Raw genomic sequence first — 144,179 nt, 5'->3', positions numbered from 1 at the left:
CCTTCATTTCTTCCTTAATTTTGTCACCAATCTCAATAATTTCTGTGAGTAATCTGATTACTGGCGTGTTGAACTTGGCATCTGATAAGTTGTCTATCTTCTCATCACTTAGTTTATTTTTAATGGAGTTTTGATCTGTTCTTTTAGTTGGGTCATATTTCTTTGTCTCGGTGCATTTATTACATTGTAAGGGGCAGAGCCTTGGTGTTAATCAAGGGCAACCCATTTTGTGATGCGGTGCTCTCTGTTGGGGAGGGGTCAGAGAGGGAACAATGATGCTTGGTAGCTTGCTCAGCTATGCCCTTCTTTTGGTCACTTACCTTGCTTCCCATGAGCAGATTGTGCTCTTTCAGGTGCTAATTCCTGGGTGGGTGGGCTAGTGTATGTTTTAGGATCCCGTGGGCCTCTCCAATAAACTTTCCTGTGAGACTGGGAATTTATCCTGCTGTCACAAACCTGAAAGGTTTTCATGGCCAGAGTTTTCGAGCCTTTATTTCCTTCCACTAGAACCCTGGGTTGCACAGTTTGTCTCGCTCTCTAGTTGTTCCTCCTGTTTTATCTGCATATAAATGTGGGAAATCCCTTCCAACAGCCAACACCTTGCCATGTGTCTGTCCTCTGTGCTCCTCCTACAAGTCTGGATAAATGTTTATTTCTTAACTTCTTGGTTGTCAGACTTCCATGCAGTTTGGTTTTCTGGCAGTTATGGTTGTTTTCAGTTTTAAGTTGGTTGTTATCCTTCCTTTGGTTGTGCAAAGAGGCAAAGTGTTTCTACCTACACCTCCATCTTGACTGAACCAACTTATTTGGCTTTCATGTCAGCTCAGATTCAGGTAGAAAAGAATTAGGCTGTACCTTCTAATGGGAAGAATAGCAAAGAATTTGGAGACATCTTTAATTTACTGCTCTAATGGCTCATTATTTTTAAAACACGTTACTGATTTATTTGCTAGTATTTCTTTCAAATATTTGCATGAACACTACTAAGTAATGTGCATATGTTAGATTTTTTTTACTACATTTACCAGGTTTTTGGTGCCAGGGTTATGCTAGTTAGTTTTTGTAGAAGGCCATTTTGCATGGCATGGGCCCAGCCTCCAGTGGCAAACACTTACTGCAAAGTAACTTCCTAAAAACCATGCTAAACCTTCCAAGGACCAGTGTAACCTGTTCATCCACTCTTGCTTTTTCATTTGCAAACATCCCTCTTTTGTGATGTTATTACCAGCATTCTCTCCTTAGTTTTCTGTATGAGGTAACTACCTAAGGTGAACCTGTGCATAGTTAATGAGGACCTTCATGTAATGTACCCAGTAAGACAATAAAAGCTCATTGGAGCAAGGGTTGAGGCTTTTGCCCCCCTTGAGAAAAAAGCCATGCCTGCCCTTTTCCTCCACAGGACTTGGTAGTCCGTGTGAATGTCTCATTTCATCCATAATGACTCAGACACTGTGAGCTGGTGTCTGCATCAAGTTTTTAAAGTTGAATTGGAAAATTTTGATTTCTTTTTATCCTCTTTCAGAGTAAATAACATTAGTATTATTTATTTCTTGACAGTTTATAAAATTTTCTAGGCCAAATGTCTTTTATAATTTTGACAGTTCTTCAATAGTATTTTTAGTATCTTTGATAGTATTAACTTATTCATCTTTCTTACCTCTTCTTGAGTCAATTTTGTGTGTGCATATATATTTATTAGGGCTGACATAAATATGTTTTTTCTTTGGCTGTTTCAGTAGGAATATAGGAAGGAAGACAATTTAATGCATGGATTCAAATTGGCATCTTACAATGAATGTTTTTATAGTTATTTTTTGAGGTATAAATATCTTAGGATATGTCCATAGTGTTATTATAAGCAAAGAGTTAGGCAGAGTGATCCATAAATCTGTGTTTTGTGGCATTTAAATATTGTGTTTTGAATTAAAACTATTTTGGGACTAAATATGATTTTGTACTGAGTATACTCATAGAGCTGTCAAGACTGTCCCTACTGATAAAGACTCTTATCAAGATGTGTCAGCTCACAAAGAGGAGAAGGAAGATGAATCCTGAATAACTGAACTCACATGTCTGACTATTGATCATCTAGTCCAAGAAGAAGACAGTGAGGACTGCGTGGATTGGGGGATAATTACTGGTGAATTTTCATTAACAGGCTGCCAGTATGACTCTGTTTGGGGAGGGTGTGTGTGTGTGCGCCTGATATAAGGTTTAGAAAGTCTTTTGCGGAAGGATGAAGAGATTATGGAGAAGGCAAGCAATGTACGATGCTAGAAGAAATGGAAGTCACCTGCTATTGGTACAGTCTCAATCTTAGTAAAACTTTCCTTGTTCTGGAAACAGTTTCTCATAGGGAATGTGTTCTATATCACTAATGACAAGAGGAGATCCTAGCACTCTGGATAAGTCAGAATGGAAGCAAATGGATGGGTGGATCACTTATCTGAAAGACTTTGTGTTTGTGCTGCAAGGAAAGGTTACAGAAAACATGTATCCTAGTAAAGCATTTCACTGTTGAGAAAATAAGTTTTACTTACAAAAAAGCTATGGGTAGACCATGCAAAATGAAACCCAGAAATAATTGAAAAGGCGGCAGAGGGAAGATGAGAGTGGTTGAATAAGTTCTGAAAGCCCAAAGGCTAAGAATACCAGGATAATTTAAAAATACAGGAAAGATTTGAAAACACATGTAGCTTCAGGGAGGGTTGGCCAAAGAACAGAAACAGAGAAAACCATAGGAAATGGAAAGGGGGAAATGGAAATGGATGAAGATGTTACCCTTATAGGAATGCAGACGCATTTGGAAAGAGGCCAACAAAGCCAGGCCAATAAGTGCTCTGGATGGAATTTAGTGTATGTAACCGAGGAATGAAAGCAAAACCCACCACTATGCTAGTAATAGAGGGTGGGAAGACTACCAAAAAACCAGAGGAGGAACAATGTGGGTTTCAACAGAAGGCAATATATTGTATTCAGAGGCACTCGAGCATACGACATGGCAATTAGACACATGATCTAGGGAATGCAAGTGCAAAGGGCAAAATAAGGAAAAGAATGTCTGGCTACTCTATATATAAACCTGTAAGTCTGAACTAAATTTCTCTTTGTCTACTCTGGTTACTGTTTGTGCCTTTGTTGACAAGTAAAACATTTCCACAAAGTGGTTTGGGGGTATTTTAGTGAAATGAGGCTTAGTGAAATGAGATAGAAAACAGAGGACTGAGAAGATTTTGTGATATTTGATATTTGTTTTATGTTACAAAAACAGATTTGTTTTCCGTTTTTGGCTGTTCCTGTGTGCTTTGTAGAATTAATCTCATGGTTTAATGACTTATACCTTGGGCACTCTGAATTTTGTGCTTAATTGCAAATAATTTAAGCAAGAGCTTTATTATCTCTCCCTGGAGCAGCCTGGGATCACCTTTAAGGAACTGTGTCTTCCAAGAATTCAGTTGATCACATACTCCTAACCTTAGTGGTTTAGGGAAGAGATTTGGTATGTAGCTGTGTATTTGTATTTTTGTTTCAGCAGAGTTAGAATTCACCTTGTAAGGAGTAAATATTTTCTTTGGAAGATGGGATAGTACCTTCATGTGACCAGAAAAGGGGTAAAAGAATCTCTTATCTTCTTTTCAGTGGAATGGTTTTAAAAATAAAATGCAATAAAATCCACCACTCAACATGGTAAGTGAGACCCAAACTAACCCAAAGAAAGAGAAATATCTCTAAGGGAACTCAGAAACTAAGGTATTGATTTTTGTGGCAACCTTTTGTTATATGGGAAAAGGCAGGTCTCCAGGAAGAAAAAAAGTGTGACGTGGTGGAAAGGAAAAAAATATTGAAGAATATCATTTTAGTCATTTCAGAACTATTTCATATACACTATACTGTTTTCTAAATACTTGAACTTTGCAATGATATTTAGATCTTCTCAATTAGGGTGAAAGTTTTCTGAGAAACCTTTCTTTTCATGTTTCTTAACAATAACCTAACAGTCAAATAGCTGAACTCCAAAAGAATCTTATTCTCGCCCAGCTGGTGTGGCTCATTTGGTTGGAGCATCATCCCACGCACTGAATGTTCATGGGTTTGATTCCCAGTCAGGGCACATACCTAGGTTGCAAGTTCTGTCCCTGATTGGGGTGCATGAGGGAGGCAGCCAATTGATGTTTCTCTCACATCAATGTTTCTCTCTCACACAAGCCCTTTCTCTGAAATCAATAAATATATTTAAAAAAGAATCTTATTCTCTTTGACTACTCTACAGCATGTGACTATGTTGAAGAATTTTCTTTTTAGATACTCACTATTTTGTGTCCTTCTCTACTGCCACTGCTCTAGTTGGGCTCTCATCTTCTCTCACCTGCAGGTTATCCTTGCTCACCCCCACCCCATTTCATCCTCCACATTGCCATCAAAGTGGTTGGTTATTGGTAAATTTGCATCCGTGCTTAAAAACCTGTGATAGCTCCCCATTATATACAGGAAAAGTTACACAAGTCCTTGGCCTGGTATCCTACCACAAACCCAGTGGATGGAGAATGACAGTGCTCTCCCAGTTGGACTCAGTCATGTTTCTCCTCCCCAGAACCTACTCTACAGCCACACAAGACAACGTGTGGCTCTCCAAGTGCCTTCTGTTATTTATTTGGGTCTTAGAAAGAGACCATAGCTGTGGAGACTGGAACCTCAATTGTAGTGGAGGACAGAGGAAAGATGGAAAACCAAATGGCCTGTTTGACTGATCGTGATCTCAGCTGTCTGGCCAAAGTGGTTTACCACTCTGAAAATAACACTGTTGCTTGCATATGATGACTAAAGTGGAGAATTCATGGCTTGAGAGCAGAGTGGAGTGTATTGGTCTGTGTTCAGCATGTTTGCTATGTTGTTTTAGGGTGTGAGAGGGGTGGTTGTTAGATAAGGGGCAAAAGGATGAAAGTGCAAGGGAAGTGACAAATGCCTCCATTTGTCTGAACTTACTCTTAACCACTGTCATACAGGAATCAAGTTTCCTGGAGAACAGGTTCATCAGTTAAAGACAGGCTTTTGAGAGGCTATTTTGGGCTATTATTGTGGATGCTGTTACTGTTAGAGTGCCTCTGTATGCATTATAACCATAGCGACCATGTGTTTTCCAGGTTAGCATGGGTCAAGGTGGTAAATTTGAATATTTGCTTGGGAAAATATGGTCACTGTAGCTATGGACTGCAAAGAAGAATGATCCTTAGATGAGTAGTGCATGGGATGCAGTACTAGGCAAACAACTAGGAAAACTTTAATATGTTGAATAAAAGCAGAGCCAAACATGGAGACTGATTTTTACCACCCCACACTGTCTTCTTTTGAGCAGTTTGGTAAAATTTATCCTTTTAAAATAACCTTTAAGTGGGCCAATTCTAGAGTTCAACCAATTAAGCATAGATCTTCGGGTTGGTTTTGAAGTACAAGGCACGAAATGTTTAATTTTAATGAATAAATTGAAATAGAGAGTGAGCCGTCAAGTTTTCATATGACCTTGAATTGAGAAAAGAAACACCTGTGACACTTTCCATACTCACCATTAGCATTTGGTCAGAACATCTGTTTTTGAGCCCCTACATAGCACTTACGCCAGGTTCCCTTGCAGTACAGGTGGGAGCCAAACATGGAATGTTTTCCAGCATCTCTGAGATGAGGTAGGAAAGATGTTATAATCATTATTGCCTCCCCCACTACAGTCAACGGTAGCAAAAGAGAATCTTGCTGTTTCTACCATATGCTTCTGTATACCCAGTTTCAAATATCTGCTCTTCTCCCAGCAACACCAGAATGGGGACAATCAATCCTGCAGATTTTCGTTAGACATTGGACTTCCAACAATCAAGTATCATTTTCTCAGACTCCTAAAGCCTGCCTGTTTTTAATGCTGCATATTCTCAGTGCAAATGACACCAAACTTCAGAATAATGGCACATAGTTTTATACTTTTCTATCTACAGAGGTAACCAGGAGCACATGCCATGTGCACTGGGCATTTGGGGTTGTCATGATTTTCTTTTGAGCTGGAAAAGCATAAAATGTGAGCAGCAGTGTGATCCAAGACTGGCCACAACCTATGTATCAGGTGAGGATGCTTGTGGTCTGTGTTCTTACTATCCCACCTATGTCCTTGTGTAGGTCAAGCTTCCACTTCTTCATGGCTGAACACATTGTGAGCACTCAGTGTTCCCTCTCAAATCCTGGACACTGTTGCCTTCTTGGAATTTGTTGACATTTGGGACAGCACTGGCCATGGTAGAACAAATGTGTCCGATCTCAGTGGCTCCAGTGCATAAGAGAGGGTGCTTGACGTCTATATCTGCCTTCCCAAATCCTTCTGTCCCTCTTCACCCCACTCTGTGCCCCAGGAGGCTGATGTGTGGACGGCCTCAAGGAATTACTCTGCCCTCAGCTTCTGGTTGATTGGGTTGGTAATGGGAACTCAGGAGCAGATGGATGGGAGAGAGGAGAATGGGGCCCTCTCTCCCTGTGTGCTTGTGGTATGTTGGTAGTCTTTCTCAACTGAAGGTCTCAGCTCCTGTCAGGCCCACAGTTTTGCCTCTGGATTCTGCTGTGTGGGCCCAGGGTGGTAGCATTGCCTTGCTATGATGAGCTCAAAGGGAAATATACCATCTCTTGTGTTTTGTCCTACACCTCTTCCCCCACCCCATCTGTACTTTTGTAAAGAGTCTCTTAATTAAAGTCTCCACAAATTTTTCAATTTGACTGTGGCACCTCTTTCCTACTGGAACCCTACCTGGTACAGAAAGTTATAAAATAAATGATGTTGGCCAAAGAGTCCTGGAGGACATAGGGGTGAGCCCCAGAAGGTGGCAGTGAGCAGTGTAACTAAGGTGCATGCGTGTCAGTTGCACCAGACCCTGCGGGTGGGACGGAAGTGCGCCCTGCGTGCTGATTCTGAGATGCTGCCTGGGCCTCCAGGGGCAGTTGTACCACAGCTCTGGCTTTTATTTGGAGTCTGGGAGAGAGGAGGGAGGGAGTCTTCTCCATTAGTGCTGCTGGCATAGAAGGAGGTTCTGAGTCAGCAAGTGAGGATAGATGATTTTGCAGCGTTGCCCTGTCACCAGTGCAGCTGTCTCTCCTCTGGCGCTGGTGGCCCAGGTTCATCCTGGTGACAGGCGTCAGTGAGGAGAGCTGCCCTGGAGCCTGGGGCCTGGTGCCTCCCTCCTGCCGTCTCCCTGCAAAGCAGAGCCCATTAGCAAGTGAAATGTCATAGTTTCAAACAAACAAACAGGCCCTGCATTCTGCCAAGTCGTCTGGGAGAAATCACAAAGAAATCTCAGTGTCCTGTGCCTCCTCAGGGCCTCCTCTCAGGAGATTCAGTAATCCTTTCAAGGCGGGAGCAGGACTCACTTTCTTCCTGCTTGCTGCTGGGTGACGATCTCCAATGCCATGGCACCTTTCTACCAGTGACTGCCTGAGCAAGTCTGGTAAGTCCCAGGGAGCTGGTTTACCCTTTGTCTACTCCAATTTAGGCCGATTGGTCCCTGGGTCTTAATAGATTCCCTTTCTGGCATCTTTTCCCACTCACAAGTTCCTGGTGGGAAGCATTTTTCTCCACTTGCCTTTTCTTGGCCAGCTCTTGAGAAAAAACCTTGGGACATCTCTAGACTGAAAGAAAAGTAGTCAGGGACACTGTGTCTGCTCAAACCAGCAAAGCCACCTATCAAATTCAGGAGCAAGAAAGATGCAACTACAGTTGAGTTTCCTGGCAAAGAAATAGTAAACAGCAAAACAGTCATTTCAAAGGGCAAACTGTTTGCCTCACTAATAAAGTATGCTCATGATGGAAAATAACTCAGTAGAAAGTAGGGAGCAAATGGATTTAGTTGCTATGGGAACGCAGTTGGGAAAAAAAAACATGAAATATGTAAATACTGTAATTTGGTATTTTAATGTACTTCTTTTCCATGAAGCAAATTCCCTGACAACTAAACCTAACAAATCATTTCTCTGCTATACACCGCACTGATTGACAGAGGCTAGGCAAGTGGATTTCTGAATTCAGTTTTGCCTCCAGGAGCAAATACATCTTTATTCTCAGGCATAAAAATCAAACATCTGGAGCAGCGGCTCTCCACTCTGTCTACACATGGGGATCACTTGGGGAACTAAAAAAATTGACCATGTTCTAGTCTGATTAACCAGATCCTCTGGGGTTGGGGGTGGGGTGATAGGACCTGAGCACTGGCATTTTTACAAAGATCCTCAGTCTCTTCTAATGGGCAGCCAGTGTTGTGAACCACTGGCCTAGAATCCTGATTTCATAGACTCAATAAATACAGATCACCTATTTTGCCATATGCCTTTATTAGGTTTTATTTCACCAAATTTTTGTTGATTTGGACATTTAAATACCAGTGGGAAGTGATTACCAATCATTATTCTTCCAGTTTTAGTGCTATTATCTTCATCATAATAGATTAATACTTCTCTTATTATTTGGAGCTAAAATATAGTACTATAAGTCATGATCATTTAACCATAGTAATAATGATGATTGATTGTTATTTAAAAATTATAAATTGATAATAATACTTTTGGAAGTTTGGATGCTCTAAATGTTGATGTCAATTTATATTTTAATGATAACCATCATCAATTACATTAGCTATATAAGAAATCAATAGAAAACATATACAGTACTTCCGGCCAAGATGGAGGTGTAGGTGGAAATACTGTGCAACCAAAATTAAGGATAACAAAGATTTAGAAACAAAAACACAACCAGAACAGACAGAAAATTGAACTGTATGGGACTCCAACAACCATTCAACCAGACTGGTAAGAGGCACAGAGTTGGCAGCCAGACCCAGGAGTGCAGGTGCCGCATGGCTAACTGCGGTCACACTTTAGTGTGCAGATAAACTAGGTAAAATGGGCAGCGAGACAGACCACGCAACCCAGGGCCCCAGCAATGGGAAATAAAGCTTAGAAGCACCGATTGAAAAGATGCCAGTTTGTGGGAAGTGGCAGAGGGGACTGAAATCCCAGAGAGAGAGGAACAAGTGCCATTGTTCCCTCTCCGACCCTGCCCCCACATACAGTGTCACAACCCAGGACTGGGTTGCCCAGCCCTGGTGAACACCTAAGGCTACACCATTCATACAGAACAGGTACAACCAGACCAAAAAATTATGGCTCAAACAGAAGAACAACTCAAAGCCCCAGAGCCAATACTTCTAAGCAACAAAGAGATAGCCAACCTATCAGAGATGCACAGTTCAAAACACTGGTGATCAGGATGCTCACAGAACTGGTTAATTTTAGTCGCAAATTAGATGAAAAAATGAAGGCTGCCCTAAGTAAAATGAAGGGAAATGCACAGGAAATCAATAATGATGGAAAGGAAACTGGGACTCAGATCAAGGGAGTGGACCAGAAGGAAGAAAAAAATGACCAAACAGAAAAGGATGAAGAAATAAAAATTCAAAAAAACGAGGAGAAGCTTGGGAACCTCCAGGACATCTTTAAATGTTCCAATATCCAAATTATAGGGGTAGCAGAAGGGGAAGAGGAACAGCCACAAGTGGAAAACATGTTTGAACAAATAATAAAGGAGAACTTCCCCAGTCTGAAAAAGGAAATAGACTTACAGGAAATCCAGGAAGCTCAGACAGTCCCAAAGAATTTAGACCCAAGAAGAAACACACCAAGGCACATCATAATTACATTAGCCAAGATGAAAATGAAGGAGAGAATCCTAGAAGCAGCAAGAGATAAAGGGACAGTCACCTACATAGGAGTTCCCATCAGACTGTCAGCTGATTTCTCAAAAGAGACCTTACAGGCAACAAGGGGCTGGAAAGAAGTATTCCAAGTCATGAAATCCAAAGACCTACATCCAAGACTGCTCTATCCAGCAAAGCTTTCATTTAGAATGGAAGGACAGATAAAGTGCTTCTCAGATAAGATCAAATTCAAGGAGTTCATCATCACCAAGCTCTTATTATATGAAATATTAAAGAGACTTATCTAAGAAAAAGAAGGTAAAAAAGATGAGCAGTGAAAGGACAGCAAACTCACAGTTAGTAACAACCACACCTAAAACAAAAGCAAACTAAGAGGACAGCTAGATCAGGAGCATAACCATAGAAATGAAGATCACATGGAGGGTTAGCAACAGGGGAGTGAGAGGAGAAGAAGGGGGGGAAGGTACAGAGAATAAATAGCATAGATGGTAGGTAGAAAATAGATAGGGGGGAGGGCAAGAATAGTAGGGGAAATATAAAATCTAAAGAACTTGTGACACATGGACATAAATGAAAAGGAGGGAATGGTGGGTGAGGGGTGTTCAGGGTGGAGGGGAATGAAGGGAACAGGACAACTGTAATGGCATAATCAATAAAATATATTAAAAAAACATTTTTGAATGGGCAAGGGACTTCAACAGACCCTTCTCCAAGGAGGACATACAGAGGGTTTAGAGACATATGAAAGAATGCTCAGTATCCCTAGCCATTAGAAAGATGCAAATTAAAACCACAATGAGATACCACTTCACACAAGTCAGAATGGCCATCATAAACAAAGCAACAAACAATAAATGTTGGAGAGGGTGTGGAAGAAAGGAAAGTCTAGGGTACTGTTGATAGGATTGCAGACTTGTACAATCACTATGGAAAACAGTATGGAATTTCCTCAGAAAACTAAAAATGGAAATGCCTTTTGACCTGGCAATTCCACTGCTGGGACTATACCCTAAGAACCCTGGAACACTAATCCAAAAGAACTTATGGACCCCAGTGTTCATAGCAGCACAAGTTATAATAGTCAAATGCTGGAAGCAACCTGAGCACCCGTCAGTAAATGAATGGATCAAAAAACTATGGTACATCTACACAATGGAATTCTACACAGCAGAAAGAAAAGGAAGAAAAGGAAGGAAGGAAGGAAGGAAGGAAGGAAGGAAGGAAGGAAGGAAGGAAGGAAGGAAGGAAGGAAAGAAAGAAAGAAAGAAAGAAAGAAAGAAAGAAAGAAAGAAAGAAAGAAAAAAGAAAGAGCTCCTACCCTGTATGACAGCATGGATGGAACTGGAGAGCATTATGCTAAGTGAGATAAGCCAGGCAATGAAAGACAAATACCATATGATCTCACCATTAACAGGAACATAATCAACAAAACAAATAAGCAAGCAGAGTAGAGCCAAAGACATTAAAATTGAGAACAAGCTTACAGTGATCAGAAGGGAAAGGGGAGGGGATAAAGGGGGAAAAGGGTGAAAGGTTTACAGGAACAACTATAAAGGACATACGGACAACAACAAGGGGGGTGGAAATGGGGGAGGGAGGTGGAAAGGCTTGGGATGGTGGGGAGGTGTGGAGGGAAAAGGCAGAAAACTGAACTTGAAAAGCAATAAAAAACACTTTTGATATGGAAAATTTCAAATGTACCTAAAAGTACAGATTTTATAAAGAATTCCTATGTTTCTATCATCCAGCTTTAATAATTACCACATATCTTGCCAATCTTCCTTAAAAATTGTTTCTAATTAAAAGAGATACTTTTTAGACTTTCAGCTTTAGATGTGAAACTTCTTTAGACTAAAGTCATCTCTCCCATTTTTTGCAAGATAAAAACTGAACCAAAAATCAATGGCTATTCTCAGACCCATTAGAGAAATGAAATTGCAGAGTAAATTACCACCCTGAAATCTGGAGAAACAGGTGAATCCAAAGAGCCATAGCTGAGATCTATTTATCTGTAGTAAAAGCCACTGGTTGTTTTTGTAATTAAGTGTTCATTTTGATGAATTGCTAGAGGCTGAATGTGGGTTAGCCTGTGAGAAATTCCAGGTACTGCAGTCTTACACAGTCTTAGGAGTACCCTCTTAGATTGGTGGGTTGTACTTCCAGGAACCCCACCAAGTTCTCATGGTGAAGATCCAAGAGAGATCCCCTGTGACTTGGCAGGAAGAGAGGAAGAGTAATCACTGTGATATGCCAAGAACATGTTCCCTAACAAAGGCTTACATACTCTCCAGGGAAAAATACTTTCACAGAGCCTTATCTCACTAGATAAAGGACATTTCTTCCACTCCAGGCCCCTTTCTCACTTAAGTGTGTGTGTGTGTGTGTGTGTTTGGGGGGTGGTGGTGAAGCTTGAAGAATTATTTGTGAAGGTCACAGTCCAGAGAGACAGGCCCACTAAAAGACTGAGATTTAGTCATATGATTATATAATGCTTAATTTTCCCCATACCTAGCCGCAAGGCTTGCCAAAGGCAAGAATAAAATCAGGGCCAGACACAGATATGACACAGAAGTTGGAATTATGAGATAATAGAATTTAAAATAACTAATTTGTAAGTTAAGAGCTCTAATGGAAAAGTAGACAGCAATATGACCATATAGATAATGTAAGCACAGATGGAAATTCTAGGCAAGAAGCAAAGGAAATGCTAGAAATAACAAGTACTGTAGCAGAGATGAAGCAGGTCTGTGATTAGCTCATCAGTAGACTGGAAACCACCACAGACAAAATCACTAGGCTTGAAGACAAGCCAGTAGAAATTTCCCAAACTGAGAAAACTTTCACAAAAGACAGAACTGATCACCCAAGAACCGTAATTTCAAAAGGTATGTATAATTGGAAAACTAGAAGTAGAATAGAAAAGAAGAAATGTTTGAAGTAATAAAGGTCAAGAACTTTTCAAAATTAATGACAGACACTGAAGCACACATCCGGGAAGCTCAAAAACCACCTAGCAAGATAATTACCTGCTTGACATACCAAATTCAAACTGTAGAGTACCAAACACAAAGAAAAAATCTTAAAAGAAACCAGAAGAAAGAGCACCTTACTTATACAGGAACAAGGATGAGAAGTACAGTGAATTTCTTGTCAGTAACCACATAAACAAGAAGAAAATGGAATGAAATATCTAAAGTGTTGAAAGAAAACCCCACCAAGCTTGAATTCTACATACACTAAAATTATCCTTCAAAAATGAAGAAGAAATAAACATTTTCTGATGAACAAAAACTGAAGAAATATATGAATACCAAATCTTTGCAAGAAATGTTAAAGAAGTTCTTGAGGCAGAAGAAAATTAGAGTTTCAGGTCAGAAAATTTGATCTATATAATGGAAGAAGGACTGTTACAAAAGGAATAAAGATAATATCTTTTATCTTATTCTTAACTGATCAAAAAGGTACCTATTTATTTAAAGTATTAATAGTAACAATGTATTCAGTGATTATAGCATAAATGAAATGAATGACCCCACTGTCAGAAGAGAGGGGAGGGAGGAAGTAGGAATGCTCTGTTATCAGAGCATTCCTACATACATAGGAAACATTTGGATTTGAAATTATAAATACCATTTACAGCAGCAAAAATACTTAGGCATAAATTCAACAAAATATATATAGGAACTATATTCAGAAAACAACAAAACTCTGTTTAAAAATAAAGAAAATATAAATAAAATGAAGCGATATTCTGTGTTCATGGATTAGAAGATTCTATATTGTTAAAACATCAGTTTTACCCAACTAGATTAAAAGCAATTTCAATCAAAATCTTAGAAAGTTATTTTATAAATATTAACAAACTGATTAAAAGTTTACATAGAATAGCCAACACAATACTGAAGAATAGACACAGAGATTAATGGAACAGAAAAGAACCCAGAAAAAGACCAATACAAGTATAATACATTTATCTTTAATGAAGGAATAAAGGCAATTTAATAGGAGAAGAACAATATTTTTAACAAATAGTGTTAGAAAAATTGGGTGTCCATATGCAAAAACATGAACCTAGATGCAATCTTACATCTTTCAGAAAAATTAACTCAACACAAATTTTAGACCTAAGTGTAAAGTGCAAAGCTATACAAAACTTCTAGAAGAAAAATGGGAGAAAATCTTGGTGACCTTGTGTTTGGTTATGAGATTTTAGACACAATTCAAAAGCACAATACATAAAAGAAAAACATAAATTAAACTTTATTAAAATCAATAATTCTGCTCTGTGAAAGATGCTACTAAGAGAATGAAAAGACAAGCCATAGGTTGGCCAGAAAATATTTGCAAGAACACATATCTTATAAAGAACTTGCTTCCAAAGTATGCAAAAAACTCTTAAAACTCAACAGTAAAAAGCAACCCATTTAAAAAATGGAAGTAAGATCTGAACAGATACTGCACAAAAAGAATGTACAGATGTGAATACACCTATGAAAAGATGCTAAACATCATTTGTCACTAGGGAATTGAAAATTAAAACAACAATGTGATACTACTCCATACCTATTCCAGTGGTCAAAATGCAAAAAAAAATCTAACAATATCAACTACTTATAAGGATGCAGAGGAATAGGAACTCTCATTCATTGCAAAATGATACAGCTACTTTGGAAGCTAGAATGACAGTTTCTCACATATTTAATTATAGTCTTGCCACAAGATCAACAAACATGCTTGTAGGTATTTAAACAAATGATTAAAAAAACTTATGCTCTCACAAAAACCTGCACATGAATGTTTGCAACAGTTTTATTCATAACCAGCAAGAACCAGAAATAACCAATATGTCCCACAGTGGGTGAATAGATGAACAGGCTATGTTACAGCTGTATAATGGAATATTATCCTGTGATAAAAAGGAATGAGCTATCAAGCTATGAAAAGACATGACTGAATTTTGAGAGTATATTGCTAAGTGAAAGAAGTCAATCTGGAAAGGCTATACATACTGTATGATCCCAATTATACAACATTCTAGAAAAGACAAAACTAAAGAGAGGCCAAGAAGATCAATGGTTCCCAGGGATTGGGAGGCAGGGAGGGTTGAAGTATATGGGATATTTTTGGGGTGGTCAAAGTGTTCTGTAGGACACCATAATGGTGAATGTATGTCAATTTGAATTTGTCCAAACCCATAGAACTTTAAAATATGAAGAGTGAACCTTAATGTCTTAAATAAGAAGATCATTTAGGAAGTCAAGGGATCCCAGGATGTAATAGAGAATGTGGCAAAAACAATGTAGCCGCCTTACAAGTGTGTGAAACAACTGAATGGGTTGGAGGAAAAAGGTGCTGACCTAGTACCTTTGAAAATGAGCAGAATCTATAGGATTAAAGGCAAATAAAAGTGTTGTTTTCCATTGGAATGTGGATTGACAGTTCAGATATGGCTATGATGACTATTGGAACTAAATGATTAAGTAAATGGATGGTGGATGGTGGAAGCCAGGTTTCTTACTCTTGGAGTGAAGATTACAGATAAGCAGGAAAAGAAGTTAGAATGATCCATGTCATCAGAGAGTTGGGGATGTCAGTATGAACTCATGTTTAGCATAATATAGATGTGGATGGTTAATGTGGACATGTTCATAAAATATGATCATATACATGGGTTGACATACACACAGATATTTCCTTGCTGTCAGTTGAGGGACCTGGAAGCAACACCATCCCTTCAGCAAGCAATACTCCTAGCACCCAGAATTTGTTTCTAAAACCATTCTTCAATAAAAGAAATGAAGAAATAGCCGATTCTAGGACTAGGCAGGATACATTCAAGATGATCCTGGAGCACCTTGTAAATACCAGAAAGTAAGGAAATTTGCAAAAAACCCTAACCCCTTCTATAATAACAAGGTATGTCAAAGGGATGTAAGAGCTGATAGAAAATGCTCCCAGTGGCAAAAGCCAAAACAATTTGAGAAACAAAGTAAATAAAATAGTATTGGATCACAACCCCAATACAAAATAAATTTACACAAGTACATATTGATATAAGTAAATAAGTGAATAAATAAGTAATGAGAGAGAGTAGAAATCTTACATGTAGAAGAATTCCAAATAATTTACATAGATAACTCTGCCCTTGAACAGGGGAAGCTTAACTCCCAGAGGCTTCAGTGTAAACTGTGCATTCCAAAATGTATATATGGAAATAGGAAATAAGTAGTAAATTCATAGTGGAGAAAGCTGACAATTGCTACCTGAGCCAGCTGATCAAGATTAACATCAACAATGATTAAGTCATGATGATAGCAAGTACCTTTGATCTGCTGTGATGAAAATGCTATTTTACTTCTGGAGTCTCTCACCAAAGAACATGTAACTCCAGTCTAATTATGAGGCAACTCTCATTTGAGGGACTTTCTACAAAATACCTGCTAAGACTGCAAAGTTGGTAAAGTCATCAAAACAAGGAAAGTCTGAGAAACTATCACAGCTAAGAAGAGCCTAAAGAGATATGAGTATAAAATATAACATATCCTGGACTTCTGGCCAAGATGGATGTTTAGGTAGATATACTTTACTTCCTCACACAACCAAAAGAAGGACAACAACCAATTTAAAAACAAAAAACCAACCAGAACTTCTGGAAAATCAAACTGTATGGAAGTCTGACAACCAAGGAGTTAAAGCAGAAAAATTTATCCAGATTGTTAGAAGGAGCAGAGCTGAGGGACAAGGAGGTGGACCAGGTGGTCCCACATTTCCATACAGATAAGCTGGGAGGAACAACTGGGGAGCAAGATAGACCACACAACCCAGGGTCCCAGAGCAGGAAAATAAAGCCTCAAATCACTAATTGAAAACACCTGTGGGAGGTTGCGTTGCTGGGAGAAACTCCCAGCCTCACAGGAGAGTTCGTTGGAGAGACCTATGGGGACCTATAACATACACAAACCCATGCACCCACCTGGGAATCAGCGCCTGAAAGGGCCCAATTTCCTTGTGAGTAGCGGGGGAAGTAACTGAAAGCCAGCTGAGAGCCAAGCAATGGTATTGCTCCCTCTCTGACCCCTCCCCCACATTCAGTGCTACAACTCAGGGATGTGGGTTGTCCCATCCTGGTGAATACCTAAAACTTCGCCTTTTACAATATAACAAGTGTGCCAAGACAAAGAAATATGGCCCAAATGAAAGAACAGATCAAACTCCTGCAAAAGAACTAAGCAATGAGGAGATAGACAACCTATAACATGCAGGGTTCAAAACACAGGTAATCAGGTTGCTCAGAAAAATGATTGAATATGGATGCAAAATAGAGAAAAAAAGTGAAGCTTATCCAAAGTGAAATAAATCAAAATGTATAGGGAATCAATAGTGAAGGGAAGAGAACCAGGACTCAAATCAGTGATTTGTAACAGAAGGAAGAAATAAACATTCAAACAGAACAGAATGAAGAAACAAGAATTCAGAAAAAATGAGGAGAGGCTTAGGAACCTCTCAGACAACTTTAAATGTTGCAATATCTGAATCATAGGGGTGCCAGAAGGGTAAGAGGAAGAATAAGACATTGAAAACTTACTTGAACAAATAATGAAGGAGAACTTCCCCAATCTGGTGAAGGAAATAGACTCCCGGGAAGTCCAAGAAGCTCAGAGAGTCCCAAAGAAATTGAAACCAAGGAGGAACACACCAAGACACATCATAATTAAATAACTCAAGATTAAAGATAAGGAGAGAATCTTAAAAGCAGCAAGAGAAAAGGAGATAGTAACCTACAAAGGAGTTCCCATTAGACTATCAGCTGATTTCTCAAAAGAAAATTTGCAGGCAAGAAGGGGCTGGAAAGAAGTATTCTAAGTCATGAAAGACAAGGAACTACAGCCAAGATTGCTCTATCCAGCAAAGCTTTCATTTAGAATGGAAGGGCAGATAAAGTGCTTCTCAGATAAGGTCAAATTGAAAGAGTTCATCATCCCCCAGCCCTTATTATATAAAATGTTAAAGGAACTTACCTAAGAAAAAAAGGAAGATCAAAACTATGAACAGTAAAATGACAATAAACTCACAGCTATCAACAACTGAACCTAAAAAATAAAAACAAAAACTAAGCAAACAATTAGAACAGGAAGAGAATCACAGAAATGGAGATCACATGGAGAGTTATCAGTGGGGAGGGAGAAAGGAGAGGATGGAGGAAAGAAGAGATGGGAGGAAATAAGAAGCATAATTGGTAGGTACAAAATAGATAGGGAGAGGTTAAGAATAGTATAGGAAATGTAGAAGCCAAAGAATTTATATGTATGACCCATGGACATGAAGTAAGGGGAGGGAATACTTGTAGGAGGAGCAATGTAGGGCAGAGGGAGATAAAGGGGAGAAAAAACGGGACAACTGTAATGGTGTAATCGATAATATATACTTTAAAAAGCTGTAAAAAATAAAACAAAAAAACTTGGATATATATATATACACACATATATATCATATCTTGGATAGGATCCTAGAACAAAGAAAAAAGGACATTAGGTAAAAAGTAAGGAAATTTGTATAAAGTATGAACTTTAGTTAATAGTAATGTATCTATCAGTTTGGTTCATTAATTATAATAAATGTGCCATATTCATGTAAGTTGTTAATAATCAGGGAAACTGGGTGTGAGGTGTATGGGTGTATGGGAACTCTCTACTGTCTTTACAATTTTTTTCTTTCAATCTAAAACTGTTCTGAAATAGTTTATTACTTTAAAAAAAGATAATTTTGGGAATGTCATCTGGAGCAGAGACTTGGTAAATCCAGGCCTGCAGTCACTGTCACACTTATTCCTGAGCCTGAGGGGAGGCACTTCTGCAGGAAAACAGTATGTACTGAGAGGCCTCAGAGCCTATGGCATGTTTTAATGTTCTTTTTTAAAAAAGATTTTATTTATTTTTACTTTTAGAGAGAGAGGAATATCAATGTGTGGTTGCCTCTTGCATGCCTCCTCCTGGGGACCTGGCTTGCAACCAGGCATGTGCCCTGACTGTGAATGGAACCAGCGACCCTTTGGTTCGCAGCCTGCCCTCAATCCACTGAGCCTCACCAGCCAGGTGTGTTTTAATGTTCTTGATGTTCACATGAGATGAAACGGCCTCTTCATGGCCTCTGCCATATATATTCAGGGGTGCTGAACTGGGGTGAAGCCACCACACTGGCAGTGTTTTAGTTTTGTCACATTAATTGGGAAATCCACAACTGGCACTTAGTGGCAAAGAGCAGTAAATGTTTAATGTTCTGTAATGTGTAGAACAGCCTTATGCAGTGAAGAATTGTCCCAGGTCTGGCATGACTTACTGAAAGTGTGTCTGTACTTCTGTTCAGGTGGAAAACCTGTTTAAAATAATCTCAGCCCAGACTTGATCTCCTTGTTATACGTTAACACTAAGAATTTTTTGCAAGCTTTTCCTATACACTGAAATTTCCAGGAATGTCACTATCATGTAAATCCAAGGATACTGTATCTCTTACTATATTTTTCAGAAGAGTTGTTCACCTATTTGAAAAAGTTAAACCTCTGAATGTAATGTAGCTTTTGATATTTCAGTCATCAATATTGCATGCTTGCAAGAAACTTTTGCTTTTATAGTATTTTACTTGTAAGTAGGGTAACAATATAATTTATTACCCATGCTAGACACTTCTGAGAGTAAAAAGGCAATGCTGTTAATAATGATGCCAGGGGGATGTGCATAGACCATATTGTCCCAGCAAAACTGGGGCGTACAAGGAACCTGGAAAATGTAGGTGTAGGTTTCCAGGACCTCAGTCCAGGAAGATATTCCAGAGAGAGATTAGTACAGATGTTGAATGAGAAAATCCACATATCCTTAGTGATATTTTTGACTGAGCCTTCAGTTGCTGAGAGAATTTATACAAGTTACCTCTGTGATAGGTGAATTTATCAATTTTTCTTGTGGATCCTTCAGCTTTTTCCTTATATTTCTGAATCCCTACTCCTTAGGGGCATAGTGGTTCTAAGTATTATACCTTGTTAATGAATAGAAACTTGTATCAATATGCAATGATCCTTTTAATGTTTAAATAATACTTTTTGCCCTAAAATATATTTTGTCTGATACAAATATCTCAGCTTTCTTTTAATTAGTATTTTTGGCATATGTCATTTTTTTTTTACTTTCAGTGTTTCTATATTTGTATTTTCTTACTTTTATTGTTTTCTTTTTTTATAGTTATCATATAGCTAGATTTAGAAATGACAAGCTTTGCTTTTAACTGGATAATTTCATCTCTTTTCATTAAATCCTGATTACTGCTTGATTTGAATTTGTTTTTTATGTTATTTCATGCTTCTCTCCCATGTTTAAATGTTTGTTTCCCTTTTATTGCCTTTGTCTTGTATTGATTAATAGAAGTTGCCCAATTTTCTATGCTAGTTTGAAAATTATATACAGTACTCAATTTCAGTTGCTTTAATGATTATCTTAGAAATTTTAACAGATATATTTAACATTGTCTAAAGAATATGAATATCTTTAATCTCCTTCTGTACAACACAAGAAATTAGATGCCTTAGATGCAATCTTCAATCTTCTTCTCTTTCTTTAATTATAAATTATTCTTGCCATGACATTGTTCTAGTTCTACACTGATCTTTTAGCTCCTCAAATGACCATAATTGTTATTGTTTACAAAGTCAATGTTTATTTATATTTACTCAATGTTTACCATTTACTTTGTTCACCAGTACCTCTTGAATTTAAGACCTACTTTCTAGGATTATTTTCTATCTTAAATACATCCTTTAGAGGACTCTTCAGTGAGTTTCTGCTCATTTTGATATATTCAAAAATATCTTTAGTTCACTCTTAGTCTTTAAAGCAAATTTCATTTGGTAGAGAATACTAAGTTGACATATATTTTTCTCTAAGCACTTTAAGCTTATCCATTTACTGGTTTCTGGCTTATATTGTTGCAGCTGAAAAATCAGCTGTCAGTCTAATTTTATTTATAGGTAATCTGGTTTTTTTTTTGTCTTTCAGCTTGTTTTTAAAGATCTCTTTGCTTTCGTTGTTTGCAGGCTCATTATAATGGGTCAAAGTTTGTTTCTTTCCTTTTTCTTTCTTATCTTCCTTAACTGTGCTTCTTGAATCTGTGGGTCTTTCCCTGAAAAATTCTCACTCAAAATGCTTATACCTCATTCTGTTACCTCCTTTTATTTATTTATTTTATTATTATTTTTAAGATGTATATGTATTTTTATTGGCACTTTATTTTATTTTTATTAAAAAAATTTTAAATATATTGTATTGATTATGCTATTACAGTTGCCCCATTTCCCCCTTCATTCCCCTCCACCCTGCACACACTCTCCCACCCACATTCCCCCCCTTTAGTTCATGTCCATGTGTCATAAGTTCTTTAGCTTTTACATTTCCCATACTATTCTAGCCCTTCCCTGTCTATTTTCTACCTACCATCTATGCTACTTATTCTCTGTACTTTTTCCCCCCATCTCCTCTTCCCACTCCCTTGTTGCTAACCCTTCATTTGATCTCCATTTCTGTGGTTCTGTTCCTGTTCTAGTTTGCTTAGTTTGTGAGTTAGCTGTCATTTTACTATACATATTTTTTGTCTTCTTTTTCTTAAATGAGTCCCTTTAACATTTCATATAATAAGGGCTTGGTGATAATGAACTGCTTTAACTTGACCTTATCTGAGAAGCACTTTATCTGTCCTTCCATTCTAAATGAAAGTTTTGCTGGATAGAGCAGTTTTGGATGTAGGTCTTTGGATTTCATGACTTGGAATACTTCTTTCTAGCCCTTTCTTGCCTGTAAGGTCTCTTTTGAGAAATCCGCTGACAGTCTGATGGGAACTCCTTTGTAGGTGACTGTCCCCTTCTCTCTTGCTGCTTCTAGGATTCTCTCCTTCATTTTAATCTTGGCTAATGTAATGATGATGTGCCTTGGTGTGTTCCTTCTTGGGTCCAACTTCTTTGGGACTCTCTGAGCTTCCTGAACTTCCTGGAAGTCTATTTCCTTCACCAGATCGGGGAAGTTCTCCCTTATTATTTGCTCAAATAAATTTTCCACTTGTTGCTCTTCCTCTTCCCCTTCTGCTACCCCTATAATTTGGATGTTGGAACATTTAAAGATGTCCTGGAGGTTCGTAAGCCTCTCCTCATTTTTTTGAATTCTTATTTCTTCATTCTTTTCTGTTTGGCCATTATTTGCTTTCTTCTGGTCCACTCCATTGAGTTAAGTCTCAGTTTTCTTTCAATTGCTATTGGTTCTGTGTACATTTTCACTTTATTTCACTTAGTGTAGCCTTCATTATTTCATCTAATTTGCCACCAAATTCAACCAGTTCTGTGAACATCATGATCACTAGTGCTTTGAACTGTGCATCTGATAGGTTGGCTATCTTTTGGTTGCTTAGTTTTATTATTTCTGGAGCTTTGATCTGTTCTTTCATTTTGGCCATTTTTTTGTCTTGTTGCACCTGTTATTGTACTGAAGGGTGGGGCTTTAGGTGTTCATGGGGGGTAACCCAGTTGCTGGGTTGTGATGCTGTATATGGGGGCGGGGTCCGAGAGGGAACAATGGAGCTTGCTCTGCTCTCTGTTGGATCTCAGTCCCCTCTGTCACTTCCTCCATGTAAACTCAGCCCTTCTGGTGCTGGTTACTGTGTGGGTGGGCTTGTGTGCATTCTAGGACCCTGTGGGTCTCTCCAACAAACTCTCCTGTGAGGCTAGGAGTTTCTCCCTGTGCCTCAACCCCCACAGGTGTTTTCAATTGGTGTTTTGAGGCTTTATTTCCTGGCACTGGAACCCTGGGTTGCATGGTCTGTCTCACTCCCCAGTTGTCTGTGCGTGAATGTGGGACTGCCACCCAGTCAGCCAGTCGCCTTGCACACAGTACCTCACTTCACAGTCACCGCCTTGCCGGGTCTGCCCATTGCCAGCCTTCACCCGGGGTCTGCCAGCCACCACTTGCCCGCCCAGGATCTGCCCAACACCATCTTGCATGCCCGGTGTCACCATTTCTTGTGCTGTGACCCCTCTCGGCTTGGCCGTCCGACTCCGCCCCAACCTACTGGTGTGGATGAATGTATCTATTTCAGATACATTGGCTGTCCGACTTCCATACAGTTCAATTTATGTCAGTTCTGGTTGTTATTTTGTTTCTAAATTTTTGTTGTCCTTATTTTGGTTGTGGGAGAAGGTGCAGTGTGTCTACCTACCCCTCCATCTTGGCTGGAAGTCTGTTACCTCCTTTTAGACTTTAAATTAGACATATGTTGGACCTTCTTCTTCTACCTCCCATATCTTTTAACTCCTTGCATTTTTTCATCTCTATATGTTTGTGCTGTATTTTGCATATTTTTCAGCCTATTTTTAATGTACTCATTTTGTCTTTATTTTATAGTTTAACTCATCAACTGAGTTTATAATTTCAATTCTTACATTTCTTTTTTATCTGTAGGAGGGCTATTTCGGTATTTTTTCCAATCTAAATCATTGATTTTGATAGGCTTTCCTCCATTGTTATACTCTCAAACATTAAAAAAATTTAAACATTTATGTAATATTTTTGATCATGGTAGCTTGTTTCTTGTATGTCTGGCGACTTTTAATTTTGAGCTAATTTTACTGGAAACTTTATCTGTGATGAATCCTGCAGCTTAAGTTTAAAGTGTGTTCCTCCACAGAGGAATTGCTTTGCTTTTGCATGACTAACTCAGGATTATTTAAAACTTGAGTTTTTTAGTCTACGTAGATAGTGTGACTGTTTTTCAAGGAATGTGAATTTGTATTTTGGGAGTTATTGGGTAGCTTTTTTTTTTAATCCTGTTCCATCCAAAATCTTGTTTGAATCAGATAGTATCTCTACTGATTTTTGCTATACTGACTTCTGTTTTTTATGTCCTCTGAGGAAAGAAAGCCAAGCACAGAAACCTTTGTTAATTTGAATTGCATGAGAGGGATATGAGATTCTTTCTATGTAAGTCTGTAAAATGTAACAGAGGGAGGAAAGGCCACAGGAAGGGATTTGGTTAAGTATCAGAAAGCCTGCCACCAGATAAAATGAACTATTTCATGAGGTAGTGAGCTTTCTGGTCACCAGAAGGATTCAAGGATAGGCTAGACAGGCACGTATTGGGGATATAGTACAGGGACTTAGATATGGAGGGATGTGTTGAATTGGACAAGAAAGCTGCCACCCTCTCGTACTTGCTTAATGTTGATTGGCATGCTGGAGCCAGAGCTGTGACACACTCAAGAAGAAGACTCCTTTCCCCGGCCCTCTGAAAGTTTAAAATAAGGGCTTGCCAGGTCATCTGTCCACCGCAAATGGCTCCTTGTCACCTGGCAGCAAACCTGTCTAGGCCTGACAGGCTGTGCCAGAGCATGGGATGTCTGCACTGCCTGGGCTTGCTGTTCCTGTGGCCACATCTCTGGGCTCTGTCAGGTGGCCATGGTTTGTCTTGGCTACGTAGCTGTCACGGGGGAGGTGTACTGGGGGCAGGATGAGTGAGCAACAGGTGTTAGCATGAGTCTAGACGGAAAAGTATCCTTATACCCACAGGAGCGTTCGTTTCAAATAGCTCTTTCCCCAAATATTCTTCTGGTGGCCCTAAGCCCGTCTGTGCTGTGGTTTAAGACCATTTGGCAACTCTTATTCTCGCAATCAGAGAATGGCTTCTGGGGCCATAAAATCATCAGTGAGCTATGCCAATTAGCTCAGCCAGGAGAGGGTGTGCATAATCATACACATCAGCTCTGGTACCAGGGTAACTTTATGCAAGTTGATTTTACAAAGTTTCAGTGTTTTTGTTTGCCCTGTTTTCCTCTGGGTAGTAGTAGTTTAACTGGGTGCTCTTTTAATTGACTGTGAAGGAACTGGGTAAAAAGTGTCACATGCTCATGCTTGGAGTAGTAAGGAGAGGAGGGCTGCCCTGCCAGCATGGCAATCTGTTTATAGGAAGAGTGCAGTAAAATGGCCCTTTCCCATTTGGGAGGAATTGGATGTGCTCGCAGAGCTCAGTCATGAGGGTTGAGGATGGGGCTCTAGCAAGAGTGCTGGGGGTCCTGAGGGCACTGGATGGAACCCAGGCTGATAATGAGGTTAAAGCCAAGGGTCAGTCCATATGTGAGGTCGAGTGACTGTTCAGTGTTAGTGCAAATTAGAGCTCCATGTTACGTGTGGGGTTATAGGTAGATAATGTCATGTTATTCTGGCATGCAGAGGACTGTGAGTCCACAGGTGAACTTGAGAAGCAAGAGCTTAATTTGTAATGAGATCGTCTCTGCCCAGTGTTTTCTTTTTTTTTTCTTGGCTTTTGTTACAACAGCACATTGAGCTGTGCTCAAGAAAAAAAAAAAGAAATAAAGAAGATAAAACAACAATATAGAAAAGCCCACTTACCCAGAGAAAGCTACTGATAATAGTTTGATGCATATCCTTCCTGATCTTTCTTGCTCTCTCTCTCTTTCTCTTTCTGTCTCTGGGTGTCTTTTTACAGTAGTGGAACCATACCTTTGCCATCAGCTTTCCCATTTTTTATATTGATTTGATCAACAGATATTTAATGAATAACCACTATGTCTCAGTCCCTGTTCTTGGCACTGGAGGGACAATGATGAACAAAACAAAGCCCTTGCCCTTGTGGAGTTCATGTTTATGTAAGCACTTTGTAATGAGCATTTTTCCATGGCCATAGACTCATTTATGGAAGAGAATTTTGGAGAGCTACATACTATTTCATGATCTAGATGAAATTATTTGTATCCTGTTTTTGAAAATTCAGATGGTTGGCCACTCATTGGATTGTAAACAATGATTTGATGACCATATTTGTAGCTAATATATATGTGCATCTTTATGAAAGATAAAGGCTGTAATGGAAAGTTAATAAAACTAAATATTTCCTCAGGTAGGGGAATAAATGTGCACTTTGTGACCTACAGGCAATTAGTCCCAAAGACATTTGCCCCCAGAAAGTATCACTGACAGACTTGGCTGCCTCTATAGCTTGGGTTGAGATAGGCCAGCCATGTGTGAATGATAAGTTTGAGCTAACCAAGGTGGACTGTCTGGCAGCATTTGGACCTATGGATCAATTAAGGACATTTATGGATTTTAAGAGTCTTTAGAAGCCCAGTTGTTTTTATTGTGGTTTTTAAAGATAAAAGTGTGCTGCTTCATATTGATAAGCTACTATTAAATTGTATCTTAGCAACCCAAAGAAAAGGATTCTACATGGCACACACAGATGAGTAGGGCATAGCTTGCCTTTGTTCATTGAGGGATGGGTGTGGACAGCGGGGTGTGCAAAAGGACCAGCTTTCAAGAAAGCCTTTCTATATACTGAGCCCTTGTGAACAGAATGGGAGAGGAAGTAGAGGTAGTAGATCACCAAATTAGGGGTTGGTTCATGAGGCTCCCTAACTTTTATATCAGTGTTCATGGGTTTTAGGTGATCTGTGTGCTCCCGTGGTCTGCTCTCATGCTCAATGGAGGAAGTGTCTTCTTCTCTTTGTTGGACAGCAGGCTACTGTTCTGGTGTATCAGCCTAAAATATTGGCATGATTTTAAATACTTTCCTTGTTGACATCCCTTCATTTTCCTAAACTCTGTCCAATTTCCCAAGGTCCCTTGAATCTATTTTCAAGCCTTACTCCTTTCTGACGTGAATGACTGCAGGAGCTTTCATGGGTCTCCTTGCCCCTACTTCCCTGCAGCCCATTTCCCATAAGGAGACCTAAGTTATCTTTGTGACATGAACTTCATATCACATCATCACGTGTTAAAAACCTTCAGTGGATCCCTATCAGGTGAAAGCCACATTCTTCAGGGACTGACAAGTCTTCTAAGTTGCACTTGTCTACCTAACCAGTGCTGTCCCCAGGTACACCCCATACCTGTTTTCCAGCTGTGAGCCCCTTGCAGCTCCCTGGGAAGTGATATGTTCATTCAGGCCTCTGTATCCTTGCACAGGCTTTTCCTTTCTGCTTGGGATGCTTTTTGCCTTTTTTTTCTTGTTGTGTTCCTATTCATATGAAGGCACCCATTGCATGGTGTTCATCTTTATATTATGACTTATCATGCTCCTCATCTACTTGTCTACTTGCCTGTATCCCTTACTGGACTGTGACCTACTTGGGGATGAGGAGTGAATCTTTCATTTTCGTATGTCCTATTTCATAGCAGTGCTTGACATCTGTTTCTTGCTGAATGTTTGAGGAGCTGATACAATCTGGACTGCAAAAATGTACTCTCTGATGCAGCCCTAACCAGATAGAATGTGTTTATAGTGCTCAGTTCTGATTTATATTTTCAGACATCTTTTAAAAGATTTTTTCTGAACACAATTTTTTTACATAAGGTATGATTATTAGATAGAATTGATTCTCACACATGCTCTCTCAGATACATGATTTGATGTTGCAAACACACACAACTTATTCAACTAGTCAGTGGTAAATTCAAACACAGGGGCTCTCAGACTTCAGACTATGCTCTGACTTCTATACTCAAATGCCTGGGGGTGCTGGTATTTTGAGTCCAAAAGAGGAAGTTGTAAATAGAGATAAAGGAGAATATGAAAAACAAACAAACAAAAAACTTCATGACTCTCAGTTTATTTAAATAGATGTTAAAAAATAGGCAGTTGCTCTTTCTTTAAAAGTCTTGGTTTTCATTTGTCAAATGTGAATAATGTTATTCTCCCTTATAAGACAGTTGTAAGGATTAAACAGAATAATGTATTTTACACAGTAAGTGCTAAGAAAAGTAGCTATAATATTTATTTTCCTAGAATTCTTGGTTTTCTTTTCTCCCATGTGCGCGGGAATCTGAGAGTGGGTCCTAATAGAAATAAATCTTTGCTGAGAGAAAGCTTGCCTATCTACTTTTCTTGATGAAAAGTAGACCAGTATTAAGTACTCCTACAGGTGTTCCTGAAGGCCTCTGGAACCTTCTGTCCCAGCGCTCCTCTACTTACTCCATGAAATCCCACAGTCAGTTTTCAGCCAAGGCCGTGCTCACAGATGAAGTCTGAGCTGATACCCTTGCTAGAGTTACCAAGTTAACACTTGTAATTTATAGCCCCATGGGATTAAGTTTGGGTTCTTTTCCTGAAAGAGGATTATTTTTCTTAAGTAGGAGACCTGAGGCTAGGTTTGGGAAAGAGGTACCTGGTGAGGAAGTGGCTGAGGAAGGGAGGTAGTGGAACTAGGGATTCTACAGAAAACTATATTGGATATACTATCCAGGACCGGCTACCTACCTTCCTTCTTCCTGACATCTTGTTCAGGATTGTCTCTCAAACCACTTCTTTAATATCCTAGTTCAATCCTTTGATATAATTCTATGGGTCAATTTACCTTCTTCCCCATAGGTCTGTGGTGAGGAAGTATGTTGGGGGAAGAATGAGGAAGAAATGCTCTTACTCAAATACACATTTTGGAGATAAGGGACTGAGCTTACTGGTAGATATAGCCCAGGGCACAGCCCGAGGGACAGAACTGATGGAGGGGAAGATGACTTCACTGCATGGGGGGCTATGGTGGAGAATTTCACTTTCCCAGCTGCTTTTTTTTCTTTCAAAAATTGTAGTAAAATACACAGAACACATAATTTACCATGTGTAAGCACATGCTTCAGCAGTGTTAACTACATTTATGATGTTGTTCAACCATCACTGCCCTTCATCTCTAGAACTTTTTCTATCTTCCCAAACTGAAACTCCATGCCCACTAAACAATAATTTCCCACTCCTCCCACTCCTCCAAACCCAGCCCCTGGTAACCACCATTCTATCATCTGTCCCTGTGCATTTGACTACTGCAGGTACCTTATGTAACGGGAATCATATAGTATTTGTCCTATCGTGATTGGCTATTTCAGTTAACGTGATATCTTCAAAGTCCGTTCTTGTAATCCTGAGCTACTTTTGGAAACTGCTTTGGAAGTGGAAGAATGAGAGTTGACCACTGGCCAGTGGGCCTCAGGCCCTGGGCCTGAGTTCAGAAAAGGGGTTCCTGGGTGATCATTTCCCTTTCAAGGAGATTGGTGATGACATGGTTGGCATTTTTGGACACCCTGGAAAAAAATCTGCTGACCATACTCTTTGCCTGTTTCCTTCCCCTTTTTAGGGGCCATTAAAATCCAAAGCAGCCAACTCTTCCCACTGACAAGCCTCTGCAGGCTTGGCAGTGAGGCTGGGCCCTGCTGGTAGCCAGGACAGACTCTGCTCCTGTTTAGGAACTAGGCCACAATGTACCACATTAGGTCCAAATTCACGTTTTGAAACAGTGTTCCCTGCCTCCAGTGGCTCCCTAGCCACCGTACAATGAGTGGCTTCTGCAGTAGGCTGTAGGAAGGCTGCCACTTTCTGTGCTGGTCATGCTGACAACCACGTGGGGGTATTGGCAGAAGGGGCCGGTGGCTGCCACTCTCCTGGATGATTGCCTTGTCTACTGCTCGGAAGTCTTATCATGTCTGACAGGGTTCAGTTTCTAGGGCAAAGGTACGTCTGGGATTTGGATAAACTCTTGACTGTCCTGTCCTATACCCAGAAAAATCTGAGCAAGCAGCAATTGTAATTAATACTTGGTGAATTATGCCCACTGGAAGATTAACTCCTGACAGCCCAATGTTCTGAATGCATGAAACACACAGTTGTTGAGCTGGGTGCTAGCCATGCTTGCTAATTAAGAATTCAATTTACTTATTTTGGCCTTGGGGTTAGTCAAGGATAGAAGCCCAGAAATAAAGTACTGCCCTAAAAGCTGCCGCCCACAGCTCTGATTGCTTTTCTTCCTCCTCCTCCAGGGATTTATCTCAATTCAACTTGCTTGTATATATTTTAACTTCTGAGTAAGACAACTCTTAAAAATTGTTAAATTGAACTATGGCACATATAAAAATACACAAACCAAAAGTGAATAGACTAATGAAGTCTCCCAAAGTATAAAACCCATATAACATACAGATCAAGAAATAGGATATTCCTAGAGTACCAGAAGCCTCCCCATGAAGGTGCCTTCCACAGGAAACCAGTATCCTGACTTTTAACATCCTAGATTAGTTCTGCCTGCTTTTGAATCAACGGTGCCTACAGTTTTGTGTCTGGCTCATTTTTCTTAACATTATATCTATGGGCTTCATTTATGCTATTGTGTGTAGTCATAGTTCACTCACTCTTGCTGCTTTACCACATTCTCCAATTTATTTGTCTACCATCAGTTGTGTGTGAAAACTGAGGCAAAGGGAAAAATAAGTAATACTTGGCTTTATGTAAAAGTTTGATATTTTGTTTATCATGATTTTTTTGCATTAATTTTGATTTAAAGTAGTGCTTTAATGTATTATTTATTTTGACTATGAGGGGTTTTTTTTTGTACCTATTTAAATCTTGCTCCTGGGATGTCTAGAGAGAGTTTGGGCAGGAGGCATAGTCCAAAATCCAAGGGCTTTAATTCCACGTTAGCAATTTTGAACTTTCTGATGTCAAAAGAGAATATTTGAAGGGTTTTAAATGGAAGAGTGATATGATCAGATTTACATTTTTAGAAATATTATTCTGAATGCTGTGTAGAAAATAGATTAGAAGGTGGTATAATTAAAGTTATGAAAACCAGTTGGGAGGATATTGCAGTAGTAATTCAGGTGAGAGATGGAGTAGCTGAACTAAAGTAGTGCTAGCCACGTGGAGACAAGTGCTTGGTAGATAGAATTAACAGGAGGTGGATGGGAATGGAGAGGATGGTGAAGAGAGAGGAAAGTAAGGAATAGGACGTCTAAATCCCTAACTTGGATATCTGTTATACCTTGTTATAGGAATACATGAGGAAGATAAATGTGGATGTTTTGCACGTTTCAAAATTGAGGTGTCAGTAGGAGGTCCAAAGTGGACAAAAGTTCAAACTATAAGATAAAGCAGGATGGTCCCAGGAGAATATATAGAATGAAATTTATGAGAAGAAGAAGAAGAAAGCTGTAGAAACACGAATCTGACCAGGGCTACCATTTAAAGTGTGTATTGCTTTTTCATCTGGCCATGAATGAACCTCCTGTCTCCTAACTTTCAAAAAATGCAACACAGAAAGGCGGGTAGGAAGCTGCACGCGCATGTGTGCCTAAGGCCAGGTTTTCCTGATTAAAGCTCTCCTTGGGGCTTGTGGTGGTGCACCTGTGGCTTTCCTTGGCACAACCTTTATTTTGAGAGAACGTTTTTGGAGGGACTGATCTTTTCTTGTTTCTCCTCTGGTTGAGTCTTATGCTATAATATTTGTGTTGGCCAATTGCCTTTCTTTTACCAGTTGGGACTAGTTGTATCCCCATAACCATTTCCCCCCTCTGTTTTAGAGAAATAAAAAATGGAAATGTCATGTTTAAAATAGACAGTTTTCCAAAGATGTCTATCTTTTGCGGACATGAGAAAGAAAGGCTCCTCATGACAGATCAGCCCATTTCTAAGTGCAAATGCACATTTGCTGTCCTGGTTGTGGGGGAGTGAGGGTGGTTTCCCCCTTCGTGGAAGTATAATCAGCTTCAACAATTCCATTTTTGCATTTCTCATTGGTAAGTTAAATTCATTTTCCAACATGAACTGCAAATTGTGAATTATTAATAGCCTCCCTGAGGTATTCCACTGCCTTAATCCGGTCCTGCACTGTGTAAATTGGTTTTGATTCTTCTCATTTAGAAGAGACTTTTGCCATCATTGAAACCTTCTATTTGAATTAATACCTGGATCTCTTCCTAAACACATTCTAAACAGACCACTCAATTTTTGGAGGGTCTATTTGTTGAAGATCCCTTCCTTTTCCTTACCTCTGCCTTTGATTTGCACTTCAGAGTCATGCAGAATAATTCTAATGCCTATTCCAAAAGAAACACTGTCAGATATTTAAACTCCCCTGTGGTGGTGGCCTCCTATTATTCTGCTTCTCTCTGCCCTTAAATTTCTCTCCTCTCCTCTCCTCGAATACTTACACTGATACATACTTAGTCACTGTCTTTTTGGAGTTAATCAAACCAAATCTAAGTCTTTTCAGTTTAGATTTTCTACTTTAAGAGGGAATTTAATAAATTAAAGTGATCATACTTGTGAAGATACTTGAAACTCTATTTGGGGTACCACATTTCTGTGAATATTGCCTGAAATCTGATAGTACTTTTCTTGGCAACCACTTCACACTTTTGCCTTTTATTCTGTTGACTAGCAGATAAAACTTCATATTATTTTGATGAGAACTACCATCTTCCTTATTCTGAAGTTGTGTGGATGATATGTTACTTCTAGTTAAATGGCATCTTGCTAGACTTAGCCCATTGTTCCAGTTCATTTATCTCTTCTTGGATTGAGTCTGTCAGGTAGACTATTTGCAAATAAGTCAGCATCTTGTAATGTACACACTTGAGTATTATTTCCTCCTTCAAATCATTGATTAAAATAGGTGTTGAGAAAAATGTCAAGGAAAGAAAATTTCAGCAAAGTGCTAGACACCTTCGTCTACACTGATTTTATTAGTCAGTTCCCCTTAGCTAATATATAACTTAGCTAAAACTTAGGTCATGCTACAGTGATAAACAATCTTCAAATCCTAGTGGCTTCCAATAGCAGGGTTTGTTTCTCACTCACAGCTTACGCTGACTATTGTTCAGCTGTGATTCTGCTCTGTTTGTCTTCATTGCGGGGCCAGGAGGAAGAAGAAGTCCTAAACTGTGATAGTCTTTTTTTTTTACGTCAAAGAGAGAGAAAAAGATATTGCTAATCTACACCAATGGTTCCTATAGCTGCTGCATGAATGTGGATGTGCTACATCCTCTCACACGCTATGGGCCACAGCAAGTCACAGGACCAAGCCTGACAACAGTGGGCTAAGGGTACATTCTCCCATGGGCTTGTTGTAGAAGTATGGCAATGTGTGGCAGTGAATAATTGAAAGTAATCTATAATCATTTAGTAAAAATATTTAACGTTTGTCTATTTTGTTCTAAAATGTTTGTACCATCTGTTTTAATTCCCACAAGAACCTTGGTTTACCGAATGAGACCCTACAAGGTGAAGCGTCTTGTTATAATTAGTAAGTAGCAAGTTAAGATTCATTCCCAAGTATTTGGAAAGCCTACAATGCCCTTTCCGACACTGATGATGATGATGACAACAAATTTACTTACATGTATTGAGTGCATTTTACCAGGCAGGCGCTACCGTGAGCACTTCATTGTCTTATTGCAGAGGATAATGAGCTCTAGCTGCCTTAGGAGATGAACCACAAAATCCCAGTGTTTTAACACAATAAAAGTTTATTTCTCATTTATATCATATTCCGGTGTGGGTTGGGTAACTCTTTAGGGTAGTTCTCTCATTTCAGTAGTGACCTGAAGATCCAGGCTATTTCTGGTTTTTTGTTTGTTTTTTTCTCCCAAACTAGCCCATCTGAAACATGTGACCTTTAAGGCTACCATTGCAAGGTGAGAGAGGCAGAGGAAGGGGTTGAGGGGGAGGCAGGGAAAGATGGAGAGTAGAATATATATATATATAGATAGATAGATAGATAGATTATAGATATGGGCAAACTTGGTAGATGTTTTTAAGGGCTGAGAAGGGGATTGGCTCACATCTTTTCCGCCCATATCTCTTTATCATGAATTAGTCACATGACCTCACCTAGATGCACGAGGGCTGATAAGTAAGCAGAGCATTAGATATTGGGTAAACATTAATGGTCCCTGTCAAAAAATTAGAAACATTAACATCCCCATTTTTATAGATGAGAAAACTGACATGGAGAAAATTTAAGTACTTTTCTGGGCACAGCTGTGGAAGTGAAATAGATGGAGTTTGAACCTAGACTGTAAGGTTTTAGAATCTGTTCTCTTAGCAACTATACTAGATTGACTTTCATCTTTTATCATGATTGGCTAGGTTATGAATATATTGAGTATGCTGTCATCCAGCTACATTTATCCATTTCTTCAAAAACATAATAAAAACATTTAAAAACTAATCAGTTGAAATCTAGACATACTGGAGATATCACGATCATAATCCTGTTAAAATATGCAATGAAGCTAGTACAGCAGGATTAATTATCAGTGATTAATGTTTTTTTTCTCTTGAGAGATTAGCACTTCTGGGCCCGAAAAGGCCACACACACAGGGATAATAAATGTCTCAGAGAAAGTAGAGGGTAGGCTGCCCACCTGCGCTCCTCTGTACTACTCAACCTGTCTTATCATATCTTGGCTCTATGTAAGACTCAAGGGCTGTGGAGAAGTCTCAGGACACATTGGGGTTCAATTTTCCCATTAGCTTGGGTGGGTGAGCTCAGACTGAGAAATTAAGTTGTAGAAAAGCAAGAAATTTAAATTTCTTGAGTCTGTGGACTGAGATGAATAGCCACTACATACAAAAAATACATCTAGAATATTTCCCAGGTTGTGATCAAATTCACTATTCTCATATTTGTAGACTTCTTTTTTCTCTTGTTCTTGAAAATGGGACTGGCTGTCTCCAGCACTTCCCCTGAGGATCTCTGTGGTTCCTCATTAATTACTGACCATGATTCAGTCATTCCATCTGCAGATTTTCACCAAAGAAATATGTGATATGTCAGAGCCAGGTCCATAACTGATACTGAATACCTAGGTAGAATGTCATGAGCTCTTTATTTACCTTGGATTTTAATTTCCTCTTTGTCACATTTACCACACCATTTCAAGAAGATCTTTTTTGACTAAGAAGCTGGAAGCAAAATTGGAGCCTAAGAGGCAGGGGTTCTGACTGTCCTCCATTGCCTAGCAAGACTCTCATCCTTAGCCTAAGGAGCACTCATTCTGGAAGTTAGCTATGAGCCTGCCTGCCCAAAGTATTGTGGAGCCAGCTTGAAAGTACTTCTTTACTTGAAGATTTGAGGTTGCTCCAGGGATAGAATCACCAGGAAAAAACAGTGATAAATGAGAGTGGAGGCCAAGAAGTTGGACTAAGGAGAACGAGCCAGTTATCAAAGGGAGGGCCAATTTTGAGCACAGCCCAGCATGTGTCACTATCGCTGTCCTCTGGCCTAGCCATCATGAAATCATGCCTGTACCCATGGTGAGCAGGCTGTTACAAAAGCAAGTAAAGCTGAAAGGGCCACTTATTAGCAGTTTTTGTGGGACTTTGGAAGTACAAGCTGTGAGGAGCAGTGGTGTCGGTAGTAGGGATGTTGACAGATGTCATCAACATCCCTACTATCATAGCTTTTGCTGTCATAAGTAGCTGCCACATTGGGTGCTGACCTTTATATGAGAATTTGCCACAATGAGTCAGGGTAGGAAAAAAGAAAAATGGCAATTACACAATGAAACCTGGAAAACTTGGTATTATCTTTACCCTTTGGGGTTTCAAAGCCATGTAGAAGGAATGTTGTGGAGTGTGTGTGACTCTGTGTACCTGTCGAGAAGTTAGAAGTCCTGCAGGATGAGTAGTGTTGAAGCCAGAGAAGTAGTATTTTGTGTCCATAATTTATCCTATTGTTATTCCCATGTTTGCATGTGCCAGAAAATACAAGTTATATTAGTTTTACACCATTTGCCCTAAATAACACTTATGACTTTCTTGGTTCTTCTTGGTGTAAATGTAAGGAAAATCATCCTTTTCCTTGTTCCTCCATACTTGCAAGCATTAACTCACTTGGGTTTCCACTTCCCAACCTCGGGTTTCAGCCTAGTTATCAGGCCTTCACAGTCGTCTTTGACTGTTTGCTCTTCTCTTCATCTTTTGAATTATTTTTAAAGGCCTCTTCTCTTTGCATTTATATTATCCTTGGTAGGTATATTTTCTGTATTTCTTTTCCCCTTTAGGCTGGAACTTCCCTTTCTTGCTCTGTCTGTCTTTTTAAAGAATCAACTTTTAAAAGGTTTTCCTCTGAATATAAAAGTACTAACCTTACACTGGAGGAAATCCAAAAGTAGAATCATCAATCAGAAAAAATTACCATAACTTTATGACCTAGAGATAATTAGTGTTAGTACTTTGTTTAGTGTCTTGCCACCAATTTTCTATGTATATCTATATATACATTATATGTATGTATGTGTGTGTTTGCGTAGGTATGTATGTAAATATATATCTATAGTTACAAAATTGGGATTATACTGCACATGATTTTTGTAACTTTTCCACCTATCCCTATGATTCTTTTCCTATGTCATTTATTCTTCCCAAACATCATTCTTTTTTTTAAAAAAATATTTATTTATTTTTCGAGAGAGGGGAAGGGCAGGAGAAAGAATAGGAGAGAAATGTCAATGTATGGTTGCTTCTCATGCGTCCCCTGCTGGGAACTAGCCTGCAACCCAGGCATGTGCCCTGAATGGTAATCGAACCGCGATACTCTGGTTCGCAGGCCCGCACTCAATCCACTGAGCTACGCCAGCCAGGGCCCAAACATCATTCTTAATGACCACAACATATTTTAAAGCTTCTGACTCATCTTGCTAATTCACTTTCCAAAAAGGAGATGACAATTCACACACTCACCAGTAGCATTTAAGAGCATACTTGCTGGTTTCCCTGTATTCTTATTAACACAACAATTTATAAAATTTTTGCCAGTTGTCCAGGTAAGAAATGGAATCTTATTGTTATAATCTGCATTCCTTTGATTGCTAATAAGATCAAACAATTTTAATGTTTATGGCTATTTGTATTTTTTTCATGAGTTGCATGTTTGTGCCTTTTCATGTATTTTTAATGCTCTTGTTGGAATTTCATTTTTCAGACATTTTCTAATCCTCTTGCTCTTGTTTCTCTATTAAGAATCTCAGACGATGTGGTCCTGCCAATATCTTATCTGAGATTTGGAACTCAGCCTTCCTGAAGCCTATGACACATATCTGAGTGTACCAAGCCATTACTTCCCTGACCATCACACAGTGAAGTGAGTTTCATTTGTCTCTGATACCTGACTGATTAGGTATTATTGACTATATCTAAGTGTCTTACCCTCACCCTATTAATCTCACAGTTGGCCTAGGATTGCTCCAGTGATGCTAGAAAACTGAAAAGGAAAAAGGGGTTTGGATGCAAGGTAGTAAGCTACATGTCAGTGAGGCACAGGAGAGGGGATAATTTATTAGTGGTGTGTGGGCTCATGTAAAGAGTTCTCTGGATGTATTTGCAGAAACTCAGCAGGGACAGGCCTTTGCTAAGTTGAAAGTGGTGTCACACTCCAGGGACTTTGGATCAAAGACCAGGATCTTATTCAAGAAGGGAGGACAGAGATAAAATTTGGAGCTTAGATTGTGATGAAAAGTTGGTCAAGGAAGTATGTCAGAAAAAGAACAGGATACAAATCCTGAGGCAGTTAGAAACAGGGCACCTTGGGAGACTATTTCTCTAAGCAGTCAGGAATGTGTAAAAAAGAAAGTTCTTCCCATCAAAGATAGGAAGCCAAGGTCACTGATGTTGAAGAGGCAATGGTGGGGGTGAGGCTGAATATGAGAGGGCGACACCACAGGGTCAAAAGTGGGCTGGAATTGTGGGGAGTGAGGACTAAGAACAAGCACCTCCTTTTGAATTCCTATCCACTTCCCAATGTCGTGGACTCCCTCCTCCATGTTTACTCACTTCTCACCCTTTTAGTACATCCTCTGAACCTAATTTTATTTTCAATGAACTTTTCTTTTTTTTTTTAACTTTTTTTTATTGATTATGCCATTACATGTGCTCTATTCCCCTCCACCCTGCATACCCCTCCCCCACCATTTCCCCCTTTAGTTCATGAACACGTGTCTCAAATTCTTTAGATTCTGTATTTCCCCTGCTATTCTTACCCTCCCCCCTATCTATTTTCTATCTACTGTCTATGCTACTTATTTTTGGTACCTTCTCCCCCCTTTCCCTCCTCCCACTCCCCTGTTGCTAACCCTCCATGAGATCTTCATTTCTATGGTTCTGCTCCTGATCTAGCTGTCCTCTTAGTTTGCTTTTGTTTTAGGTGTGGTTCTTACTAACTGTGAGTTTGCTGTCCTTTCACTGTTCATCTTTTTTATCTTCTTTTTCTTAGGTAAGTCCCTTTAACATTTCATATAATAAGGGCTTGGTGATGATGAACTCCTTGAATTTGGTCTTATCTGAGAAGCACTTTATCTGTCCTTCCATTCTAAATGAAAGTTTTGCTGGGTAGAGCAATCTTGGTTGTAGATCTTTGGTTTTCATGACTTGGAATACCTCTTTCCAGCCCCTTCTTGCCTGTAAGGTCTCTTTTGAGAAATCAGCTGACAGTCTGATGGGAACTCCTTTGTAGGTGACTGTCCCCTTAGCTCTTGCTGCCTCTAGGGTTCTCTCCTTCATTTTAACTTTGGCTAATGTAATTATGATGTGCCTTGGTGTGTTCCTTCTTGGGTCCAACTTCTTTGGGACTCTCTGAGCTTCCTGGATTTCTTGGAAGTCTATTTCCTTTGCCATCTTGGGGAAATTCTCCTTTATTATTTGTTCAAATAAGTTTTCCACTGGTGGCTGTTCCTTTCCCCCCTTCTGGTACCCCTATAATTCGAATGTTGGAACGTTTAAAGATGTCCTGGAGGTTCCTAAGCTTCTCCTCATTTTTCTGAATTCTTATTTCTTCATTCCTTTCTGTTTGATCATTTTTTTCTTCCTTCTGGTCCACTCCCTTGATTTGAGTCCCAATTTTCTTTCCATTACTATTGGTATTCTTTGTATCACCATTCATTTCAATTAGTTTAGCTTCCATATGTTTCTCTAATTTGTGACTAAAGTCCACCAGTTCTGTAAGGATCCTGATAACCAGTGTTTTGAACTGTGCATCTGAAAGACTGGCTATTTCTTCATCACTTAGGTCTATCGGTTCTGGGGCTCTGAGTTGTCCTAGAGCCATTTTTGGTCTATTCGTGCTGTTAAGTGAGCGGAGCGAAGCCTTAGTTGTTTACCAGGACGGGGTGACCCAGGTCGCTGGTTTGTGATGCTGTGTGTGGGGGCGGGGTCAGAGAGGGAGCAATGGCGTTCCTCTCCGCTAGCCCAGCGCATTCAGTCACTCACACGCCTCGGGTTTGCTTATCCGATCCTAATTGTGCGAGTCTGCTGCACCGCGCGGTTTTCCCTTCTCACTGGCTTCTCCGCACGTAAATGCGCGCAACCGACCGACCGCCGCGCCTCTTCCCTGTGCGCTCCAGCAGCCAGCTCGCTCGCGATCAGCGCCCTCGGTTGCCGCCTGCGCGCACCGCACACCGCCCCGGGAATTTTTTCTTGCTAACCTGCTCCGCTGCTGGCCTCGCTCCTCGTACCGGTCCAGCTGAGTATCTAGTTGTCCTTTGGACTCCGTATTGTCGGTTTTTCGTGTGGCTTGGTTGTGACTGCTGTTAAAAATAGTTGTTCTTAGATTTGGTTGTGCACAGAGGCGAGGTCGTTCCTCCACCTACGTCTCCATCTTGGCGGAAGTCCTCTTCAATGAACTTTTCTGTGTACTGAACTTCTTATAGAACATTCTCTTCATCTCTTGCTTTAACTGAAATTTATTGCTTCCCAGGACCTGCTTTGCCAGTGGCCCTTTTGAGGAAAGGAAGGCCATTCCTTTATAAGCCATGTATCACTGGGCCAAGGGAGGTGTTTGTATTGCTTCATGTCCCATTAAACCATTTCTTTTGGATCCTCATACAAAAGTCTCTTTTCCTTTGAAATTTATGTGATCTAGCTATGCCATTTGCCCCATATAATGTCATAAATATTGGCTTACCCAACATTTATGAGGGCTTTGGAACTTAGCTTATAGGTTTATTTTTCACTTCACTTTTTGATTGACCTTAATTTTTATGTAACATTTCCACCTACAATTATTTAGCTTCCTTTACTCCTGTGACCTTCACCTCTACCCTGCGTAAATCACCCATTGTCTTCTCTACTTCTGTCACCAGGATACTGAAAGCTGCTGGAGAAACTGCACAACTTTGTCCCTTGGTTCCACTAATGGTTGATAGTCTGACCTTGACTTCAGTTCAGCTCATCAATCCTTTCATTGCCCCTGGTCAGCCTTCTTTCATCATACCATGATAGATATTCTTAGTCTTCTGATCTTCTCAAGCTGTCAATTATAATCCCACCACCTTCTTTTTAAACAGATGCCATTTCTTTCTATCTCTTAGGGGAAAGTGAGGTTATTAGTTGTAACCTTACTAATTTCTCTCCTTCCCTCCTCACCTGCAAACTCATCTGCCTCTGACTTCCCTCTATTCTTCACTCTAGTATCTAAGTGAAGTGTTCCTCTCTTGCTTTAATGTAATTCTTCCCTCTGTGCTTTATTGCACATATTCCCCGGGAGCCTGTTCATACATCATTCTCAGTCTATTCTGTATCTTCTTTCTTCCTCCACTGATTCTTTCACTTGGGACATTAGTAAGTACCTGTCTCTGCCTTCTTAAAAATCTCTGTCTGAATACTGCACTATCTTTCTTCCCAGGCAAACTTCTTCAAAGTGTTATCCCTCTGCTGACTTCCTCATTCCTCTTTTCTTCTCAAATCCTAGCAATCTGTTTTCCTACCACAGTACTCAATAAAAGCATTCCTTACAGAGATTACCAGGGATCCAGTTATGAAACTCAGTAGGTACTTTTTGGATTTATATTTTATGCTTTCATTTTTGTATTTGACACTGTTGATCATTCCTTGTTCTTGACATTTTTTTTACTTTAGTTTCCATCATGTCATTCTCTCAGCATTCCTTGTTCTTTCTGGGTCATTATCATCTATTACTCTCTACTCTGAGGAACATTCTTTCTGATGTTCTCAGAGGTCTGTGCTTGTTCTTTTGCTATCCTGCCCACTTTATATTCAAGCTTCTGGTATCACTTACATGTTTTTTACTCTAGACCTCTACTTGAGTTTGAGACTAGAACATCCAGCTGCCCATGGGAAAACTCCACTTCATGACCCTATAAAGCTCAAACTGGAAATGGTGCTTAATGACTGTTTTATGAATTAATGTCCAAAACTCAATTAGTCATTTCTCTCTGTTTCCAAATCTGTTTTGTTTCCTGTTGATTAGTTTTTATGTGCCTAAAATGACTATATATTTCTTACAGCATATGGAAGTAAGACTTTCTATCCCTGAAAAAGGCACGCTCTGTTTTACTGAAGGAAGAAGAGGAAAAGGTGAGATGAGATGCCTGCAAGCTATAGTTTTGGTTATCCTACATAGCTATGTCCCGTTTTGCTTTCATCAAATGGAAACAGTCCTGTCTTTGCTGTTGTTTACACCCTCGTCTACATTGTGGAGGTGTGAGAAGCTTAGTTTACTTGTCCTGAGCAGCTGTCCTCATTCCTGTAATCCAGTGCTTCTCAAACATTGATTAGCATATAAGATACTCATCTGAGAAAGGATTTTTTTCACTTATTTTTGTTTTTTTCCAGAGTATTTAAAAAAATCTTTTAAAATTTATTTTTAGAGAGAAGGGAGGGGAGAGAGAAAGAGAGGGAGAGAAACATCAATGTGTGGTTGCCTCTCATGTGCCACCCATCTGGCTTGTAACCCAGGCATATGCCCTGACTGGGAATCGAACCAGTGACTCTTTGGTTTGCAGACCGGCACTCAATCCACTGAGCTACACCAGCTAGGGCCATTTTTTTTTCAGAGTATTAGACCCTATCCATGATATTCTAGGACTAGGGTGGGGCTGAGAAATCTGTACTTTCAGAGGCTTTCAAGGTGTTTGTGTTAAATGTGGTTCACAGACCACATTTTGAGAAACACTGTTGTAGTATTTTGAAACTGCCAATTGTTGTCTGCCATTTTCTTTAACTGTTAAAGATCTCTGTCACTGCAAGAACCATTTAATTGAGATATCAATATATTTGAGGGCTTGATTCTTTAATATTTGAATGCATAAATCCTACTGGTAACAATATTTACATCTATCGAAAATAGCATTCCATTTATGAGCTGTGTTTTTTTCTATAGAATACTCAGCTCGACTCCTTTGTAGGTGGAATTATTACAGATTTTGAATAAACTGACTTTTAAAGACAAAGCCATAGTTTTTAACTTGTTAGCTGGGAGAATGGAGCAATTTTTTTGGACTGAATATGCTGTTTGGATTTTGAGTGCAAACTGTTGTCTTCCCATTCCATTGCAGAAGAACAAAACAAAGACGGAAGCTTTTCCTTGCTGAGCGTTTTCAGCCTAGGCTTCAAAGGCATCTTCCTCAGAACATGCATAGGATCAGCTAATCAAGAACAGGTACTTGCTTATTCTGTGATTTTATCTTCTAAGGCCAGTGCTACCTATTACTGGTATCCTGGCCAAGACATTGTTTATATCTCTCTCCCTGCAGAGCTTTGTGTCTAAAAGGTTTTCCCCGCTTGCTAACAGTAGAACTTACATCTAAAAACAGAGGAATTATTCACAACTTACCTTGTATTTTTGTGGACTTTATAGCCAGGAACTTTATAAATGCTGAGTAGCTCAATATTAACAACAGCATTAAGGCAAGCTAATGCTTATAAACTTTACATAACCTCTAAAATGGCAGCGCAGTGAACCATTAATCAGCCTCTTAGGTTTCAACGTTTTTTTTTTCAGTTGCTTCTGTTTCCTTCTTAAAATGTAATAAGACTTTCCATGTGACTCCTTCTTATGATTTTGGTGAAATTCAAGCGATAACTAGTCTCTTTTGCTATTTGTTAATCATGAATACTTCTGAGCTTCAACTGGGATGTTTTGAAGTGTTGCTGCCTGGCTCAAGAATATCTTCTGTCTTCCAATTCTAGCAAAGCCCTTTAAAGGGTTGGTAGGAGGGGACTGCGAGGGATAAATGTGCTGTTGAATAGATTAGTGATATTTCCCATTCATTATAGGATTTCCCATTAGCCATGTTTCAGGCAATGTAGAATTGAAAGGTCGAACGTGATTGTTGTTTGAGCATGCAATTAAGAGTCAGGCAGGAGTTGCATGTATGTAACTCCAGTCAAGGGAATTCTTTGCCCTAAAATAGTCCAGTGGTTGAGGGAAAAGAGTTTGGAATCAGAAATGGGATGGGTTCCTATCTTGGTTCTACCACTTATTAGCTAGGTACCATTGAGCACGTGATTGAACTGCTTTGAGACTCCATAAAGTAGGCTTAGCAATTCTCACAACCACTCTTTGAGTGAGAAATCATTAGTGTCCTTTGGCAAAGCATTGTTGTGAAAGCCAACAGCAGCTAGCCTGTTGTTGGTAACACTCTTTTATGTACTTATTCATTCAAGGAATTTTTATGAGCCAGCTAGGGGCTAGAGACAGAGTGGTGAGCATGAAAAATAAAATCATTAACCTTGTGGAGCTTACTTTCTATTTGGGGGTGAGACAGACAACAAACTAATAGTCAAGGTCATTATAAATTATGATTCATGTTACCAAGGAATGAAGCAAACTGGTATGATTGAGAGTACCGGTGTGTGTGTGGGGTGTGTCAATTAAAATTGGTTGGCAACATCTGAGCTAGGAACTAAGGCTGAGAGTATCTGGGGATGAGCCCATCCGATAGAGGGCACCCTGTGCTAAGTGCTTTAAGGCAATCTCCTATTTTCACAGAACCCCCTTGAGGAACAATAAATTAGCATCCATACTTTTTAAAATAAGGAAGTTTTAGAAAATTGAATACATTGCCCAGGGTCACACAAGTAATATCAGGTCATCAGGGCTGGCATTAAAAGTCCAAAGCCCGTGTTTGTGACCATGACATTCCAGGAATGATACATTTTAGGGGAAAGAAGGAAGCTTAGAGACCACTAGTTCATGCAGTAATTTTATAAATAATGAAAGACAGGCTGGGAGAGCACATATGACTTGTTCAAAGTGGTGAGCATATGACCAGAAACCTGGGCCCCTGCTCTTGAGTCTAGACTTTGCTCCCCACTCTCCACTGACGAATGGGTTTGCAAGTAGAGGTCTTAGTGACCCAGCCAGTTTCTCCAGTTGATTCTAGTTTTTGATAAAGATAACCATTGGCTGATTTTGGGACTCCTAAAGTATACACGGTTTATTGAAAGCTCGATTGATTTGATAGGTGTTGTTTTAATATACCTTGTTATTTTTGTTTTCTTTAAATGTCTACATGCACATTATAAAAAAAGAAATTGAGTCAGCATATAAAAGAGCATTAAAGAAATTCCTTTCCTTCTAGAGATATCTCCCCATTCCCTACCTTCATTTTTTTCTCCCTAAAGGCAACCATTGTTAGTGCTTTGTGTATATCTTTGTAGAAATATTCTGTAAGTATGCAAGCTTATGTACATACAGGGTCCAGCAGAAGTAACGCCTGCTTGAGTGTGGTTGGTAGGTAATAATATGGGAGTAATAATTTATAGTTTTAATTTGAACATTTCACCTTAAATGTCATATAGTGTGCTTGAGTGTGATATTGTTATATTACAGAATTACATGCTTATGATTTTGTAATAAAAGAGTTGCTAATAAAAAAGGAGTGTTATTTGCTCCAGACCTTGTATATATCCTTTTACATAAAACATAATACAGCATATTGTACACAATATGTACACTTTGCTTCTTTCACTTAACATTAGATATTAAAGCTCTTTTCTTGTCACCAATATAGAGCTAACTCATTCTTTTTTTTTAAACTCATTCTTTTTAATAGTATTCCTTGTATGAAAAAAATTAAATATATATATCCCATCCCAATCAATCAATATTTAGGTAGTTTCCAGTATTGTGACTGTAACATGTTGCTGCACTGAACATCTTTGGGGAGATATTTTGTGCACACGTGGTAATCTATCTCTAAGATGTATTTGTAGCAGAATGGCTACATCAAGTGGTATGCAGATTTTAAGTTTTGATAGATGAAAGCTCAACAACTGTGTAAGAGTATCATCTTCAAAGTGGATGGTTGATGAGTGGTTTCTTTACCTGGGAAGCTTTTAAGGAAGCCTTCAGATTTCTCTGCTCTGGGCACTCTCCCATCCCCGCATGTTTACACCAGAGGCTGGGGAGACCCATACTCCAGGGAGCACCTGAACTCCCTCCTGGTAGGTCCTCTGTGTTTGGTTTACAGCAGGGCTATCCAACCTTTCGGTGTCTTTAGGCCACACTGGAAAAAAAGAGCTGTCTTGGGCCACACATTAAATGCATTGCAACACATAATTACACACAAAAATCTCATAATGTTTTAAGTAAATTTACGATCTTGTTTTGGGCCACATTCACAGCCATCCTGGGCCTCATGCAGCCCGCGGGCTGTGGGTTGGATACCCCTCGTAGAGCCTTCCTGTGCCCCCCTCTCTGAATCCTATTTTACCTGGCCCCTGTTCCTGAACAGGTATTTCTCTGGATTATATCTCGGGAAGCATAGCTTCAGGCAACTGCCCTGTCCTTTGGGGCCTTGCTGGGCCTTGGTCTAGGGAGTGTGAGAAGGAGGAAGAGGGGACAGGGATTAAATGTCAACTTTCTTGCTTCTGTTCTCACACCTATCTTTTCTGGGTTTGTTTTCTTTAGATTTTGAACTTTAAAGGAGGCTTTGGACCTCCAATTCCTCAACCATTTTAATCTCTTCATCAGTGGGATCTTCAGGGTCAGCTGCTTCTTTCACTACTGCCCAGCTTGCTTCTTGGCTTTGTGCCATTCGAACCCGTAGGAAACTAGAGCTGAAAAGATTGGAGGGAGCATGGCATCCAGCGACTTCCACGGTTTCCCCTCTGGGGACAGACGCTCTCCCATGGTAGTGCCGCAGGGGTTTCTGAGGTGGACTGAGAGTCATGACCCACAGTGGGCAGTGTGGTAGTCAAGCTCTGGGCACTTAGTTTTGTTTCAACCAAAAAGATTTCAATACAGTTTATATTATTGCACATTTTTGCAATATTTTGTTTTAAAAGGGACTCTGCTGCCTAATAAAAAATATTTTCAAAATCCCTGGCCCGGTAGCTCAGTTGGTAAGAGTGTTCTTCTGACATATCAAGTTTGCAGATTTTATCTCTGATCAGGGTACATATGCTAAGTGACCAATGAATACATAAATAAGCGGAGCAACAAATTGATCCCTCTCTCTTTGTCTCCCTCCCTCTCCCTTTTTCTTTCTCTCTAAAAAATCAGTAAAATGGGTCTACCAGAATTTTTTTAAAAGTTAAAAAACACCTACCAGTTTAGTCAAAGTTTCTCTTTTAGATGTAAGGAAGCTGGTCTAGAAAGGAAAGTTGACTCATCCAAGATCATTCAGATATTTCAATAATGAAGGAGGGATTTAAACTTTGCAGACTTCTAGTTCAGTGCCCCTTCTGCTGTAGACCATGAACCTAATAAGCACTTGTCATGGAAGCGTAGAGCCAGCCCCTCAAAAATCACATAGGGGTGGAGAGGCCTCAGTCTCTAGCTTAAACTCAAACCAAACCTTTGTTGAAATTTCTTTGCTTTTTAAAAGAAATAATTTTCACTTTTACACTGAACCCATCTGGGAATAAATGTGTTGAAAGACTCTCAGAAAAGCTGTTCTCACTGTACACATTTCTTCCCATCTAGAAATTCCAGAAGGACTTGCCATAAAGTGCATCTCGGGAGAAAACTGTTAAGATATATTTTCAGGCTGTATTCAGCTGACTTTACCCATCTCGCCTCCAGAGAGCTTGGAGAAGAGTGAGAAGCATTTAGGTCTGTTCCAGAGCTTACTTCAGATCTGTTTGAGACATTGAACTCACTAATAGGGAGGGATTCTTTTCGGCATTTTAGTCCAAAAAATCACCATTATCGAGTTTGTTTGTTTGTTTGTCCCAACAAATGATGCTCACCTGCTGGCCTCTAGTACCACAAGACCAGGCCATTTCCAAATCACACAATAGGGAGCACAGGCAAGAAGTATAAAGAAAGCAAAGACACAAGAGGCAACAACATACATGTGAAAAACACAAGGAAAATATAGACACAAGAGGCATTAACATGTATTTCTCAAACATGTATTTCTGAGTTCAAACAAACACAACTGAGAAATGGTTTGGAAATGGAAACACAAATTCTGGATAATAGAAGTGTCAGTCTAGGGGTTGTATCGACATCAATTCCCTCTGTATAATAATAGCCATGGCTGAAGGTAGAGCTTCTTTTAATAGTTGAGATTTTTCCTTTGCATTTCTTCATTCTCTCTTAGTAATAGCCACTTGAACTATCTTAAAAAGAGAAGTCCCTCTTTGTGGTGTTTGGTTATACCTTTCAAATGCTCGTGGGTATTTATTTCCTCCTTCCAACATCATTTAGTCAAGTTCTGCATATTTAATTATTTTACTTTTCCCCATAAGTGAATGTTTCTGGCCTTTCGATCCTCCCCTGTCCATTCGGGAACAAGCTTCACTGAGCTATTGATGGGTTCAGACCTCCTTCCCTCCCAGTGATGGGGGAGTGGGGGCAGGTACTTAGTACGCTGCTTATCCCAGTACAAGTGCACAGATTTTCTTACTGCACGATGCAGAGGAAGCTGTGGTTTTGAAAGTTATTTGGATGGGGTAACGAAAAATTTGCATGGGGAAGCAAGGAGCGACAGAAAGTTATATCAAAGGCTTGGCTCCTCATATGGGCCCTTCTGGAATTTCCTTGCCTTGGAATCCCTCCCTATTCCAAGTAGGACTGGATAAATAGATCTTGAAAATCACAGAGCCCATGCTTGTTTACCCTGGCTGCTTTCATTTGATCCCTTGGATACTGGAAGCACGGTGGGATTTGGTTTGGGTCGCTCTTGGAGCGTGGTTTGATCTTCCTCCTTCATGAGAGCACCAGGACTAATGAATCCATTCTGCTGAAGGCATTCAAAGTCCAGTGCAAATGTACACAATGATGATTCTTGTTTGGGTATCAGTCATTCCAGTGTGTGTGTTTGCATGAACACCCACACTTCTCTGTTATTGCCGTAGCTGTATTAAGTGTGCTTATGGAAACACACTGCTTATCATGGGAACTGGTGGTGCACAGATATGGGGGCTGTAATTCAGAAACTCGTTCTGGGGTATTGGATTAGATTATAAATGCAGCTTTGCTATATATTAGAATAGAGGATTTACCACGAGTGAACACACCTTGTTGTTGAAAGAGCTGATGTGCACAGACGAATGATGCTCATTGTGGAAAGAGCAGTGGGAACACTTTGCTTGGGTCTCTGGGCTGAGTTGCTGCAGCAAGTTCTCAGTGTTCTGATGAGAGAGGAGAGTGAGACTCTAGTTTCTTTCTACTGTCAAGTGTCACTGGGTAGCAAGGATAGATTAAAGTTAAAAGAGTAGAGGAAAGAGGACAGAGGCAAGTAAATGAAGATGCAGGAACCCCAATCTCTTATCAACCAGAGATAACTTCCTTTAACTCCAGAGGATTTTTCCATCAGGAGTGTTTCCTGTGTTTTCTCTGGTCTTGTTCTTGGGATTAACTTGAGGCCAGATCTCTTTAAGGAAGAATCAGAAGAACCCCTGGGCCCCTGTGGACTTTTCTGCCAAACTGTCTAATGTGACAAGAGTATGTTTAGTCAATATAGCCTTGGTTTCCTCATTGTATTCATTGATTTCATAAACCTCTGTGCAAGTCTGTATGTATATGCTCTCTGTAACTGCTATATAGCCAATGTGCCTATTTCTTCTCTTTAGCTGTAGTTTCAGTCTTTCACTCACTCACTCACTTATTCTTTCATCTAGTCATTCATTCAACATTTATTGGACATCTAATATGTGCCTGAGATAGATTTCAGCAAAGGCAAGTGTGAGCCATAGGCCAGTCCTTATCCCTTAAAATGCCAGGGAATGCAGGCCAGGTTCTCAAATGGTCCCCTTCAAGCTTCTTCCATAGGGGCTGGGTAGGGGTGGGATATACATGCTGTGCTGGTAACCCTCTCCAAAGAAATCTGCCCTCCTGATTTTCCAACCTGAACTTCTTGTATGGCGTAGAATGGGGTTAGAGCCCCCTTCTCTGCCTTAGAACTATTGTTTTGTTTCTTTGGGACACTCTTGCAAAAGTCTGAGGCAACAGGAAGAAAGGAAGTGTGCATGTTGCATTTAACATCTGGCTACACTTATATGCTCTGTTTGTGAGTATATGGTGTCGGAGAGGTCAGGGGGTAGTCTCTAGGAGGGGGAAGGAGGAAGGGGCGAGGAAGCGGGAGAAGGAGAGGGCAAGAGGACATAGCAGTGAGGATCTCAGTCACAAGAGCAACCAAACCCTGAATATTACGAGATAGATGTTCTTTTATCACCCTTTAGCCTTCTTTTTTCTACATCCTTTATCTTGCCCCTTTCCCTGCCTGATTTTTCTGGGCCAAGTAAGTTCTTCCTCTGTCGTTTTACTTAACTCTTCATTGGCCACCCCATCCCTTCCTCCTTATGCCCCTCAGGGCACAAGACCCCCTTCTTCAGGCTCCCAGGCAGCGTCTGTGTTCTCCGGGGCAGCCTGGTTCCACAGAATAAATTCACATCCTGGTTTTTGGCTACACATTGGCAAGTTCCCCAAGTGGTTGGGGCCATGGCTTTGCTCTGTTTTGCTGAGTGCCTTAAGAATACCCTAATCCTCCTAAAACTCCTGTTAATTATTGATGCATAAAAAAACATAGGAAGGGTCTGGGGCCACTATGGGACACACACTTTAGTGAGGCCCAGGGACCGGGGAGCCTCTTCACTAGGATTTGCTTCCCTAGACCATTTGGATTTGGTTTTTGCCTTCAGGCCCCTTCTGTTGTCAGGAGGGTGTACACAAACAAACAGAAAAGGGCATGCGAGAAGGCGACAATGAGGGACACAGAAGAAGGTGCCAACATTGGCTATCACAAAGGCTAGGCTCTTAATTGGCATCGGAGCAGAATCAAAACACAGCCCTCAGTCTTTTCAGGGCCACAGCTGTTTTGGATCAGAAAAGCTGTCAGTGCGTGTAATGGATAATGGAAACCCTTACGTGCTTGTCTGCTAGGAGAAAGAAAACACTTTGCCGTGTATGTCTTTATAGACATTATTATTTTTTCCTTTTTATTGAGTTTATTGAGGTAACACAGGTTTAACAAAATCATACAGGTTTTGGGTACACATTTCCACAACACATCATCTGTGCACTGTGTTGGGTTTTCAGCAACCCAAGTGAAGTCTCCTTCCAGGACCATTTATCGCTCCTCTACCCTTTCCCTCCCCACCAACTCCCCTACCCTGGCTATCACTACACACTGTTTTCTGTGTCTGTGAGTCTTTCTCTCTCTCAATCCCTGCACCAGACCCCCTGCCGCCCCCCCATAATAGACATTATTATCAGCTGTGCTAAGATTCTGCACATGCAAGAAAACCAACTGCTAAGACCAGGGCTGACTGGATATGCCTTATAGGATGAGATTAATGTCTTGCTATGGGCAGGTTTTAGTATTTTAGTGAAAAATACCTGAGACTCTGCTGCTGATGACAGGCAAGCTACCCTGGGTGAAGCCTGTTTAACCATATGGGTTTCTTCCACCTCGACTTGATTTTTTCACTAAGTGTAGAGTTTGTGCCTTGTTATTGGTGCCCTCTCAGTGCCTACCATAGCACCCAGTGTAGTAGTTGTTCAGTAAGTATTTCTAGAATCAAGTAGAGAAAAAAATGTTAATAATATTAATTTAATGGACTGAGGAACATCTGAGAAAAATCCAATGTTAAATTTTTTTTTCTGATTTGTACTATTGGACAAATGTTACCAAAGTTCCTCCTCTCTTAGGGTTTGGAAAGGCAGGTGAAATTTTATTAGCCTGACAGGAATGGGCACCTTCTGTTTGAAGTGAATTTGGGTAAACAGTCATATGAGAGGTGACCTGCCCAAGGAGCCAGCTGGGAGAGAGGGACATTAGGTGACTATTACCAGATGTTCTTTTGTCACTCTTTAGCCTTCTGTTTTCCTACATCCTTTATCTTGATCCCAAATGGTCTCAGCAGGGCCACTTATTTCCATGAGGTAGGTGGCAAGTTCCCTCCCCAGCTGCAGTTGGGGTCTGTGTTGCTTGGGTGCAGGTAGAAGGGAAAACCAAAGGCAGGTTAAAATGATGCTGGGCCTGGTGGCCAGGATCACTGTGGCCCAGCCTCTTTGAACTTTCTCCCCTGTGTCATTTCAATGTGGACTAAGGGAGAGGAAGAGACAATGCACCAATTAATAGGGAAAAATGGTTTTGTCTCTCAAAGTTAGGAATTGTGAGGAATTTAAGAAGGTTCTTAATCGCTTGCTCAGAGACAACTCAGTTTTGATAGGAATTAAAACCCAGTAACATTATCGTGCATTACACACACAAGACCCCAAAGATGACAAATAAAGACATGTATGAGGAGAAAGGACAAAACAAAAATGTCAAGAAACAAATGTTTCAGCTTTCCTCCTTCCAACTTCCTAGTAATGCTCCTCTTTCTAAGGGAACATGCGGATTCCCACAAAGCCCCTCTACTTCAAGGAGAAGGGGGCCAACTGAGATAGCTGAGCCTGCCGGGCATCAAGTAAGGGCCTAGAGGACCTGAGGCAATTATCTGGCCTTTGCTTGCCCTCTGCCTGTGTCTCGCCAGGCCGGTTTTGATTTCTGTTCCAAAGTACATGGGTTCTTACATATCCTATTTCAGTGTTGAGATCCAAGTGCTACATTTAAAATTTAGGCACATCTATTGAAATAATACTCCAGCTAGAGTGAGAAGAAGAAGGCTGGGAATTTGTGTGGTACACTCACCCTTTCTTCACTGAATGGCCAAAGGTCTAGGAGATCCTGCCAAAAATAAGGGGATCCTGCAAAAGATTAGGAAGGGCCTTCCTTGGGGGAAAATTCATTGGAAAAGCATAATATAATGGGAAAGAATATGAGCTTTGGAATCAGACAGGCCAGGGTTCAAATCCCAGCTCTGCCTCTTTCTTGGGGTGGGATCACAGACAAAGGACTTGCCTTATTGTAGCCTAAATCCCTTCAGCTGTGAAATGGGAAATAGTAACTACTTCATGGTGTTGCTATGAGAATTAACGTAAGTAAGCATTTAGAATAGTGCCTGAAACATAGTAAGTTTTGGGCATTACTATGCCCTTACTATTGTGTTTGTTAAAAATTATGTAATTTATAAGAATTCCATAATTATTCACAAATTATCAGAAGGCAGGGAAAAAAGGGAGTGATTCCTTTGCAGGTGGCAGCCCTGAGTGGAGCTGGGAAGTAGCCCAACTAGCCCGCAATCTTACTCTTTCCCCCCAAATGCAAATTCCTTTCCTTCAGGCTACACAGAGCCACACAAATGGTACCACAGTGAAGTGCTGGCCCAAAGGGTTCTGCCCTGGGTGGAATAGGGGCCTGGTGGCCGGGCTCTCGGCCGCCCCGGAACAGGACCTGCTGCAAGTTGCCTCCTGGGGGTTGAGGGGAGGTGGTTGCTCTTCCTGTTGGCTTGAGAAGAGGGACACTGGGAGAGAAGTCTGGCGCTCCTGCTCTGCACCCACAGATGCGAAAGGACAGGAGCTCAAGGGCAGCTTTCCAGAGGAGCCAGGAACTGTAACCCAAAACACTAGAAATTCCGTGGTCTCTGAGCCTTCTCCATCTAGTTAATTTGGTTTCATCTCATCTCCTTTCTCCCTGTAATGCTTAGTAGTAAACCTCTTAGAGGAAAACACATCTCATGTGATGATTTTGGGGGCTGTGAAAGAAAATGAGGGAGCTGAGAAGAAGGCATCCTTTTAGAAGCAATTTTGGAGAAAGGGGAGAGGAACCCCAAGAAGTAAGATAAGCAGTGATGGCCTTGAAAAGAAATAAAAAGTCAAAAAAGGGGCTTTGGGACACCTTCGAAGCAATGAAAGAAAAGATGGACACTTGCTAGATCCTGAAATAACAAATATGGCCCCCCTCAAGTCAGGTTTAATCAGAAGTTTCCATGGCCAAGTGACTCTCTGCCAGGACATTATGCCAAGGATGTTCTAGATATTAGATTTCATCCTTGTGAAGATCCTGTAAGGTCATTATCATTCCCACTTTGCATCTGAGGAAACAGACTCAGGCTAGAAAGTGGCGGATCCAAGATTTGTACCCCAAAGTGTCTGAGGAAGCATGTATCTTTGCCCTGCTAACTGCTCCGGAATGAATCTTCCTCATTTCTTTTCATTAGCTATTTCCATTTTTCTCATAGGTCTTATCTCTGCTAGCAATCTTGAGTAAAAAGTGGGTGACAGGCCCATCCTCCGTGAGGTGGTAAAGACAGAAAACCACTGTCACTCCACTCACTGCAATTCTAGAGCCTGGGAGAGGCCAAGAGGTGAGTTGAGAAAGCTCATCTTAGGAGGTGGGATTTTGCTGACTGTGAAAAAGAAGGGGAGAGGTAGGGGGTAATACTGAGGAGTAGTTTCTTTCTGGTACCCTTTTAATATGCAGAGGTAGTAACCTGCCTGTTTATTATGTCATTCTGAATTCCTGGAATTATTACAAAGTGAGTGTAGCCTATTCGTTTCTAAGCCAAGTCTCCTTTAGTGTTTCCATTTTAGAGCTTATCGACTGGGAGTTTTACTCTCATTCGATCATCTGTACCCTTCTCCATGAGGGAGCAACTTCGAATTCATGCTCCAATACTGCTTTTACTCTTTAGGTTACAGGGTTCTTGATGCCTTACCCTGTCCTCCAGCCCCACCCACTAATGTTCATTACCATCAGCTATTACAGTGGGAGCATCAGAAGAGATGGCAGTTAGAAGACACGTTTTTCAAGGGCAAAACGATTAGGATTTTGCTCAGGAATCAGGCATGGGGCAGGGTGTGTTTAATACAGGGAGTGCCTACTGAGACCAGTCAGAAAAACGGAAACCACACTAGGGCTTTCAACAGAGAAGACTGAACATAGGGAATGAGTTAAATGTGTTCCGGAAAAAACAAAAAGGGAGCACTGAGGTGACAACAGGTAAACGAGTGAAGGGGTGACCACACCCTCAGGACTGGGGGACAGAGGGAAGAGGTGAGGTTGATGAGAACCTGGGGCTCAGGGGAGGACCTCATAGAGTTGGCACTCAGACCTCTGAGGATGGGGCTACCGTCCAGCTCCAGATACCTCAGCAGCTCAGGGAAGCCACCCTGGGGTTAGAGGTGATAGAGCTGGTTCTGAAGCAGGAGATTGGAACCAGCTGTCACTTTCATGATGAAGGAACCAGAGTTGGGGTGACCCTAACAGGGACTGGAAGCCCACAAAAAGGAGAATGTTGCTTCTTCTGACCTCTGCCTTGCAGTTTCCCTCTGATATCCCCCAATGGCAGAGTCATAAGTAGAGCTGTCTGACAAAGGGCGAATGTGGTTTGCAGAGCTTCAGCCCCAGCATCACGGAGCAGAGGTTTGGAGGTGAGAGATAATGTCTTAAAAACTGGCTGCGTAGGATGAATAATTATGTATGGTTGCTAGCAAATCACTAACTAAAAGAATCTTTGAACTTGGTATTTGAAGAGTGAGAGACAGCCTTTAGTAAAGTGCTAGCTACCTCTGCCAATCTGTGGAACATTCACTGTTGTGAACTTAGCTCTCTGTGTGTGTGTGTGTGTGTGTGTGTGTGTGTGTGTGTGTGTTTAAGGATGAGGAAGAGGGCTTGGCCTTTTTGATGTCTGCAGGAGTCCACTCCATCGTGCTGGGAATAAACACTATCACTCTCCTCTGAGTTGTTAATGAGATTCCAAAATAAATGTTTTCATTTAGATTACACCTTGTAATTTATGATTCAGACCCAGAAATGAAACTTCAGTGTATTGGGAAGTGGGGGAAAAAAGAGGGTGTACTCAAAGAAACTTCATGGGGGCCAGGGCTGGAAGGATTTGGAAACAAGACAAACTCAATTGCCAGTAAACCTCAGTCATGTCTCCAAATCTTAGAAGCAAGCTAATGGTTTACAGTTTTCTCCTTTTAGTTACATAGTTCCAGGAAGACAGGCAGCTCACAGCCCAGAAAGCTTAGTAACTGAACTTTACATAACACCTGGGAACATAAGAGAGCATGCGTGGGGAAGTGATGATGGGGCCATTTGCAGGTTGAAGTTAGTGCCTGGAAACTGTTCATCGCCCGCTCAGCATGCAGAACCACTGGAAATTGATGGTGATTATGCAAGAGAGGTAAATGGGAGCAGAACAAACACCATGTGAAAAGCATCATGATGGTTGAATGAATTAGAACTGAGTTGCAACTTTGTGTTCTTTGGCTGGGTCTTGTTCAGTTCTCTCTGTCAAGCATGGGTTCAATTGAAGCCCACCGTAAAAAAGAACAAAGTGTAAAATTACAAATACACTGTTTAGTACACTCCTACATGGCACCAAAATAGATTAAGAGCTGATTTCATAAACATTATTTTCTGGCAGTGTCATTCTCTGACTTGGAAAGCGATCAGTGCCAGAGAGAAATCACAATAGCCAAAAATTTTTCTAAGGCATAGTTGGTTTCTTCCATTCTGTCTGTAGGATTCCTGTTGGTGGCACCTAAGGGTTGATATAATTGATTGCATGATTAAAGTTATCAGTAAGACTAAAGAGTTCATCTGGAGTCAGATGAAACTGGATTTTCAACCTCTTTTCTAAATTTATTATGCATCTAATCTTCATCAAATTATCTAAAACTCAGTTTCTTTATCTTTGGAGTGGGGATAACTGTACTCCCTTTCTTGGAGTGCAGTTGTGAAGACTAAATGAGATAATGCAAACTAGATGTTCAGCGGAGTTTTTGGTGCAAAATATGTGCTCGAGAAATGTTTGCTGCCCTCCCTTTATTATTACTACTGCCATTATTAATATGTCCTTAATGAAAACTTACTATATACTAGTGCCAGGCCCTAGAGACAGAAAAATGAATGAGACCTAGTCCCTGCTGTCCAAGAGTTTATGCTGAGAAAAGGTATTCAAGAGCCTTTATTTAGGGAAAGTGAGCCAGCTCAGGGGTTGTGTGTGGGTTCATTCTGGGAGATCTTCCTTCTTGAAGGAAATAGCAGGACTCTGCAGAAACATAGCTGTGGGTGTCAGGAGGACATTAAAACCAGGAAGGGAGCCTGCATGTGCAGGGATGGCCGGCCATGACAGAGGAAGCAGGAGGAGATGGCTTAGAGAGAACATCTGCTTTCTCTGCCTGCTGCTTAAGTCTTAGGGAGCCACGGAGCTGGATCCATGTAAAAGATACTGCTTCTAACTCGTGAGTTGTATAAATAATGCAATGGTGTTAAGCTAAGGACAGGGGCTCTGTTGTGAATTCGTGTCACATTGACAATTGTCTTGCTGTCAAATGGTTATCTATTTGCTGCTAAAATGGATTATTGAGAATCAAGTGTGAAATGTGCTGACCGCAAAATTGTTGGAAAGACCACAATGGCCAGGAGCTACTCATAATCCTTGGGTTAGGAATTGAGCAGGTGGGCCTCCTCTGGGCCTGTCAGCAGACCCTGATAGGTCCTGACAAATAGTTGTCGAGTGTCTTCTGTGAAGAGAAACAGGGTGGCCGGGCTCTAAAAGCCCCTTGAAGGATTTCAGTGTGCTGCCTCGTAGAAGATGAAGGGTGGCAGGACCCTGAAGACCACAGAGGAAATAGCCGTGTGCTGCCAAGATTTAATACATATAGAGGTTATTTTAGGGGCCGTCTATTCCTTGGTAAAAGGAAATAAAGAGTCTGTCAGTTAGGAGGGTTATTAATTTTTCTGGTCTGCAGTAAAGTATTCAATCTCCATTAACATATGTGTTTACCTGCCTGGGTTTCTGTGCAATTGCTAGTGCTCAGCTGTCAGCGTTTGCTTATCTTTGCGATTCTTTTACAAATTTTGTGAGAAATTTTAGGGTTGATAGGCAAGCACTATTATCTTTCATGTTGTTCCAGAAATTTGACAAACCACCTGAATTTTTTTAAAAATGAAATAACACTCCAGCAAAAGGGAGAGCATGGCTTTTGCAGTATAAATTTTCTTTTTTCTATGCTTCTTTTTTCTTGTATGGAGTCTGTTATTTTTGGTTGACATGTGCAAACAGACAAAAGAAAGCTTAATCTTAGTTAAAAAAGACAAACCACTGGATGGTTTATATTTTTGTGAGCCAGTAAAATCCAGAAGTTTTTCTTCTGGATAAAAACTTTTTATGCCTGTCATATCTTTCCAGAAATAAGAAAAAAACTGGATAATTTCCCCTGTGTTATCTCTAAGTTGGTTTGGCTCTTGGAAAGGGAGTTCCAAAAGTGAGGTTTACAACAGATTCATTCACCTGTGGGGTGCTGGAACCTGCCATACGGTATCCCAGAGTCCATGCCATGAGAAAGCCATGGGTGAAATACCTTCTAATTCAATCATCTCAGATCTTATGTTACTGCTTTGGTGACTAAATACCATAGAGAGTTTATTAAGGGGCTTTAATAACATATATGCTCAAACAGCAGGTTTTCCCATTACAGACAGTCAAGTTCCAAGATGATATTAAAATTTATTCAGCATATCACATAGTTTTACCATATATTTCCATTTACCAGTTTCAAATAAATTTGGATATATGTATGTATGTATGTATTTTAGAATGGAGTTGTTAGGCTTAATTGCAAAATATTAATTAAAATGTAAAAATTATTTTCAGGAAGCAGTAATTGATTTAAAAGAGGATGCTATCTCTAATATTAAGAAAAAATGATGAAATTGGCTAGAAGATGAAAAACTTACCCACTGCCCAAGGGGGCTGGTTTAGAGCAGAGCTCTCGTAGCACGTCTGTTGCACCCAACTCCTCCGGCCTGAGTACTTTCTCCTTGACTTTTCCTTCCTCCCGTCCAGATGCCCTGTAGTGTCTTCTTCCTGGAGAGTCTAGGACCCTGGAGTTGTCCATTGAATTAGGTTATTTTCCCCTCAAATTTCTTCACTTAAAAATCTTTTTTTTCTTTTATTAAAAATCTGATTCTCCATCCTAGGTCCATAACAGTTCTGGTCCTTGGTGTTGACCAGGTAGGGAATAAGCCTGGACTGGAGTTGGGATGCAAAGATATAGATATACTAATACTAAAATTGTGGTTAGATTCACTATTTACTGTTTCACTAATAACAGCTTTATTGCAGCATTTTAATAATAGCAACTAAAAATAATCTGAATATACATTAATAGTGGAAATGTTGAACATATTGGGGTACATTTATACGTGTACTCCACATAATAGTGGAATATGGCATGGCTATTAGGTTAAGGTTAGATACACATCTTGGAAAGATGACCAGATACTTTTTTTTAAATTTATTTTTTATTGATTATGCCATTACAGTTGTTTTATCCCCCCCTTCGTTCCCCTCCACTCTACCCCCTGTCCCCACAATTACTCCCTTTATGACCATGTGTCTCAACTTCTTTAGATTCTATATTTCCCATACTATTCTTGCCCCCCATCTATTTTCTACCTACCATCTATGCTACTTATTTTCTGTACCTTCTCCTCCTCCCACTCCCCTGTTGCTAACCCTCCTTGAGATCTTCATTTCTATGTTTCCACTCCTGATCTAGCTGTCCTTTTAGTTTGCTTTTGTTTTAGGTGTGGTTGTTAATAACTGTGAGTTTGCTGTCCTTTCACTGTTCATGTTTTTTTAACTTCTTTTTCTTAGGTAAGTCCCTTTAACATTTCATATAACAAGGGCTTGGTGATGATGAACTCCTTGAATTTGGTCTTATCTGAGAAGTACTTTGTCTGTCCTTCCATTCTAAATGAAAGTTTTGCTGGATAGAGCAATCTTGGTTGTAGGTCTTTAGATTTCATGACTTGAAATACTTCTTTCCAGCCCCTTGTTGCCTGTAAGGTCTCTTTTGAGAAATCAGCTGACAGTCTGATGGGAACTCCTTTGTAGGTGACTGTCCCCTTAGCTCTTGCTGCTTCTAGAATTCTCTCCTTCATTTTCATCTTGGCTAATATAATGATGATGTGCCTTGGTGTGTTCCTTCTTGGGTCCAACTTCTTTGGGACTCTCTGAGCTTCCTGGATTTCCTGGAAGTCTATTTTCTTTGCCAGAATGGGGAAGTTCTCTATTATTTGTTCAAATAAGGTTTCCACTCGTGGCTGTTCCTCTTCCCCTTCTGGTACTCCTATAATTCGGATGTTGGAGCGTTTAAAGATGTCCTGGAGGTTCCTAAGCCTCTCCTCATATTTTTGAATTCTTGTTTCTTCATATTTTTCTGTTTGGTCATTTTTTCCTTCCTTCTGGTCTGCTCCCTTGATTCGAGTCCCAGTTTCCTTTTCATCACTATTGGTTTCCTGTGCATTTCCCTTCATTTCAATTAGTTTAGCCTTCATATGTTCCTCTAATTTGTGACTAAAATCAACCAGTTCTGTGAGCATCCTGATCACCAGTGTTTTGAACTGTGCATCTGAAAGTTTGGCTATTTCTTTGTTGCTTAGATTTATTGGCTCTGGGGCTCTGAGTTGTTCTTGTTTGTGCCTGTTACGTATGAAGAGAGACACCTTAGGTGTTCACCAGGGTGGGGCCACTCAGGTCACTGGTTTGTGATGCTGTATGTGGGGGTGGGGTCAGAGAGGGAGCAATGGCGGTCCTCTCTGCTTGCGCAGTCCGCCTCACCGCTCGCGCCCGCCTGTTTACCTGAGCGCAAATGTGCGAGCCAGCCGCCCTGTGCCGGGGCCTGCGCGGTCTATCTCAATGCTTGTCTCCTCACTGGTTTATCTGCCCACAAATGCGTGACCGCCAACAGCCAGCCGCGCCCCGCCTTCCTTGGGTCTGCCCTTAGCTACCCTGCACTTGGGATCCGTGCCTTTGGCTGCCTTCGTGCCTCCTGGGTCGCGGTATCTTTTTTTTTGCCTGACCTGCTCTGCTGCTGGCTTCGCCCCTCTCACCAGTTTAGCTGAATGGTTCATTATTTTTGGACTCCGTATTGTTTGATTTTCAGTGATTTGGTTGCATTTTTGTTGTTAAAACTTTGTTGTTTTTAGATTTGGTTGTGCGAGGAAGCAAAGTGTTTCCACCTATGCCTCCATCTTGGCAGAAGTCCCTACATTCTTGTTAGCACTTGTTGTTTGTTAATAGTTTATTGAGAGTCATTCTGAAAGGTATCTAACTATGGTTTTTATTTGTATTTCTCTGATAATTAGTGATATTGAGCATTTTTTCATATCTCTGTTGGCCACCTGTACTCTTTGGAGAAGTGTCTACTCATGTCCTTTGCCCATTTTTTAATTGGATTGGATTATATATATTTTTTGGTGTTGAGTTTTATAAGTTCTTTATAATTTTGGATATTAACCCCTTATCAGATATATTGGAAAATATGTTCTCCCATGCCATGGGTTGTATTTTTATTTTATTGCTAAGATATGAAAGCACCCCAAGTACCCATCAGTAGATGAGTGGATAAAACAACTATGGGCCATTTACACAATGGAATACTACTCAGCCATAAAAAAGAAGAAAGTTTTACCATTTGCGACAGCATATCTGGACCTGGAGAACTTTATGCTAAGTGAATAAGCCAATCAGAGAAAGACAAATACTACATGATTTCACTCACATGTAAAATCTAACAAACAAACTGAACTAACAAGCAAAATGGAGACAGACTCATAGATGGAGAGCAGATGACAGCTGTGAGTGGGGGTTTAGGGGTAGAAGGATTGAGCAAAAAATAAAAGGGACTCATGGAAAAGAGTGTGGTGATTGTGGGGGGATGGGGGAGGTGGAAGAGGGTATATGGGGGATAATAGTAATGGGAAAAAATACAATAAGAAATGAACAATTAAAAAAAAGAAAGAAGATAAGGGAGCCACAAACCAGGGGCTGACTCTCCCCACCCACCTGGTTCTGAGCTGGAACTTGGAGTCCAAGAATTTTAAATTCCAACCTGGCCTTACGGGTTACCATGAAGGTAATTTTTCTTTTTTTTAAAAAAATATTTTATTTATTTATTTTTTGAGAGAAGGGAAGGGAAGGAGAGAGGGAGAGAAATATCAATGTATGGTTGCCTCTTATGCGTCCCCTGCTGGGAACTGGCCTGCAACCCAGGCATGTGCCGTGACTGGGAATCGAACCGTGATACTCTGGTTCACAGGCCCGCGCTCAATCCACTGAGCTATGCCAACCAGGGCTGGTAATTTTTCAAAGTAGGTTAAAGAGGATGAACTTACCTTATTTAACAGTATGTTTCTCTTACCCTGGGCTCTGCAAATGATGGGAATGAGTCTTCAGAGTGTGATGCATCTTCACAGAAGGAGAAGCAACACATTTGATGGGGCAGCTTCATAGGAGGGCTGATGTCTGCATTAGGCCTGGAAGGATCTGTTTAATAAATATTTTCCCAGCACTTGCATTGCAGGAAGTGCATCCTGAGGCACTCGGATACCTAGAGAGACCTGCTGTGGTCCTTGCCAGCAAGGACTGTGCAAACTAATAAAGGAAGGAGATTTGTAAACAAAAACTGCCCTGAAGTAAGCTAAGCCCCAAAATGGAGAATTCTGTCATGCATAGTGGGGACATAACAAAGGACTGATAGCTCTCCCTGGAGGTAATCTGTCAAAGCTACACAGAAGCCTTTGATTTGGGTCCAGGAGACTGAGGAGGAGTTTCAAGTAGATAGGAAGGTAACTGAAAACCTTTCCAGGCAGATGGGAATGGCATTTGCAAAGATGTAGGTGTGGCCTGGGGAACTGGAGGCAAAACAAAGTGTAGAATGTGTTTGGAGAAATAATCAGCAGTTCATTTAGTTTATAACAAGGATTCTTAATCTTTTTTGTGCCATGGATATTATGAAGCCTATAGCCTCCTTAGAATAATATTTTAGGTGCATATATTAAAATAATAGGATTCCAAAGGAAAGCAGTTATATTGAAATAAAGTCATAAATAAAATAAACACACATATATTAATGTATTTCTTTAGTAAAACAATAAATAACAAGGTCTAGCAGCTATCTAATAACAGCAGCAATTTTCAAGTTGATGAGCTTAAGTGATGTTTTGGGATATCTATGACAACCGTAATGTGAAATGCAAATATCCAAGATCTCAATTGGTGACACAATTACTGCTACCACTAATGAAACCAGAGAAGACACTGGTGTTCAGGTTGCCTGTCACTACCAAACCCAAAAAGCAATAACAGCGATTGAATCTTTATGGGTGTTTTATTCAGATGGCCAGCGGGCAATCTGAGAAGATGGTGGGTTCATACCCCAAGAGACCATCTTACATTTTCTTGCCAAGCCAGCATTTTTATAACAGAGAACAAAGTGAGGTGAGGGGTTTTTAAATCAAGAGAAGATTAGATTTAAAATGGCAGAATTTTAGCCCTGGGCAGTTAGCTATTCTCTGTCTCTCCCTGGAACACAATGACCTGGATGCCTCCACTTGTCCCCAGGTGGTAATCTTTAGCAGTGCCCCAGGAGGTCGACTGTTTTCCCAGCAGCCAGGATGGGCCTCATTTGTAGTTTATGAAACAAAAGCTTTAACATACAAGTTACTTGCTAGGCTTATAACTTTTTTTTACCTTAAACTAAAATTTTCCAACTCTTGAGTCCCCTATCACTAATACTGTGCCTACAGTCATAACTGAATAAAGTACAAGGTCTGAGTGATTATTGAAAATAAAGATGAGTATTTTCCCATACAAGTTCGTGCACTCTGTAAATTCTATCCACAGAACCCTGGGAAATCATGGACTCCAGTTAAGAACTCCTTTTAGAGAATGGGGTTCAGCAAAGTCATGTACCACCCTGTTACCCTAATTTGTAAGTTCTTCTAGGCCTTTAAGATAGAATATAGTTTACAAAATCAAGATTTATTCTACACCAGAAAGGAGTATGCTGACTGAATAAATTGAGAATGTCCACAGTGTTGTTGTCCTTAAGGCCACTGTTGTGTTTTAGCCTCCGTTGCCTAAGAAGACCTCTTGACAGTATTTGCAGAAGGAGGAGAGCATTCTTCCTGAGTCCACAGAAAGGCATCAAGTGGAAGGTGTGTACAGAGGTCTGAGTAGCCCATGTAGTCAATGGCACAGTATGTTCTTCATTTGTCTTCCGAACCTTGGGAAGGGGGTGGAGAGCAGGAGAGACACAGCCTGTTGTCCTGTTACTATGTGCTGGTCCCTGGCCTTTTTGTTTTGGGCTTAGCTATTTGCTAGTTGGAAAACTGTTAGTAAAACCCAAATGGAGGAAGCAGTTAGATGGAGAGATGGGAGGACAAAATAAGCAGAAGGAATAAACAAAGAGGGGCACTGGGAAGTTTTTTTTGGTGGTAGGTGTGTCCAGAGGGCCCAGTCTTAAGCATTAAGATATTCTCTGTGCCTGGAGCTTGGTTTAGAAGAGTGCCTTTGGATTTGGAATGTGACAAAGCTGTAGATATGGCTGCTTACATGAGAGACAAATAAGGGCCCCTTTGTTTTCCAAGAGTGAAGTAGAAACAAAAGGGCTTTACCTATGAATGTGGCTCTAGTAACAGCCTGACCACACAAAATGGGAAATCTTGGACACTGGGAGTTTCTGAGGTAGAAAGAAAATAAACCTTTCTAGTCTTGCAGGCCTTGTAACCCCTCCTTTCTTCCCTGGGCAGAATGAGTCTATAGAGATGTGGTCAGCATTATGCTTGTGAAATTTGCTCCTTACTCAGTTTATGACTGCTGTTCCTTGTGCCTCTTGGCCTCTGGGGACACCTGGCATGGCTTTGAGTTCAAAGTCCTCAGGGCATTCCAGTTAGGCTGCTTCATGGTTCTTGTCATCCACCATCAGATGCCCATGCTCACAGAAAATGTCAATTGTACCACTCCCTGTACAAAGGAGCGATTCTCTCTCTGAAATTGTAGCCAGCCATCTGGCTATCTTTGGGGACTGAACATGAATATTAATGTAATCTTTTGTTTATTACCTAGATCACCCTCAAATACTTAGATGGTGTTAATTGCGATGTTTGTAAAGCAGGCTCCCCACTGCAGTCCATCCTTTCAATCCCAATCGCTGGGCAATTACCACCACTAATTTACATCTAGCCGAGTGTACCAGCAAGCAAAGTGGACTGCCTGTATCTATTCTTCTAGGATGATAGTCAGCTATTCTGGCTTTCTAAAATGTATAAATGAAACATAATATTGAAAGATTTAATTTTTTAAAGATAAGAAATTCCAAAAGAGTTCCTTGGGAAAGCAGCCTGTGTTGAAGGGATTTTACTGTTTGAAACTCATTTATCTGAGGCACAAAATTTTTGAGTGGGTCAGAACTTCCCTGGGGATGTAGACAAAATAAAGTCCTAGGACAGGTAGTTTGGCCTATCTTGAACAGGTTCTAGTCACTGTTTTTGCCAAATTAGTCCACTCAAAGACCACGTGACCCATAAACATCCTCTTTTTTACCCTCTTTGCCAATGATAAGAATAAGTCAGATGACAATCTAGTATTAACAGGTGTGCCTGGGTTTACATTGACTTCCCCTCTTATAACACATGAACTACCAACTACAGCTGAAAACAGTGTAAGATTTTACACAGCAGAAAGTCAAGTGGAGACATAATGGCTGGTTAACCATATCACTGTGTGCGCTCAATTGATTCCTAATTTCTCTTTCAACCAGGACAGGAAGATGTCTCTAGAAATGTGAGATGGAAAGTTGATTCCATCTCAGAAAGTGGCTTGGAAGACGTTGTAGAGATAGGAATGGAAAACAGAAATATAAAGAGCAAAAGAGATAAAAGTCTGATATATCACATTTTTTTCATCATTTTTGTTTAATTGACATTTTAGTAATATGTGGTAAAGAAATTTCTGAGTGGAATGTTTGTAATTTCTGTCCCTAATCTGTCAGGGCATGAAGTTGATTGAGCATGAGTAGAAATAGCTTATGACCCAGAACGGGAAGGGAAAATAAAATGGGAAAAGTTAGAGATTTTTAGAACTGCTTGGTTAAGGAACATGAAGTTTAAATCGCTCCCAGAATCAACATTTCTAAAAATACCCAGAGCTTTATGCTTAGCACATTTTGGTTTTCCTATGTATATGTACACATGCATCTTTTATTTGTTTGTAATGTCACAAAGTAGGTAGCTGGGTAGCCGTTTGTCTTGCATGGATTTGCTGTCATGGCAAATTTCTGGGTGTCAGAAATACAGCACACCTTTCCTTGTCCTTCCTCTCTGTGTTGGGCAGGCTACACTGAGACATGTATGCTCTGCGTAGCTTGAGGGGAAAGCAGAAATGTTTGTTAACCTGTTTGCAAGCACAAGTTATGTAAAAAGTTAAGGCAGGTCATATGCAAACATGGATTCACTTTCTACAGCGGGGCTTGTAGGAAGTGATTTTTTTGAATAAAGGTGCATATTGATTATTAAGTTTTTGGCTGCTTTACATTTTGTTCCTAAATTCCCTAAAATCCTGGCTTGCCATTAATTTTTACCAAATCAGTTTAGAAATTAAAATCACTTTTTTTTCTTCCTGAGCAGAAAATATGAAGCACATAACATTTTATATTACAAATAATAGGCATCCAGTAAATGCTTGTTGTGTAAATGCCAAGCTGAACACTGAAACCCTATGACTTTCTCCTGATTCTGGGCATGTTTACAGGCACACCAAATATTTTTAGTAATAGTTACCTTTTTACTAAGTGTGTTTACATATATTCCTCAAAGCACTATTATTCTTTCCTTTGATTAGGATATTGAGATTCTTAAAGTTTCTGTGGCATACATTTTAATTATTTGTTAATCATTTTATCATGACAAATTTCAAACAATTGCTAGTGTTCTGTATTCCTTCCTGAAGATCCATGTTTCCTTAAGCCTAAAGAACTTCCCTTAGCATTTCTTATAGTTCAGAATTACTGTAATAAATTCTTTGTGTTTATTTTTATCTTCATTTTACCTTTATTCTTGAAGGATGTTTTCACTGAATCAAGCATTCTGGGTTTATGACAATGTTTCTTTCAGAACTGTGAATATGTGGTTCTGCTGTTTTCCTGTTGGCTTGTGATGAGAAGCCAGTTACCATCTGAATCATGTTTCCTGTATCTGATGCTTTTTCTAGAGCTTTTCTTTATCTTTGGTTTTTAGCAGTTTAACAATGATGTGTTTAGGCATGGTTTTATTTGTATTCATTTTGCTTGGGGTTCCCTAGTCTTCCTGAACTGATAAATTTGTCTTTCACTGAATTTGTGCAACTTTTGGTTCTTAATTTTTTGAAGATATTTTCTGTTTTATTCTCTCTTTTCTGCCTTCTAATACTCCAGTTACCTTATATTTGGTAAATTTATTTAGGTAATGTACTATAGGTTCCTGTTCATTTTTTCCACATCTTCTTTCTCATATTTTTTAATATTAAAAAATTTCTGTTGATTTATCTCTAAGTTCATTGACTCTTCCCTCTGTGTCACCTGCATTCTGTTGTCAAGCCTGTCCAGTAAATTATTTTTCCAGATATTTTATTTTCTAGTTTTAGAATTTCCATCTGGTTCTTTTTTTATGGTTTCTGGTTACCTGTTGAAATTTCTTATATTGATCAATTTATTGTTCAATCATAGTTTTACTTTCAATATTATTTTGTATTAGTTTCAGGTGTACAGCATAGTGGGTTAGATGATCATATACTCAAGTAAGTATTCCCCCTGGTATTTCCAGTACCTACCTGGCACTGTACATAGTCATTGCAATATTATCGAGTATATTCCCTATGTTGTACTTTACATCCCTGGGACTGTTTTGTAACTACCAGTCTGTACTTCATAATCCCCTCTCCTTTTTCACTCAGTCCCCCAATCCCCTCCCCCCTAGCAGGCATGAGTCTTTTCTCTGTGTCTATGTCTATTTCAGTTTTGTTTATTTGTTTATTTTGTTCTTCAGATTCCACATATAAGTGAAATCATATAGCATTTTTCTTTCTCTGACTTACTGGCTTATTTTAATGAGCATAATATCCTCTAGGTCCTTTCACACTGTCAAAGATGGTAAGATTTTATTCTCTTATATAGCTAAATAATATTCCATTGTACATGTGTATTACAGCTTTTTTATCCACTTGTCTATTGATGGGCACTTGGGTTGTCTCCATACTTGGCTATTGTAAATGATGCAGCAATGAACATAGGGATACATGCACAATTCTTTTGAATTAGTGTTTTGGTTTCTTCAAATAAATACCTAGAAGTGGAATCGCTGGGTCATTAAAAAATGGAATTGCCTTATGAAATTTGTTATCTTTTCATTTATTAAAAGCACACTTCTTTATGTCACTGAGCATATTTACAATAGATGCTTTGAAGTCCTGTTTGATAATTCCATCAGCTGGTTCATCTCATGGTTGGTTTCTCAGGATTATCCTTAGAATAGGTGACTGTGTCTGTATGTGAAATACTTTTGAATTATACCCCAAAGATTATAGATTATATGTTATATAAACTCTGGATATTGTATAATTCCTTAAATAGAGTTTATTTCATTTGTTATAGCAGACAATTAATTACTAAAACTCAACTGTTGTCTCTTGGATGGCAACTCCAATCTCAGCTTAGTTGTTTTACCTGTGGCTGAGCTGCTTGGAGTCTGGTACAGTGGCCAGAACTTTGGTAAGAGTTTATAAACAGGATTTAGGACTTCCCATTCTTGGCTCTCTACTTCTTGAGATCCTGCCCTCATGCTAGAAACCATGAAAACAGGAAATTCATCCAGAGTTTTTTTTCTTCTTTCAAATGTTAACTTCCTTCTAGAATCTGCCTGCTCTTACTTGCTCTCCAGTGTGTTTGTGTAGTTGGTTTTTGGCTTCGTTTTATGTTTTGTCCAGAGTTGTTATCTGGGGCTGATTCAGCCTGTTAAGAACTTATTTGGCCATCTTAAATTATTTTTGAGCCTTTGACTGTAGTCACACATCAGTAGAACTAGGACTCTTTCTAGCTCTGGAGCTTCCTCACTGGTCAAGTATCCTTTAACTTGGTTGCTGCATGCTAGTTCTCCTTAGGTGGCTGAAAGTTAGAGGTTTTTAAAAAAATCTGCAGCAAAGGACATTTTTTCATTGTTTTTAGAGAAAGAGGAAGGGAGGGAGAGAGGGAGGAAGGGGTGGCAGAGAGAGACAGAGAGAGAGAAAAAGAGAAATGTTGATGGGAGAGAAACACCGATTGATTGCCTTCTTGTCCACACTCTGACCGGGGATTGAATGTACAACTTGGGTATGTGCTCTGACCAGGAATCAAACCCGCAGCACTTTGGTTTACAGGATGATACTCTAGCCAACTGAGCTGCAGCAGACAGGGCAAGAAGGTTTTGTTGTAGACTATAAAAATATATGTCAGCTTGAATCTGACTATGGTGTTCAAGCCTATAGGCTATAGGTTTGTTTATTTCAAGTCACATTTGACATGAAAAATTGTCACTCTGAAAAAGCACTGGGGCAATCCTGTGGATTTGTCCATGATGGGATTTGAACTGTCTTAATAGATCCCAAACATGGGAGCAGTATACATCATCCTAGTTAAGTAACTTAAAAAGAGAAACACAATGTAAACCTGTTGATTTTTTCTTTTGTGTTTACTATTCTATTTAGTTTAACTCTCAGAAACATTTTTTCATGGAGATATTTTTCACTTAACATAATTTTAAAAAGTAGTTTTACAAGTAAAATATAACCAAAAACACTGAAATAGAGAACAGGCTTACAGTGACCAGAAGGGAGAGGGGAGGGAATTTCAGGGAAAATGGAGATTTGCAGCAACAAGTATAAAGGACACATGGACAAAAACTAAGGGGGGTGGAAATGGGAGGGAGGTGAGGAGGGCTGGGGGAGCTGGGATGGGAGTAAAAATACAGAAAACTGTGCTTGAACAATTAAAATAAAAAAAAGTAGTTTGAAGCATATTACATAGGTGATGTTTAGCCTACTAAAATATTAGATATTTATTTAGAGTCTGTAACATAGCTTAATAATATTGAGCAAATATCAGATATATTAAGCGTTGGGTAATATCAGTCTAAATTGAAAAAGTATCAATTTTATTTAGATCATCACTGGAAAACTTCTTCATGAAATAGTTCTTATACTAAACAGGTTTTGTACTATTATTTTGGGAATGAGAGTTGCAAAAACCTCTTTTCCTATGTTTCTTTGTATTTCTGATATTATTCACTTGAGATGTTCTTTGAATGGACATTATTCACTTCAAAATTAAAGATAAATTTTCAATTTTGAAATCTGAATTTTCAAATTCAAAAAGCAAAATGACACAGGATTTCATGACACAGTTTTATGGTTTAAACTTGATGTTGATCAACTTGCCCCTCAGTGACTAAATTCTTCTTTTGTAACAATTTTAATGAGCTCAATCATTTCTTATTTTGCTATTGTTTTTCTTTTTGATTTCTTCTGTTGGGATAGGTATCTCCATATGAAGATGGAAGTTTCATCATACTCCCTCCAAAACCTTTCATCTGATGGCAATCATGTAATTCAGAAAGAAATTCCAGTTTGAGTGCCTCTTCCCATATACAGGCTGACATGTCATGTAGGAAATGTATTTCCTGGAATTTATGTTTTAACTTTATATTTAGTATATGATACAAGTCTCTGTTCCATTGGAAAACAGCTAAACTAATTTTTTATTTCGTTTTTAAAGCAATAGTCAGACTCATTTGTTCAAAGTATGAATAGTGCTTTGCTTAAAAGTTCAGTTGGTTAGACTGATTGTTAGAATATTATTCCCAAAGGGTATATATCTTATATATCTCCATCTAGTAGTTATGTGTCTCATGCATAGTAGGTGTTCCATCAGAATATATTTAACTGACGTCTAGAGGGATAGTAAAATCCTAAATAGTGTTTTCTGGCAATATATAATTTACATTTGAGACTTTATTGAATTCATTTCCACTAACTTTAGCTTTTTGGTTTTAGGATAATTAATTGTTAATAGTTATGCTATGAAAAATAATACTGTTTATTTAAATGCTATTTTTTAATTTAATATCAAAATAAAAAACTTAAAAATATTATGTTCTTTACTAGTAAGTGAAAAAAATCCCAAAACTTTATATAAACTAATAAAATTATTCTAATTCAGAATGCCATTTGAAATTAAAACTATTAAACTTAGAGAAGGATATTGGAACATAGTATTCATATCATAAATACATACCAAATTGAATTTTATGGTTTTGGATGCATTGTTACTGTCTTAGCAATGTCTAAACATTGGTAAAATTGGAGGATGAGGGTATTTAAGCTTTAAAAACTTTGAGAGAAATGGTGGGCAAGAAACTATACAAATGTACAAAAGCTCTTTGCCCTCTAGGAATTTCAGCCTACTAAATTGGATATTTTTGGGGAAAATATTTTTTCATAATCTGTGTATAAGAGAGTATACTTTTTTATTGTTATGACTCTCATTTCCATATTTACAAGTCCATGAGCAATATTGCATTTTTTTCTATTCAACTAAATCTTCTTCCTTCTGTCTAAATAAGGGTGTAACTGGAGATTGACAGAATCTGGTGGGTTGCATTTGCATTATGGTGCAGTGGAAATTTCAAGGCTGGCTAATTATATTTTTAGCTTACATGAGGCACTAACTGTCACCCTCCTCTCTCCTTTCCCTCATTCTCATTCACTACCTTCTAGTTAGTTATTATAAGGAGTTGTGAGCTTTTTGAAAGAAAGAGCTGAGCTTTACTCATCCCAATGCCTAGCACAGGGTATCATACAAAGCAATTATTATTGCATAGAATAAATTGCTTTAGTTGTGAAAGAAACAACGGTTGATATTTTCATTGTCACTGACCAAATGAGTGAACTCATTGTAAAGTAGTGATATGTGGAATCTTCTGTAGCAAGATTGTGTAGATCATTGATAGGAGGCTGACCTAGGGCCCAGGGGTAGAAACTCTGTGCCAATTACCACCAGTGTAAACACTGTGCCTCTCAGGCTGCTGTTAGTCTGTGAAAGTGGCCATTTCCTCCAGAGAAGATATAAGCTAACACACAATACCTTTGAGACCTTGATTCCTCAGTGTGGTTATATACATTAATTAAATTCTCCAAATGTTTGCATGATTGAGACAAAGAAGCAAAACCTCTCCTGGTGTTAATTAAGTACCATAAGGAAAGATGTCTGAATAATGGTCAGCCCATCCATGTGTTGTTTGGTCTGCCTAGAGTTTCAAAATGGATGTGGCTAAATTGAATCTAAGACTGTTTGGTCCTTTAGCTCTGTGTGTTGAATTTTAGCAGGGTTGACTTTTTTAAAATTATTAATGAAAAAAAATCACACCATACTTAGCATTCTAGAACAAAAGGAGAAAATTTACCAAGCAGGAATTAGTGTTATCAGTACAGTCTGCCATTATCCTTAAGTAACACTTCAAGTACTGAGGTTGTCAGGTATACTGGTGGCAACTATTTCATAGTCCTTGAAAATAATGTTCACTGTGAATATGGAGTTGCTATGAACAAGGACAAGTTGGTCCTTATTTTTAATGGAAATGTAGAGGATTAAAGAGAAGGAGTTAGAGATGGGTGTGGTAAAGAAAGCTCTGCTATCCATAAGACCATCTTAGAAGAATAGAAGGAGGGGAACAATGATGTCCTAATTCTTCAATGACCTTCGAATTTCAGAGTGAGTTCATTGATGATGACTTTTGGTCTAGGCTATGGAAAACAAGACAGAAACAGGAGAGGAGTGGAGAAAGAATAAGGACAGTGAGCCCAAGGTCTTGACAATGATTTCCAGGAAGTCTCAGGAAAGTTATCTAACTTGTCTATTTCCACCAGCCTATACAGAAGAAACTGTGTGAATAAGCCACATTTCTGAAGCATATGTGTGTGTGTTCTACTCTCATCTTTTTGTACTTGTCCTTCTTCTGAGTTCCTAGTGATTCTCATCATGAGTGGAATTGGTCTTTCTGCACTGCTTGCGTTGTTCATTTTATAGATCTCATTAGAAAAGACAATGTCAAGTTGAATGACAATATCAAGTCAAATGTCTATCTTTTCTATTTTCACATGTCTATTTTGAGAGCTTATCTTAACCTAAGACTTAAGTATTACTTGGAATAATGGGATTTTGCATCATAGTTCTGGGTATCAAACCTGGTACTTGGTAGGCAGCTCTAAATAGCTATGGTGTCATTATAAAATCCATTGGTTTGACTTCTTGTTGTGTGACTAACTCCTAAGAATGGATTGCATTTTGGTGTGTGGACTTTGTCTACTATGACCTTGGTGAATGATTTTTCAAAGATTTTTATGTGTTTCCATTTGGTCTGTAGTCAGAATACCAAGAGTTCAAGGCTTGACTTCTGCATTGGAAGTTGTCAGTAATCTGAGTATGCCCCTCTAAAACTTTGTTCCATAGAAATATTCTTCAGTTCTTTTCACTGAAATAAATCAGTTGAGAAAGATCTGGCATGAATAAAAGATAGATGTAGACAGGCTTACTTATAATAATAAGAAGCTTAGGTAAATGTGGATGCCCAGGCACCCCTCTGCTCAGTAGTTCCCATCATTGATTTCTTACCTTGACCCAAACACTGATGCTGTGCCTCACATTCTGCCACTTGGATGCTATGTAGTATAAGTCACAGCCAAAGATAAACTCTGAGTGCTATGTTTAAGTAGCAGGAAAAAGAATCTGATTCTCCTCTGAAGTCAAGTGTAATTCTCCAATGTGTCAGGTGGCAGTTACCACAGGCTCTCCTGGAGGAATCAGAAAGTCTTTATCTGGAAAAGCAACACAGAGTGCCTCAGGCACAATGGAAATCCAGATACTTTTGGCCTGGAGAGACAGACCTTGATGAGCAAGGGTTGTGACATGTGTATGGGGACTTGGCTTTGGCTATAATCTGCTTAGATTGATGTAACGCCAAGACAGAAAAAACACTGAATTTCTTCCCACCTTGCTCTCTTTTATTTGTACATATATTTCTCTCTTTCTTATGACTTCTCTTCCAGCACTAATATAAGTGGCACTGGCTGCATTGAGCATGATTTTTTATCCTAAAGCAAAGCTCTTAAATTGAAGAATAGTTCATTTGACTTCTGAGTATCCTTCTGTGTCTGTATTTGCTTAACTTATCTAATTACCATGAAGGCTTTCAGTACAAATTTTTTTTGGGCAGATGAAAGGCTTGTGGAAACACCCAAGGTTGCCTTTACTTTTGCTTCCCCTAATTAAATGGGAAAGCCTTCTAATCCATGGAGATGAAATTCATGATATGGCGTTAACTTTTCTAAATAGGGTAGAGTAGGGCTGGTGCTTAGAAAAATTTTTTTTATGCCAACTAACTGCTATACAGATGGACCAGGAAGCTTCCTGGCAGTACAGTGGTCCTGAAGAGAAATGTGGTCACTGATCAATAAAACCCCAATGTGGGGAAAATGACAGGAGGCTAGTTGTAATATTGGGAACACTCTTTTTGGCTTCTTTCTTATTTCTCCTGAGTCTCTGTGTTGGTGTGTGGCAGGCACTCCCTATTTTCTCACATAAAAGCTCCGTGGAGGAACTGTTCTCACTAATTGCTAATGGGCTAAATTGCTGGCGCTCACAAGGAGAGAATCTGGTGGCAGATAATTAAGTATCTAAGTAGTTAAAAGTGTCAGGAGAGAAAAATGACGTCTTTATATCACTAGGTTCATTTTTTATACTCTATTATTTGGGCTTGTTTTTCTCCCCTTTACCCTCATTCGTGTCAATGAGAAAAATCCAGAGAAATGGAAAAGAATATTGACTCCAGGCTTTCTTTACCCTTGACCTAGTTCTTAAAGAAGGGATGCAGAGAGGCTCTGGGGAGCCATCAGGATTGGAGCCTCTAAGACATTTTCTCTCTAGGCCTGTAGTCTTTGGTGAGTGGTCCTTTCAGGGTGGGTTGTGTTTTTATTCTGGAATAAACAGTGCTTTTCTAGGGCACTTTTTTTCTGTAGTCGAGGTGAATGTCTACCTATGGCGATGAGTAGGGTATGTACTCTATAATAGTGCAGGGACATGCTAATAATTAATGGAGTCCTCATCAATTCAGAATAAATAGAATGACTTGGGGAAGAGGGCTGTGGGAGTTTAGATTTAAAGGGAATCCTTCTGTGAATTTTTTTGGGTAAAATATTGAATCTTTTTTTTGAAGCAAATTATCACATCCCAGTTTATCCTGTGTAAATCAGGAATGCCACATGGAGAGTTGACTTTAACTGGAACACGACTTCACTTAGCTACTTCAAAGCTCAGCCCTTCCTCCACAGCTAGAAAGAAAGCTCCATGAGAGCAAAGTCCTTGCTGTCTTATGGGCTGATGTTGCTTGAGAGCACATAGTAGGCACTCACTAAATATTTGTTGCATCAATGGGACAAATGAAGAGGCAGATAAGGAGCTACTATTCTAAAATATGATCAAAGAAATAAGATCCAGAATTTCTATTTGAGCTAATATGTAAAAGAGACCTCTTTGGGTTAAAACTGAAAAGAATTTGGTTTGGGGTCTTAGCATAAGAGCTCAGTACTAATTTTACCCTAATTCAACTTTTCCAGACCAATGGAATCCTTTATACATTTATGTAGGCCACCAACAGTATCTACAGAGAGAAGTGATCCAAAGCAGGCTATTTGGGGATGTTGGATCAGGCATCCTGGTTGCTTCCTTTTTCTGTATCAGGACAAGGTTGTAAATTCATGCACAGATCATCAACTGTTCATGTGTACCTTTACAGCACTTCTCATTCCATGCCATGACCTTCCCTGGTGAGAGCTTAAATGGCAATTGATATGGGTCGGGGTGGGGAGCACCATTAAAGGGAAACATGGGCCTGCTGTATGTCTTACTTGCAGTGAGCTGGAGACATGGACCCCCACAACATGACTCCCCTGTTCATGTAACACTCAGGGAAAACCAGAGCCACGTGTTTGAGTGGAACTTTTTGAGCTCCCGTTTCCAGATTCAAACTGAGCTGACACGTGGCGTACATGATTTCAACGCAGGAGCAGATTGCACAGGGCATCTCAGTTACATGAGTACAAAATGAGAAACAGACGTGACTGCAGGTGTTTTCTGTCCTGCTCTTATATAACTAACTCAAAGGTGTCTTTGGTTTCAATAAGAAATTTGGCAGAAAGCTTGTCCATAAAGCAGTGTAATTGCATTAGTTTTTGGTAAAAGGACTTCTCTCTCCTCCCACCTCACCCTCACCACGCACATTCAAACACACATAAAACTCCCATTAGAAAGAGTAGAATGACTGTGTTAAAAATTTTTTTAATTAAAGGCCAACTCCAGTAACCTGTAAGTTTCCCATTCTCCCCATAAATGCCCATCAGTTTTTTTGCTTTGATAGCTTGATTTTAACTAGGTAATAATTACCCAATAGTCCAGAATGGTTCCAAATCTATTGTATAAATAAAATAGCTTTCAAATATATTAATGAATAAATATTTAACCAGTAAACCAAAGCAGCTTTAAAGAAGTCAGTGAGGTCCAACAGGAACATAAGACATTTAAAAAAAATTGCCTAAATAAAGATTTGTTTAATGGGCACAGTACTGTCCTTCTCTTGCCATGTGAGCTGAGACCTTTGGACAGATACTTTCTGTATTCTCAAGGCTTAGCATTTTGAAGGTGCTCAATAAATGTTATATGATGATACTGATAAATAACTTCATTTGCAGTCTGGGTGGACTGAATGCCATTCACAACAAAGTGGCCTATTTTGGCCCTCAGTGAGAAGCAGAGAAAGTCTGTTTTACCTTTTTAGCACAGGCTTGTTGACCTTGGGCAAAGTGTACTTATGTCTCTGGGCTTCAGTTGCCTCACTGTAAAATGAGGGGATGATCTAGATGGCCTCCAAGGTCTCCCCTGGTTATAATTTAACGTATAATTCTGTGAGGAGTTTATGTTTCACTGTGTGCATTAAGAATTTTCTACAGAATAATCCACAGCAATTTAATATTTTTCATAGACTAAGACCGCCACACCTGTGTAGAAATTATTGTAGGCACCTTTCTGACTTAGGTACCCTGAGCCAGGGCTGTTTTGTTTCACAGGTGTGTTCTGCAGAATGCCAGGGGCACCATTCCCATAGACTATGAACTGAATGGCACCCCCACTCCCCCAAGTTATGCAACATCTCTGCCTTGTCTTAAACATACAATCTATTTTCTTCCTGGCTAGTGAGCAGACTCATGTTGTTAGGGTTTTTCTTCTTTTTTTTTTTTAGTGTTTATGTTGGTTGGAATTCTGCCTACTTCTTTCTTCATATTCCTTTTTCGAGAAGACTCTTCCTTCAATCCTATTTCTAAGCCTTGCTTAGAATGAAATTGACATCTAATCTGAAAGGTAATCATTCTCACTCAGATGGCTTCTGCTGGAAAAGTGAGCAGGGAAAGGTCCGGAATTGGGAACCAAGCTATGTAGTTGCCCCCTCCCTGGCATTGAGCATACAGAATAGGATAGCATCACACAGCAATAGAAAAAAAGGTTTTGGTGGCTTGAGGATAGGTGGACATATATTTTGTATGTTCCTAGTATAGAAAGGAATCAGCAATATATTGTTTCTTGAAACTCTGCCCAGTGGTCTGGCTACTGGGACTTTTCCACCTTGCATTGTGGAGAGAGTTTGATCTTGAACTGGGGTTGATCCCATCCCTACATGGGCTCCAGGCTTGGTGGCCTGGGGAGAGCACAGGTAGGATGATGCCTGACTGCTTCTGGGCTCCCACACATGGAAGAGCCAAAGACCACTGGGGTTTGCTCATGCCAGTCCTCTCCCTTGTGGGCTCTTTAAAAAAACATTATAGCTTAAAAATAACAAGTAAAAGCTGAAGTGCTTTCAGCTAATGGGTAAAACCTAGCTCTTTCTTATTGAAGTCAAATAAATATTTAAAGACTGGATTCTGGGCTTTGGGATGTTCTCACTAACTTGGAGTTTTCACCACCTGCTACTGATGAGAGTTACTTTCTGCCAAATGTAGTCCCCTCTAGAGCTGCAGGCACATGGGTCAGGGTATGCAGTGTGCAGGACCCAGTTACCCCCCTTTCCTTATCACCTGTCCAGACTGTTTAACTAGAATGATGAGATTATTTGACATTGAAAGTTGAACCTGTTTTACCAGCTAGCCTGTATATCCAAGCTCTTAAGAAATGAATAGCTCCATCCTTTGTCATAGTAATATTTAAGCTGAAACATGGAGGCTGAAAACCCTTTAACAGTGGAACTCTGATGTTTATATATTGCCCCTGAGTCTGTTGGATATAATAATAGAATTGCTAATCCCAGCAAGGATGCCTTTTATTGAGACCCTGCTTTGTGTTGGTCACTTTAGATATGTTATCACTAATCCCTACTCAGACCTTCGAGGTCATGCACTATGTTATTATCCCTATTTTACAGGAGAAGATATTGAATCTAGAGCATTTGCTCAAGATGGAGTCAGATTTCAAGGCTAAGAGTAAAGCCTGGCTTCGTCCTCCAAGCCACATTGCGATCCCACTCTTCATTCCAGTTGGAAAGCGGGCCTTCCTGCCATCTCCTCCCTTCTTGGCGCAGCCCCAGTCTCCAGTCTGAGGCCGTTTTGTGGGTATACTGTTGGCCTCTTTCAGTAGCCCTGAGGATTCTTCCCTCTTTCCGTAAGGTTTCTTTCCTTGGCCACTTTCTGGTTACATGATCTTGAGAACTTATATAGTTCTCTGGCTTAAAGTTTCTTCGTCTATATAATTTACATAAAATTATATGCACCTCATTATAGGTTCTTTCAAGGCATAAAATTGATAATGTCTGTGACACCTTTAGCATAGTGCTTGACACACAGTAGGGCCTCAGTAAGGAACCTGGTATATAGTGGACATTCATACCTGGTGGAATTGATGCCACATGTCAATTCCTGCCACTTTGTGCCTTGCCCAGCTGTCCCACCTTCCCTTTGCACTGCTCATGCACTAATTCAGATTCTCATGAATTCATTCTTCCCATATCAACTTTTTCTTCTACAATCTATACCATATAGTTCTGAAAAATAATTTCAGCTAGGCAAAGCTCTGGTCATATCATTTATGCACTCTGAATCCTTCAGTGACACCAAATGTCCTATTGACTTAGGTGAATATTATGTGGTACCATTCTAAATGGAATATACAACGTGTCTCTTCCTACTGCTCAAAGTACCCTCACTTGATTAAAGTTTATCCCAGAGATACAATCCCATCTGCCCTGCTACCTCTTCTTTCCACTGAAGCTGTCAGAGCACAGCCCTTGCTGAGCAACACACATGAGCACAGCTGGTCGGACTGAGTTGGGCCTCTTACTCAAAGGCTACTAAATTGTAAGCTGGTGATCTAGAATGTTTGACTCAGCTCAAAACCAGAAACCGGTCCAGTTATATTTTTACTTGGGACTATCAGCTAAAACCTAGGTAGAATTGTCTAGATAACAGAGGAATGAAAGAAAAAAAATCATGAGACAGGTTGATGGAAACATGGAAAACCAGAGCCATGTGCAGATGAAGTAAAGGAGACACAGAAATGATAAGCAAGCAGAATTAGTATGGTTTAGCCCATGCTGGTCTTCAGTAAATATTTGTTGAGGGAATGAATAAATGCCAGTAGCAACAAGAGAGGAAGAAGGAGATACACAGGATGTGTGTTGATAGTCTTAATGATGAACCAAAAGGAAAATTCACTAGAGGGAGCTCTTCAGGGCCATTTTGAACACAGAGCTCTCTTTGAGCTTTGGTCTCTGTGGGGCTCAAGCTCCTGTTTGTGGATTTCAGAGATATTGTACCTTGTTACTCCATATGTTTTCTCACAAAAATCCCTTTTATTTGAACTAGCTTGCATGGACCTCTGTTTCTAGTAAATCAAAGGGGGAATTGGAACAACACAGGAATGCAAACTGAAAAGCATAGATTCTACTTTTGGTTCTATTACTTTTTTTTTTTTCTTAGCATCAGTCCATCATTGACTATTTACTGAGTTCCTGTTCTGGGTCTGGCATTTTTCAGGAGTGGGACCTTGTGGTGGTGACCTAGAAAATCTGTTCTCTAGGTGTTTACATTCTGTAAAGGTGACAGACAATAAGCTTGCAAACAAAGGCGTAAAACAGTTTCAGCCACAAATAGGTGCTATAAAGAAGGAAGCTATGTGAAAGAGAGTGGCAGGGGCTTCTCTAGCCAGCCATGGGCTTTCTGAGCTGAGACCCAAGAGATGAGAAAGCAGTAGCCATGCAGAGGTCTGTGGGGAGAGCAATCTGAGCAGAAGGATTGTGCAGAGTCAGAGCCAGCAATGGGAATGGTCTGTTTGTCACACGAATATGACTGGTGTGGCTGGATTTCAGGGAAAAGTGAGTGGTGGGGGGAAGATGGGATGGAAGGGTGGGTAGGCTCAGACTTTACAGGGCCGTGAAGTCATGGTAAGAAGTTTAGGTTTTAAGTGTAAAGGGTTTCTTAAGCAGGGATATGAGATGATGCACTTTTGCGTTAGAAACATTGTTTTGATTACTATGTGGTATATTTACTGGAAAGAGAAAGAGTGGGAAGATGGAGACCAGGTCAGAACTTTTGAAATAAAATAGGCAGGAGTTGACTGTATTGCCAAATAGGGCCATAGTAGTGGGAGTTATGGGGCAAAGGGATGGATTAGCAATTAATTTTTAGAAATGGAAGTAGTACCTCTATTTAGATATGAGGTATATAGGAAATGGAGAATTAAACAGTGATGGCAAGGTCTGGGACCTGAGCAGCCCTGGAAGAATGGAGCAGTGTATTGAGATGGAGAAGGCGTGGGAAGGGAAATAGGATCGGGAGAGGCTTGGTGTAGAAGAGCAACAGTTCCGTGGGGAGGTGCAGGCTGAGAGTTATTAATATGCGGTGGCATTCAATTCCTGGGATGGCTGGCTGAGCTTCCTAGAGAGAGAATGTGGTGGGTCAAGGGCAAAGTTCTGGGCATTCTGGCTGACCTCAGGCTGGCCACTTTGTTTTTCTGGACTTTAATTTCCTCATAAAGTGAGGGATATGGACTAAATCTCCAACTTGCACATTCTTAGGTTCTATTGTTGAAAAAAGGACAAATACATTAATCACCTGAATCTGAATCTCAACTTTATATTGTCAACGTCAAGCACCCACAACAGTGGCTTCCCCAACAAAACAGCAGCTTGCAATGAGTTCAGTTTCACTTGGTTGTGAGAAGCCGATTATTATAATGTACTTTGTTCAGGAAGTGGCATTTGAAGAAGGCAATGACTTTGCTTGTGAAAACTAACTGGTTTGGTGCTCAAATAGAAGATCAAGGGGAAACTGACAGTAAGGGCCCCAGGTTGCAATTACAAAGTGGAATCCCTTCCTACCCCGTAACTTGGGGCCTCAGTTGCCTAATTATTTGAAAATTATTTGTGTTTCATAAAAGGAATCTGCCCAGTCAGAACAGCTTATACCTGGCTGTTCTTTGTTGATGTGATTCCTTGGACTGTGTTAAACAAGGGCTAAGGGGTTAGCAGCAGATGAATTCCAGCTCAAAGGACTCTGTCATGAGGAGAGAAGCTGCTGATCGAAAGCATACCTCCTTGCCTCTGCCCGAGGAGAGCTGCAGCCCTGGCTTTGCTGTCTGCCAGGGCACATGGAAAGTAACTTACATGGGCCCAGAGCATAACTCGTGAGCTGGGGAGTAAGGTTGAGAGGAGCAATTAATCTTGAGGCTTGTGTGAAAACTAATAACATGAGGCCCTGACACTTTGCTATTACTCAAGGAGCCCAAAGCACTTCATAAACATGGAAAAATTTATTCGTGCCTCCAAATTTTCCCTGTAAGACAGCTCAGTGTTCTCCATCTTTCCTCCTGTTGTGACTGGGGAAGGATGCTGAATCACAGAGAGGTAAGCTACCTCCAATCCCACCACAAATTAGTTACCAGTTACCGGATATGAAAATCTCAATGCAAGTGTTGTCATTCACCTTGCTCAGTATTTCCCAGTTTAATGAAAACAGTCTCCGTTTCCTAGGAGACCTGGTACAACTTTGTAGATAGGCTAAAAGCATTTATGAGCTGCAAACAGGTTCAGCTGTCAGCCTGATTTTCTACCCTAGCTAACTAAGACTTACTGGAATCGCGTATGTGGCTAAGCTGGAGTCCCATGGCAGGTGACTTCCTAGTGTTGGGGTAAGGGTGAGTTGAAAACTATAAGGCATTTTTTTTCTTGGGGTCTATATGGCCTCTATTTGAACATGATCCTTATGCCAGAAAAATCTGGGACCCACTCCTGACCACTGAGTCACACTCTGGGGATGGGATTTAGGTACTCATAGGTGGAGCAGAAAAAATACAGATTCTCCACTTGCTCGCTGTAGGCATGTCAATCAACTTCTCTGAACTTTGGTTTCCTCATAAACTGAAGAGAGTAATACTTACCTTGTGGAGTTGTTGGGGAGAGCCAGTGAAATGAAATGAATCAATGTACCTTATGGCGGCACCTAGGATTTACTCAAAAATGTTAACTCTGTTTTACCTCAGCTGTTGTGAAAAGTGTCCATCTATGGTGTAATCAAGATGGCTTTCCTTTTTTTTTTTAAATTGGGGTATAATTGACATGTAATATTATATTAGCTTCAGGTTTGCAACCTAATTATTTGATATTTGTATAGATTGTGACCTTGTCACCACAATATGTCTTGAGTTAAAAGACTAAGCATGCTAAGGGGTTAAAAGAAATAAGTCAGTAAAGCCAAATAAATGGCTGGTGTTGCCAGGAAGCCTCAGGTTCAGCCTTCATAGCCAGTTCTTAATTGTCCATTTCACCAAGCAGAAGCCAGGATGAAAGACCACAGCAAAAAAGGGGGTGACAGCTGGCTCCCTACATCCCTAGGGGGGCTCCCAGAGGATGATAGTGTAGGGTGGGTCAAAAGGAAGTGAGGGCCCTTGTCTTCTTGGAAGCTGGGTCTTAACGGAAGCAGACCTCTCGCCATGAGGAAGTAGCTCTGACTATAGCCTGAGCTTTCCTTTGCTAATTGCATCCTCAGCCCCCTGGTGCCAGTGCCTCTCCCATCCTGGTCACAAGTGTCCTGCTCAGATTCCCAATGTCCGAGGAGCTAGGTTGCCTCCACATGACAACTAGTCTCTGTCTGGATGGGAATAAAGCCAAACCAGTGAAATGGCATTTCCCCAAAACTAGCTACCTTCCTTCCAAAGGCTTGTGGTCCTTTGGCCTTTATCCAGGGGAAGAACAGCCCGACTGCATACTTGGAAGTGTCATGTGCTGCACAGGTGAACAGGCTGTGAGAACTCCAGGCACTCCTCAGCCACATCTGGGGTGAAAGGTCAGTGTAGCAGCGGGGACTGCAATTACAGGCCCCCTCCCAGCCTCCCTCACCACCATGGGGCCAGGGAAGGTCTGCACCTCCACCCCTCTCTCACAGAGGGGAGCAGCATGTAGAAAAGAGAATCCAGTTTTGGGTTATGTTAGTGAAGGTTACTATGTCCACAGGTGATCCCAGCACAATTTTCTCCTGGGCCTGCTATGGGATGGCCCACCCCCATTCCCGACTGGATTCAGTTTTGGGCAGGTGACTCGGGGCAGGGCCACGGCACTGCCATGCTCTGATTTAGAGCCCCCAGAGCTCTGTGTGGGTTCTGGGATCAGGACCCATGTCAGGGCACAGCTATAGTCAAGCTTCTCAAGCTGTACTTCCTGTCATCTGTCCTTCTATCTACCTGTCCTTCTATCTACCAAGGGTAACACTGAAGCCATCCCCTGTCCATTCATCCCTCCCTCTCTCCCCCTCCCTCCCTCAGTCACGCCCCCCATCCTTTTCCCTCCATCTATCTAGCATTTTCTGGGCATCTGCTATATGCCTCATTCTGTGGTAGGTTCTGAGGGTCCAAGGGTAAGGAAGACAGAGACCTGCCATCATGGATCTCAGGGTTAGTGAAAGAGATGGACAATGATCATCTGGACAACCAATATTGGTTGTCCAAGAGATGGACAACCAATATTAGTTGGTTAGTGATATACTATCTGGTGAGGTAAGAATGATGACAGGATAGTTGAGATTCTAAATTTTATGGTAGGAGCCATGGATGGGGAAGGGGGAGAAGGCACACTTCTAAGGATTTTCCTAAGGTTAATCAATAGCCTGGCCTGATGGACTCACATCATGAACTATCTTCTTTGAGAGGGACCCAGTAGGGAAGTGGGGGTTTAGGGCTGGGTGGCAAGTTCCAGGTGGAGGACTGCTGTTGTCCACCCCTCCTCTCACCCTAAAGGGAGGGTTGAGGTGGCAGCAGGGGGTGGGGTGGGGGCAGAAATAGAAGGTTGCTCTCCTGTGTCTCATTGCCCCATGCTGCTCTCCCAGGGAAAAAGCTTACAGACCCATCCATCCCATTTTATTATTTTGGAAGGAGCGGAAGCTGCAAGTGCAGAGATGACGGCAGAGGCTGCTTCCAGGGTTATATTTAGAGATCGACTCCTACATTCAAATGGAATCCTAAGCAGGCTTTCAGGTGGGTGGAGCAGTTGCATGGCTGGGCAGTCTTCCTTTGGATGCTGGGAATAGCTACCTAGACCTTGGTCAAGGAGGACCTTTGGTTTGTCAGCAGGAGGAAATGTGAGAAGGTATACTTTATGAGCTTAAATAAGCCCCAGCCTCCACTCCAGTTGGAGCAGATTAAAATTTGTGGCCCCTTCACATTTCCTGAGGAAATAGAATATTATTTTTCTCCCCCCAAATGACAGGTCCCTGGTTCTGTTGTGAGGCAGTAGGATTTGAAAATAAAGAAAAACTGGCCCTGGCTAGGTAGCTCAGTTGGATAGAGCATTTTTCCCATATACCAAGGTTGCAGGTTCAGTCCTTGGTCAGGACATATAGAAGAAGCAACCAATGAATGCATACATAAGTAGAAAAACAGATAGATGTTTCTCTCTCTCTCTAAAAAAAAAATCACTTACAGAAAGATTAATCTAAGATTCATTTTTGTTGAAACTAAACCTGGTTTTATGCCTATTCACAATTACCTTAGATCATTTTGCTTCATTACTCAGTGTATTATGTTTGCATTTGGGGGTTCTGAAAAAAAATTGTTAGTTGTTCAAGATATGACTGAGATATGATCACTTTCATCATAGTTTGGGCTAGTTCCATTCTTCATGAGGTTAGAACTGTGGAATGGGAATGGGTATGAGATGAATGACAAAGAACAACGAGAGCCTGCATTTCCACTTTCTTCTTATAAGGGAGCTCCAGAATGGGCTAAGTCCCTTTTCTTCTTCTGTTCCTTGGGGCTTTGTTCCCCTTTGGCCTAGACATTCTCTGCTCATAAAGTCCCATCACCCATGTCCTAATTAACACCTCCATTGATCAGCACTGTGCAGAAAAGTTGAATAACATGTTACTTATGTGTGGCGGTTGCTCCTGTGCTTGGTAGAGACTGTCCAGGAGAACGTGCAGGGAGGGGATGCCTCCTCAGCTCTACCATGTCATTTAGTCAGCAGCCACAGCCAGGGATCTGAGCAGCCCAGCACTCCTTCCTCAAAGTCGCCCTTGGGAGAGATTCTGGTGGTTGTACTCTCAGACAAATTCGCTGTCAGCATAAGAGCCCCTAATATACTCTCCTTCTGTTCAGCTGAAGCTGGAGAACAGGTATCAAGTACCAAAGATGTCATAGAAGCCAAAGTTTCTGGTCCATGGCTAATTAAAAACATCCTGCCTCTCCCCACATCCCACCAATGTATCTGAATTCATGTGCTGTTCCTTGATGAAACTAATACTGCCAGCACCATTTCTCCCACATTGAATTATTTATTCATTCAACTAACATTTAATCCAATAGTTCCTGTGTAAGAGGGAGAGCAAGTTTTAAGACCCGACTCTGTTCTCAGGGAGACTCCAGTCTGATGGTAATACAGGCTTGCAGAACTGGTATATCTTACAGGGGCTGGGGGGGGGTGCATATAGATGCACACTATGTGCTTGGAACATGGAAGAAATTGAGTCTGAGTTGCCCAAGGGGGCCAGGGATGTTGCCCAGGGAAAATTGCCCTGATGATTGAGGGATGACTAGGAATTTTCTGGAAAGATAAGAGTGGAGAAGGCATTCCAGCAGAAGAAACAGCTTGTAAGAAGGCTCAGAGCCATGAAAGAGAATGGTAATTTCTGGAACTGGAGCCTAGGTTCCATCAGGCTCCAATGGCTCCTAGGTTCCAATGGCACATGGGGCTTGGCTTCTGGGCCTAAGAAGAGCCCCATGGGTTTGTTTAGGAGGATCTATTTGCTCCCAGGGGTGGTGGGAAGCTGCTGAGGAATTTCAAAAAGGAGTGCTGGGACTAGATTTTGATGTGATCTCTTGTCAACTGGCTATAGACTAATAAGAGAAGAGCTGACATCCACCTACTGCTCTGCAGTGGATGCTCTAGTGTGCCCCCAGTCTAGGTGCCTGTCCCCCAGCTGTTGGGAGTATCTCCTGCTGATGTTTCATGCTGAGTCCTAGAAAATTGGCGGAAGAGAGCTGCTTGGCCAAGACTCCAAGGGCACATAAAAATCTTCACTTGGGACAACTCTGAAAGGCCATCCCGGGTCCAGAGTGCCCTGTGGGATCCCTTGACACCTTTGTTGTGACTACATCACAGCTCAACTCCTCCTTTTGTCTAATTCTGCTTCCTTTACTTTCTCACTGGTATTGTCCCCAAAAACCCTACCCAGTAAGCCACCTAAGGGCAAATCTCCATTTCAGAGGCTATTTCACAAGGCACTCAACCTGCATTTCTCTTCCCCAGCCAAGGGGGTTGATAGTGCTCCTCTTCTCTTGGGTTTCTCCCTCACTCCTCTTCATGGCACAACAGTGGTTAGGACTTTGACACACCACATTTTGTAAAGTTTCTGATTCTTATTGTACATCAAAGTCTTTCTCCAGGCACTACTGAAGATTGTGTGAAGGAGAACAGAGATGACCCGTCACTGAACACCCCTTTCCTCCAGTGTATGAGAAAACATGGTTAGGCTCATCCCACATTTGCTTCAAGGACCAATTGGATCTATGGTTTTGTGGGATTCTACTGGGAGATTAGGACTTGGTTTATTTCCTTGGCATTTGTTTCTGTCTTTAACCAGGAATTCTTCAAAGAGAATTCCTGACTTAATTTGTACAAAAAAAATCATAGAACTTAGAATTTAAAAAATAATAAATTCATATAGTACAAATTTCATAAATTTTTTTTTGAATTTTTGAAATAAATGCATATAGCAAAATATTCAGAAGGTACAATAGGGTGTAAAGTAACTATGCTACTTTTCCCTTCCCCTAACCTTTCAATACTTCCTCTTCTCCTTGTCTCTATTCCTACCCCAAACAACCCCTGGGACTAGTTTCTTGGTGTTTTGTCCAAGAGGTAAAAGATTTATCTCTTCCATCCTGTTGAATTGATCTCCATTGACAAGACCTCATGATGTAAAAGCTGGGAGCAAAGTGTGTTGTATAATTGAACTGTTCTATATCTCAGGCTGTAGCTAATTTATAGATTTTCAGTATTGGAGAGGTCATTAATAGATGCTTATTAGCTTGAGAAGGCTTCTGATTTCCCTCAGGAAATCTTTACTCACATTGAGATGCTGTACCTTTGTATTTGTCTCAAGACATACTTTTCTTTTTAATGTTATTTATAAAGTCTTAACTGTACATTAGAAAATGTAGATAAGCCAAACCTATACTATCACCAACACTGATAAACACCCATACCATACTGTTCACACTTTTAGAGCTTTCTTTGTGTGTGTGTGTGTACATTTATATATATATTCTTTTAAAAAGTGATATCATACTCTAATACAGTTTTAAACTTATTCTTCTCTTACTATATACTGTGAATACATTTCCGTGTCAATAAATCGTTTCAACATTTATATTCCTTAAAGCAACCTGGCTACTGTGTGTGAGAGATACGAACAGTAGAAATCTATTTCCTACCCTGGTACCCGTCCTGAATGTGACCAGACCATGAGGGTAGCTTTCCCTTGGGGCTCACCAAGGCTCTGCCACCTCAACACAGGTTGCCCAGGTTTTAGTGATTTCACCATCCCAGCCAACCAGGAGGAGGAAAGAGCATGCAACCAGATCTCACAGGCACGGCACCGGAAGGGGTGCACATCATTTCCACCCACTCTATATTGACTAGGACTCAGGCACATGGCCAGCCCTCCAGTAGAAGAAGTTGAGAAGTATATCCAGCTGTGTACCCAGGAATAAGAGGAGGAATTTGGGTGAAAAACTGGCAGTCTCTGTCCCGTATTTATTGATATATCTTGTTTGTGGTCTCTCTTGTGCCTAAAAAGCTAAATCCATGTCTGATTCATCCCCAGAATACTTTTTACAATTGTTGGTGCGTTGTTGCTGCTTTGTAGATATATGTTGAATGAATGCATGGAGTCCTAATAGTACTGTTGTTCTGGATTAGTGAGAATCTAGGACTTTTGTTAAGGGGTAAACAGGAGACACCTCTCAGATCACGGAGTTATGGAGTAGAAAGTTTGCATCTGAGACGGAAAAACCCTAAGAGAAAGGCAGGGTATTCATCCTGGTCAAAGAAAAGAGGTGAAGGAATGCAAACTTCCTGGAAGTTAAGATTTATATTTTCAAAAAATTTGTATGTCCCCTCAACCCCTGAAGCTGGATAAAATGGATCTCTCTATTATTTGTCTGAACTGTAACCCTTGATGTTTTTGCAGTCTGTATCTTCATGACATACTTAATATTTTTTTGGTTGTTCCTAAGAAGACAGATCATTGTTAAAGGCTTATTCTGAGAAGAAGGGGAGGTTCTCTGGCCTTGGGAAATGCCATAAGCCCCAGGGCACTGGTAATGGGACTCTAGGGTGGCATCCAGAGAGCAGCTGGTGCAGACAGCTGGTATCCTGGCATTGATGGTAGATGCAGGATTAAGACCTTCATTGATAAAACAAGTGTCAATATTTCTATATATTAGATGATCCTGATAGTGATTCTAGGCAAGCAGGTGAATGCAGCGGGAGTTCTCCACATGGCCAGGAGATTTTGAAAGGTCCATACCACTTCATTCCTCTTCTGCCAACCCCAGAAGCATAGTGACTGGTGCCAACACAGCTGGCAAAGGGGGCTGAAGCTTGGCCCAGAATTCTCTCCTCACTCCAAGCCTGGGTTTCACTGTAATGTCAGGAGCCAGCATGCTTGGTGCGTGATCTCCCCATTCTGACTTGGCCAGCCCTGTTCTCCACCTTTATTTTGGGATATCCGTGAAGGAATACTTGATTTCTCCTGGTGTAATATGATCTTCCCAATATGTACTTACTTTTTGAAACTAACTACAGGCTTTGGGTTGGGTTTCCTTTGTCTCTAAGAGGGTATCAGGAAAAATGCCCCCTATAGATTCACTGGGCCAGTGGCTATCCTGTTAGAGGACAAGAGCACAGTGGCTCTGTTCCACAGTGGGCCTGGTTGGGGAGTGGACTGAGGATCTCTGTACAGCCTGAAAGCCTTTTTTATTGTAGGATTGGGCACAGCCTCCTGGACACACACAGTGCTGGAGGAAGAGGGAGCAGTAACGCTCAGCCCTTCACCCAATTTGTTTCAGAAGCTGGTGCCCAACCAGCCAACATCTAAGAGGCAGGCACACATCCCTCAGGGTTTATGAATCCGCCTCCTTGTCTCCTGAAAACAGAAAGGGGGTAACTGGGCCAGGTAATTGCTTTGTTGGATGGAAGTCCTTGTCATTTAATATTTTACAGCTTACATGAAAATCAGCTTAACATGTTGAAGGCTGCTTGCTTTTTCAGTGGAATTTTTAAATGGTGTAGCAGTTAACTTTGGCTGCAGTAAAAGCTTACAACAAGTCAAGTAAAGAATATATGTAGTTTCAGTATCCCGAGTGGCACATGTAGTTATTAAGATTTAAAGCACTTTGACCTTCAGATCATAAAATTCCTAGAGCTTGGGGCAGGGGGGTGGAGATGAAGGGACACAGGGAAAAAAAGGAGAAGGGTAAGAAGATTCTTATCAATCTAATCAGCCGTTAAATAGCATTACTTTAAGGAGAACCACCCATCTGAAAGCCTTAGAGCCCTTTGTGGGATCAAACCATCAATCCTCACACCATCCCCTCTAGGAGATACGAGGCAAATGGCAATGAAGATGAAATGTGAAAGAAAAGGTGCTGAAGATGGGGATATCAGTTGGTTGCTGAAGGTCACCCAGGAAGCTTCTATACCATGAGTTTAGGGCTAGGTGTGTCCACCCCTGTTAGAGTGCTCCGAGGGCTCATGTGGCCTCGCCCTGGGCTGTGTACAGAAAGGATGAAGGCCACCACCTTGTTTTATGATCCATTGAGGGTAAAGGGAGGGCACTGGAAAAGAACACACACACAAATCATTGAGGGTAGAAGTCAGAGCAAGGCTCTTGGGCTGGGCCAAATGATACCTTTACTTGCTATCATTTACCAATTTAATTACAAAGTTATTTGTCTGAATGTGGCTACCATTTGAGGGCTACACGAAACAACTGAGAGCATAAATAAGTCCACCGTTTAGAAAACTCAGTGGGAAAAAATTCATCACGATTGGCAAGGGAAGGGAATATCATAACGTCTCTTCTAATCCCTCCCCCAGCACTTACTCCCCACCCAATGAATCTTATTAGTTGGTGTATAAGGGGGAAATTGTAATTTAGTCATGGTTGAATGTATCCCATTTCCTTTCAGTATTTAGAGACCTCCCCCCCCCCCCCACAATTATGCCTTTGTGATGAGAGAGGTATAGGGATTCTCTGGGGCTTGGGAATATCTTTGCTTTATCCTGAAAGCACCTGTTTATTCCCTCTGTGCAGTGGTTTCTAATCCTGCTGAGGATGGAGAGATAGAAAATAGGCTTCTAATTTCATGGTTGAAGTGAGAAGAGATAATATCAGCTCACTTCTCTGCATAAAAATTTTTTCTAATACAAATCTTCTAGAAGTTTGCCTTTGTGACTGCAACACGGTCAGGAGGATAAGCATGTATATGTGTGTGTACATAGTTTTCATTCACACACACGCATATATATATATCTCATGAGAAGAAATCCTTTTCATAAATAACCCCAGGATGAAGCAGGTTGCTCTATGTTATCAATATGAGTGGCCACGGTGATTCCTATTAAACATTTTTAAGCCCTCTTGAGATAGAATCATGGCAAGTGTCAGGTGTATCAGCTGTTGATGGGGAGCAATATTTTAGGCACCCCGAGGGGTACATCTCTGAAGGTGATGGTCCCTGCACAGGCTCTTCACACTGATCACTGGCTGCTGTGTAATCTAAAAGCAGGAGAGAAAGGAGAGGGTTAAGGAAAATAAATGGGGTCCAATGTGAACATCTCTCTTTTTTTTTTCAGCTTTTTAGAAGATAAATGTTTCAGATTTCAATCTGTGGTTCCCAGCAGTTCTTTGGGAACACTGCAGTAGGCCCGCAAAAATCGCTACTGCTGAGCCAACCCGAGATAATGCGTCTCAGCAGGGATGACATAATGTGCTAAAAGAAGATGATGATGTAATGCCCATCTCAGAAATCAGAGCCAATTTCCGTTACAAAGCCCCGGAGTGTAGCAGGAGGTAATGAGCTAGCATAAATTGTGCTGCACGGAAAAACTTCTAGGTCTGATGTTCCTGATCTGCATGCTTAAAGGCAAAAAAAAAAAAAAAAAAAAAGAAAAGAAAAGAAATAAAATAGAATTCCTAGATCTGCTGGGCTCAAGGGCATCTGCTCAGTGAGAAGCTCTGCCCTCTTCCAATTTGGACAGAACAGTGCCCCAGGCTGCCCTGATCACCTTGGTCCATGTGGAGGGATAGTTGTCTGGGTCTGTAAGCTGCAGCAAGGTGGTGATGTAATGTTTAATGCTAAATTTGTTTCTGCTGATAATGTTCAAGAAGTGGGTGTGGTGTTTGAAGGAGATTTGCCTTCCCTGGAGTGTGGGGGTAACTCGGCTGAAAATGCCTAGGAGAAAGTCCAGGGTGAGGAGTACTGAAGAAAGTCAGATTCACCTTGAACACTTTATTACGTTCGACCTGCTCTGGCTTGGAGAAGTATGTGTGTGGGCACCTGAAGCCCCCAGATAACCAACTTCAGCAGCCTCCCTTTAATTAATGATGCATTCTGACCTCCAGGTATAGCCTGCCTGGCAACCAGAGTCCAGGAAGCACAATCTTTGATTGAAAAAGTGGTCGTCCCACCCCCACTATGATTTTCTATTTTAGTTTATTCTTTCCTTCATTTTATTTTTAATTGCTCTGAGTGTTTGCATGGGGAACACATTTCTATTTCATTTGCCTTCTACGGTTTCTGTTACTTATTCCTCACAGGGGACTTGATTCTGTAACCCGCCCTGCACACCACCAACTCCCTCTGGATGGAATGGCAGTGGTTTTATGTCACTTCGTGCTGCAGGTTGGGCCTTCAGCGCCCCAGACCTGGGCGGTGACAGCATTGGCAGAGAACTGCCGGCTTCACAAACTGAATGCTGTGTCTTTAAATAGGGAATGAACATCGGGAACAGATGAATTTTTTCTGGTATAAGAAAATGAGAGAAATAAAACAGAAAACATGACATATAGGCTATGGAAGAATTGCTTCTATGACATGCAAACTGAAGTGGGCATTGCTTTCTAGACCTTTCTGGGAAGGGCTACCAAGTCTTTTAAGTGTATTCTTACCTGCTAAGAGGACAGTCACCATCACAGCCACTGGTGGTCATTTGCAGGCTGACCACAAGTCAGATATTAATACTATTAATTATAATTTTTATCTAGTATTTTTAATGTACAGCAGATGCTATCCTAAATTCCTTAATTGTCTCATTTAGTTCTTACCAGAAGCCACCTAATGAGGTGGGTACTGCTATTATCACATCCATTTTACAGAGGAGAAAATGGGGGCTCCGAAGGTTTAAGTAACTCATTAGGTTCACAGCTAGTACATGGCCCAGCTGGTGTTGCCACCCTCATCCTAGGACTCTGCAGTCCACATACCTAACCCCTCTGGAGCACTTACAAGCAGTGACACCAGGTTTAGGTAGAGATGGCTCCTGTCTTGCAGGTGAGGTATTCCATAGGTCAGGAATACCTCACCTGGAAGGTGAGGAATTCCTTATCTTAATATTTGCCAAAGAAGGAAAGATTGTTACCTTTTATTTCTGTATCTGTACCACTAGGCCCAGTGCTGGGCATATATACCAAATGCTTTCTGAATGTTTGCTAAATGGGAGGGGCCAGGCAGGCAGAAGGATGAGTGCAGAAGGAAGAAAACCCAAATCAGACAGGGAGCTCTCCTGAGGATGACACGGAGTCAGGCTGCTTTTCTAGTTTATCAGGGAAGACTCTGAAGAAGATGGTTAACAATATGTTTGGATTAGCATCTAAGTGAGACAAAAGGGCTGTTATTATTTGTTCCCAAACCATTAGCATCTGACTAGGTGATTGAGGTGCTCAGTGAATAAATAGTAGAGAAATGTTAAAGGCAGGTTCTTACCCATTCAATAATGTCAGTTTTTAAAAGGAACCTCTGAAGTAAAAATGAATTAGGAAGGACACAATTCATAGGAAGGACATGGTAAAGCAGAATTGTTGATTTGGATAGTTTGTAATAGATCGTCTCCTTTATATTCAGCAGCCCTCTGCAGGCCCACCACTATATAGTAGCTGCTATATTTACACACCAGAAGAGAGATGGAGACCTCCTGTGTCCTCTTTAGTCCGAGATATGTAATAGCCACTGTTTGTTTGTTTATTCTGGTCTTTCTAAACCACAAAAAGACATAAAAGCAACAATAAAATTTTAAAAATATCACCAATATTTTCAACCTACAAGCAAAATTATTCAATCAACTAACGAACAGTGGGCAGTGGTGAGACCATCTCTGTGTTAGGTTCAAAATCTCATGCTTTCAAGTATTCACTTGATGTGATAGAATTTTTTTTTCCATCACACATAGTCTAGGAAATGCTTCTTTGGCCTTTCTACCAAATTATTTCTGCCCTTCTACCCTTTCTGCATCCTAAGGTCTAGTGAATCTGCTTCCTTTTCATTGTTTCTGCAAGTGTGCTTTACTTCACATTTAGATCATCATAAAAGACCGAATCCATTTTTGTATCTAATATCTTTCACTCCAATTCATTGTGGCCCAATTAATCTGCCCAAAGGCCAGCCCTCTGAAAAATGTGCAGTGGTTGCCCATCACTTAGGGAATTTAGAACAAGCTTTCTAGCTTGTCCTTTTAAATACTCTGCAATTTGGTTTTCAACACACTTTTCTAGCTGTGCATCTCCATTTATCTGCATTTTATCCAAACAGGTCCATTTGCTATTTCCCAAACAGATCTTTTATTCTTGTACCTTTGTGCTCTCTCTTTCTTTCTTTTCCTTCCTTCCTTCCTTCCTTCCTTCCTTCCTTCCTTCCTTCCTTCCTTCCTTCCTTCCTTCCTTCCTTCCTTCCTTTCTCTCTCTCTCTCTCTCTTTCTTTTCTTTCCTCCCTCCTTTCCTTTTCTTTTTTTTTTTCTCCCAGGAATCCCACTCCTCAGTGTGCTCTACTGTTTAAAGACTTAATCTTTTCTATCCTTGAAGTCCCAGCTCAAGATGCCACTTCTTGATGAAGATTTCTTGGTTCCTGACACCTGGAAATGACACAGTTCATTTCTGGACTTTCATAATATTCAGGCCGAGCCTCTCTGAGGGCACCTATCTGTTTCTTCCCTGTGTTATAATTGTTAGTGTGAAATGTCACAGTCTTAAAACTTTGCTACCAAGAGGAATATTTTTCTTGTCTATCTTATTAAACTGTAAAATTCTGGAGGCAAGGCTATGTCTCCTTCATATTCATGTTCTTTGAGTGTGCAGTAGAGTTCTTAGCACATGGCAGATGTTCAGTAGATGACTGTCAAATGAATAAAATTAGCATTTAAAATTCACAGTTGCAATATTAACCATTGAGGCCCAAACCCGGGAAAATACGGTGCACTTAGGCATACTTTGTCTCTGCCTCACTTTTGTCCCTTGGATATGGGGACCAAGGATTTCTAGTGAGACTTGCTGATACCTGGTTTATCGGAGGATGCCAGTGAGAACATAATTTAGAAGAAAAAAGTGACAACAGGGGATGATAGGAAGCTACTCACCGACTGACTCTTTTTTTCATCTATTTTTTTTACCCTTTACTTTTTTGTTTTCTATCCCTTTGTCTTTCTCCTGTTCTCTACACTTTTTCACCCATGGTGAAGACTATTAAAAAAAAAGTTATATTTTTTCCCATTACCATTTAGTCCCCCCCCAGCCCATGGTGAAGACTATTGATAAAATTTAGAGAAACAGTATTAGATTTCTTGCTCTATGAAAATTTTCTGGTTCTGCCAAATTATATCCATTGAGGAAATTTAGATCTTACTTTCCCATTCCATAAAGTGGAAGTATGGTCATGGATTGTCTCTGAGTTCCCTCACCAAATCTCTGAATTTGTTGAAATTTAGTAAGAGACAGTACTAAAGACATTTTCCCTTCACTCAGGCTATTGAGTTCTTGAGTAGAACACTGACACTTTCTTTGCTTTTTACAGCTTTATGGAGCATATATGAAGTAGAAGCATACATTGCATCCGATAAAAATCCATCCATGGTAAACCTTGAGAAGGTGGAAAGGATTTGAATTGATTGGTATAGAATCTTATAGGGTTGAGGAAATTCCCTTTAAGAGTAATAAAGTAATGAAATTACTCTGTAAAATCTAGCAAAGTAGAGAAAAGGGTGAATGTTACTGTGGTGAGGCTTATATGAACCAGAGGGGTAGTTAAATGTCACAGTGCCTTTTCTGGAAGCTTGTATGGGCATATATATCTCTGAATCCAAGAAAAGAGAGACTTTTTTTGTTCTTGCTCAAGCACCTGCTAAAAGACCACTCAGCCTCCCTGGACTTCCACCAAGATGGAGTTGTAGGTGGAACCAACTTGCTTCCGTGCACAACCAAATCTAAGAACAACTATTTTTAACAAGTGGAACCAACTTGCTTCCGTGCACAACCAAATCTAAGAACAACTATTTTTAACAACAATAAACTCAACCAAACCACACAGAAAATCGACAATACGGAGTCCAAAGACAACGACAAAATGCTCAGCTAAACTGGTAAGAGGAGCAAAGCCAGCAGCGGAGCAGGTTGGCAGAAAAGATCCTTGAACGGGTAGTGCGCAAGCAGGTGAAGGCGCAGATCACTGGCTAGCTACGGGAGCACGTAGGGAAGAGGTGCGGCTGGCTGTCTGTGGTAGGTCGCGCATCTGCGTGCAGATAAACCAGTGAAGAGGCGAGCATTGAGACCGCACTGCGCAGGGCAGCAGGCTCGCACAATTCCGATCAGATCAACAGGCTGGGGCAAGTGGTGGGACGGGACTGGGCTAGCAGAGAGTACGGCCATTGCTCCCTTTCTGACCACGCCCCCACACACAGCGTCACAAACCAGCGACCTGGGTGGCCCCGCCCTGGTAAACAACTAAGGCTTCCCTCAGCTTACTTAACTGCGTGAACAGACCAAAAATGGCTCAAGAACAACTCAGAGCCCCAGAGCCGATCAATCTAAGCGATGAAGAAATAGCCAAACTTTCAGATGCACAGTTCAAAACACTGGTTATCAGGATCCTCACAGAACTGGTTGATTTTAGTCACAAATTAGAGAAACATATGGAAGCTAAACTAATTGAAATGAATGGTAATACAAAGGAAATCAATAGTAATGGAAAGGAGATTGGGACTCAAATCAATGGAGTGGACCAGAAGGAAGAAAAAAATGATCAAACAGAAAAGAATGAAGAAACAAGAATTCAAAAAAATGAGGAGAAGCTTAGGAACCTCCAGGACATCTTTAAACATTCCAACATTCAAATTATAGGGTTACCAGAAGGGGAAGAGTCATGAGTGGAAACCTTATTCGAACAAATAATAAAAGAGAACTTCCCCATTCTGGCAGAGGAAATAGACTTCCAGGAAATCCAGGAAGCTCAGACAGTCCCAAAGAAGTTGGACCCAAGAAGAAACACACCAAGGCACATCATCAGTACACTAGCCAAGATTCAAATGAAGGAGAGAATCCTAGAAGCAGCAAGAGATAAGGGGACAGTCACCTACAAAGGAGTTCCCATCAGACTGTCAGCTGATTTCTCAAAAGAGACCTTACAGGCAAGAAGGGGCTGGAAAGATGTATTCCAAGTCATGAAATCCAAAGACCTACAACCAAGATTGCTCTACCCAGCAAAGTTTTCATTTAGAATGGAAGGACAGATAAAGTGCTTCTCAGATAAGACCAAATTCAAGGAGTTCATCATCACCAAGCCCTTATTATATGAAATGTTAAAGGGACTTATCTAAGAAAAAGAAGATAAAAAAGATGAACAGTGAAAGGACAGCAAACTCACAGTTATTAAGAACCACACCTAAAACAAAAGCAAACTAAGAGGACAGCTAGATCAGGAGCAGAATCACAGAAATGAAGATCTCAAGGAGGGTTAGCAACAGGGGAGTGGGAGAAGGAGAAGGGGGGAGAAGGTACAGAAAATAAGTAGCATAGACAGTAGATAGAAAATAGATAGGGGGAGGGCAAGAACAGTAGGGGAAATACAGAATCTAAAAATTTGAGACACATGTTCATGAACCAAAGGGGGAAATGGTGGGGGAGGGGTACGCAGGGTGGAGGGTAATGGGGGGAGGAGTAGAACAAATGTAATGGCATAATCAATAAAAAAGTTAAAAAAAAAAGACCACTCAGCCTCCATCCCTGAATACCTCTGATATAGATCTACCTCTGAAATTCTTGAAGAATTTCCTCTGCCTGAAGATCACAGCCTCAGCCCCTCCAGGTTGACTTGAACCATCTACTTCTTGCCCAGATCAAAATAACTATGAGCCAAGTTGAAGGATAAGACAGTGTGAATGGATCAGTAGAAAAGATAATGGTGTGATGAGGATCATCAAGATGTTGTTTCTTCCACTGATGGTGCCCAAGGTCTCCAGCCCACGTTGGGTAAATAGGCGGGGAGAACAGACCTCCCAGGGGATATAGGTGGATTGTGAGCAGTTCCCCCTGACTACCTATTGACATCCTCCTTCCAGGAATGAACTCAGTAAGTGACTTCAAAGGGAGCTCAGCCCACACCTGCCATTGACCACAGTCTTGTCACCAACACCTTATGCTTAAGTGAATCAAAAGCTTCCGACAGGTCTAAAATTAGCCAGGCTAAACATATCATTAAGGAGTTATGGAGGAGTGTGAATGACCTTTCTTCAGCCCTGCTCTCCCAGATCCAGTCAGCTGTAGGGCTCACTGGAATGCTAAATCAGGCTTTTAGGTGCTTGAAATAAATGACCCTTTAGATTGATTTTTTTTATTGCCTGAAGGTGCATATTTTTAGAAAGTTTGGAAGCATTCTGTTCATCTATTTCGAATCATTTGAGTATAAAAATGTGGCATTTTTCACACTTTGGGATATTCAAGTCCCCTATTCCTTTTTTAATGTCTCTAATATATTTTTTAAAACTTTCAAACTAGTTTATTTAAAGGCCAAATTTGATTTTTTCACAGTTTCTGAGGTAGGAATGTAACTTTACCAGCTTTGAGGGAAAAGAAAACCATGGTAGTTCATCGTACAGAAGTTATAAATACGTGTGAATACTATTTTAAGCATTATATTTCTGGTTGGGATTTAAATACACGTGGCAAAGGCAGGGTCTGTGTTTCTACTCCTTTATGCAAACCTTAATGGTAAATTAAAGGAAAAGATTTATTCTCTTTATCCTTGCTACTCAAGGACACCTTTATCCTCTATTTCTTTCCTAGTTGCTAGTGTATAAGACCCAGGGGAAGAAAATAAGAATGACTTGGTGCCATTTTTGAGCTCTTGCTTGACATGAGCCAGACTGTTTCAATTTCTTTACTTTCCAACCCAATTATTTTGAAATTCATTTCTCTTCTCACTAAGCCACTGTGTCCCTATGTATATTTTCAAGAGCACCAGGTCTGTAGGATGTTAATAGATGTCAACTGGAAAAAGAGTTTTGAGTTAAACAGATTTCTTTACTGCTGGGCTTCTTTCTCAGAATCCCTAGTGTGTGATGTGAATCACCAAGGAGGGACTATAGTACTATGCAGTATTTGTCACGTCTTGTGTCCCAGATGAACCAACTCTCTCTCTCAGTAGCTAGAAGCCCAGAGCACAACCTAGAAAGTAATAGAGGATGATGTTTTCAGTTTAAAATTACATCTTTTTTTAAGTTGACCAGGCAGCTCCTTTTCCTGAGTAGTGATCCTCTAGGGTGGCTACTAGTATGTCCCAGCTCTCCCACCACTGGGTGGTGACCCTCAAGAGTCACCTGTCATCTTTGAGCCTTCCTTCCTATCTGTAAAATGAGGAGGCTGGGCCAGATGATCCTTTGGACCATCAGAGTGCCCGCAAGGTGGACAGTCACGGGGCTTGAGCCCCAGTCCCTCAACCACAGCTGGTTAAACTGGGGGTGGGATAGTGTTATCTGTTCAGGTTTGAGTGATATAATTTTGGCTTATTATCTTTCAGATCTTGCCAAACAGTCATTAGTGGTCAGAGAATTAATCTAAGAAAATTTAGGCTAAAGGAATTCCTTTAACAAAGGGCAGGCATCTGAAAATAAGAGCTTGGCTAGAAAGTGGCTCCTCAGCCAGGATTTTAATACGGGTCTCACAGCACAGTGAAGGTCATTTTCATGACTTTTAATTAAAGTGTGTCTATGTTAATGCTGTAATTATAAACAGGCTCCGTCAAGTCAAGGAACATTTGCCCTTCAATCACTGTCTTTCAAGGCACTGACTGCTATTTTTGACAAGTGAAAAATGTCTTTAGTTTGGAAGTCTACTAAAAAAAGATGTAGCTTTTGTAGCTAAGTGATCATACTCTTTCTGGCTCTTCCATCTCAAACTCAGAGCCTGCTACAAACATCTGAAGAGCTCTGGACTGGAAGTTGAGCCATGTTCTATTTAAAGACACTGGACTCAACCCCACTGGGCTCCAGTGTCCTGATCTGTGACACTGGACTCAACCCCACTGGGCTCCAGTGTCCTGATCTGGACTCCAGTGTCCAGTCTGGCTCATGTCAAGCAAGTGTCCTGATCTCATTATACTGTCTCTGGGATGCACACTTCTGAGGCTCCTATGTCCTCCTGGTCAAAACATACCTACACCATGGGCCTGCCTTCAGCTTCCCAAGCTGAGTCCACAAAGATGCTGCAGTAGGTTACATGTTCATGGCTGACAGCTTCATTGCTCTCTTAGGAACACTCCTAGGTCTTGTTCTTTTTGCAGCAGATGCTCTTGCAAACTCACCACCATAGTTTGAGGAAACCCATTACTCCTCATGCAAACATTATATTCTGAATGTGGTAATAATGTTTTGGAGGCATGGCATATTTTGGAGCCATCTTCATTCATACTTCCAAGGTAGCTCACTTTTTCCCAAGTCTGTCCATTCTTGATAACAGTATAGAGAAGCAAGGGTGAAGCCTCATTATTTAAACTCTCACCCCACCTTGGCTCCAACAAGCAGCACAGGATCAGAGTGGTGAATTGTGGGGAAGATGCTCTTTTCCAGTAGAAATCATTGTGTAGCTGTTCTGCATTCACAATTTGTCCTTTAGGTCTGTAAAGGCAGATTTTTCTCTAGCTGTCTTTGCCACAGTCCTCTCCAAATTCCTCCAGTGTGGACCTGGCCGTCTTCGGGTCCCGCAGCCACAACTTATTGGAATAGGAATAGGCACCTGATCCCAGAAGAATCAGTCTTTAGGCTGGGCTGATTAGTGATATTTCTCTCTCAAGAATTTGAACTGCAAAATGTAGATTAACCATGCTTGAAATTATAGAGACAAACCCGTCAACATTGGGCCAGCCTACCCTCCATGCCATAAGTGGCAGGAGCTGGGTAGCTGCTGCTCTCATTATAAGACACGTGTTCCTCTCCAGCCCACCCTCACCTGTCCTCATGCATATTATCTGCCTAAGGATCAACTTGCCCTCCCCCCATACATTACAGTTTACTCTTTATCTTAAAGCTTCATCTCAATTATGCTTTTGCCTAACCTTCCTATAATTGAAATTCTTACAGGATGACATACCTGTTGGTCTCTTTCCCATCTACATGGAAGCTTGTCTGATTTTCTATTAGTACATGATGGGGAAACAACTGGGTGGATGTGCATCCTATTTGGAGAGTACACTCATATGGCCTGGCTTCAAAAATAAGCTGTGTGACAGTCATGAAATTCTCCTTTTCATGGGGATGGGTGGGGATAGCTCAAAGAGGGACTTTTTTTTTTTCCATAGACCTTTTCCAAAACACCCAAAGAGAGTGATATGCAATTAAGTTACTTTTGGGCAATTGGCTCTAGCTGTATTGAATGATGTAATTTGGTGTAGAGGTTGGGGTAGTTTGGGAACTACAGGAGACTTAGGTCTTTAAGGGTTTCTCTCAGAAGAGTCAGGAGTGTGGTATGGACCAGCTCTACCCACTCTTTTGCAGGGTTGGTTTGGTTTTTCTGTTGAAAATAGTTGAATCACTTTAGGATTAAAGCCAGGTTGAAGAGGAAGTTTAAGCAAGAGAGAAGAGGTGGCTTTCTGCCTTTAGTCTCTAAGAAGCTAGGATCTTTCTAAGGAAAAGAGTAGTGAGGCTGATTTCCTGATGCTCAGCTCCTGAGAGAAGGCTTTTGCAGAGAAGCACAGGGAGGTCAAACCATATGGGATTGAGATGGAGGCTTAGGGGTAGCATGGGGTTGTTTCAGAGACAAAAGGTGTCAACTTTGTGGCTAGACATCCTGGCCACAGTGTCACATTACGGATCTGGATCATGTTTGGGTTCAGCACTTCTTTTTCCTACCATGTTTCTCAGAAACTGTGGAAAGCAAATGCTCAGGCATATGGGCTGCTATCAATGGTAACTAATGTATGGTATATTTTTTTCTAAATTCCTGGAAACTGTGTTACCACAAGGCAGGATATAAAATAACCCCTCCCTTGTTTTAGATTGTTAAGTGGGTTTTAAAGGTTGATGGTGATGTATTTCAAAGAAATTAGAAACCGGGGGGAAATTTTGTTAGCCTATCTGTGGCAATTTCAATGACATTTCACAACTTTTTTTTGTTGGTGTGGAACACCATTCAGTCCTGCAGTGAGCAGGATGGTGTTTTAAACACTGATATTTGCAAAATTCATGAACTAAAGGGAAACTGAAATGGTTAGAAGGACCCCTTATTAAAATCCATTTAGTTTGTATGAGTAATTAAAATATTATGGACCCTCTTTTGTTAATAAGAACAGTGGAAATAAAAATAACATTTTACATAAGGAGACAGTATGACTTTATATACTAATAATACTCCAAATCACATAAAGTAGGCGTTAATGACGTCTGTGTTTCACTGGTGAAGACACTGACTTGCTCTGAACCACACTGCTGACTGTGGAGAGAGGATTCCAGCCCAAATCTTTCCCTATTGTACCTCATATAATCCCATAGCCAGTCCTGTGGTGTTTTCTCTTTACAGTTTATTATTGGTGAAGAATTAACCTGCAACAAAAACAAAACAAAGCAAAACAAAACAAGTTAAGTATCCAAGAGGAAAGATGCATTGGCCAACTCTTATGCTCACCTTGCATCCTCTTGCCCCACCTTTTTCTCAACCATTACCATGGAAACCAGCCACACCTGTCTCTGTGCTGCCAGGATTTTCTGACTTGGCAGTGAGGTGCACCTGCAGGAACCCACTAGATCATTCTCATACTTGCACAAATCTGGAACTGAGAATGAACACCCATGGGCAATCCTTCAGCAATGAAGGGTGTGTTAGCTGGTCAATAAATGCTTCCTCCCTGGATTCTTCTTCCTATGTAGCTCTGCAATGTACTTTGCATTAAGTTTTCCTCCTTTCTAAGTTTCACTCTTTTCAGCTCCCGGGTGTTTCCTGGATTCATCTCTGCAAATTAATGACCTACGTGCAAGCTTTTATTTCAGGCTCTGTTTTCTGGGGGAAACCCAAGCTAAGACAAAATGTCTTTTCTGCAAATAGCACCTTCAAGACCACTCACTAACTACAGTGGTTTTTTTGTTGTTTCTGTCACTTAGTTTCACTCTTTCTTCTTATGATAGCTATAGCTTGAATTTTTCTGTCTGTATGGCTTTAGTTTACTTGATTTCATCTCCTGATTCCACAGTCCAGGCCATAGTCTAGGATCTAGGGTGAACATGGGACCCAATAAGATGCTCTGAGCCTTTTACTTGGAATAGGACTCTCATTGCTGTGTGCTGGGCTGGGTCCCTGAGAGGTTGAGAGGTCTGTTCTGCCACAGTGCCGTCATGTGGGACTTGAGACTGGGGAAATTGGAGGAAAAAGCTGTATCCTGATCATATTATATTTGAGTCCCGAATCCATGTATATACCAAGTCAGATATACCACTGAACTTTTAGTTTGTATAAGTTCATAATTGCCTGTTGGCCAAGCTGCTCACTTATGATGAAAGTATTTCAACCATCCTCCAGATTTTTAGGCTCTCTAGGTGGGGCCTCTTCCTGGGCCAGTGGACATCAGGACACATTTCAGTTCCTGCCACACAAGTCTCCTCCCAGCAACAGGTTTATGGAAACTGCTGTGGGGAGATAGATTTTCTTTCCCATTGCCATCTATCCAGTCAGATTGAAATGTTCTGCATGAAATAATTTGTGGCACAGTTTCAATCTTTCCTCCTAAGGAACAGCAGATTCCCAATATCTTTGCTAATGAGATCATGGAAGCTGTAGCTAATATGGAATAATTTCTGCCTTGATGAAAGGGGTGGGTTAGCTGTGTAGAGATGGTTTTGGTGTGACTCACTTCTTCTGGATCCCCTAATGTCCTCTTTTACTTTCTAGAATTGCTGTTCTGGAGGAATGCTGTGTGCTGGGCGATATTCCGAGTCAACACCAGGACAATGTGCTCATGGGCATTGCTGGTGGTGGCTTAGATAATCCAGGTTCTATCTTCTGCCATACTTTGCACCCCAGATTTCATCTTCTTATTTATATTTCTGCTTATTTTGCTTTTCAAAACCCATGGCCTTCTTCCCTAATCTAAACCAGAGGTTTCTGCAAGTCTATATCTTCTGAGGAAAGATAATTAAGTTTTAAAAGAGGTTTACCTTATCTTTCTTTTAATTGCCCTACATTTCTACTGTTTTTAAAAATTTACTTTTACTAGTATGTATTATTAGTTAAGCTATGATTCAGGATCCTAGGGGGGGATGTACCCAGGTCCCCCTTCATCTCCTTGGGAGAAGGATAGCAGACAGAGGACAAAAGGGGATGCAGCCAGTTCAGATCTTCCCAGGCAGCGTGCCCTGTGCAAGGTGGCTGTCCCAGGCTGATGACTGAGATATGGGACAGAGGAACTTGTACACTGCTAGTACCATTTGCAGATGGAAACATCACCCTCTTTAGCAGTCATCGCCTTTTCTCACAGTGGTGAAATTCCAGGCAGGTCTGCCTATAGTTCCTGGTCTGGTTCCAGTTGGGGAAGTGACTATCAAAAGGGGCAGTCTTGAAGTTCTTGATTTTGGTTTTGATGTCTTTGGGCATGTTACTGACTCTTCAAGATACCCCTGAAGCCACTCACTGCTCACTGACCCTCAGCAAAGATGCCTCTATCTCCTCCATCTCTACTTCTGATTCTTGTAGCCAGTGCATTTATAACCTATTTGAGGGCGTGATACAGCAAAAGGCTTCCTAAGCAGGAGAGGTAAGAGCTTCATATCAATCTGTAGATGGCCTAGGCTACTGAACTTCTCAGAGGGAACTGCCTCAAACCCTACAGTTTGCTTTCTAAACTGCCTCCAACTCAACTTCAAGGTGTCTCTGCCTCCTTTAAGGATTGGTAACTCAATAAGCTCATCTCATTTATTAACCATTCTCAAAGCCTTTTCTCCATAGGCTGAGCAATTTCGTAGTTTTCTTAGTTCTCTGAGATGTAGAAAGCTTGAGAAGAGGTGCCCAGAGTCACTCTGGGACAGTTATAAGAGCCTAGGGCAGACTTGCAGAGGGGTGTCCTGAACTGAAAGGATATACCAGACTAAAAAGAAAGCTTTTGTTTGTCATAGCACGCTCCCTGAACAAAGCCTTTTCTCCTGGGAACTAGATCTACCAGAATCTATCTCATCATGTTCTCACTGTTGTATCTTTTGAAGACAAAGCTTTTCTTTGAGAAAGACCTCTTCATCTCTGGCATCAGAATTTCTGTTATATTTGCAAGAGGCCCTGTGGCTCAGCCTTAACTACTAAGTGTGTTTTTGTTACTTTAAGCTATTGTTAATTTTTACTTCTAGGTGCAAAAACTATGTTGTGGCTAGTTACATAATTCTTAGAGTAAAGCTCTAGATATAAAAAACTACCTTGCTTTTTCCTGTTTGTATAATTTCAATAATCTACTCTTTGTCCAAGACAGTGGGGTCTTGCTAGGGAAACAGACAACTGAGCAACAGGAGGATGAAGAAAGGCACTTCTAGCTATACTGGTGGCCTTGGACTGACACAGCTAACTTCTCTCAGGCCGTTAATGAGGGCCCCAAGTAGAGTCCTGCTCTATTCATGACTGCCTTTGGGGGCTGCTAAATAGAACCTTGTATGATTTCTTACAACACCTACTTTGCCTAAACAAATCAAATTATGCAATTATTAGAACAACACACCTCACTGCCTCCCCGATCAGGCGTTCCCTTAGGCATTTAAGATTTGTAAATCAAAGCCCTAGAGACTGCTCATCTGATCTCACAGAGCAAGCGAGCTCTCTCAACATGGTTAGTTTTAAGGATTCCTTAGATACCCTGTTGTACAGTTGTGATGTTCATCACAAAGTTCTTTAATGGGCTTCTCTTGGTGGTCATTTTTTAGGCTTTACAGCTGGAATGTTAGTGAGTACCTGCTCTGGGCAAGGCACTGTGCTAAGCACTGCAGGACCACACAGAGAAGCCACAGAAAGGGTTCCTGCAATCAGTGCATTTACAGTCTTGCCTGGGAAGCCAGGGCACAAAACAGACCAATTTTAACTGAGTGTTTTGAAGAGACACGTGACTGTAGTCCCAAAGCTGTTACAAGGAAGCTTGTGATTACCGACTAGGTTTACTTAATATAATTAACTTTTTCTATGAAAAATAAATATGTCCATTGTAGTTTCACATAACCTTAGTATTCATCACCACCCAGAGACAGAGATAGATTTTAAATTTCTGGTGATGAATACCTCATGATTTATTTTGCAACTAAAACATAGAAACAAAGATGCAGTTATTTTATTTACCAAAACTAACAGTTGATGAAACTAGATTGGATATTTTTATGGCCCAGGAAAAGTTTTGAGCTGCTGAGCCACTGCACTAAGAGGACATTATTACATGTTTTTAAGAAGTCAAAGAAGCAACATGTGGTGGCAAAAACAAACAAACAAACAAACAAACAAACAAATGTTCCTGGAGTCAGATGAGACTGACTAGGTTCACAGGTAAGACTTGGCACCTAAGTCTTGATCCTCTGTGAGCTGTGTGACCTTGGATAATTTACCTAATCTTTCTAAGGTTCTATTTTTTTTTACTGGTAAAGCAGAGACAATACTCACTCTCTTGCATCAATTTTTGAAACCCTGCATATGACACCTAGCTTAATATGTGAAACTAGTAGGCACCCCATAGTGACACATTTTACACTGATATAACCACATAAATCTCAATGCCTCGTCAGGTCGTTTGGAATCTTCACATGGAATGACCAGGGACTGCGACATATATTGAGGGCTCAGGGTAGGTTATGCTGGGCTATATTTTGATCAAAGGTTATGCTCTTTTAAGTGCCAGACATATAACAATAATAATTTAAAAAGATGTTATTGGTCTCAATACATTTTTAAAGATCTAGAATTTGGTTTTACTATTGATAATTCACAATTCCCAAAAACATTTTCTGTATTTTTTTTTTACAAATGAGATTCATGTTGTCTTTAAAGATGAAAATTATGATGTAGCTGATATTGGTGATAACACTGAATAAAAACTACGGTTTGGTCATAGAAAAATGTATCTATATTATTATAGGAAGGTAACAAAAGCATTTATGGAGTAAGCAGTTTAAACTTCTTGCTGTCAGGGTCAAAGGCATTTGTGTTATACAATATAGACGATTTTGTAAAAGGAAATTTTGGGAATACTGTCATGGACTGAATTGTGTCCCCCCATCCCTCAATAAATTCCTATGTTGAAGTTCTTAGCCCCAGCACCTCAGAATGTAACTGTATTTGGGTATAGGAACTTTTACAGACACAATTAAGGTAAAATGAGGTCATTTGGGTAGATCCTAATCCAATATGCCTGGTGTCCTTATAAGAAGAGTAAATGAGGACATAGGTACGGAGAGAAGATGAGACACATACACAGGAAGAAGACAGCCAGCTACAAGCCAAGGAGAGAGGCCTCAGAAGAAACCAGTGTTGCCAGCGCTTTGCCGTCTCAGACTTCTGGCCTCCAGGATGTGAAAAAATAATTTTCTGGTGTTTAGGCCACGCAGTGTGGTACTTTGGTAAGACAGCACTAGTGAACAAATACAGATACCAGAGTAGTCCTAAAGAACTGGGAGCTCATACTTGGGGCCAGGATCGTTCCACTGAGATGTGGCCACTATTTTTCTAAAAGAAAAAAAATGAAAAGGAGCTTGGGAGTTTGGGATTCTCTTAACTGCTGCTGAGCCACACCTTAGAATGTGATATTGAATACAGAAGTCTGAGAAGAGAGTTCAAACTGTGTTTTTTTGAACTGAAGCCATTTTAAATATGTGAAAAATCAGCTTGACTAACTAGAAGAATGAGAATTTACTATGAAAGTAAAGACTGAAACTCCTACCATTTAAAATTTGACTTGTAAACAATAGTAGAGGAATATGATTAAGTTCTTAAAGTGAATAGGTAGAAAGATCTGAATTTAACCTACGCCCTTAACACTTATGAATGGTGTGGTTTGGGTCATGTTACTTAATTTCTCTAAACCTCTGATTTCTCATGTATAAGAAGGGGTAAGTTTGTTAAAAGGACGACGAAGTGAGTGAATAGTAAGTTATTGTGTAAATGTACAATTAGTATAAGCTGTTATTATTTATGCTTATATTCAAACACATAGTTGTTTTAACAGCTGATGAGGAAGAAATGTATGTGTTTGCAGGCAAACTCTGTGGAGGAACTCACACTGAACTGCAGTGGTTCACGCAAAGGGTACCAAATACCATGGATGTAATGTGATATTCTATTATTCTAATTACTGCTGCGATGGCTGATATGGAGACCCCTGGTGGTTCTATCCTTTCAAGGATAATAGTGATGAATTACCTTCCAGTGAAATATCCTCATTGGGTAAAAGTCTGTTCATGAGGGCATAGGAATACTTCTTTGTGATGGGGTGGGCTGTGGTTAATCATAGTGTTCTTTATTGACTCTTTTGAACAATGGGTGGTTTTCTCTTCTAGGTACCTATGCATATATGTTAGAGGAAGTAGGATATAGTTAGTGACTTATTTTTAGGTCTCATATAACTCTTAGCTTTGCCTCTGTTATTATAATTCCAGACACTATAACTTCCTTAGTTACCATGGCCTCACTAGCTCTTTTTACATTTTGTGGTAAACCAGTTGATCATTGAGGCTGCGGAAAGTAAGGCCTATAAAGCTAAAGGCTGAGAAATATATTTTCTTTCACAAACCTTAAAGAGGAGCAGTGACTCAGACCTGGGTGAGCATATTACCCAGAGCCTCTTAAAATAGGAATGTTCTTTCCCCTGAAGCTGCAGGAATTAGTGCTGTGGGCCTGGGAGTTCCTGAAATGAGTGCCTCCTGGACTTCCCCAGGGCAGAGTGTGGGCCTCTGCACCTTCCTGAGGAGGGTGGGGCTTCTCAGTCCCCATGGACACCCTTCCTGCCACCTGCCAGTGTTCAGCTCCCTAGAAAAAAGAGGAAGACAGATCTTGGGGGAGGTGAAGATAAGAAAGCAGGGTTCCCAGGCAACAAAGAAGTGCAGAGAAGCCTACGGCAACCCCACATAGGCCCAGGAGAGTTGATTTAAGTTGGGTAACATTTCCTTTCTATAGTTCCAGGTGTGGTACACAGTCATCCTCCACAAATCAAATCCTTTCTGAGACAGATCCTGCCTGGAATATTATTCTGTTACATTCTCCAGAATATTATCTTAAGTTAAGATCCTAAAGTTATAAATAATTTTTCTTCTTGCTGTCTTCTTCTAGAGTGGAAGATCTTATAGTACTCCTTTAGTAGAAATGTTCATGGAAATTCTGATGCTAGTTGCGAACCAGGATGATAATAGAGAAGAGTGCTAACCAGTGGTCCATTTGAGTTTGGAGGCAAATAGTCCCAACATACACAGCCCATGGGGAGAAGAAACCTGAAAAGCAGTAGTGTGGAAGGGGAACTGGGGTGATAGCAGGCAGCCACTGAGCAGCCAGGCTGCAATGAGAGAAGGTAACATGAAAGGCCAGACCTATTTTGGAACACAAACCCTGAGTCATGGAGTAACAGAGACCAGGGGTGACAGCTGGTCTCTAGTCTCCACAGTGAGCAAGCATCTGGAATATCACTTTGATTTTGCAAAACTGACTTTAGGCCATAGGACCTTGGAAACTTGGAGAAGGGCAAGGAGAAGGAGTATGGAGTTGAGGACGACTCGGGGAATCTAATCAGAGGAAGGTTAAAGGAGCTAAATGTGGGTAGTAAATAAGGGTAAGGTAACTCCTGACACCATAGAGGTCAAGAATTATAATAAAAGTGGTACAATTAAAAGATAAGAGATAGGAGTTGAAAGAATGTATAGCACATGAAAATACTTTGGGTACACAGAACCATTTCCCAAGGTAATCCTGTGTGTGTTTGTATATATGTGTGTATACACCATTACTTGAGATATTTGAAAGTAGCTTTTTTAAAAAAAATTTATTGATTATGCTATAACAATTTCCCCAAATTTTCCCCCTTTACCCCTTCCACCTGGTACCCCCATTCCCTTGTGCAATCCCCCTCACCTTAGTTCATGTTCATGGGTTGTACACATAAGTTCTTTGGCTTCTCCATTTCCTGTACTATTCTTAACACCCCCCTGTTTTGTACCTACTGATTTATGCTTCTTAGTTCCTGTACCTTTTCCTCCACTCCCAATTTCTCCTTCCTAAACGATAACCCTCCAAATGATCTTCTCATCTATTATTCTGTTTCTTTTCTGGTTGTTTGCTTAGTTTGTTTTTCAGATTCAGTTGTTGATAGTTGTGAATTTGTTGCCATTTTAATGTTCATAGTTTTGATCTTTTTCTTAGATAAATCCTTTTAACATTTCATGTAATAATGGCTTAGTGATGATGAACTTCTTTAACTTTACCTTCAGTGTCTGGGGAGCACTTCATCTGCCCTTCCATTCTAAATGATAGCTTTGCTGGGTAATCTAGGTTGTAAGTGCTTGCTTTTCATCACTTTGAATAATTCTTGCCAGTCCCTTCTAGCCTGAAAAATTTCTTTTGAGAAATCAGCTGACAGTCTTATAGGAATTCCTTTGTAGGCAACCCTCTGCTTTTCTCTTGCTGCTTTTAAGATTCTCCCTTTATCTTAAATTTTTGGCATTTTAATTATGATGTGTCTTGGTGTAGTCCTCTTCAGGTCCAACTTGCTTGGGATTCTGTGAGTTTCTTGGACTTGTATCTCTATTTCCTTCACCAAATTAGGGAAGTTTTCTTTCATTATTTTTTCAAATAAGTTTTCAATTTCTTGCTTTTCCTTTTCTCCTTCTGGCATCCCTATGATTTGGATATTAGCATTTTAGAGATGTCCCAGAGGCTCCTTACAGTATTCTCATTTTTTTGAAAATTTTTTTTGTTGCTGTTCTGGTTTAATGTTTATTTCTTCCTTATGTTCTAAATTATCAATTTGAATCTTGGTTTCATCCCCTCCACTGTTGGTTCTCTGTAGATTTTTCTTTGTTTCACTTAAGGTAACTTTCATTTCCATCTTTTTTGTGCTGTTGCCATTCAATGAGTTCTTTGAGTGTCCTTATTACCACGGTTTTGAACTCTGTGTCTGATAGGTTGGTTATCTCTGTTTCATTTAGTTCTTTTTCTGAGGTTTTGTTTCGTTCTTTCATTTAGGCCATATTTCCTTGTTTCCTCAATTTGGCAGCCTCCCTGTGCTTGTTTCTGTGTATTAGGTAGAGCTGCTTTGACTCCCTGTCTTAGTAAAATGACCTATTCTAAAAAAAAAAGCACCTGTAAACTGTGTGGGGCAGAGCCTTCGGTAATAGTCAGGATGGGACAGCCTGCTCCACCACTTTGTAGCTCTCTGTGGGGTGAGGGCTTGGAGAGGGGAGAGTGCTGCTGCCTGGCGTCTGGAAGTTTGCCTGGCACGCTCCCTCTTTCTAGTCATTTCACTTTCTCTCCATATGTGACTGGTGCCCTTCCACCTATTGACCTGGTGCTGAATCCCAGAGATGGTGGGTCTGTGTAAGTTCTAAGTCCATGCAGGCTTTTTAAGAGGAGTCTCCTGAAATCTGGTAGTTTCTTCTGCCACCCTAACCCTCACTCATTTTTATAGCCAGAAGTTATGGGGATTTAACTTCCTGGTGCTGGAATCCTAGGCTGTGTGGTCTGGCCTGGGGCTGGGATCCCTCCTTCTTGAGGTGTCCCTCTTGATTTTTATCTAGCACACATGAATGTGGGACCACTCATTCCACTGCTTCTCTGTGTCATACCATGTCCCTGCCCATCTTCATGTCTCTGCCCCTTTGTGTCTCTGCCCCTCCTACCCATCTAGATGAATGTTGCTTCTTTAAATTGCTGGTTGTCAGATTTCTATACAGCTCAATTTTCTGATGGTTTTGGGTGCTATTTGTTTTGAGGTCTAGTTGTAATTTTTTCTATAGCTGTGTGAGGAGGCAAAGCATGTTTACCTATGCCTCCATCTTGACCAGAAGTCTCCTTTACACTATGAAACTTTTATGCATCTGGAATTAAGGAAGGTGAAAGTAGATTTTCAATACAATGGAACTATAAACTTCTCTGCATCAGAGACACTGCAGTACAAAATGATCTAATTTGTAGAGCCCCAAGAACAGAGTCCCTTGCAAATATTTTATAATTTTATTGCTTGATCCAAGTGAATTATACCAGAGTCACTGGACCTCTAAACTTGGTAACAAATGTTTTTATGCAGCTTCTAGAATCCAGAGACTTTGCAAATTAGCTTCAAAATGCTCCTCTAAAATACAAGGTTCTTTCAAAAGATGTTTTGATTCTTATAGTCCATTCTGTGATAAGAAAAGGAATCCTCCCAAGGCTGAGAAAATAGAGGGCTCACATCACATGTGGAAGAAGCATGGTCTTTCCATGGTGGTCCAGAGAGTGAAGTAGAAGGCAGGGACTGCACCCTGGTGAAGACCTACCAATAACTGCTTTGTGAATCCTAAAAGATGCTGAGACATGTACGGTTCCAGTTCTAGGATTGAGGATCTGGTTAAGTGTTTGGAAATTATGGAAGATGCTACACTATCTGTACAAGCAGGGATTTTGACTCAGACCGAAACTAGCCTTTCTTTTGTTAAGTCCATTTTCAAAAACAGGAGTTTGCTGCTAGGTTTGGAGGACAGCTGGGGAAAGCCTCTGGGCTTGGGTCCACACAAGCCTTCTCAGACAGCAGGAGCCTATGAGGGGCCAGACTTTTTTGCTGTCTATTTTTATTTATAAATAAGTCCTACCTCCCAGGTGCTGGAAAGCTAATCCAGGCTGACAGATTTCCTGACTTGACTGCCCTGGCTTTCAGTGGCCTGTGTCACTGCTATTAATAGTAAACTCTATATTCTTAAAGAGCTTTTCTGTCTGCTCTGCCAGTCTTGGGACAGACCTTGGTAAGAAGGATCAAGTTGGGGTTGGGCTGGAGGAAGACAGAAGCAATTAAATAGAGGGGACAGGGAGGCACCAAAAGAAGAAAAGCCAGGAAATTAACCTTAAGCAGACTTTGAAACTTTCTTTGAGACATTCTTTTAGCAATTGGTGTTAAGGTCTGCATAATACAAGAATTAAGGAGCTCAGCAGGACTTTAGGGTAGATAGAAAGTGATTCTGATTACCAGATTTGTTGGCCTGTATGAGAAGGGGACTCAGATGATCTTGAGTGAGCTTTTTTTTGGCTTCCTTTTCATTCAGCAAATATAAACATAATCCTTTTAAAACAGAGCAATGTATATCTTTTTGCTGGTGTCTTCTTTTGGTTTTCAAAGAACATTGCATATTTTGGGAGAAATTCCACTTAATTTGGTGTTTTCCTGTCTTGCTTACTTTTCCCTGCTCTCACCCAAGGTCTCAAGCAAAGTCTGCAGAGCGCCCGTGAACACTTTAGAAGCAAACCTTTATTAATGGAACTCTGGGGAGATAGAATTTATGCTTAACTCCTAGTTAAATATAAAACCCCTTTTGCTTTAATCCTTGGTGTTGAAATCCATTAAAAAATGTTTACATTTGCTTTTATGTCTGTACACAGCACATGGATATGATCTAATCTTGCTCTGATGATTCAGCATCTTGCAGCCCCTTGGTTCTAATAATATTTTATGGTAGGGATAGAGAGTACAGAAGATTGGCATAGGTCTATGCCTTGGCTGAAAAGGCTCCTTTATCTAATTGTGTTTGAGTCCCGGGGCAGACTGGCATTCCTGGTTCAGTTCCAAATACCTCCAGACTCCAGCCCCAAATACTGCCACTCCTTTAGCAGGTTCAGAATGAATCCCTTCCTTTATATTATCATCTTTTAGGAGAGTTGTGAAGCTCTGATAATGAAATCTGGGGAAATGGTTGTGTCTATAAACAAGACAAAACGCCTGGGGCCTCGCTGGGTGTGGCCTCACTCTCAGGCCTGAGGCCACCTGCTCCTGAGTTTCTGCCTGGGCAAGCCTGGGATCTGGCCCATGGGGACTCCCAGCTTTCTCCCAACACAAGGAGCTGAGGAAGTATACATATATTCCCTTATGTGGGACAGAGGAATCACGAGGCAGTCTGTCTTGGTATTCTTTTTGATTTCAAGGAAAAGACAATTGAAAGACAATTGAAAAGAAAATATCCTCTTTTTGTCCTAATTATTAGAGTAATGGCAATGTGGATCCCATGGGAAGGACAAGAAAAGAGTAGGTCAGGAGTTCTATTTGCCTTGGTTTCTCTTGATTATTGTGACAAGGAAGCAAGAATCCGCTGCATCCAAACTTGTGTACAACCTCTCTCTGCTACAGGACTTACCACACTGATGAAGTAAATGGCCAAAGAAATTAGAGCTGGGTCAAGGACAAGAGGATTTAGCCAAGGGAACCCCCGTGGTTCCTTGCTTGTCATGAATGATGTATAGAATGAGGTAATGCAACCAAAATTAAGTGAGAGCTGCACAGTCACTTTCCACACAGCTGGGGATGAAGCTTTTTGATGACTTCGTGATTTTTAAAAAAGGCCTGGAGCATCAGAAGGCCTGAAGTCTAGAATCACATTACTTTGCAACCTTATGTCACAGGTACAGCTGGCCTTCAAGGAAATAGAGCTGTCTCCAAGGGGGGATGCCGCAGATATTTGACCCTGGGAGGTTTGGAAAAGCCTTTCTTCCAATGTCTGTCCTTCCCCATTTGTGGTTTTAGTTTCCAGTCTAGAGAATCAGTTAGCTTGCTATTGGAAACTTGGGGGATGGGAAGATGTGGTTAAGAGAAAACAAGAACTTAACATCTCAAGTGAGGCAGGATGTCCAGAGGGAACTAATTGGCTAAAGCAGAGTTTACAAAGAATAGCCTCCACGATTTGCTTGGAATCAGGACTTTTACCTGTCTTGAGCCTATAATTTTTATTTATTCTTGGTCGTCTTACCTGGCTCATGGACTTTCCTTTGGAAAAGAGGGTCTGGGAGACATGGGTTAGCCATGTCCTGGCTGGGTAGCCTTGGGCCTCATCTGCAAACTGAGAGGGAATATCTGTCACAGGAGAGTTTTGAGGATTGATGTAATGTCAGTGGCTAACAGATATCAATTCTCTCCTTCCTTTTTTTCTCTTTTTATTTCCTGTTGATTTTCCTCATTAATTTGCTAGTAGATGTTTACTTTGCAGCTGATAAAGCTGCTGCTTCTAAAGTGGACTGTATAGGCCTGTTCTTTTTGAAACCTGTGATAATCAATTAGTTTCCCTTGTAGAAAAATATTTTGAGAGAGAGAGAGCAAATGTTGTTTAGAGAATCATCATTTTGGGTGCATATGATGATTGATAAAAGGGTGAGAAAGGATAATGGACCAAGGTTCTTATAGCCTACTTGCTTTCTGCAGTGTCTCTAGAGCATTAGCAAGATACTGCTTGAAAGACAAGAAAAAATATCTTCTAGAGACCTGTGTTGGTTGACCTTTAATTTTATTTTGCCTACATTATTTGGGAATCCCCCAAGCTGAAAAATTTTTATAAAAAGAACTTATAACTGGGGTTCCTGGCAGAAGCAAACACAAAACTCTTATGGTGGGATGAACCCTTAACCTGAGTCTCCCAGGATTCCCACAAGTAAAGACCTGCTAAACATGAGCTCGTGATACATAGTTGCAAAATACTGCATTTTTTGGACTGTAAGACACACTGGTCCATAAGATGCACTTAGGTTTTGGAGGAGGAAAACAGAAAAAAAAATTGAAGCAAAAAATGTGGTAAAATAATAATATAAATAATATTGGCCACCACTGCCCCCAGAACCCTGTAGAGAGCCAGGTAAGCTATATTTAAACTATAAGGTACATTTCCATTTTCCTCTCAAATTTGGGGAAAAAATGTGCATATTATAGTCAGAAAAATACGGTATACAAGCAAACAATGTACCATGGATATGTATTAGTAGACATTACAGAAGCATGTTAGAATTAGAGAGTTTCCAATAATTTAAGATAGGAGAGTCATTGAGTAGAAGCTAGGACAATGATGTTTTAAATAATTAAAGACATAAAATATGCAATTTAAACTATGAGAACACAATAAGCCATTACAGAAATAATTTTTTTAAAAAGAAAAGGAATAGTTTAAAAGAACTTTCTAGATCTTTATAAGGGACTATCATTGAAAGGAATTAAAGTGATAATTAGTAAATTGGAAAGTAGATCTAATAAAATTTTTCAGAAACTAGCATTGAGAGATAAAGTGATGAGAAATATGTAAGACAGGTGAAAATACATAGAGAATAAAATGAAAAGGTTTATATATGTTAATCACAGTTTCTGAAGGAAAGAATAAAGGGAGCAAGGGAAAGGCAGTACTTTAAGGGATTAAGGACTTAACAGAATTAACGATAGACTTAAGTCCTCACATATAAGAAGCACAACAGATTCTAAGCAGATTAAACAAAAAGAAATACAGTAGACATACTGAAATGGAATCTCAGAGCTCAAAAGACAAAGGAAATCTTACAAGTAATAAAGAAACAGCATATTACTTATAAGAACTGACAATAGAGTTTTTAATGGCAAAAAGAAGAATAGTATTTTCAAAGTGCCAGGATAGAATTTTATGGTAATCTCACTCTTGAATGATAATTTGGCTGAATATAGAGTTTTTCATTGACATAGCAAACCCAGAAATTAGGAGTGAGATAAAAGAAGAAATGAAAAACATATAAATTAGTAAGCATGGGTAAATCTAAAAAATATTACTCTATACAATAACAATTCAAGCAGTGGTATGATATATAGATAAGAAGATAAGGCAAAATTAAAACCTGCACAAGAATTTAAACTGCTCTCAATTCCTGTATTGTTTGAAAGAGGATACAGATATTGATTAAATTTAAACTTTAAGGTAAGTGTGCATGTTAAAACTTTGAGAATAATCGCTAAAAATAGAAATTAAATATGTAACTTCCAAACCAGGAGAGAAGGGGCCAGGCATATAGAAAATTCATTTAATTCAGTAGAAGTAAAAATTGGAGATAAATAGACCTTATGGTAAATAGGAAGCAACATAAGATAATAGTAATAAATTCAAATGTCAGAAATTACAATAAATGTAAATGGACTAAACTCTCCCATTAAAAGATCAAGATTACTATATTGAATTGAAAATAAAAACAAAACAAAACCCACAGACATTTCTGAAACGTAAAGACCTCCAGAAGGATGGCAAGAGATACACCAGACACATTCTAACCAAACGAAAGCTGACATATCTAAATTGATATCATACAAAGTAGGGTTTAGCTAATAGAGGTAAGATGATCCTTAAATAAGAATAAAAGAAATATTATTGCAGGAAATCCAAATTTCTTTCAGGTACTCATGAGCCAATTAAAAAAAAAAACTAACATCATTACAAATAAAGTCTTAGTGACTAGTAAAAACCAGAAACGCATATACATATCAAGTTCTCTGACTACAATGGAATTAAATGAAAAAAATAAATAAAAATTCTTTTAAAAAACAGTACTTTTGAAAGTTAATAATTTTACGTCTAAATAAGTCATCAATCAAATAGTGAATAATAATGGGAACAAATATTTATAATTAAATAATAATGAAAATATCATAGATAAATGTAGGAGTAAAAATGCTACTTAGAGTATAACTGACAATCTTATCTGCTTTCATTAGAAGTAGAAGAAAAACCCTCATAGAGACAGACAATAGTATGGTGATTACCAGAGGAAAAGGAGGGTGAAGGGAAGTAGAAAAAAGTAGAGGGGAGATAAATGGTGATGCACGAAGACTTGACTTGGGTGGTGAACACACAATACAATATACAGATGATGTATTATAGAATTGTACACCTGAAGCCTATATAATTTATTAACTCATGTCACCCCCAAAAGTCAATAAAAATACAAAAATAAAACATGAATAAAGCTTCAAAAAATAAATAAAATAAAGCCCCCCCCCCAAGAAAAGGAAGTGAAGAAAAATCAGGTCTTTAATGGCTTAAGAATCTAGTAAAATAACAAAGTGACTCAAAAGAATTAAAAGGAAGGAAGATATGAGCCTAGAAACATAATCTAATAAATTTAAAAGCTGAAAACTAGGAAGATTCCACAAAACCCAAGAACTGACCTTCTTATTATGTTCCTTTGTGCATTCTGTCCTTAGGAAGGTGGGCTGTCTTACCTAATTGGAGAATTTTAGGAGAATAAACTGAGCTTACTCAAGTAGGCTCTCACCTTCATTTTTTTCAGAGCAAACCTGTCTGGAGTCAGAATACGTTTTCCTCTGCCCCTCTATTCCATAGATCTGACCCAGGCAGTTGCTTTGGGGAATTCTGCATACTTAGTCTAAACTCTGGCTCTCATATTAAGCTGCAATTACCAACCTAGCTTTTCTTGGTATAAAAATACTCCTTTATTTGGTTTCTCAATTTGTTCATAATCTGGGCAGGAGAGAAAGCACAAATAAATTTTTTTTAGAAATGGATAACAAAACTTTGCTAGGATAAAGTAGATATTAAAAAATAAACACAGTATACTATGGCTAACCAAATACCAGTAAATATAACTCCGATGACAGTTTATTTTTTAGAAAAATATATATTTGCTAAAATTGACTCAAAAAGAAACATAATGATAATAATTAACAAAATTCAGTCTTTTGTAAAAATCTACACATGTTCGTATGTATGTGTATGTATATACCCATTTCAAACTTCAAATTTATGAGTAAGTTCTGTCAAACACTCACTTTTGTGCAAATGTCCCAGATAAAAAGAGTGAATGCTCTCCAACCCATTTTATGAGACTAGTAACTTTGGTAGACCAGATAACTTGATGATAAAAACAGAGAAAGTCAAAAATTACTGATAAGCATAGGGCCAAAAATCATAAATGACATATTTTCAAGACAGAATTCAGCAGTAGCTCTGAGTTTTATAAATGTGCATTTGTGTGGACATACACACATGTGTGAATGAACTAAGCAGGGCTTACTAACTCACGTAAAGGTGGCTTAACAATAGAATCCCTTTTAATATTTAGCATATTAGCTAATTAGAAAAGAAATACCATGTAACCTTTGGCATTGAAGCAGAAAAAGCACTTGAGAAATTAAAAATATTTTCATGATAAAATATTCTTAGTGAAATGGACAAGAGGAGAATATTTGATAAAGGAGAACTGCTGAAATATTAGAGCAAACACTAGACTCGGTGGTATTACCTTGAGAGAGAGATATGACAAGGATGCAAAACAAGAATGCCTATCATCGCAGTGTCTATTTTTATCCATATTCTGGAGGTTCTAGTCAGTGATATTAGATAATAAAAAAATAAGAGAGTTGGAATGGAAAAAAAGCTGCTTTTTAAAAATACAATGTATTTATTTATATACCTCAGAGAAACTGACAAATAATCCTGCTAATAAAGTTGTTGGATAGAAGATTGTAGGTTGGGTTCCAGGGAAGCTGATTCTGAGCTGGAGATTAGCGTGGAGAGGGGCCATTGGATTGCACTCTTGATATCCCCTGTGGAAGGGAAGGATGTAAAAAAAGTCGGTGTAAAGGGAGTGGCTGAGCTGTGATGCAGCCCAAAGAAGCCCCAGAAAACCTCATGTGAAGATACGAAACTGCCAATCCCTTTAGAATTGTCCCGAGTTAAGATGAGGAGGCCAGGCCTTTATATTCCCAAGTTGACCAGTTATTGGGTGCGGGATGGTGCGGGGAGGGGTGTGGCTTTGGGGTTGGCAGCTCTTTTCTGCCAAGACACTTCTTCAAGAGGACTGGGGTCTAATTGCTGACATTGCTTTGTGCACCTGAGGGGATAAGTTCTTAGTCCTGAGGGGGATATGGGAGGTGCTGGGATCTACTTATTCATCTTGTTTCGAGAGCCATTCCTTCTGAGTTCCACTGAGAATCTTTTCCTTGGGAGAGACTTGTAACAGGAAGGTAAGTGGGATGGACTATTGCTCCCTTTGTTGTAGCCAGTCTTGGGACCACACCTGATGTTCATTGACCTCTGCTTCACTGTGCATTCTATGCCCCCTCAGCTAGCACCATGGCTAGTCTCAGTGACCCACCTGGTGGGTGACCCCGATCCTCCCTGCAGAGAGGTCCAGTTCCCTGGTAACTGCTGCCCTCTTAGGCCAGAGTTGCAACTATCCAATTACCTTAAAAAAATATGCAAGATATTACCAAGAGGTACTCAGGTACATCACAGAAATGGCAAGTATAGCCTTCCCCACCTACGTTGTGTAACAGCAACCCCACCTTTTTCTGATAATTAGCGTTAATGCCCCTGCTGCTCTGAACCTGCTACTCATTATGATAATTGCATCTCCTTGGGTTCTAACAGTTAAGTGCTGCCATCTGGCCTCTTTTATTTCAGGGTTCTCATATCCCCATTGCTCTCAGTGGGCGCAGTTCTGTAATGGCCTCTGTTCCTGCAGTCTCTGGCCTGCAGAGGGGGCCACCACTGAATTTAAGGAGGCTGGTGCCCCCCTCACACACACATTCTTTATTGCTGTGGGCACTCCTGGGGAGCATCGTCATCCTATGGATATTTCAGTCTTACACAGTAAGTCCGCTCTCGAATGCCTACTTGTTTGAGCCTTTTGATTATTCTACTTCCCACCTTAGCAATTCAGATATTTTTACCTTTACTTATTAATATCTGGAATATTTAAGGAAGTCCCAGAAAACTGTAAGAGAGAAGTCACATTGATAGGCAAAGGATAAGAACAGGCAATTCAGAGAAGAACCATGAATGGCCAATACACTTTTGAAAAGTTGTTTACCCTCCCCTACAATCAGAGAAAATTTCATTAAAAACACAATGAAATAATTTTTCACACTCACCAGGTTTGCAAAAATTGAGAAGTCTGCAAATTCCAGGTGTTGGTGAGGATTTGGGATGAGGAAATAGTCATGTTCTGCTAGTGGGAGTGGAAAGTGGGTGTGCAGATGGGAACAACCACTTTGGAGAGCAATTTGGCAACATCAATAACTTTTTAAAAAATGAACTTATTTTAACCCTTGCAATTCTCTACTACTCTAAAGAATTTATTTTACATATGGATAAAAATTTATTGAAATTGAAAACAGCCTTAATTTCCTTTTATTGGAGAGTGGATAACTTGAAGTGTATTCATACAAAGACATGTTATACTGAAGTTACAGTGACACAGAATGTGGATGGACCTTAAAAGGTGAAATCTTGAACCCCCTCAAAAAACAAAACCCTAGTTGCAGAATATTTATAGTACAATCTATCTATTATTTATAAATATATACATTTATGTATTTCATATATGTAATACTATTACCTATTGAACATATGCATTACATATTTTAATATATTTTATGGATGTTATGTGTCATAAATATTATGAAATATTGTGAAAACATGAATGGAAGTGAAAAATACTAAATGGAAGTGAAAAATACTAAATTAAAGATAATTCCTCTTGCAGAAGGGAGTGTGAGGAGAATAAGAATGGGATTAAGGAGGGGCTTTTTATCATATTTATAATTTTTTTCCTTTTAAAAATCCTGCAGCTCAAAGATAGAAAGCAAAATTTTAAGCTTGACAAAGCTCAGTGTTGGTACATGGATGTTTGTTGTTTTATTTTTTATACTTTTTGGTATGCTCGAACTACTTCAGAATTTAATAAAAGAATATAAGGAGTTTAGACTGTTAAGGAGCAATCTATTATTTCAATTTAATTAAAATTAAAGTTGCAAATCCTTATTTCTGATTAATGAAACCCAACTTCCATAGACTATAGAATTTGGCCTGATGAACTCTATCTCTAGTCTTCAGGAAACTCTGAAAGAGGATAGTTAGGTGAACATGAATAAAACACATGTACTGAGAATAATCAGATGGGATCGCTTTAGTCTTTCTTCTCTGGGGACTTTGAGGGTGGGATAGGAGAAAGCATTGTCAGTTCAGGAAGAAGCTCAGCTCAGGAACCTTTAAGGAGATTCAGCAGCTTGTGCAGCACCTAGTCCAAGACCGTCCATTTCTGCTCTCAGGATCGGCCTGCCTACAGTTCACATGAGCTCTCTGTAGGCCCTCCCACTCACTGCTCTTGGCATCCTGAGCGATGAAGAGATGGCATTCCACTGCCTCTGATAACATCCCCTTACCTGTTCAGTGGACATGAAGAGAGAGGGCTGTGCTGGGAGTCTTGGTGATCAGAGCCATGTGGGGGGAAAACTGGGAACATCAGCATTAGAATAGGCCTTAGAGACCATCAAGTTAAGCTTTTATGTGTGTTCAAACCTTTTGTTTCAACAGAGTAGGTAAAATAGGTGATCATGAAACTGCTCTGGTTAAAGCAAACGGGGTGGGGGAAACCCAAAGACTAGTTCTCTGGGCTTCTGCTTTCCGCTCTCCTTCCCTCCCCTTTCATTCACATCCCTGACGGCCTGACCAGGCTCGAGGAAGCACGTGATGTAAAACACTGTCACAGCTAAGGCCTTCATTTGACAGATAAGGACATTAACCTCCAGTGGGGATGCTGTGATGTGCTCAAGGTCATGTTCAGCTATTGGGGCAGAGTCCCTCCATCCCAACAATGCTCTTTCCACCTTACCCTTCAAGCAGTTTCTTTATTTTCTTAGACTCGAGCCAATATAAACAGGCAATATTGATTTTTCTTTCTTCTTTTATTTTTTATTCAGTCTCTACATTCTAGATTTTAAAAAGATAATTTTGAGCATTTCCGTATGAACCCATCATACTATAATTCTGTTGTTACAACATTATGCCACTGAGCTCCATGTGAAACAATGAGGGTTAATTCTTAAGTGTTATGATGATAGAAGAGGGATCCAGACTAATTCCATGTGGGAGAGATAGGAAGTAATATTAAGAGAAAAAACAATATCTCACTCTGCCTCTTCTCAAACAGCTTTCTCCTAAACCCTACTCATTTAGATAATAATTTGGTTTATCACACTGCACTTTTAAAATGCCAACATCTTTCCTCCAGGTAAAATCCATTGATTGCTTGCACCACCAAGGGAATATTAATAACATTTCCCGAGCACTTTCTAAAAGCCAGACACTATGCTAAGTGTTTCTTGTGCATTATCTTATATAATCCACATAATGATGGGACGAGGTAAATACAACTATGTCTGCATTTACAGAAGGATAAATGGAAGTTTATAGAGCTTAAATATTTTACCCCAAAGCACAGCTAATAGATGGCAGAATCCAGATTTGAGTCCAAGCTCTGAGCAGCTTTGCTTCCCTGCAATGGACAGTTAGTCTGAAACCCAAGCACCTGGTTTGAGAATTCATGTTTCATCAAATGTGTGGAAGAAGGGAAATTAATTACAGAGTAGGTGGGCATGGCTAGGTGGAGCTTTCCTCTCCAATGTACAACCTGGCTTAAGTTATTTCTATATAGATTTTTGATTAGAGATTCTCAAGAATAAAATATAAAATAAAAAACGTCTTAATATAACAAGACTAAAAAAACATACTCAAAGAATGTGCGATTTGCTGTAAAATACAGAAATGAGAGCATAATTTCTGGGGGAGCTGTATGCTATCAGTCCCAATTGTTGCCTTTGTACACTTTCAATTCTTAAAAAAATAATTTTTATAGTGAGAAGGGACTGTTAAGGGCATTCAAAGTAATATAAAATTTAATTTAATTTCCCTTCTTCCACACATTTTATATATATATATATATATACACACATATACATATACATATACATATATACATATATATATATAATGATATCATTCTGTACATCATTCAGATCCATTTGCAAAAAACAGACTACAAAATTCAAATTGGCTTAAAAAACAAGGATATTTCTTAGGTCTTATAGCAGCCAATTCAGAAGTCAAGAAGGCCCTATGATTGTTTAATTCTGTGACTCAAAAAATGTCATCAGAGGGCTAGGTTCTCACCATCTCTTCATTCTGTTGTCTTAAACTTTGGCTTCATTCTCAGGTTGGTTTTCCTTGTATTCACAAAAGGGCTTCCAACAGCATTTGGAGTTCAACTTTTTATTCACACGAGTGGGGAAGAGAAAACTGACTTCCTCTTGCTTTCTTCAGAACCAAGAAGAACATGCTCAGAAACCTCTTTTCCTCCTCACAGGGTAGACTCAAGGGTCACATGAACATTTCTTAGCCAAATTCTTGGAAAATGGGTTGAGATTACTCACTGTCAGCCAGGTCCCTCTCCTTAAAGGAGGCCATTCCCTCAGACACCATTGCTTTTTTTTCAACAAGATAAGTGGAATGTGTTACAAAGGTAACCACAATCCCCAGTGCAGGATTTGCCTGTACCAGATGGGTACCATGATTCACTGATACATTCAAAAGACATATTTGAAATAGCTGCCATCTGCTCAGAACCAAGAGATTCTAAAGAAGAGCCACACATGAATCCACTTTCCTATTAGGTGACAAAAATGAAAATCTGTGGCTCATGCCCTTCCTTTCTCCTCCTCGCTCTTTGGTATAAGTCCACAACAAAAATCCCAACAACTCAAGACTGGGCTAAAGATGGAGACTGAGCCCAAACTGATGGCTCCAAAATGAGGAAACTGGCCAAATTCAATCAACCTTTTAGCTACTAACCAATTATTTTATTACACACGAAACTTTAAAAGAACCAGTCTTTCCGTTTTACACAGACAAACCTCCCTGTATCAGATGATTTGCTGGCTTAACCTTTAACTCTGGAGAGCACTGGATGTCTATCTCCATCCCCCACAACTCGTCATTTTGAGAGCTGGCAGCTTTACTCTTGGGCTTACCACATTACACACTTACATATTTTATTTTTGGAGTGGCAGGAGCATGGCTCAAAAATTGTTATATGAAATTATTTCGGCAAAATAATTTCATTTGCTAGTGTGAAATACCTTCAGAAGCACTGCCCTTGAACGTGGTTAAGGTATGGGCACTGGGAACAAGTTATGAGTTGACTTATACTGTGGTTTAGCAAGATTTAAAGTTGGTCAAATAAACAGTTTTAACCCTCTCCCCCTGTTTGCCCCCTAACAGCCCAGCTGACTGCACCTGCCTCTTTATTAACCGCAAAAAAGTGAGAACCTAGCAACGTGAAATTAAATCTTTTTCTGCTTTGGCACCAGTATGCCCATGGAGAGGTCTAAAGATATAGAAGATTTAATGCTTAGGGAGAGCAAAAGATTATTTGCTTCTGCCCCAGCAACAGAGCTATTCTAAGGGCTCTGATTACTTAAGAGAAGCAGGACACAGGCATGGCTTCTCCTCTTGCTCAGATTTTAAAATTCTTGTTAGTCTATTTATGTGCTGAAGAGATTATAGCAGTCTAGAGCAGTGGTTTTTCTGGGTTTGTTCTTCTGGGTGGCTTCCACGATGATCGCTAATAGTGTTTGTATTCATAAAGAGATAATAATTCACCTTTTTACTTTTGACATCATTTTACCATTTAACTGTTACCTCATAAAACCCAAGAAGCATCCTGTTCTAATTCTTGCCCATGTTTCGATGGTGGAAGTGAGTAAAGAGAGGTGTGGAGGGGAGGGATGTGGAAGTCAGTGACCAGAGATTATTTTGCTGTGCCAAAATGAACATGGGGCTTTGACTTGCCACAGTCCTGCACTCATATAACTTTTCAGAGGTTAGCCTTTCAGGTTCCAATGACTCTATATTTTTAGGACTTTTGTTTCTCACAGAGATTAGACACCAACTCCTAAAACTATTCTACCCTGTCCCATGTGTGTGTGGTTTTTTTTTTTTTTTTACCATGTACAGCTTTATTGAAGCCTGAGTATGGATCCCACCTGTGCCAAAATCTTTCATACACAGAGTGTGAGACCCACTACTTCTGAACCTTAAGAATACTCCGAATACACTGAAGAAAGAAGTTAGTTGTCAGTTGTGAAAGCAAAAAATCTTTCTGGCTGAGTTCACTTCCAGCCTGTGTACATGCCTGTGTGTGTGTGTGTTTTCCAACATCCAGGACTGCCTGAGTCATTTTGGTGGGTTGTAGACATGTCTTCCCTGTTGCTCTTGAGCCCCGGAAATAACATAATTCACCCTTTGCTTATATTAAAAACATGGGAACAATCTTTAACGCTTTCATTTTTGTCGTTCCTCACATCTAATTATTCTGGAACCCTGTGGGGCTCCCGAAACACACACAGAATGTGTCAGCTTCCTCTCTGCAGTCAACATCCTCATCCAAGTCACCATCATCCCTAAGCTCAAGAGTTTTCTGTCTCGTCTCCTTGGCTCAATCTATAATCTATTCTCTACCTTGAGTCCAGAATGTTCTTTAAAAAATACACATCAGAGTATACCGATCTCCTTTATAAAACTCTCTATGGTTTCCTAGTACCATGGATAAAAATCAACTCCTAGTTATGATTATCTAAGCCCCATTTGATGTATCTTTTGTTAACTTGTTCAAGCTCTCTATTGCTTCATCACTATGCATGGAGTTGTCACCCATATTTTTTTCTATGCCTAGAAAGTTTATTTCTTAATTCTTCACATAGTCTTAACTTAAATGTCACCTTCCCCAGAGGCATTTCTTGATTATCCTTCCAAACTGGTGTCATGGTTACTATGGTTCAGGTAGTTTAGCATCCATTCAAACTCTCTCTATGCTAAGAGTACAAAACTAAAATTCACATTTTCCCAGCTCTCTTTGAAGCTTGAATCCAAGAAGTGACTTAGTTTCCACCAACACAATGCAGGGTCCCCATTCTGTGGCTCATGGGGTCTCCATTTTGATGGGACCAAGCATCATTTTGCTGGCATGGATTGTGGTGGATATGGGACAATTCGGAGCAAGCAGTTGTAGCTGTGGCTACAATGCATAGCAGCGGAAGGCAGCTCCTGAGTCAGTGGCTCTGCAACAGCAGCAACAGCTGTTTTAATTGCACTGGGAGCTAGAATATTCTGCAGTCAGCACAGCTGTTGCACCTTCCTATTACAACAGCTTCTTTTAACAGATTCTGCAGAGACTGAGGATTGTTCTTGAGAGGTCAGCCTCAAGCCTGCTCCTCCAGCCCTTTTAAAAAAATTTTATGAACACTGAATTCCCTGTATAGAATTCTTTCCTGCTTAAACTAGTTGAAGTGGATCCTTTTGTCTCCAATAAAGTCTAGACCAATATAAGTGCCTCTCATAGTTTACTCTTCAGCTTTCCCTCCTTTTTTTCTTCACCCTTATTATAATTTAAATTATACTGTTCACATTGTTTCTCTACACCACAATATAAGCTTTATGAGAATGGAGCTTTGTCTCCATTTGTTTCCAGAGTGGAACTGTGCCTAGCACCCAGGACAGTTCTTGGAGCATGGAAAGTGCTCTGTAACCAAGTGTTGCCTGAATGGATGGGCCCGAGGCCTTTGCTAGGGTACTCCACACCATGAGCCTGCAATCTTAGCACCAGGGGGTTTGCTCTGCAGTGACAGTCTTTCATTTGACTCACCATTTGTTTCTGGTCCAGCTCCACTTTAGTTTTTCTGACTCAGCAATGGAAACATGCACTTCTGATGATGATGACAGAGCGAGTCCTTGAATTCTCTAAAAGCTCTGCATCAGGAAGCTTCTGCTAACTGGTGCCTCATGCCATTATCAGCAGAGCAGAGCTCAGCCAGATTTCACCACCAGCAATGTCAGGCAGCAGGGCAGAGACTGGACCCGGAGGGCCAGCCCAACTTGGCCATTGCAGGGTCTACTTGTATGATGAACTATTTCACAAGTGATCACAAGTCTGGGCTCTCTTCCTCCTGAAGGACTGCCCAAGATCATCCCATTCATTCTGGTTGCTTGCATGTCTCTTTCCCATAATTCAACATGCTCTCTTCCTTTGCAACCTGTTCCCAAGTGTACAGCATGCCTTTCTAAGTTAGCACTTTATCTGCTCTTTCTAAGAGCCCTACCTTTCCCTTGGCCTATTTTCATGTGAAGCAAAAGTCCAGAAATGCATGTAGTTGTTTTGTTTTGTTTTTAACAAACTAAGAATTTGGATTCTCAACATAAAATCTTGAATAATAGATTATTTGCCTAAAATAACCTATGCCTCATTTGATTTTTTTTATTCCAGTGCTTGGTACAGGGTCTGGTACATTACGGGTACTCAGTGAATGTTTGAAGAATGAGTGATTCATCCTTGTTTTGTGCTTTTTTTTTGAAGCTGGCTAAAGGTTAATGTATGCAGAGGAGACAGTATACGAGAAAAAAAATCCCACATATGACTTTGATTCTATTCAAATGTGTTCCTGCAGTTAGGCAGGATTTCATTAACATTTTCTCCACATCATGCCTGCTGAATATCATTGCCAGGTCTAGTTGACAAGTGTCGTTCACAAGTCACATTCGTGAACCCAGGACGGTATCCTGCCAGGTGGGGCTTCCTTTGCTCAGTCATAATAAGATGGCAAATGTCAAATGCTCTTTTTCAGAACTCATATACAGAATAATGTGCTTCTCCAAGGTCAGGCTAAGCACCCACTTTACTTTGCATTCATGAACAGGAATGCTGGCGACCGGTAACCTTCAGAGGGGGTGGCTGTCATTGGCAGAAGGGCACAGGCTGGAAATTGAATCTTCCTAAAAAAGTCACATCTGCCGGTTGGCAGGAGAAGGAACTCATGTCAGGGCAGGCGACTGACTGGCAGTGGAGGGCTGCTGGTTACTGATTAAGCTGGGCAAGGCATTTAAAAGCAAAGAGCACTCCCTCAGTGGAGATTAGGCAGGCTCTTGCAGGCTCTCACACTAGGGAGGGGGGCAGGTGGGTAGAAAGGGTGAGGTCAGGAAAAGGACAGGTAATGGGTATGCCCTTGGCTGGGTGGGCGGGATGACCAGCAGGGGTGACCAGGCCCTCTGTTTGGTGTCCGGAGCTGCCTGAGACCTGGAGTGTCTATCTCTAGAGCAGAAACTCCAGTCTCTGAGGGGTTGAGACACTTAATGGCTTTGCCAGCTGTCTCAAAGGGCAAGGTGAAATTCTCAAACTTAGGTGGTTTCCAAGTCTCTTGACTAATATGGAGACCACAGTTACCTTTGAGTACTTTTTGAAGGATGAATATTTCCACTCCCAAAATGCCTGGGAAGAGTTGCTGTGGCTGCTACTATGTTCACTTGTTTACTGTGTAACAAGCCTTGAGTTCTGTGGTTTGCAGATGTTACATTGCTGTTAAATTGAATCTTTACAACCTGGCAACATAGGTGTATTTATCCTGTTTTATAGATAAAGCACCTGAGGCTCAGAAAGGCTGAACAACTTGTCCCATATCACAGTGAAGGAAAGTGACAGAGCCAACTCCCCCAGATGAAAGCAATTCTGCCCCTGTCTAGGGGACTGAGTCCCTAAATAATGGTTCTCTGCCAATTTTAGATTTTAAGATATTTGGCCCTGAGGCATGCTTTTTTCTATAATTGGGAACTAACTGTACATTATTGCTCTTGTGTCCCTCAAACAGTATTTTATTAACTATAGATCAAACTAAGTTTTTTCTAACTTTAATTAAATGAAACGAAACATAGACTGGCCATAGAGTGGGCAGCAGGCACAGGAGGAGCGGGCAGCTGGCTTATAAAACATGAGTGGAAGAGGGCCCAGCACTGCAGCCTCTTCCTCTTGTCTGCTCTTTCATGCCACCCTGCCCTGTTGCCTGAAACAGAGCCAGTCACCTAGATGACAGTCCTCACAGTCTCTACTAAAATGCCAGTTTATTACCCATGAGGACTAACATGCTGATAATCACAATATTATCCCTTCACCTGTGTGGATTGATTTCTCTCATTTGATTGTCTCTTTATGAGAATTGGTGGCATCAGAGAAAGTCCTCAGTGCATGGAGTAGAGGACAGTATGTTTTGATGGTGGGAACAATGGTGAGGAGAAGGCGTCAGAAGGGATCAGGAGCATTAGGCCCTATCCCTTGGGGGTGGATCATGATGGAAGCGAAAGCAGCTAGAACTCTGCACAAGGATCTGAATGTCCCAGGAAGTGAGATAGAGACCATGGGAAGCTGTAAGTCTAAAATGTGGTGGGAGTGTTCATATAGGGTGGGGAACCCACAGATAGCTTTGAGTATTTAAATTTCTTTTTAACGTTTTTGGTAAACTGTATCAATGTGCTACTCAATCATTATGTTTTATCAAAGAAGTAAAGTGCGTCTCTCAACAGTTTGGCCTTGGCCATCCTAGGGGGAGAATGGAGGAGACGAGGAGCTGTGGGGAGACAGGACGAGAAATGCGAAGTGTGTGGTGGAGTGGATGAAGCTCATGTTTCTCAGTCCAGGATCAGGATAGTTGCCAGCTCTTCCTCACGTGCTGTGTTTCCACCCCCCACACCTGTCCTGAGGTCAGAGGTCCCAGATGGGCTCGGAGAGGCACTTACAAATGCTTGGCCGCAGCCTCCCCCAGAGATGGGCCCAGGCACTGTCAGCCAGGGGGAAACTCCAGGGCCTCTGACCTGCTCCACGCTTCCCAACCTACAGAACTTCTGACCCTCTTCTCCAACTTTCCTCGACTCCTACTCTGCTCCTGACACTCAACCCAATCTCACAGCTTATTGTTCCCTTATGAGTGGTGCCAACGAGGGCAGGTGTCAAAGACATTACCTGCAAACCAGTCACATCACCTTTTGGCTGGTGTCTGCTCCTTGATTATTAGTAAAGGCAGTGTGGGCCTCAGGCAAATTTGTCAATTCAGCCAAGTCTGCTCTTCAGTTTTCTCCTCCTCCTGCTCCATTTCACAGCAGCCAAGTGTCTGGTGCCCTCATCACCCCCTTCCTCCCATGCCGGGTACTACCCGCTTTACCATCTCATGTATTCTGGCCCTAGAGCAGCTCCTACTGCGGATCGTTCTCCTCTTCCCTTTGAGCCTATGTATCTAAACTTCCCTGTCTGGGGTTTGGTTGTTTTAGGACCTGTTCTCTTTGTAGGTGCCAGGTTGTCCAGATAACATGAAGATTTAGCAATGTATTAGGTAGCTAATATGTTGCTTCTTCCTGATAAGCAAAACTTTAAAAACACTTCAATGTAGGTTTTGGTTTACACAAGAAGGGCTTCTAACAGGAAACTCAAGAGCTGTCAGCAACCAAAAGGGAAGATAGCCCACTCTCTGGTCCCCTTATCAGCAGAGTCTGCTGCCCCCTCTGTGTCTGTGAAACAGGCCCTGGGGCAGAGGTCTGCAAGTCTAGCTTTGCACTGTATTTACAACTCGAAAAAGATCTCAGCAACTAGCCGTACACCTTCCTCATGTCTCTGGTGTCTCTCTCTGCAAAATAAGGGTTGATAGTGAGGGGGCCCTCTCCTTTGTATAGGTGGTGGAGAAGGCCACTAGATTATTGCAGAGTATTCTGCAAACACTGAGCATTTGGAAAAAGCTTAATAAAAGATTTTGATGAAATTTCTCCAGAAGTTGGATGAGAGGCTGAGATGGGATCCTTAGCAGAGTCCAGTGCTGAAGAGCAAACTTCTTGCAGTACATTAGGGGGAAAAATGCACTAAATGAAGTATTCACGGCTATTAGATGCTTTCTGTCCTAAAACATTACCCATGTCTGGCAGGTCTGGGGGATGATTTATGCTAGCCATCTTCCCATTTCGAGATGCTGTCTTAAGGCATCATTTAGACATATTGTGCTGTGAAGGTTTTGAGGCTGGTAGAGAAGGGGTGGGTGGGGTGACTCTGGCCTTCATGGAGTGAACTGTGGAACATGCACCTGGCCTCCAGATTGGCCCAAATAAATCCTGATGACCTGTCTTGTCCTGGAAGCCACCTAGGCTTGGATTTGGTAATATTTACAGGCAGGACAGAGTGTCCCAGGAGAAATCCAAAATTGCTCATGAGGACATCTTGATTTTTTCTTTAAGAATGTGGAGTAACAAGTGTCTTACCTCTGGTGGCCACTTTGGTTTATATGGAAATGTACCTTTTGACCTGAAATTCCACCTCTGCAGAGTGTTTGCTTAGAATGCATGATAAATTCTGTACAGCCCAGAGCAAAATCGAGCTCAGTTGTAAAATGTGAAGCCTGAAGTGCTTTGCTTGGTATAAGATGACCATAGTTCACTTATTTTGGGGGTTACTATTGATATCTCATGTCTGCAAGTCATGACAAGTCAAAATAAGAGAACACTGAGCATCGGAGGAAATATTTTTTTCTCTTCCCCTCTCAACCATGTTTCTCTGTGGGGCCCTGCTGTGGGCTCCCTGTGTCTGCATAGGATGCACACCAAGAAACAGAGGCAAGGCCAGGGAGCCAGGCTTCTGTCTAATGGCATGTGGTCGTGTCACCTCAAGCAACTGTTCCGAGGGGACACCATTAATGCTCATTTCCCTGGGGGGATGGAGAGGATTCAGTACCTTCCTTCCATCAGCCATGGGACAGATTTCCCCTGCCAGGGAGGGCACTCCATCCTTGGAAAATCCACTAGCCTTTGTTTTCAGCATTGGTGATTCTGGCAGTTACCTACTTTTATTTTCTTTACCATGTCTAGGTGCCATTTTGGTCCTACGAATTTCTTTAGGAAGAAAAATCTCTCTACATATCTGTAACATCCAATCTTTTTAACCAGGAGGAGTGGACTTACTCAGGGCAGTCTTGCTGCAAGGCCAAAAGAACAACCATTGAAAGAAGAGGAGAGAAATGGGAACTGAAGTTTTAATAATAAAGTCACATTGAAAGAGAAGCCATTGACAGGTGAAGGTGAGTGGATATTCAAATTCCAAGACTCTGAATCTGTGGATCAGGATCGTGCCCCTGGGTCTTTTCTTAGAGATGGTATCACCCTAGTGCTGGTTAAAACTCGAGCCCTTGAGAGTTGAGGATTTAATGGTAACATATCCATTCTGCATTGAGCTAAGCCCCAAATTTCTACTCTACTCTTTGTTTCTTTTTCATGTTGTTTATGTTCATGATCAAAAAGTTTAGAAGGATGGGAGGTACGACATATAGTTCACTATAATTTGCAGGTATTTTGGAAATAATGATCTTTTTCATGAAGTCAAGGGTACAAGCTGCCATTTACCCATTCCCAGAGCTTAATAGTATAATGATTTATGAAGGCCTCTTGCTGTGGGCAGGAAAGAGGCTGTGCAGGTGAGAGAAACAGAAATTCCAGTCTCTCTTATGGAAGGTGGATGGGTCAGTCATGGAGAAGGTAGACCCTTTCAAACTCGGTGCCATGAGACTGGACTTTGCCAGGCTCATAAGAGCCAGACACGCTGGTGTGGGATTGATGGAAGGGCAGACGAGATGCCTTAGCTAAAAAGTCACAGACCTGCTTCCCTGGCAACCCTTGGTCCCCCAGCCTCCTACCTCTGCCCACAGAGAGAAACAAGTTTACAATAAAAGCCTTGGTAGAAATAAATGTTCAACTGGGTGAGTTTACCTTACTTAGTGTGCAGGGTCTTGGTGTTTTTTTTTCAGTTGCAAAAGCAATTTAATATTGATATTGAAGGATAATTTGAAAAGCTAGAAATATCAATAGTGTTTTATATATTTTTTGGTGTTTTTATATACTTTTTAAAAGTTTTTATCATCAATATGTATGACTTAAAAATAAAGTTATATTAGATTTCAAAAATAAATCACTTATACTCCCTCAGGCTACTACAACTATTTCCATATGAGGTATACTCTCTTTCAGTGTTTGTCAATTTTGTGCAATTTTGGCATACTTTAAAAATAATTTATTGAGATGAAATTTACATAACATGAAATCAACCATTTTAAAGTAAATAATCCAGTGGCATTTAATGTATTCACAGTGTTGTGCAACTACTACATCTATCTAGTTCTAAAACATTTCCATCTTAATTTAAATGAGATTGTTGATATTAATGGGCAAAACCTCTTACCCCTTCAGTGGTTTTCCTGCATTTCTCTGTGTCTCTTTCTTCCTCCACTAATCTGTGTTCCATTTGTGTGGATTTATTTATTCTGGATATTTTATATGAATGAAATTATATAATGTGTGACTTTCTTTCACTTGGCATGCTGTTTCAGAGGTTTGTCCATGCTGTAGCATGGGTCAGTACTTTTTGTGGGTCAGTAATATTCCATTGTATGGATATACCACAGTTTGTTTATCCATCCATCCACTGATGGACTTTTGGACTATTTCAACAGTTCTGGCTCTTGTGAATAGTGCTACTGTAAATATACATGTACAAATTCTTTTTTGTGTTTTCAGTTCCTTCAGCCATATACATAGGAGTGGAATTTCTGGGTTATATGGTGATTCTGTAGGACCTGCCAGACAGTTTTCCACTGTGGCTGAACCACAGTGGTTGAAACACTATGCCTTCCAATCAACAATGTATGAGGGTTTCAATTTTTCCACATCCTCACCAACTTTTGTAACTTCTTTTTTGACATACTTCTAACCATTGTGAACATGTTATTTTGTGTAATTGATTAAGTGTTAAGTTTTAAATTTATATTAACCTCTAGTGTTTATGTATACTTGGTTGCCACTTCAGGACAATTTTGTTCTATTATCCTGTTTTTTCTCAGATCCGATGACAATACATTTGAGAACAGCTTTTGTTGTTCAAGCAAATTCTCTTGCTTCTCAGAGCAATATCTGTTTTAAACATGAGTGATTGTACCTGTTGGCCTCTGCCCCCCCCCCCTTTTTTGCTAATGAACTTTTTGAAGCATGATATTTGAAGTGGAGCTCTGTCCTAAAAGCCAAGCTGTGGGGCTCACATTTGGCTTCTGTTGATAGCCGTGCTGACAATAGGAATGCATGTATGATTCAGAAGAGTGATCACAATGGGAGATGTCTTGGAATGTGCGTACTTCCTCAGCCTACCTGCATCTCTACATTACACCTGGCGCAAGAATGAGGAGGCTTTTCCAGCTAGACTATCAGAGTTTAGGGACAGAGGCAGAGACAAAAATGGCATTGTGCCTTCAGGAGTAGACAGGATAAAAGGCAAGAGTGATTACCTTAAGACGGATTTTCCTATTATAACTTAACTGGTGAATTAAAGGATTAGGGAAAAATAACACAAGGCAAAATTCAGGATTTTTTAACCTTGGTACTAGTGACATTTTGTGTTGGATAATCCTATGTGGTGGGAGAGCTTCCCTGTGTATTGTAGGATGTTTAGCAGCCACCTGGGCCTCTATCCATTAGATGCCAGCAGCCCCCCACCCCCAGCCCCACTCCGTGCCCTGCCCAGACATTGCTAAATGTCCTTGAGGGGGTTGGTAAAAGTGACTCCCAGTTGAGAACCACTGGGCAATGCAAATATTAACTTTTTTGCTCATTAACTTTAATTTTTGGTGGGCTATTTAAAAGCTAGTGCTTATGGGGCCCCATTATATGCCAGACACTCTGCTTAGCATTTTCATTCATTTATTTCTCAGTAAATATTTGAGTGTCTTTCTACTTGGAACTGAATCTATAATGTGGACTTAACCCTGGCACATGCCTGCCCCCATGGAGCTTCCATTCCAGTGGAGAAACAGGCATATTGAAAGAATCACACAGACGTATAACTGCAGCCATGACAAGTGACAGGGAAGGGAGGCCTTTGGAGACTGTGATGACAGCAGTTTCCCACTGCTCCCGATGTACCAGGCTTTGTTCTATGACTGTCACATGTATACTCATGTGACCTTTACTACACTTGTTTGAGGTGGGTATTAGTATTCATGCCTGTTTTGCAGGAAAGAAGCTGACTTTGAGGTGGTAAAAGTCACACAGATAGTAAGTGGTAGAGTTGGGTTTTGAGACTGATGAGTTGTCTTCTGAGCCTACTACCCAAGATAGTGAGGTGAGATCAGTGAGATCAGCAGAATGAGTAGATGATAACTGGATGAAGAGGGGAAGTGTTCCAGGGCAGAGGCAAAAACAAATGGGTGGGCCTAGAGGTGGAGAGAGAATAGAAGAATGAAAGGCCAGAGGGACTGGTGTGAGACAATGTTGGGAAGGAAAAGCAAGAGAAGCTGGGGAGGTGGGTGGAGTTACTCCATTTCCAGGGCTTGCAGGTCAAGTTAAAAAGATTCCTCCTGATCCCAGAAGGGAGTTTGTGGGGGTTTCAAGTAGGGAGAGGACACTCTTAAGTTTGCCCTCATTACCGTATTTAATATTATAGCCACTCATGCTTTTTAAAGTTTACAAAATTGGAAAATGGCAGAGCTAGCCTTGAAACTCAAGCATGTCTCATTCTAAAGCCCATTCTCTTCACCACACTATGCAGCACCCTCCTATTCCAGGGCCTTTGAGCCTGACCAGGTCACTGAGCACGCCTCCTTCAGTGCGGTGAGTTGGGTCTGATGTGTGGAAATTTTGCCCCTGTGAATTTGATGTTGGCATGTGAACACAGACATAATTCTATGCATGTCAACGGGGATTCTTTAACTTGAAGTTTCTAGTCTCTGTTTACTGTCTTGCACCCCAACTTCAATTCACCCTTTCACCCTGCCCCCCACCTTAGCTCTGCTATTCTGCCCTGGGACACTGCATCCGTGGCTTCTGATAAGAATCACTCCATTCAGAGTAGCTGGCAGGTAGATGCCCTATTTGCTCAAACATGCGTGAAGGTCTCCACTCCCCGGATCTCGTGGTGGTGGAGTTTGGAACTCTTTGGCTAGCCTCCTTCTGTTCTCTTAGAGATACTGTGTTTCCCCCTCCAGGTAAACTTCAAACTTGTGTTCATTTAAATATTAATTTACAGTTGCACAATCTCTCCTGTGATATTACCACACTCTGTGGGGATTAGGCTGAGTGAGCCTCCTTGCTCATTTGAGCCACAAGTTTCGTCAGTGCTGAGACTTGCTGCGGAGTTGGATTCTTCCTATGCACCACCCAAAACACTCAGCAGTGTTAACCAGATTGAAATGAGCCCCTTCATCTTACACATGGATAATTAAACTTCAAACACTGTTTATCTCAGTCCCCAAATCCTCAAAATGCAGAAACAAATTAATTTTAAATCTATATCTGCTTTAAATAGTGATTGTTTAATCAACAGGCTTGATGTATAATTATATTCTTTGTTCGTACTCCCTGCAGGCTTGAATAGACCACATAATTCCTGGGTTGCTTTCATTTCTGTAATTAGATCATGTGACAGACCCTTACTATATTACAGTTGACTGGAGTTGCTTCTCTCCCACCCCCTTCTAAATTCTAAAATGGTTTCTCATGAATACTAAGATTATAACAGCCCAGCTTAACACGGAGCTCTGAGTGTTTTGCTTTAATCCTTCACTCTCCTTCCACCTAATAATTTACTTGGGAGCAAGTGATTTTTACTGGTGGCTGCTCCTTGGTGTTAGCTGTGTCCTTTCAGAGTCATGAGTTCTTGTCCTTATTTTGAACTCCTGTTTCCCTAAAAGAAAACCCTTCTTGACCACATAGAAACACACTGTCTGGACCCCTGGAAGTCAATATTGCTCTTATAGAAGTGATATTTAAGGTTCAAACTGAACAAAAATATATATATACTGGGTTTTTCTTTTGTGACCATCTGGGACTTCATGGAGAAAGAGGAAGTGATTTTCCTTATTAGAGAGAGTAGTTTTGTCTCCGAGAATTTATTTGACTTCTCTGGATTCATTCCATAGAAATGAGAGCTGGACATTGGATAATTAGGTCAGCACTGAAATCTATTCTCTAATTAGGATCTGTTTGTCCCACACAATATGCCTGATTTTCTAAGGGTCTGTGCTAGGAATATGATTGTTCAGCCAATCTGGCTCTTTGAACTTTTTTTTATTATTCATATCCTCCAGCTTATTAGTTTTTCCAATTTTATTTCCCAGAGTTCTTATAATTCTTAATATTTTCTCATTTTTGTTATTGAGACACACAAAATTGGGTGAGGCATAGCAAGTATGGCCTAGTCAGTACTGTATAAATTGGCAGGGGTGATTTGTAGTTGGAGAAAGAGAGCATGTCATTTCTTTTTGTTTAAAAAAATCATAAGGTGTTTATTGTTCAAGCTCAGAAGAACTAGGCTCTTGCCTTCTATCATGTTTCACAATCACATCCAAGTTTGTGCTGTCTCTCTGTGGCCTTCTTCAGTTTTATTCAACATTTATTTTTTTCCTACCCATGGGATAGCTGTGTTTTTGAGTTCTTACCTATACAAATATACATTTTTCAGGCTGTATCTAATTTTGCTAATTTGATGCAGCTATGCATTTTTATGATTTTCACCACTGCATCTGTGCAACTGCCAGTTTTTTTTTTATCATTTCAACATCCTTCTGGGTATTTGTAACATCTCCCAATTATATCTGTGGAATTAATTTCTGCATTTGTTATTCACCTTTTCAGATCACCCATGCAAATGCTAAATTAAATGTGACATGCTCATAGATACCTCACAGATTAATACTTATCCTGAATTAATGTATCTATGACATTTTTGGTTGGAGGATTCTGACCCCAATTTCTCTTCAACTCTTCACTGGGAGATCAATCATTATGTAGCTTTTATCTGTATATTTCTCCAAGATTAAAAAGCCCACATAATCATACAAAAATAATCTGAGGTTTGATTTAGATGCTATGTCAGTTAAGGTTTAGTCAAGAAATTTAAATCACCTTTTGGTTTTTGATAGAAGAAATACAATACAGGAGACTGATATTGTTACCCAGGTGATGATAAAATTGAGAAGCCAAAGAGAAAAGGGTACAGCAACCCAGAGGTTGGCAATGGCTGAGAGCTGCTTCCACTACGAGGCTGGATGGACCATATAGGGAAATAGCACTGCCTAAGGTGCTGCCCTGGGCAGGGGCAGGGAGAGGAAAGGATAAACATTTTAGCATCTGCCCTCCTCCAACTGTCAAGCCTTTTAGTCTCCCATTGGCTGATCTTACTTGGAGGCCAGTTGGCAAGAAATCCTGTTCCTAAATATACAGGTTAGTTCTGGGGAGGTTCAGAAGTAGGTCTGAGAGTAGAGACAAATGAACAACACAGATGTGGTTCGAGGTGCAGCAAAAGCAGGTATGAAGTCCTTCATGTGTTTCAGTGAGCTTGCCAGCTCACCACTAAGCATCATTCTGTCCATTCTGGACACGCTGCTAGGCTAGTCTTCCTAAATACTACTATGTACAATGGCTACTTTCTGCCACATCAAGCTGGAACTCTTTAAGACTCTCCTAGTCTGGGTTGTACTTGCCAGCTCGTGACCAGATTGAGTTCACATTTATCTGGGCCCAATTCTCTGTCAAAAAAAAAAAGGGAGGCCAAAAGGTAAGGTGATATTGCCTGACCACCTATATGTGACAGACACTAACCTGGGAACTTTGTATGCCTTGTCTTATTATTCTATTCTCAAGCAGTACTCCGATTTTTAGGCAGGATAGTGAAACTCAGCAAGGTAAGGCAACTGCTCCGAGGTGACGTAGTCTGACTAGCACTGGCACCATGTCCATCTGACACCGAATTTTGTTTTCATTGTGCCATATTACCCTTCTGTTTTATTAATTCTCAGAGAAAATTAGCGATTTATTAGAGTTCACACAGTTGGTAAAGTGACTGACAACTCAGTCCATCTGTTTTGGATTTAGAAGATTCCACTGGTAGTCATAGTTTAACAAGATCATATCCACTTCTCCTTAGTTCAAGTTTCACTTTCTCCATGGTATTTTCCCCGACCTGGAAATCCCAAACAAGCTCTCTTTTCTTTCAACTTCTCTGGCCCTTACATCATTTAAATATATAGTGTCACTGAGTCTCTAAGTGCATTATATATGGCACATAAAGTTTGGAATCAAGGTGTAAACAGTAATGACAACCAATTCTTATATATCTCCTCTGCCCCTCTATAAAATTCCATTATAGTGACATAGTTAACTTTTAATGGTTTGCTGCTAACCTTTAGGAGTGTGATAAGTGCCTAGCAGTTTAGAAAGAGAATCCTCTATTTCTTAACAGTGATGTTTAACCTTTAATGTGTATAAGATAGTGTTAAAATGCAGATTTTGACTCAGTGGTTCTGGGGTGAGGCCTGGGGTCCTTGCCCAGATCACACTTTGAGTAGTGAATCTAGAATACAATGTCACTTCAGAGGCAGCTGACAACCCACTAAGGACACATGTCAAAATGGACATGGACAGATAGCTGCATAGGCTCAAATCTGGGGAACTGGGACAAAAGGTTGATCAAATTAAGGGTCATAATGTTGGAAGATGATAACATGAGAGCAAATAGGCACTAGTGAAAATAAGTTTGATGGTTGTGGGGCTGGTATTGTATGGTAAAAATTTTCTGTCCTTGAAAGCAAAGTTCTTAATAGTCTGTTGCTCTTTTAACCTTGAGGGAAGAGTGATTGAAAGAAATGTGAGGTGTTCTTGAAAGGGAGGAAGAGAAGACTGTTTTTAGGCTCAGCTCTGACTTAGTGATTTCCAAAGAGGACCAAGATGTTCTTCTGGAACTTGGTTTGGAGAATTTATTGGGAGAGGACTTTGTGCTATGGTGGCCTGAGTTTCTTGTTGTCTTTTGTCAAGTTCTACCTGGACTATAGGAGAAAAGTCACTCTTAGAGAGGAAGGACAATAACTGTTGATGTTCAGTAAAATGTAGCAGGAACTCCCCACTCAGCCACCTCCATTGACTGTGTGTTGGAGCCTGGAGTCAGTTGGCATTTCCACTGGAGCAGGTGTGCTACTCCTCCAGGGTTATGAGTGCGACTGCACTGAGCAGGGGCTCCATTGCCTCTTGGGGCTTCCTGGAGAAGAATAGGAAGATGGACCATTCTTCTTTGTCCATGACCTTCTCCTGTGTCTCGGGAAAGTGTACTGAGGTGCCTCCTTGATTGTTAGAAGCACACTGAATGTTTTAACAGAGATCGAAGAAGATTACCTGAGGTCCTGGTCAGAATCAATCTCAGTTCCATTTTCAAAAATCAATACAGTATTTCCTATAATTTAATCTTCTCATCTCTCAAATCCCTGTTGCTGATCATATATATATATATATATATATATATATTTACTGCCTTTGTCAGGCATTTAACTATCTATGATCCATACCATCTGCTACAGATTTGTCAGTTTTATTTTTGGATTTTAATGAAGTTTGTATTCATTTCATCTCTCTTATAGTAACCATTACATCTAGGACACAGCTCAAATTTCCTCAAATCATTTGGAAGAGGATTGGATCAATCTCATGTACATTGCTGATTTTGGAACTGGATCAGAAAAAAGTGTGGTTTTTTTTACAATTTATACAATTTTCCCTCATTGATTACTCTCCAGAAAGTCCTTGTACATTGCTTAAATTTTATTCACAATGTGATCTCCCCTAGCTACCAAATACTAGTGATTTTTATTGATTTTGGTATTTTCGAGTGATCATGCTTGAAAAACACTGGGGTGGAAAGGGCGGGGCAGAAAGAGATAATTGTATAGAAACACAGACTCGATTTATAATTTCTGTTTCTAGTGAAACATCTCACCTGAGAAGGTGAAGGGAACTGCAAAGGGGGAAAGACAGGCAGCAGAAAGGACTTGGGCTTTGGTTTTAAATAGAGGCAAGTAGGTTTGAGCACTGACATCACCTCTTTCCCATGATGGAAACTTGAGCATCTTTCTAGTGCTCTGAGTCTATAAAATACAGATATTAATGAAGTATAAATGACATAACATATAGTGCCCTAATAAGGCCTTCAAGACCTTTTCTGAGCTGGCCCTCATGTGCCCCATCATGGTTCCCTTGCTCTCTGAATTTCACCCATACTGCCTTCTTTCAGTTCTTTAAGTGCCCTAAGCTCCTTGTGACCTACCATAGGGCCTTTGCACATGAAGTCTCTTCTATATTCCCCACTTTTTTCTAGTTAGCTCTTATTCTTGTTTCAAAGCACAGCCATAGCATTAGTTCCTCAATGAAGCCTTCTCTGATCTCCTTCAAGTAACATCTCCCTGGAAGTTGTACCCTGAACTTCAGATTTACTGTACTTGCCATTAAAAAATAATGGTGTGATGTTGTTTTATTCTCCCTACCCTTTCTACTCATGAGAATGTAAACTCTATGAGGGCAGAGATCAAGCCTATCTTATTCATCTTTATATCTGCATGTTTAGTGGAGTGCTTGGCACAAAAACAGCTTATTTAAATGTTGGCAAATGAATAAATGAATGAAAAGTAATTAATAAAAGCAAAATACAAACTGGGTGCACAATAATTTTTATTTCCATCTCATTCTCCCAACTGCCTTCTTTTCTGAGGCTTTGCAAGGGGGAATAAGACAAATAGAAAAGAGTTCATGATTTGAATGGGCATATGGTGATCTTCAGCTGTCTGAACATTTCTCCTTTGGCCAGTTGTCTAAGTCTGTGCTTCTCAAGTGTTGCCTTGCACCAGAATTACCTGGGAAGCTTTTTAAAACTACAGATAAAATTTCAATTACTGTAGAGTGAATACTTCACATCAGTATTTTAAAACGCCTTTCAGGTGATTCTAATGTGTAGCCAGGGTTGAAAACCACTGTTGTAGGCAAGGAATTATTTTGAAAAGACTCATTAAAATTCAAGAGTGTCTTTGTCTACAGAAGTCATTGTATGTCTGTTGGAGTGAGTTAAACATGTTAGCGTCTACCAGCACTTTTGCCCTGACTGATCAGATTATCCTTTAGAAAAAGGGAGGGAGCAGAGACCAAACATCAGACTGGTTAATCATCATCTATTGATGCATGTCACAAATGCATGATCAGGTGGAGTTCTGCAAAGACAAAAACCTCATCTTTCAACGTTGCCAGTATACAGGCTTTGCCTAAACACACCAGACTGTATCTTGTTTCTATGGAGTGAATCACAGTGGGGCTAGTCCTGGATGTGTCTTTCACTAGACAAAACTGTGCTGGAATGGGTTTCTAGTGTGGAAACAGCTCCAAAAACTTTGCCCTTGGATAGTGCTATACGGGGGAGTGGTCTGAATGTGCTATTGGGCAGGAGTTTGGAAGCCAGTTGGCAAAGACGATAGGAAAGAGGAAGCAAGCTTTGGCTTCAAAGAATGAATTTGTAGTGTCTTATTTACAAAAAAAGAAAATAGAAAAGCATAAAATAATAATTTGGAGCAGCTAAGCTCTCTGGTTTAGCCATATCCCTTGGAATGGAACAGAGGAGATGCTACCATTTCTGGGCCTGGAGGGTTAATGCACAAATGCTAACTTTCAGAACGCTGTTAGAGCAGGGGTTGCCAGACTGTGGCCTGTAGGCCAACTCCTGCCTTTTCACTGGTTTCATGCAGCTTGTGCACTAACAATGGTTTTTACATTTTCAAATGGTTGAAAAGTAATCAAAACAAGAATAACATTTTATGACCCATGAAAATGGTATGAAATTCAAATATCAATGTTCGTAAATAAAATGTTACTGGAACATAGCTACAGGCATTCATTGTGAGTTTCTTATGGCCGATTTTGTTCTATAAGGGCAGAGTTGAGTAGTGGTGACAAACACTGTGTAGCCCACAAAACCCAAAATATCGACTCTTACCCTTTACAGAAACAGTTTGCTGACTTCTCTACTAAATAATCAGAAGAGGAACTGGATGAAAGGGTTAACCAAAGATGGAAAAAGGACTTAGAGACAAGAGAAAGGAGGATACAAACATAATGGTCACGATCATGTACTAAGTGCCAGATATAGCTAATTCTCTCAACAGCTCTTAAGGTAGAGTCAGGGTCCCAGCAAAACACAGATGCACACTCAGACAAAGGTGATTGGAAGAGGGCTTCATAAATAGACTAGTGACAAAGTGAGGGCAGGGGTAGAGATCCACGAGAGGTCGTGCCATATCCCTGGTGTTGTAACAAAGGAGATGTTATACCTCTGGGCCTGGAGGGTTGAAGGAAAGGAGGGATTTCCAGAATCCAGAATGAAATAAGTATTAGATAAGGCTTCCTGGAGGACGCAGCCAGTCAGATAGACTCCCACAGGCAGTGAACCAATGGCTTCAATATCCTAGACTTGCCCTTCTCCCTTCCGGGAATCTCCTGCTCAAGCAGGAGTCTGTTGAGAAATTTCACAGAGGTCAGTCTCCTGGGGCAGAAAGGAGGATAGTGAAAGGTACAAGGGCTCTGGGGAGGCAAACAGAAGATATCCTACGTGGATGGGTATGTACCACTGTCATCATTGGCTTCCACTTACCTACTATTCTACAAAGGATGGAAGTCACACTTAGGTCAAATAGTGTGCCTCAATAAATGCTGGGCTTGGCTTTAACCCTGGCACTCTGATTTTAGAACTCTTTCCCTTAAGCACTGTGTTATCCTGAGTTCAGATAGAAGGGACCTTAGGCAGAATCCAGTTTTCCTCTCTCCCAACTCAGGAATGGCTTTTGCAGTGCTCTTTGCGGGTGGTTCTTTGGCCATTAGTTGAATATATGCCTATACGGAAACCAACCGCTCTCTTGTGGTCATTTTTCTTTCCACTGAGGGATCTTTCTTGTTGCTGGAAAGTTCTTCCCTACATTGGACAAACCCAGGAGGTCATATTTACTAATTAAGAAAATCATATTGATTGATTGATTGGTATGTAGGCATCTGAAGTTTAAGTTTTCTTTACCCCTTTCTTACATTTTTCTCTTCAGTTACTATGAAAATTCCTCAATTTCTACTTTCTTTCCTGTGGCCCTCTTGGTGTCCTTTTCTGTATTCAGATGAATGATATTTTTATGGGCAATACCTTCTCCAGACAGATGATCACTTTCTCTAGCCTCCTTCATTGTTCAAAGTAACAACCTTTGATTGAAAGGAACTTAGAATACAAGCTTTTCTTTTTTAAAAAAGCTTGATCTCTTAAAAACCATAAAAGGTATATCACCACCTCTTTGGCTGGCTGCTCAGTTTCATGTGAATCAGTGGAAGTGGGTAGTGGTCAGTGGGACTCATGCATCTTGGCAGGCTTTGCACTGCAACCTGTGTGCAATCCAGGAAGAAGGCTAACTTGTGAATGGCCACATCAGGCCCACAGATCTGCCTTTGCACGACAGTGCGGGTAGGCATGCTGGACACCTTGCTATCCTGGATGTGGTAATGGGATAGTTCAAACCTGCTGGTATTTATGAATACTTCTTGCTGTTTCTTGGAACATAGTGTGTGGTTTCTTTTTCAGAGTAAATCTAGGACTTGATAAAACTCTGTGGACTCAAAATGATGATGGTGATGATGACAGTGATAATAACAACAAAACTATATTGAGTACTTATTAGTTCTTGGTATACAGGAATAGTTCTTAATATTTTCCATTTGAGTCCAATAAACCCTTTTGATGATTTTACACTTTTGTCATTTTATGAATAATTTAAAAAAGTAAAATCAGAGATATTATGCAAAACAACTTTATTAAAATATTAATAAAAATTTAAGCATTAAATTTGAATTTTGCATTCTAGGTTTTCCCAGTTTAGAAGGTTTATGTACCTATAATGGGCAACTTCTTTTGAATGCCATTAACTGGTTATCAGCTGTCATGTATAATTCTAGAACAAATTCATCTTGTAAATACTGATTCCAGATTTCAAATACATCTCTCAAAATTTTAGCTTATCATTACTATTGATTTTTTTCTCAAAGTTACATCATCAAAATA

The 144,179-nt window shown here is 40.4% G+C and overlaps 1 long non-coding RNA gene and 1 pseudogene across 1 annotated transcript; one reads left to right on the top strand and one right to left on the bottom strand.

Moving 5' to 3' along the window:
- Positions 1 to 36,567: 36,567 nt before the first annotated feature.
- LOC119039997 (uncharacterized) lies at positions 36,568 to 131,263 on the top strand. The gene is made up of 4 exons (XR_005080767.2): positions 36,568 to 36,678; positions 40,835 to 40,904; positions 41,885 to 41,988; positions 131,192 to 131,263. It is a non-coding gene; the product is annotated as an uncharacterized LOC119039997 (long non-coding RNA).
- Positions 102,974 to 103,235, bottom strand: LOC119039996 (cytochrome c oxidase subunit 6B1-like; annotated as a pseudogene).
- Positions 131,264 to 144,179: the final 12,916 nt, after the last annotated feature.

Source organism: Artibeus jamaicensis, unplaced genomic scaffold, assembly GCF_021234435.1.
Source record: "Artibeus jamaicensis isolate MK-2021 breed Jamaican fruit bat unplaced genomic scaffold, CSHL_Jam_final scaffold_369, whole genome shotgun sequence".
NCBI lineage: Eukaryota > Metazoa > Chordata > Mammalia > Chiroptera > Phyllostomidae > Artibeus > Artibeus jamaicensis.
This window is presented reverse-complemented; position numbering and strand designations above follow the sequence as displayed.